Raw genomic sequence first — 144,179 nt, forward strand, 5'->3', positions numbered from 1 at the left:
AGTGCGACTGTTTTTAACGAGTCTTTTTGCCACTTTCTTTCTTTGTTTGTGCAGAATACAGGAAGATGGTTGAGAAGCTATACAAGCCTAGTGTGTAGTTAGGTGTTAGTGTAGAATTGTTATTCTTTTTTCATATGGATGGAACAAATGTAGTTGGAATTGTTTTAGTTGCTATTTCCTGTTGTTTGGAGAACCCTCTCTTCATATGTATGAAAAAGAGGAAAGGTTTGTTGTGTACTCTCACAATATTATGGGAATATAGAGCACTTCTATTTTTTTAAATCTCTTGTATCTCAAATTCCTTGGTGATATCTGATATCATATCAAAATGCTGAAAAAGAAGACTTTACAGTGTCTATTTATCAATTGCCATTACCAAATTTATTTTGGGAGACATCCTCTCAGTTTCCAAAAAATAATGTATGGGACAGTTGGTAGGCTCTTCTCAAGGTTTAAACCAAGTAGTGTTCGACTTTGCAGGAAGCTGCCGTTGTCTATGGCCAAAGATCGACATGAGAAGCCCATGTTTTGGATATGACACATCTTTTGCTTACCGAGAATATGGAGGTAAGTCAAATGCTTGTAGTATTAAAACCTTATTAATGTACTTTCTAGATTTTGGTATTTGTTGCTATGTTGTTGGTGTTATGGTTCTTGTATAGCAGTAGGAAACATGGAGAAAAGTTCTCGTCAAATCACTTAAACTGAATAAAATTACGAATATGTCCTTGAATCTTGTCAAATCTTTACAGTTAAGTGTGTGACTAAACTGAAATAGAAATTGCCACCTAAGTTCCAACTATAAACTTGGTCTTAAATACTTTCCTAAGGATTACACAACATCCGTTATTAATAGACGATAATGAACAGATGCCACTAGCTAACAATGAACTTCTTACTTCAAAAAAGCAAAGTGTGTGACAGCGGGAACAAAAATGTCCCAAGAAAATTTATAGAAACTTCTTATGCTCAGATTGTTTATAAGCTGCCTGCAGTGGAAACTGATGTCAAGAATAATGAAAGCAGCCAGTTAGTGACTAACTACTTTCAATACACTTAAAAAACACCTTTGGTACGCTGCTGGCTGTCACACTCGATTTAATCCCTCAACCTTTCCTCTTCTTGCAGCTGTTGATACTTTTGGCAGTGCTCTTCAATTTTACGAGCATTAGGTTCAACCTGCCATATATTAAGGCCAAAAAACTTCAATTTTAAAGTTTGCAGATATTTTTTCCTTCTCTTGCTCTCAACTTAAGTAAGCACAATGAAATTTAACTACATATAGTAGAAAACCGTGTGAACCATTCAGAAGGTTCAGGTACATCAGAGAGAAGGCGTTGTGGATAAGGAGAAATTTGAATGTATGACCTTTATAAGTATCTTGGCTATCTCCTCATCAGAATCTATAATGGATGCCACACGAAGATCGCTAGCTGCATATTTACATAAGCCCAACATTGATCAAGCCATTCCCCTCACTTTGTATCCTTTTTCTGATTCAAGGTTGACCTTTAATTGACCTTTAATGAAATGATGTAAGTGTCATTAGGACTTAGGACTCCAAAATACAGTCACAAGCATAAATAAACTTTAAATTTCTTTCTATCTTATGTAATCATGGCTGAAGACAGCTTCTGAAAAACATTTAAGGCAGCATCAGCATCACGAAGCGTGGCATTGGGTTTTTTCAGCTTAATGAAGACATTAGCTGCATAGACATTAGTATTTGATACAAAATAACTAACATTAAGATGGTAAATATGCCAGATACAAACCTCTTCTTGCGTATAATATTGTAGGAATTGGATTCAACTAATAGCTTCAGTTAAATGATTATGGCTTCATTAAGCGTGCCTGCTAGGAATGAACCAGCTGTAAGTATTGAAGAAATAACAGAAAGTCACATTGTGCTAAGATAGTAACTGAAGCCTCCCATATGCATTATTGTCTTATTTTCTCATTCACTGAGCAAGTATGGAGATGTAATACTCACTGTGGGGCCAAATATCTTGTGGTCCCTATGGTAACTTTTTTTTTGAGCTCGATATATGAAGATCAGGTAGGATTGGAACAATTTATTAAAAAGAGAGTAGATGAGGCATAGATTGCTTTTGCGAGTCTTTTGAGCATATCATGGGTGTTAGAGTGTCTCATATTTGTAAGAGAATATGTTATTGTATCCTTTTATATCATGGACATTTCTCACTTCATGAATTAACTTTTGAGATTGAGTTAGCTACAAGGTGAATTTCATTACAGTTGAGGTTTAGCTCCAGTACATTCACATTTGGGCCTTTTTGAGCTTGAGGTGGATAGCTGGGTCAAGTTGTGCCCCCTTTTTTGGAATTTGAACAGTCACACTATTCTCATTGAGTTTGGTTAATTACAATTGTAAAATCTTATTTATTACAATTGTAAAATCTTATTTATTGAACTCCTTATTTGCCAATGTTTACACCTTTAGAGTGGGGGACTAAGCAGGGAAGTTAGAGCTCGGTAATGAGTAGTTAATAACCAATCAAATGATGTCTCAACAACAAGGATGCCAAATTTAGGTACAAACTAAATTATGAACAGATGCCACTAGCTAACAATGAACTTCTCACTTCAAAAAATCACACCGTGTGAAAGCAAGAACACAAACGTATATCCAAGAAATATTACCGAAGCTTCATGCTCAGATTGCTGTTCTTTCTTTTGTATTCTTTGCATAAGCTGTCTGCAGTGCAAACTGATGTCAAGGATATTGAAAATCAGCCAGTTAGTGGCTAACTACTTTGAATACACTTAGAAACACCTTTGTTGTTAACATATGTTGGCTTGCTGCTACTTTAGCTACTGATATCAGATGGGGAAGTATTGTCTTAGGGATCCTTAGGTATTTAGCTGCTGCATTATAGTAATGTGATTACTATATAATCTTCTTCTCTTAATTAGTATATATGTTAGAGGAAAATTAGTAGATTGATTAAAGTTGGGAAAATATTCAACAGTGGCATGTTAAGCAGAACTCCAGTCTTCCCTCATTATTGCTCATCACTTATAGCTCATCAAGCTTGCTCATCTATTGGTCTAGTAGCTCTTGTCAACTACTAATAAACAACTACATATTGTTAGTGTTCTTTTCAAGGTAAGTTTCTGCTTTTGTACGTGCATTACTGAATTTGATTCTATGGTACAACTTATTTATTTGTTTTACTTATGAATTCTTGGTGGTGGTGTTACAACTCTTGCTTGCATGACAAGAGAAAAAAGCAAATAAAATTATAACCTCTAATCTAAACATTAATAGGTAGGTCCCTTCTCTACTAATTCACTATTTTTATCCCTTCGACTCCTAGTTCATGTGTCTATTTATAATTTAAACGCATGGATGAGTTAGAGAGTAAATATGAACCAATCGAAAGAGTACTGCTTGGTCAGCCTTCATCACCGCCATCGTCAAGTGATCAATAAAATTGACCATCTAACAGGTTAGTAAATTGAGTTTATTTTTTTCTTTGAGATGAAACTATTGCGATGTTATACGAAAATCTTTTCATTAGTTGGAATATTGTCATGAAATTTCCTTAGTTGTAAAGATACAAAACTTTAAAAAAATAGATTGGTAAAGTTACTTTGTTGTCTCTTGGACTTCCTGTCTTTCCTAATCGAGATTCCTTGGTATTGTCGATTCTTCTCCTACCAACGACATAGCTGCTGTGTAGTGGTAAGGCTAAGCAATGGTGATGTGCTGCTTTCACTTTTTTCTTCTAGATTTTTTCCGTTCATAATTATTGCCAACACTGTTAGTGTCCTGGATTGCTTTGATTTCTCCATTTGTAGAGTAATTACCTGACTTTTCACTATAGATTCCCCAATTTGGGCTTTGTCAATGCTGTTGTTGTAGAGTTACTGCTTCTTTTTTGGTAGCTGATGAAAATTGCTACCTTATTTGTCCAATTGTTCCGTTGTTAATCATTGGTGATTCTTCGTGTATTGTAACCGGCTGCTTTATTGTAAAATGAGATTCTTTTTGAAGTTTAACCTGCTGATTATTTTGTTTTTGTACATTTCCATTGACAATTCTACACAACTCTGCCTACTAACTGTACCTCCAAAAACTAGCAAACTGTCGGTAATGATATGAGCCTCCTTTTTCTCTTTCTGAAGGATTTGAATATGAGACTTTCTTCCTCCATCTCCTTTCCTTTTAATTCTCAGCTTCATATATTTTTCATTTAATTCCGATGAGTCTGTTCATCTATCCATTATGTTTGACAGCTTGGATATACATTTGGACTCGGGACTTCTCGCACCCTAAGCAAGATTCATACCACTAAACCAAATGCCCTGTTTTTGAATTAGATTTCTTTCCTATACAATTCATTGTCTATGATCTATATCTAGTTTGCTTAATAATTTTTCTTTGCATCAGTGTAAGTCAATTAATAACCTCTAGATCTCGAGTAGTCATAACTGTCACAACAGGTTCATTATTGCTTCGTGTCATCAATATGTTTATTTTGTAACTTGCTATTTGGACACAAAACTCCTAGCTAACTTGAATAAATGCATACTATACTGATATATGCTAGTTAAAAGAATTAGCTATCTTTGAATTGTAAAATACATCCTTAATAAGTTAGATTAGATACTCTCTGACCCTTTCCCCCTAGAGTTCTGCATTTGAAGTAATAAAAAAAGAAGAAGAATTAAGAGCCAATAGTAAGAGAAAGGATAACAAACTCCACCATTTCATTGTTTTTAAAAATTTTGATATCATGGTTGACTTCGGATCTTATCTCTAATACTATCTAGTTGGGTAACTTCACTACGGGCCTGTAGAACTTGTAGGTGCTAACAAATTTCTCAAACCTATCATATGTATATTATTTTTGTACCTTTAGAAGTTTAATACATTAAATAGGGCATTGAGTAGGTATTCTTTTGTATGAATAATGTCTTTTCCTTGTATCTGCATTGCGTCAGTAGTAAAATGCAGCATGTCGATGCTGCACTTTTTTCTTTTTAATGAAGGTTGGTTTTGTATAGATGGCAGCAAGAAGATGCAAAGTTACAAAAGATACGTTAGCTCCAATAACAGCAGGCCTTCAAGTGTAGGGAGCTAATCAAAAAGCAAAAGAAGGCTACTGAGCTAGGCTTAGAGTGCCAATGAAATCTACAAACAAACCTACATCATTTACAGGAGCATAATTAGTCCAACTAAAGAACAGTAAAAGACATCTACCCTTAAGAACTGAGATAGAAGTTCAAATCCCATCAAAGCATCTTCTATTTCTTTCTACCCAAACACACCAAAAAATACAGCTAGGCATCATTTTCCAGATGTTCTTGATGGCTTTGCAGATTCTCCAAGAACTCCAGCTTTCAACTGCTTGCTATCTCAAGAAATAAACTCAGGTTTAAGAAGCTAAGGAACCTAATAGATTAAAACATGAGCTGCTGGATATTTTCTTTGATCCTAGTTGGTAGCTCTCACATTACAAGTGTAGGCTATTTCTTTTGCAAGTTCCTCACATTGTCTCCTCCTGTCTTCAAAGGTTCTCCTATTTCTTTCAATCCAGGTTGTTTATACAAGTTCTGCATGGGCCATTTTGAATATCTGAGCACTTTGAGATTTCCCCTTCGAACACTTTATGACCCAAGCTAGTTTAGCCTCCCAAGTTGGTGTTGTTGTCCATTGTCACTGTAACCATGTTGACAGAGTTTGCAAGTTTTGTCCACATCTATCCATCCCCCAAGCATGTAGTCTGTCAATGGTTTGTAGTCTATCTTGTACTTGCAGCTACATTCTGAACTTTGCCTTTGGTCGAGCATTATTCTTTCCAAATACCAAACATTTCCAGGCAATCTCGGGTTGCCCCCCAACAGCTATTGGTTGATAGTGGCGTCTGATGCATTGTGTGAGTTAAAACCAATGTACTTTTGCTGTAATAATTTTCCGTATCCATCTATAAGGCTTGAGAGGATACGGAATCCTGCGTTGGTCTTGATGTAGTATGTATGGATCCACCTGATCCGTTGTTACCCCTGTACTCGTTCTATTCTCTCCTGCAACTCCTTTTGTATTTGTGTGATGATGAAATTTGTATTTACATGTATCTGTCTAAATTGCTTCCAGGGTGTGCTATGTTGCTCCATACGTAGAAGATACTAGTTCCTTCTTCATACTATATGTTATTATTCAAATGTTTTTTTTGAAATTTCAATGTTTTGCATATTTTAGTAAATACGTTGAGGTTTTTTATTTCTTCTTTATGAGTTTATTTCTTTTTACTAAATTGACATAAACTTTTTTTTACAGCTCAAGAATTTGAACATGAAGAATCTATCGTTCAAGAAAGTACGGAGCAAGTTGAATTTTCAGTGTTCTTTTACTTTGATTAGTGGTAGTTTGAAGAAGATATCGTATTTTATATTTATATATGTTGCAATTTTTCTGTTTTTAGGAGTTGATAAAGATATATCTTTATAGCAACTTGAATATGATATATCTTTCTTTAATTACTTATTTTGTATTAAAAATGAAGTTTTATATGAATTAAATTATTAATTATATTGTCTGATAATTTTGTGTATGAAACAATTAATATTTACTCACTTGTATAATTTTTTGTATAATAGCATATAAAAATGGTGTAATGGCTTTTCATATACTTAAACAACCATTAGCAACGGGAAATTCAGACGTTAAAAGTATTGGTACGAAAATAATATAAAATTAACGAAAGAAATTTTGGTCATTAAAGGTGCTTGTACTAAGGGAAAATTTGGTTGCTAAAAAGAACATATAACGATCAAAATTTATGTGGTCAGTAAATTTACTTTTAACGACCGGTTTGATATTCAGTCGTTGACTTTAAACATCGGGGGCTTTTAATGATCGTTGGCGACCAGATTTGTTTCGATCGTTATTGACATTTAGCGACCGGATTAGGACTTTTAACGACCAAATCCCCCTTCGTTAATGACTTTTTTTCTTGTAGTAGGGGTGTCTCGGGGCGGGTGGTCTTGAGGCAAGTAGGGGAGTGCCTCGAGGCGTGTGTATTAGCCATAGATCTGGCTCCCAGAGCACACTTATGAGGACCTCCGTAATGAGTTGGGGAACCTTCACGTATACTCACACCATTTTTTTAACGCCCATTTCTGCATGTACAAGCCATTTTTTACAAATCGCCCAATTTCTCTGATTTTTCGTGTGTATTATCCAATGGATCTGGTGCCCGGAGCACCCAAATTTTTTATCTTAAAATAGTTTATGAGGACCTCCGTAATGAGTTAGGAAACCTTCACATACACTTACACCATTTTTTAACGCCCATTTTCACATTTTCAAGCACTTTTTTACGAACCGCTCAAATTTCCTAATTTTTCGTGTGTACTAGTTCATAGATCTGGCGCCCAAAGCGCCCAAAGCACCCAAAAAATTTTTGTTTAAAAACTTTATGAGGACCCCCGTGATGATTTAAGGAACATTCACGTATACTTAGACCATTTTTTATGCCCATTCCCTCATTTACAAGCCTTTTTTTTACGAATTGCCCAAATTCTCCTATTTTTCATGTGTATTAGCCCACGGATCTAGTTCCTGGAGCACCCAAATTTTTTTCTCAAAAAATTTTATGAGGACCTCTGTAATGAGTTCTTAAACCTTCATGTCTGCTCACACCATTTTGTTAACGCTCATTTCCGCATTTACAAGTCTTTTTTTACAAATCGCCTAAATTCCCTGATTTTTCATATGTACCGGAGCACCCAAAATGTTTTCTCAAAATATTTTATGAGGACCTCTGTAATAAGTTCGTGAACCTTCACATATACTCACACAATTTTTTTAACGCTCATTTCCATATTTATAAGCCTTTTTTATACGAATCGCCCAAATTTCTCGATTTTTCGTGTGTATTGGCCCATGAATATAGCGCCCAGAGCCCAAAAAAATTTTGTCAAAATTTTTTATGAGGACCTCTATAATGAGTTGGGGAACCTTAATGTATACTCACACTATTTTTTAAGTTCCATTTCCCAATTTACAAGCTTTTTTTATGAATCGCCCAAAATTTCTTGAATTTTCGTGTCTATTAGCCCATGGATCTGGCGCTCAGAGCACCCAATTTTTTTTCCTCAAAAAACTTTATGAGGAACTCCAAAATGAGTTGGGGAATCTTCACGTATACTCACACCATCTTTATTAACGCTCATTTTCACATTTATATGCCCTTTTTTACGAATGTTCATATTCTCCAATTTTTCATGTGTATTAGCCCATGAATCTGGCGCCCGGAGCATCCAAAAAAAAATTCTCAAAAACATTATAAGGGCCTTCATAATGAGGTTGGAAACCTTCACGTTACTCGCACCATTTTTTAACTCTCATTTCCGTATTACAAGCCTTTTTTTAAGAATAGCCCAATTTTTTTTATTTTCGTGTGTATTAGCCCATGGATGTGGCACACGTAGCACCCAAAAAAAAATTCCAAAAAACTTTATGAGGACCTCCATAATGAGTTGGGGAACATTCATGATACTCACACCATTTTTAATGTCCATTTCCGCATTACAAGCCCTTTTTATGAATCGCCCAAATTTCGTCTTTTGGTGTGTAAATTTCTTATTAGAAGCCTATTTGACTAGACAGGTCTCCTTTACCGGGGGGTTCCCACAGAGAAGTCTTGCTCTGGCTTGCCAAAAGCGTTTAATATTGAGAATGTTGGATTAGCCCATAGATCTGTCGCAAATTTTTTTTCTCAAAAAACTTTATAAGGACCTACGTAATGAGTTGGGAACCTTCACATATACTCACATAATTGTTAACGCCTATTTCCGCATTTAAACAAGCCCTTTTTTTATCAATCGCCCTAATTCCCTGATTTTTTGTGTGTATTAGCCCACGCATTAGGCAACCGAACCACCCAAAAAAAAATTCTCAAAAAACTTTACGAGGACCCCCGTAATGAGTAGGGGAACATTCATGTAGACTCACACCATTACTTTAACATCAATGTTCGTATTTACAAATTTTTTACGAATCACTCAAAATTTTTGATTTTTCTTGTTTATTAGCCCATGGATCTAGCGCCCGGAGTACCCGAAATTTTTTTCTCAAGAAATTTTATAAGGACATCCGTAATGAGTTGGAGAACCTTCACGTATGCTCACACCATTTTTAACGCTTATTTCTGCATTTTAAGCCTTTCTTACGAATCTCTGAAATTTCTCGATTTTTCGTGTGTATTAGCCCATGTATCTGCCACCCGGAGCACCCAAATTTTTTTTCACAAAAAACTTTATGAGGATCTCCGTAATGAGTTGGGGAACCTTCACGTATACTCACACCATTTTTTAACGCTCATTTCCACATTTACAAGCCTTTTTACGAATCACTCAAATTCTCTGATTTTTCGTTTGTATTGTCCCATAGATCTGGCGCCCAGAGCACCCAAAATATTTTTCTCAAAAATCTTTATGAGGACCTCCTTGATGAGTTAGGAAACCTTCACGTATATTCACAATAATTTTTTAAATCTCATTTTCGCATTTACAATTCATTTTTTACAAATTGCCAAAATTTTCTGATTTTTCGTGTGTATTACCTCTTGGATCTGACGCTTGTAGCACCCAAAATATTTTCTCAAAAATCTTTATGAGGACCTCCTTGATGAGTTAGGAAACCTTCACGTATACTCACAATAATTTTTTAAATCTCATTTCCGCATTTACAAGCCTTTTTTTACAAATTGCCAAAATTTACTGATTTCTCGTGTGTATTACCTCTTGGATCTGACGCTTGTAGCACCCAAATATTTTTTTCTCAAAAAACTTTATGAGGACCTCCATAATGAGTTGAGGAACCTTCACGTATACCACATAATTTTTTAACACTCAGTACTGCGTTTACAAGCCTTTTTTTACGAATCATCCAAATTCCTCGACTCTCGTGTGTATTAGCCTTTGGATCTGGCGCTTGTAGCAACCAAAAATTTTTTTCTCAAAAAACTTTACGAGGCATTTCATAATGAGTTGGGGAAGCTTCAAGTATACTCACACCATTTTTTTATCGTTCATTTCCGCATTTATAAGCTCCTTTTTTAAAATTGCCAAAATTTCCCAATTTTTCGTATGTATTAGCCCATAGATCTAACCCCGGAGCACACAATGTTTTTATGCACACAATGAGTTGGGAAATCTTCATGTATACTCACACTATTTTTTTAACGTCCATTTTCGCATTTACAATCCTTTTTTACAAATCACCAAAATTCCTGATTTTTTGTATGCATTAGCCTATGGATATGGCGCTCGAAGCATCCAAAGTGTTTCTCAAAAAAGTTTATGAGGACCTCCAAAAATGAGTTGGGAAATCTTCACGCCCATTGTCACATTTACAAGCCTTTTTTTACGAATCGCCAAATTTTCTAATTTTTTGTGTGTATTAGCCCATTGAACTGGCGCCAGAGCACCCAATTTTTTTCTAAAAAGTATTTATAAGGATCTTCATAATGATTTAGGAAATCTTCACGTATATTCACACCATTTCTTTACTCTCATTTCCGCATTTACAAGTCATTTTTTACGAATCGCCCAAATTTTCCGATTTTTCGTGTCTATATTAGCCCATGGAACAGGCGCCCGGAGCACCCAATTTTTTTTTTCTCAAAAACTTTATGAGGACCTCTTTAATGAGTTGGGGAACTTTAACGTATACTCACATCAAGTTTTTAACGCTCATTTCCCCATTCACAAGCTTTTTTTTACGAATCATCCAAATTCCTCGATTTTTCTTGTATATTATCTCATGGATCTAACGCAAGGAGCAAATAAATTTTTTTCTAAAAATTATATATGAGGTCCTCCGTAATGAGTTGGGGAACCTTCACGTATAATCACACCATTTTTAATGCCCATTTCTGGATTTACAAGCCTTTTTTTATAAATCGCCCAAATTTTCCAATTTTTCGTGTGTATTAGCCAATGAATCTGGCGCCCGTGGCACCCAATTTTTTTTCTCATAAACCTTTATGAAGACCTACAAAATGAGTTGGGGAGCCTTCACGTATACTCACACCATTTTTAACGCCCAATTTTACATTTACAAGCCTTTTTTTACGAATTGCCCAAATTCTTAATTTTTCGTGTGTATTAACCTATGACATTGGCGCCCGGAGCACCAAATTTTTTTTTCTCAAAAATTTTTATAAAGACCTCCATAATGAGTTGGGGAACCTCACGTATACTCGCACCAATTTTTTAACGTCCATTTCCACATTTACAAACCCTTTTTTACTAGTCGCTCAAATTCTCCAATTTTTCGTGTGTACTAGCTCATGAATCTAGCGCGCAAAGCATTCAAAAAAAACATTCTAAAAAAACTTTATGAGGACCTCATTAATGAATTGGAGAATCTTCACGTATACTCACACCATTTTTTTAACGCCCATTTTTGCATTTACAAGTTCTTTTTATGAATCGCGCAAATTCTCCGATTTTTTGTCCATGGAACTGGCGTCCGGAGCACCCATATTTTTTTTCTCAAAAAATTTATAAGGACCTCAGTAATAAGTTGGGGAACATTCACGTATACTCACACCCATTTTTTAACGTTCATTTCCGCATTTACAAGCATTTTTTATGAATCGCCCAAATTCTCCGATTTCTCATGTGTATTAGCCCTTGGATCTAGCGCCTGGAGCACCCAAGTTTTTTTTTTCACAAAAAACTTTATCAAGAACTCCGTAATGAGTTGGAGAACCCTCATGTATACTCACACCATTTTTAACGGTCATTTCCGCATCTACAAGCTTTTTTCTACGAATTGCCCAAATTACTTGATTTTTCGTGTGTATAAGCCCATGAATAGGGCGCCCGAAGCACCCAAAAATTTTTTGTCAAAAAATTTTATGAGGACCTCTGTGATGAGTTAGGTAACCTTCACGTATACTCACAACACTTTTTAACGTTCATTTTCGTATTTACAAGCTTTTCTTACTAATTTTCCAAATTCCCTGATTTTTCGTGTGTATTAGCCCATTGATCTAGCGGCTGGAGTACCCAGTTTTTTTTTCTAAATTTTTTTTATAAGAACCTCTATAATGAGTTGGGGAACCTTTATGGGCTAATACACAAGAAAAATCGGGAAATTTGGGCGATTTCTAATAAAGGCTTGTAAATGCAAAAATTGGCGTTAAAAATTTGGTGTGAGTATACGTGAAGGTTCTCCAACTCATTACGAAGGTTCTCATAAATTTTTTTGAGAAACAATTTTGGGTGCTCCAATTGCCAAATCCATGGACACATAAATAGTCGGGGAATTTGAGCAATGTTTAGAAATTGGCATATAAATATGGAAATGGGCGTTAATAAATTGTGTGAGTATACATGAAAGCTCCGCAACTCATTACTAAGGTCCTCATTAAGTTTTTTGAGTAAAAAAATATTGGGTGCACCAGGTGCTAGATCCATGGGCAATACATACGAAAAATTTAGGAATTTGGGCGATTTGTAAAAAAGGTCTTGTAAATGCAGAAATGGGCGTTAAAAATGGTGTAAGTATACGTGAAGGTTTCCCAACTCATTACGGAGGTTCTCATAAAGTTTTTTGAGAAAATAATTTTGGGTGCTTCGGGCGCTAGATCCATGGGTTAGTACACACGAAAAATTGGGAAATTTGGGCAATTTGTAAAAAAAGGCTTGTAAATGCGAAAATGAGTGTTAAAAAAATGGTGTGATATATATGTGAAGGTTCCTCAACTCATTATGGAGGTCTTCATAAAGTTATTTGAGAAATTTTTTTGAGTACTCTGGGTGCCAGATCCATAGGCTAAAACAAACGAAAAATTGGAAATTTGGGTGATTCGTAAAAAAGAGCTTGTAAATGTGAAAATGGACGTTCAAAAAATGGTATGAATAAACGTGAACGTTTCCCAACTCATTACTGAGATCCTCATAAAGTTTTTTGAGAAAAAAAAATTGGGTGCTCGGGGCGCCAAATCCATGGGCTAATACACATGAGGAAATTGACGTTAAAAAAATGATGTTAGTATACATGAAGGTTCCTCAACTCATTACAAAGGTCCTCATAAATTATTTTGAGAAAAAATTTGGGTGCTTTGGCCACCAGATCCATGAGATAATACACACGAAAAATTAGGAAATTTGGGCAATCTATAAAACAAAGGGATTCTAAATACAGAAATGGACGTTAAAAAAATTGTGTGAGTAAACTTGAAGGTTCCCCAACTCATTACAGAGATCCTCGTAAAGTTTTATGAGAAAAACATTTTGGATGCTCTAGGCACCAGATCCATGAGCTAATACACACGAAAAATTGGGGAATTTGAGCGATTCGTAAAAAATGGCTTGTAAATGCGGAAATAGGCGTTAAAAAATAGTGTGAGTATATGTGAATGTTTCCCAACTCATAACGGAGGTCCTCATAAAATTTTTTGAGAAAAAATTTCGGGTGCTCCGAGCGCCAGATCAATGGGCTAATACACACGAAAAATCGGGGAATTTGATAGATTTGTAAAAAAGGGGTTGTAAATGCGGAAATGAGCGTTTAATAAATTGTGTGAGTATACGTGAAGGTTCCCCAACTCATTACGGACGTCCTCATAAAATTTTTTGAGAAAAAAAATTGGGTGCTCCGAGTGCCAAATTCATGGGCTAACTCACTGGCAAAATCGGAGAATATGGGCGGTTTGTAAAAAAAAGGCTTGTAAATGCGAAATGGGGTTAAAAAAATGATGTGAGTATACGTGAAGGTTCCCCAACTCATTACGGAGGTCTTCATAAAGTTTTATGAGAAAACGTTTTGGTGATCGCTAGATCTATGGGCTAATACACACGAAAAATCATTGGATTTGGGCAATTTGTAAAAAAAGGCTTGCAAATGCTGAAATTAGCATTAAAAAAATGGTGTGTGTATACGTGAAGTTTCCCCTATTTATTACGGAGGTCCTCATAAACTTTTTTGAGGAAAAAAAATTTGGTGCTCCAGGCTCCAGATCCATGGGCTAATACACACGAAAATTGGAAATTTGGGTTATTTGTAAGAAAATGCTTGTAAATGCAGAAATGGGCGTTCAAAAAATGGTGTGAGTATATGTAACGGTTCCCCAACTCATTACGAAGGTCCTCATTAAGTTTTTTGAGAAAAACAATCTGGGTGCTCGGGGCGCCAGATGCATGGGCTAATACACACGAAAAAATGAAGAATTTGGGCAACTTGTAAAAAAAGGCTTGTAAATGCGGAAATGAGCTTTAAAAAATGGTGTGAGTATACGTGAAGTTTCCCTAACTCATTACGAAGGTCCTCAAAATGTTTTTTGAGAAATATAGTTTGGGAGCTCTGGCCGCTAGATCCATGGGCTAATACATACGAAAAATTGGGGAATTCTAGAGATTCGTAAAAAAGGGCTTGTAAATGCAAAAATGGGCGTTACAAAAATGGTGTCAGTATATGTGAAGGTTCCCCAACTTATTACGGAGGTCCTCATTAAGTTATTTAAGAAAAAAAAATTAGGTACACCGGGCGCCAGATCTATGGGCTAATACACACGAAAAATCGGGGAATTTGAGCGATTTGTAAAAAAGGGTTTGTAAGTGCGGAAATGAACGTTAAAAAATGGTGTGAGTATACGTGAAGGTTTCCCAACTCATTATGGAGATTCTCATAAAGTTTTTTGAGAAAAAAATGTTGGATTCTTTGGGAGCCAGATCCATAGGCTAATACACACGAAAAATTGGAAAATTTGGACAATTTGTAAAAAAGGGCTTGTAAATGCTGAAATGAGCGTTAAAAATTGTGTGAGTATATATATGAATGTTCCTCAACTCATTACGGAGGTCCTCATAAATTTATTTGAGAAAAAGAATTTGAGTGGTTTGAGCGCTTGATCCATGGGCTAATACACACGAAAAATCAGGGAATTTGGGCGATTCGTAAAAAAAGACATGTAAATGCGAAAATAGGTGTTAAAAAAATGGTGTGAGTATACGTGAAGGTTCCCCAACTCTTTACAGAGGTCCTCCTTAACTTTTTTGAGAAAAGGTTTTTGGGTGCTCGGGGCGCCAGATCCATGGGCTAATACACACGAAAAATCAGGAAATTAGGGGGAAATTCGTAAAAAAGGCTTGTAAATGCGAAAATTGGCATTAAAAGAATGGTGTGAGTATACGTGAAGTTTTCCCAACTCATTGTGAAGGTTCTCATAAAGTTTTTTGAGGAAAAAAAAATTGGGTGCTCCGAGTGCCAGATCTATGGGCTAACACACGAAAAATCAGAGAAATTGGGCGATTTGTAAAAAAAAGGCTTCTAAATGCGGAAATGGGCATTAAAAAATTGGTGTAAGTATACGTGAAGGTTCCCCAACTCATTACAGACGTCCTCATAAAGTTTTTTGAGAAAAAAAATTTGGGTCCTCCGGGAGCCGGATCAATGGGCTACACACAAAAAATCGGAGAATATGAGCGATTCGTAAAAAGAGCTTGTAAATGGGGAAATGGGGTTAAAAAATGATGTGAGTATACGTGAAGGTTTCCCAACTCATTACGGAGATCCTCATAAAGTTTTTTAAGAAAAAAAATTGGGTTCTCTGGGCGCTAGATCCATGGGTTAATACAAACGAAAAATTGGTGAATTTGTGTCATGAAATAAAGTTAAATGATTGTTAGTTGAGTGACCGTATATGGAATTAAATCTCATTCATTCCTTTTTTCCCCTTCTTTCCTATTTGTTCACCCACTAACCACTCAATAACCAAGTCAATTTCATTTGTTTTCCTCATAACTTTCTGCTAAAAATAAATTATCGTATTTTTTCAAATAACTCCTCCTACCATTTCATTAGCCATATCCGACAAAATTATTTGTGGCAATTTTAGGTGCATTCATTATTTTCATTAGTGCAATTGTTTCACTTTCCTTTTGGAAAGAAGAGAAAACATATTTAATAAAAAAAAATTGAGTGGAAAGAGGTGAGAAAATGTAGGGTAGAAATATATTACAGCAAAAGTTCGTATCATCGCATGTATAGTCCAAGATGTCGCACACAACACTCTTCGATAAACTTTATGTTTGCAAACTACATTAATATAACACTATCAACTACTTTCAAAATATTTAAAAAAATATATAATTATTGTTTTTATCGAGAGCAAGGGTTTCATAATCATATGATAAAATAATTGTAATATCATGATAATAGAAAACTTCAGAACTTAAATTTCAAATGGTTGTTAGAAGTACTAATCTGACAGTCCATTCCGTAAAAACATTGAAAACTCCTCATGTAAAGACCATCCTTAAATTTGACATTCTTTCCTTGTAAAAGACACAATTTTTCAGGTATTTAAATTTAATGCAAATAGAGGAAATGTAAGATGAAAAGGAGAAAAAAAGAAAATTGGTTTACTGATTTCAGAGACTGTCACATCTTTATATATATAATAAAAAAGATAAAATTTAACTTCACTTATATTATGCAGAATCTGTTGGATTTGCCACCTTGGGGCAAGCTATGTTGGCTTAAGATACAGTGCAGAGAATTCATTAATTCAACTATATTGTCACTAGTCATTTGGAAACATGAAAACAAAAGCAATAGAGCAAAGGCAACAAACACAAAGTTAAACTGTGCTAATTACTGCAAGAAGTTGAGCTGAAAACATGATCAAATCTTTAACATAAAGTTTCCAGTAAAATTTAAAACTAACCTAAAACATTATATAAACCTAACCTAAAACATGATCATTGAAAACCACCTTCAGAGGGTTCTCTAAGGAGTTTAAAAACTATATCAGACATAGCAGATCTTAAAGCATCCAGCAGAGTTCTCTTCGATCCCGATGCTTTAACTGAACTCTGTATGATGTCTCGGTAGAATTAGTTTTTAGAGGTAAGCTGCCTCAAGTTATACTTGGACAACTCCTTGTACTTTTCAACAACTCCAAGCAAGCAGACAGTCTGCAAAATATGGAGAAAATAAATATCAGACGATTGATGGTGAGATGCAAACAAAAAAGACAAATCAGTTTAAACAAGGTCTCGCGAAGGATTTCTTTGAACCCACACCTCACATTAATGAACTAAACCAAAACTGAGTCCTAAACTGCTGCACATTTGATTCAGGTCCTTAAAAGAAACAGCAGAAAAGCCCTAAATGGTAGGGTTCTTTCAAACATGCTCCCTCCATCCTAATTTTGGAGTCTCATTTTTGTTTGAGCATAATGGACCCAATGTGGTCCTGGGGTTGAAGCCATGGAAACGGTCTCTTACAGACATACAACTTAAGATTACATAAAGTAAATGTGATCCAGCCCTTCACCTGACTCCATTGCATGGCATAAGCTTACTGCTGCGGGTTTTCCTTTATTTTGTTTGGGCACAACTATTAAGGTAAGAGTTAAGTTCCATAAATTCTAAATGCAAGTGGATAAAAAATTGTAAATTAGTATTGGAAGTTGGAACAATCTGATTCTAACATCAAAGTACTACAGTTGAAAAGACTCTAGCAACTCAATCCACAAAATCGAGTTAAATTGCCTCCTTTCATGCTATTTTTGGTATAAAGAGGAATTCACTGAAGATATAGAATCAATTTTATAACTTCTAGAATCTTTGTGAGTAGAACAAGGATGGTTTTTGCTCTTTTTGAGAATGTAAAGATGGCTCTCGGTGTAGCCTTCACACCGATATATAATAATATATGTTACCATCTCAAAAAAAAACCTAGAAGAAAATATCTGGATCAAATTCTGTTGGAAACATTCCAAACTTGACAAATAAATAGTGACAAAGGAGACTATTTGTTAAACTGCACGAGGCTACCTTGTTACTAGCTGCATATATTCTCAAAATGTTACTGCCATTCCTGCATTGCTAGCTTCCCAGGAATGTTATTGCCATTCCTGCATTGCTAGCTTCCCATTATGTTCTAATGACATATCCAATTATCTCCTAATAAAGATTCTTGATATGAATTAATCTTAGCATTTCTGAATTTGGACCTTGCTAATAGGTTCCGCATGTGCTACAGGATCAATGAACAGAATAACCACATAATGAGTGATGTATAATGTTACTGCTGGAATGTGAATTATGCTGTTCTCTCCATCTGAAATGGCTATGGTAATGACTAAAGTAAAACAGGTTTCATTGAGGACTTCATTACAGGAAAGGACGATGGTTAGTACACACTCCAGACACTGCCCAAATCATGGAACACATGAACCTTGGGAAGAGAGTAAAATCTAGCTCTCAAGCACATCGCTCAATTGCACAAAGTCGAACTAAACTCTCTTGGGGGATATACCGAGTATAGATTCTCTTTGACAGTTTCTTCCTCTTTTGCTCTGAGCAGACAAGTAGAATGTCTTTTGCATAATGCTTTGCATCAGTATTATCAAAAGCAAAAAGTGCAAAAAAAAGGGGTCCATTGGGGCTTTAAGCACAAAGCGTAGCTAAAGCATGGGCTTCAATGAAAAAAGGTGCAAAGGGAGAAAAATACAAATATAGTTTAGTCCAAGACTAACAATCATAAGCATGGATGACAAACATATGAACAAAGAAATTGAAAAAATAAAAAAATGAAGTGAAATATCAATTGTTTAGTGTTGCCTCTGCAGAAGAGGCCCATTGGCAAGAAAGAAGTATGCCTTAGAACCTTGATGACAACACTGAAGCCCACATTCAGCGAGGCGAAGTGCTCAACACATTTTGAGCCTCGCTTCAGGGCTCAAGCGCACATTTGACAACACTACTTTGCATACCAACAAAAAGAGAAGATGAAAGTGAAAATTCTGACCAATCCAGGGCACTCAGAACCTGAGTAACTGTATGGCAGAGAAATTCAAAAAACAATAGAGCACATTTATAAGCAATGATATGTACCTTGACTATTTGAACCACTATGTTTATTTCAGGGTTGCTAAGATCAACTTTGTGAGGTGAAGGAACAGATTTAGCCACAGCATCAATGATTTTCATCTTATTGATTCCAGTATTTGCTCGGGATTCATAAAGCACTGCAAACTGTGAGAAAAATTAATTAGGCTAGAAGCTTGATTTACCCTGACAAAAATAGCAAGTTAACTGCAACATAAATGTCCACCACATATTTCCATCCTATATTCACATCTCTGACACTTATATATCAGAAAAACATTGAAAACGGAACTCCAATATCTAAAGAATAGTCATTGTGCAGCTGAAAGGTTCAGGATCAATTAAGTGCAAGGTCTCTTCTAAATGCATAACACATCCACAAAGGCAGTAATTGTAAAGTTTCAATATCATTTCCAGGTATACGTGTCAAACATTAGACAAAGATTTTCAATTAATGGCAAGAGAAGAGACTTCACAGTGAAAATAATGGTCCAGGAGGTATAAATAATACCCTCTTTGGAGTGTCGCTTTCAGCAGGTAGGTATTTTGTAATGAGAGGCGTTATTGCTTTTCCAATTTCCTCCTCTGATGCATAACATGTTACTTCAACTGGTAACACTCGCAATATGAACCTGTTGAAGGTATGACATTCTTGAGTAATAGAGATAAGAAAAAGTAGCCTATATGGCATATGGCATATTCCACATTTAGAATATATATGGAATAAACTCAAAAAGTAAATATACTTGCAGAGATCTACGAATAAATCTTAAGCAGATGAAAGAACCTTGATACATGTTTCTTTCTCAAGGCAAGTGAGGACAGCATATGTTGAACGATTTCCTTAGGGTTGGGATCTCCATCTTTCTTGCTCATGTGAACAAACACAACACCATTGCAACCTGAGTCTAGATAGCTAAAACGCCTCTGTTGGCAGAAAGAAAGCAACATGTTACAAAGATATATGCTGAGACAAATTACGAAGAATTATATTGAATCAAACACTATGTTAACTGGCTCAGACAGTTATATCTGCCAGAGTTGGTGCTTTTAGTCTTGAGATAAAATCAAATGAGAAACAACACAAAGTCAGGGCAAAAAGAGTCTCTCTTTTTTGAGAAGATAAATGATAGTAGGATTATTGCAAAAGATATATCAGCACTAAGATAGTACAGTTTTGTACAAAAGTTTTAGTACAAGGGTATTCAGATAGAGAGAGAGAGAGAGAACTTTATTCCAGTAAATAAGACCATGTCAACCACAAAATCAAAGGAGAGGAAAACAATCCCAGCCCCTTTCAGTGAGAGATTATAAAGGCATTGCATTCCATTGTGCTCAAACAGAGATGGCCTGGCCCTAACAAACATCTAACATGAACTACCAAGGATAAGCAGAAAATGACACAGATACACACACAAAGAAGCTAAGTCATAGTAATAGACTTACATAGCATAGGAATTACAGTTGTAGGCCTGCAGCTTACTTGAAACAATAAGAAAAAAGTATATCCACTTACCTTGCTTTTGTCTCCCAACTCAGCAAGCTCAGCATCAATTAGTCTATCAATAGATTTCTCCTCTGTCTTACCAATTGCAATATGTCCAGCTTCTGCTGCTTCTTTTTCCACACATTGTTTCTTTGCAGGTGGCTCCCCAACTTCAATATCTTTCTGTTCAAGAGTATTCTCTAGCTCCTCCTTATTCTCAGTATTTTCTTGTATCAGTTCATCAGTAGAGGTGTTATCCTTGTTTTCAGGCCCGGATTCACCAGTTTTTAAGCTGTCAATCTCATCATCAATTTTCTCTTGATGTTGCTCAATTTTTAAAGTCTCCTCCTTGGTCTGGTCCTCGTCATTCCCATTTTCTCCATCTTCATCATCACTACTAGAAGAATCAGAATATTTGAAAACAGTCTTTTTGTTTACAGGTTTTTCTGATAATTCTACCTGTCCTAAGTTTGAATTTGTTCCCTGCACCAGCTCTTCATAAAACTACACAAAATTTAAGAAGAAGAAAATCATGGGTCACATCACAATCAACAGTAAACCAATCAATAAAACAAGAAAGCAATCTCTCTGTTTTAAGACTTCTCCACGAATCATACATCAGCCAAGCTTAAAATCTGAGCAAAGGCTTCAGAACTCATACTAAAGAGGCCAAAAATACATTGAACCCAATTTCTTTTACAGCTTTTAATTCTTGATTGATGAATTCTCTGATTTGACATCCTTTAGATAATAGAAAGAGTATAGGAAGTCTCATGAACAAAAATGTCCAGTACAGAAGTGTGTTTTTAGACTCTTCCTAGACTACCTTATGTGCTTGTCCTTTCTGGTGTTCCAGGAATTGAAACTCGTCTTCCTAACAGACATGGAACCATGGCAACTTATTGAAGTCCAAGGAAGTAATCATCATTACACAAAAACTAACTTTGTCCATTCTTTCTTACTCAAGATTCACAGCTGAGTCTGTATTTGATCTTTGTCTGAGATAATTGTCAGCTTACAATTTTCAACTAAGCACTTATTTGAGGACATGCATGAATAAAACTAACTACTTGTTTGACCACGACGAGCTAAAGAAATATGGACAAATACAACTTTACAGTGATGTCCATACTATACACGTTCACCAAGAGCCTTTAAACAGGTTCAAAGTGATACTTATTTTGGTTCAAAGTGACACTTCCTTGCTTGTAAAGTCAGAAATATGGAATCAACTTTTACAGGAAATAAGTTGAGCAAAAGGAAAAAATATACTACATGGTATGGAAAAATAGGTTAGACATCTTCATCCTTGATTTGTTTGGGTAAAATGTGGTTTCATTGCTTTCTTTTTGGAGCAACATAGCAAATTTCGATGTTGAGGCCATGATTGACTTTATTAGTTCTTTACACAACCTGTAAGAACTTCTTTGCATGTTCTCTTAGTACATGACAACATACTCTTTGATGCTGATATATAAAACTACCTTAGTTATCAAAAAATATGCTGTACAGACAAAACGTTAAAGATTTGGAAGACATTGGACCATTATGATGTCAAAAATTCATTATAGAGCAGAAGTAGAATTGCGAGAAAATGAAAAAATGATCCCTTATGTTTTCGGGTAGGTTTAAAATAGTCTCTTAATGTACACCTGAGGAACTTTGGTCCTTAAGTTTGTCAAATTGACACTTTTTATCACCAAAACAATTAACAAACTTTAGTTGGTAGATTTAACGGGAACTATGAAAACAAAAATTTGATTAGAAACCAGTCCATCAAATCTCAAAAATTGCAACACCAAATAATTGCACAAGATACCAGAGACGAACCAAAAAAACAGAACTTGCGCCTCAAAATTGCACCAGAAACAACAAAATAGACCAAAAATACCAGAAACTGCAACCAAAAAAAAAACTCCAAGTAGCTCTCATTAAGTACAACAATCAAAGTTGTTAAATATTTGATTAAAAACTGAAAATGCTGACTTCTGAGAAACTTAAATGACGAAAACTGCTCAGAGATACATATGTTTAAAAGACTACTTCAAACCTATCTCAAACATCAGGGGCCATTTTTGTCATTTTCTCATAAAATTGCAGAGACATGGAAAATTTCACGCAATATCTAACTTGGACACTTGGATCTCCTGGGAGGAATTCAACCTGATAACTTTGAAAGGTACGAAACCTGAATTGGATGATCACCAAGAACCACAATATCCTTTTATCCTTTTAGACAGTGAAAGAGCCAGAATTTCTAACAAGGGGATTCAAAAGAAGTGCAAGAATGCCATACTTAGGACATAAAGCAATTTTTGAACCACCTTTACTACATTTAAAACTTCTGTAATGTCAAGGGGATTCAAAAATTTATATATATACAAAAAAAGATGTTTGGTGAATCCTGCCCTATTTGCACCATCTAAATTTTGATGAAAGGGGATTCAACTGAACCCCTTTGTGAAACTTAGATCTGATGCTGCTTCTGGAGTCGCTACCAATAGCAACAAACACAATGATTTTTCTGGATATCACATTTTGGGCATCGGTTTTTGCAAGACTAATTATAACTTGTTTAGAATTAATAGAAATGTTTGCAGAAACTAAATTCGAATCGGAGATAAAAACAAACGTCTTTCTCAATCTAGTTACTTGTACTTTGTCCATAAAGGAGGGAACTGTGATGTTCAATCAAGTAAAATATCAACTTCTAATATTCCATAGATATCTAAATTTCATTTCTACAACAAGTGGGGTCGGGGGAGGGTAGAGTATACACAAACCTTACCCCTACCTCGAGAGGTAGAGGGGTTGTTTCCGATAGACCCTAGGCTAAAGGAAAAGATGGAAAAACAAGAAGACAAAGTATGCTCTAGATTCATTTCTGAACAACATAAATCACCACGTCTTAATTATGTTTGAAAATTAGTCAAATTAACCCTCATAAGCAAAACAGAAAGACTGGAATGGAAGAAAGTAAATGAAGTAAACATACTTAACTAGTGAATGCAGAAATGAATATCTTCAAGACACATTAAAGTAGTAAACACACAATAATTTCAAGATAAGCATAAACAAAGCAACTTTAAAGGGGATTCTTAGTCTTAGTAGCTACCTAAAGAGTTTGACTCCCCAACTCGTAATTCCCTCCCCATTTACTGCACCCCCAATTTTATTTTTATCAAAAAAGAAAGCAACTTTAAAACTATACATACAGAGTCGATAACATTAACAGCTTCTTGAGAGGCTTGTCGTTCCCTTCCACCATCACATGTTATATAAAACCCTTGAACTCCTGGACGTAAAGGGTATCCACCTTTCTTCACTGATTTCTATTTTATGCAACAAAAAACCATAGTTAGTTACCAATTAACTTGTCAAAAAAGACAGTTTTTTTACATCTATTGATCAAGAAAAAAGAAAATGATTAAGGAGGCTAACATTGTTTGGACGATATCGTTGCCTATTCTTGTTGTTACTCTTCGTTTTTTGCTTTGATTTGTTGTCTGTAGCCATTGAAAACGAGAGCAAAACAGTGGCTGCAGTTGGGGTGAAGAGGGACTCTAGAGAAAGGAAGAATATTATACTATGAGGTATTTTTGAATTTTTATTTAGAGAGGAAACGGATCAAAGCCCATTATAAGAGAAAAGGCCCAATTAATGTTTTTGAACATAATCGTGGTTCGATAGAGCGTATAAAAATGAAAAATTATATAAAATGGCAAACTTCATTATATATTAAATTAATATATTTTATTGAATTTTTATGGATATATTTAATTATTAAATAACAAATACTAGGATTTTTTTCCTCTTTTTACAATTTCACTCTTCCTTAGTTCCCACTTTCAAATCTTTTCTTTCATTATCCCCCAAAATCATTATATCTCTCGTTATTCTCCTAACAATCCTTGGCTCTTTCTCCCTAAAATCCTTATAATCAACGATTTTTGCTTGATTTTCGAAGGTTATTTGTGATTTAGATTCATCAGGTATCTTCTAATTCCATTTTTTTTCTTTTTTTTCATTGAAGGTCCTATATACGTTTCTACTATCTTTTTAGGGTTGAAGTTGAAGATTGTTTTCACCATTACAATAGTGGAAATCACTACTTCTAAGAGGATCACAAGAGGTACACATTATTCCGATAAATGTTTGGAAGAAATACCTTCATTTGATTTGTGTATCACTCAAATGAAAGTACAACTTTTAGGCTCTATTGCCGCGATGGAGATAGAGAAGCGATCTAAGTTTCAAAATTACCCCATAACTTTGAATCTGAATGATGAATCAGAAAGGGTTGATTCTTTCAAGAGGAAAGATGGTTCAAAACAAGAGGAGAAAAGTCAACAATGTTGTTTCTGGTAGGAGTGAAAAATGTAGTTAATGAACATGAAGAAGAAATTGAGGTATGCAAATTTTTCAATTTTCACATAGTAGAATACTTACATACATATGCAATTGTAGTGTATCGATTTCAATGTCATATTTGAATGGGTTGTTCAATACTAATAGTGGTTAGACAAATATCTTAATTCTTTGCATTCAATGTATGTTAAACAATTGTCATATTTATGTAAATATTCTATAATTTGAACAGGAAGATAGAATTGAACGGGAAAATAACATCAAGAGAAAAGAAGTTCTAACAAAAGAGAAAAACATTCTTGACAAGAGACGAAAAGTAAAAAATGTTGCTTCTAGTAGCAATGGTAAAAAAGTTATACAAGAAGACTAGGATGAAGAAATTGAGGCATGTATATATTATTTTCAAATTTATATATTGTAGAATACGTATTCACTTGTTACTTCTATTGTGTTAGGTGTCATCGTCAATTGGGCTCTCTTTTATACATTTATACATCAATATTTTATATTGTTCAACTAATTATATGTTTGGTGTATTCAATGTATGGTAGACAATTGTTTGTATTCATATGAATGTTGTGTAAGTTGAACAAGAAAGTTTATAATAGAATAAATACTTTTCAAATTACTATACTATGGAATACTTATACACATTGAATACTTTTACTATATATCGGGTTATTGTTAGTTGTATTTGAAAACGTAAGCTGTTAATGTAATTGGTAATTAAATGTAAGATTAGTTTCTTTTTTTTTTAGAATATTTGAATACTTGGATAATTTTCAAACTTTGGATACTTCAATTGCATTTTGTGTTACTGTCACTTTTATTTGAATATGTTGTATTTTCTGTATGCATAGAATCAAATTTTATGTTTTAGATTTGTATTTGACTATTACCAAAGTCTTAAAATTTTGATTAGTTTTAAGTAGTAATTAATGTAATGTAAGTTAATGTAAGTGTAGTTTCATATTATGGTATTTTCTCTATGCAAGAAATCAAATTTTATGTGTTAGATCACCTGATTGAACCCCCGCATATGCAGGTACATGCAAACCATAATATAGTTACTGATTTGAAGGGGAAGCTTACACCGACCTAGTTCAATCTATTCAAGGATACATGTTTTGGGGTGTATATCAAAATGCATGAGTGTCAGGTGCAAGCACAATTCTTTAGGTGCTTCATGGTTTGTGAATTGGTGGACAGTTCTCAGACGAACTGTTGATTCGTATGAATCATACCACACTCTGTTTTGTTATTAAAGAATTTTCCATCATTACTGGATTGAACTACTTCGCTGATGAAGATGATTTCTTATTCGACACAAGCGAGCCGAACAGAATTATCGAGCAGTACTTTGAGGATAAAAGTACTATAAAAAAGGCAAAGTTGATCAGTAAGTATAAGAAAAAGGTATGGGGTGAGGGGAATGATGATGATGCTATTAAATTTGCATTTTTTTATTTTTTCAGTATGTTCATCTATTCTAGTGAGAAGAAAAGCTCATCAATTTCAAGGATATAATTTGATCTAGTTGAGAGCGGTTGATACCATGAATATCTGTAGGGAAAAAATGATTTTTTGAAGTTGGTCAAGAGTATAACAAAAAAAATGGATGCGATGAAACAATACTACAGAATTGTTGGTATGCCTCTTGCTATGTAAGTTTGGCTATATGAATGTTGTTCTGTTGTTGATCCAAAATTTGCTGAAAAGAAGACCAATCGTATTTCCAGACTGATTAATTAGAGGACCAGAAACAGTGGACCACATTATGAATTCCTCGTGGAAGGATTGTTCAGTGATAACGGCAATTCAGTAATTTATCTTTTCATTATTCAATTAGCTTATTCTTATACATAATGTTATCTTTCAATATAATTATTAAGTACTAATGTTTTGTGTACAGTTAAAATATCAGAACATTCATCCTTCACTTGAGGAGATTACATTTTATCAGCTTTCAGCGAAAAATGATGTGATTTCTGAGAATGCTTCTAAAAAAGATGGCGACAAAGATGAGGATGATTTCACTTCAAAACCTTCAACTCATAAGACAAACAATAATGATAAAGGAAAAGTGAAGGTAACTATTCCATTGTCAACACCGATCAAAAGAATGAGTATGCATGCTAGTTCGAGTTGTAAGGAGAAAACACCACCAATAACAAATGTGTTAAAGACAACAAAGAAGACACCATTTGGTCTTGTTCAACCCCCATGAAAGATACTAATGTATTAGTACATGACTTGCATAACCTGCCCGATACTTAAGTCGATCTTAATGCCATAGGCTTAGAATTTACAGGCAACCCCAAAAATAAAATAGTTTTTGTTGTTTTAAAAAAACATATATATTACTCTCTTCATTTTAATTTGTTTGTGTTACTTTCTCTGTGCATGTGTATCTTTGCATAGTTACATACTGATTTTGAGAGCGCACTGATGTATTTTTAAAAAAAATTATTAAGAAAGGGTTGATGCCCATTTATTCAAATAAATTCAATCAATATTTACAAATTAGGCCTAATCGAATGACCCGACCCAAAACGAACAAATAAAAAGGAAACAAAATAGATCAACTAAACAAAAGTCAGTGGACCAACATTGAAATAAACGCCTCTTTCAGTTTTGTCTGAATTTCACTCGTCTGTAATGTTGGCCATGGCGATCTCACAGAAGGGAAGAGACACTAAATTTCAATCAGGAACATCCGGAGAAACTGAAAGAACTTGGATAAAATCCACTAGAGACATTTCAAACTCTCACAAATGACATGAACTCTGATTCCAATAAAAAAAAATCACCTCAAACTGTGTCTGATAAGTTCTCTTGTTGATCTTAGTATCCCCAATCACAAATCTAAAGAAATTGAATTTTAAGTCGATTTCTCATGAATAATAAACCATCCTCAATATTTCTTCCCCACATATTGAGTTTTAGCTAATACCACTATGTAGGAGATCAAGGATGGCTAGTCAACAAGAATTTTGTATTGAGACAAAGGTAAATTGCTAGTGTAGCTTCTGATTACTAGTGTGATGAATTAATTTATTGCCCTAAAATCTTTATTTTGAAATCTTCTAATTCATAGATTAGGAATTTGGGCCTTCTCCATTTTCAATATAGTTTTAGCTTATGTTGGTAGATCTTGTTTTGAATTATATATCTGATATGATTAATTACTACTTCCAAAATAGAAAGCTTGATTAGTTATAAAATCAACAAGTTGATTGCCTTGCCTAAATGTGTGTCCCACTCTTACTACATCAGCTAATGACAACATTATATGTTTTATCCTTTGTACTTCACTGACTATCACCCAAGGTACCTTTCAAATGCCATTAAGAACCTTAGTTAGGATTAAAGAATCAATTTCCAAAATCACTGATATATGAATATATCTTTGATGTTCTAGTGTATCTGTGCATATATGCATCTAATTGGTGTAATTATGCCTTCACAAACACCCCCTTAATGGCTATCCGATATCAATAACGTAGCAGAAAAAGGAAAAAGAGAGAGAGAGATGGAGAGGGGAAGGGAGAGACAAGGTTTTCGAAGGCATACGAAGAGCTGCCAGAGAACACTAGGCTCAATGAAGGTATTGCTAATTTGGATGAAGAAGATGAGAATGTTGCTGATGTTCACATTGAGTTTGAAAACGAAAACATCAACAAGATCTAAAATGAAACATAGAAAGAACTTATCTTCAAAGCATTCCCTTAGAGAAGAAGAAGAACAACAACAACAAACTGGATAAAATTGTCAAGACAATTATCTGCCTCATCGGAATCCTAGCTCCGGTGATAGAAAAAAATCTAAAACTTAATGCCATAGGGTTAGAATTGACAGGCAACCCCAAAAACAGAAAAATAATCTCAAAAACATTTCTCCAAAAGTAGCCTCACACCTCCGCGTGTGACAGTTACCCATCATAGGAGCCAAACCAACACATAAACAACGGATCGCGTCTCATCAGCACATAGCTGGGATATAGTGGTGGCATTAAGATTTAAGAAACAAAGTTTTAGCTGCAGACAACTCCAAGGAAGGAGAAAGGTTTTCCTCTTTCTGGAAAAACAAGGAAACGTCTAATGTTGCAAGTGAGAAAAACTCACCTCAAAAGGCAGCAATGACTCTAAAGAAGGAAGACTTCTTTGTATTTCAATGTCTTTACATCCCATGTGAATGCAAAGGGGTATGTATACAAGTTAAACCTAACCGAGCAAGCAAGGAAAGCCTATCAATTCCAACAAAGATAGATATTCTATTCCTATATTACGCTACGAAAAGGTAAATAAAGTTTTCTAAATCAGGTTGACTAATTAACACAATCAACACTAATCTAATTTTCCCCCTCCAACACCTACAAATTGATCTGAAACTAAAATTTCCTCTGACAACAATTCAATTCCATCAACAATAGCTCTATCTACTACAGATGGGGATGACCATTGCTTTACCATTCCTCCCTCTGTTGATCATTTGTTAATAAAGGTAATCCTGTGTCTGTAAAATCCATTCCAGCTTGGATAATGTACATCCTGTCACAATGATTGTATTTACTCCATGCCTTCCCTCGGATTCAACTCTACAGCATCATCATTCAGCAAGGAGCTGTCATTAGATGTCAACAACTCATTCGACACTCTCTGATCCTCCTTCAGGATTGACATTGTCATTCAATAAGCCCGGTTCCTCAGGAAGTACAATATCCATCTCGCTACAGCTATCAGTAGTTTCTCTCTGCTCTGAACTAATAATAGGCAAACTTCCATTCTCCACATGGCATGAATCAAGAGGAGTCCCTTGAGGACACTTTTCACCACTATCACCAGTAAAACAAGATCCTGATTCATCATTCAAATGAGATTTCTGTTCTAGTGGTCCCTTACTTGAGACAAGTTCAACGTCACATGTTTCATCTGCAGCTCTACACTCTGTACCTTCCAACATAACCTGCTTACCCTTGCTATCAGACGCATGCAAATGAGCACAAAAAGGAGGGGTCCTTTGCCGACATTCGTGGCACTTGAATCCAATTAGCTTAGTAATTCTTTCAGCTGTAAGACCGAAAGCATCTCCATGGAACCAGTCTGCAGGATGGAGTAATCAGAAAGGAAAATAAGGTAAGCTACAAGATATAGAGACAGAAAAGAAGAAAACATGGAAAATATATAAATGCACCCAATAACAGAATTCCATAAGTGCAATGAAGATATATGAGTCTCCTGACTAAGAGAGACATACTTTTTTTGGTTAGACTAAGAGACATACTTGAAAAGGTTAAAATGTCTTTTTCAAGCAACTCCTGAACACAACTTAAATAATGTAACTCGTGAAAAAGAAAGGGAGCTTAACCAAAAAGGGATTTAACAGAAACAACTATTGATCGCTTGTCTTGTGCAGTACTTCCTATAAAATCTCTCGTCACATCATAAGTTGGGTGGATTCTTCATTTTTGAAACCGCACCCGTGTCGACACGAGACGGGTGCGGGTGCAGGATACGTGTGCGATTCGGTCAACCCACATCAAGTACTTTGACCAAAGTCAATGGACAAATTTTGGGGAAAATTGAGATTTTGATAAAAGATAAAATAGAATTAAGATGTGAGAAATGGCACACCTTAAATATTATAGTCCCTTTGTCTCTCCTTTTAGTTATTCCTCTTGGTCAATATTTATTGCTTCATGTTTCAAGCCGAACAGAGAGAAACTAAGAATTCAAGCGGTTGTGTTCTGACTTTTGGTAGACAGTAGCAACAATGTAAGGAGAGTTGGTGGAAGGCCTTGAATGACTTTCTTTTTCTTTTTCTTTTTTGAGGGGAAGAACCTGAGAGCTTGAAAGAAGAAGTTGGGGGACTTGGGAAAGACGACCTAGAAGATCTTTCAAAATTTGGAATATCTTTATAGCTCTATTTTATAATTTTGGATTATTTAGCTGAATCCCAAGCACCCGTATCCATATCTGGATCCGTACCCCCAAATCTTAAAATTTAGTTTTTGCCGAATCCAACCCTTGGATTCGCATACACCAATACGCATCGAATACCCACCCCCGAGTCCAAGCAACTTAGGTCACAACCACACTCCAGTTCAACTGTTTATAAAATAAGTAATAAGTTCAACTGTTCATAAAATAAGTATTCACATTATCCCTTATCAATTCTTGTTTAAAACTACAAACTGAGACAGCAGGCTCAAAGGAGACCAGACCCAAGATCAACAATGTTATACTAGATAATGTCTCATCATTTGTTAAACATGATGAACAACAGAAAATACATGAATGCATTGCTGCAGGGAAACAATTCAAGATATAGGAGAGACAAAAACCAACTCAAGATATATGGTACAGAATCACCAACAAGATAACCAAAGGGATCGCGTACATATGCACTGAATAAAATCCTCCTTACCTCCACAAACTTCACATGCAATGTAATTTGAAGTAGGTGTATATTCTAGTTCACCACAAAGACAACACTTTGGCTGATCAGCTGCGCCGCCCAACTCTCCAGAAAGGACAAGAAGCTTTTTACTCCTGAAGAGTGTCACTCTTTCATCTTTTGGCTTTTGTGAGAGCAATAGACCATTCAGCCAGTAAATCCGACATAACTGCATTCTCTTCCTCCGCCAAGCAACTTCTGCTGGTTTCTTTTTTTTGACAAGGACTTCTGCTGGTTTCTTTTTCTCTGATATGTCAACTTTTGCCTGTTTCCTAGGCCTACCCCTCCCCCTTCCAGATTTTGTTTGTTTACCTTTCTTGCGTCCTATTTTTTTGTTTTGCACAACTACAAATTTAGCCCTCCTAGCAGAACGTCTGAGGGGTATAACAACAGGCTTCTTTTTGCTACTCGGCGACTGTGCTGGCTGTTTATTTTTGGTGCCTCCAGATATAATCTTTAAGCGCAGCGGTCTCAAGGCTTTTGATGCTTCCTCACTCTTTTGCATCTCTATCCTCCCCCTCTTGACATTCTTTCTCACTTTATTCACATCTATACACTTGTGACATGTATGCTTAAACTCAGCAGCAACAACTCCAGTTGACTTTCTAACATGTCGTTTATGGAAGAAACCTGAAGAAATGACAAATACCAGATCAGTTGCAAAAAATGTGGACAAAAGGCAAGGGGGTGTGGAAGCAGGGATGAAACTAGTGACCTATTAAATTTTGAAGTATTTGAATCAACACATGTAAAAAGGAAGCAAATAAACAAAATCCACATGAAACTGCATAACAAAAACGATGGAAGGGATACAGGAAACTCAAGGCAGAAATAAGTCTTACCATCAAACAAAAAAGTATTGAAGCCTTGACACTAATTGAAGGGATGACTTTTTACAATTTACCTAGGAATACCCTAACAGTGCCCATCATGTGTGGACTGAGATTTCAGCTATCATGTGGATATTCAATGATAATTTATTTTACATGCCCCAATACCTATTGAATTATGTAATTTTCTCAACTAATAAAAGTTTTTTAGTGATGGAAAACTTTTTATTTATAGAGATGTACACATCAAACAAAGAAAAGGCAGATAGGAAATCATAAAAGGAACACAATTACTATGCTATGACATCAAGCAGTTCTGTCAAAACTCAAAACTAAGAACAGAAACTAAAACAACAACATTCCAACAGGTGAACAGCAGTCCCGAAATCTGACAATGTGACAGGTCGTCTTATAAAGCACCTATTGTACCCTGTAGGGTTTCAGCTGTTCACGTTGTCAGATTTGAATCATACTCCCTAACACTTGAGATTTCGGGACTGCTAGGGAGTATGATTCATATCTGACAATGTGAACATCAGAAACCCTGCAGGGTATAAAGGTGCTACATAAGACGACCACCCAAAACTAATTCACTGGGACTTGAAAAAAATCAACCAATTAAAAGCATATATTTTTTCCTGTTTTGATAGAGTATAACATGTAGATACCAATAGGGTTCCCAAGGATCAATTCTATCAGTATGTCATGTTACTCCCCCAATATTTAACATGGCATTGAATGGCATTAGTTACTTGATGGATTTTAACATATTTATAAAATGATCACTTGACAGTTCACAAGCAGGTAGAGCAGTAAGAAAGTTCTATTAGGAGAAACTTTAAGTGCTCACCTTTGCAGTACTGACAGCTTACAGCCTCCCTGCAAATTATAAAAGAAAATTAAGCTTACGAATATTTCAGAGGTAAAACATCCAGCAAAAATAGAAGTCCAAAATACTTGTCATTATTGACTGTACACCGAAGACAATACATCATTTACCTAGTTAGGCCTCATAACAGAACAAAGAAACCCAGCCAGAAACTGGCCAGTGACAACAAATAACATGCCCATGCACAGGAAGCAATCAAAAAGAAAAATACTCTCGAAAAATCAGATCTATGCAAAATTGGAAATCTGAAACTATTCTTGCAATATTATTCCTGGGGAAGTTTGTATAGATCTTCAACAGATGAGCTCACATGGATTAATTCAAGGATGACAAATAGTTTCACACTTGCTTGCTACCACAAAGTAAGAAATTATACAAAATATGTTTTTAACGTAAGGACAGAAAACTGACCAACAAGATAGAAGCATCCCCAAGGAGGTATACACTTTTCCCATGGAAGGTGAAACTATATCAACTACTAAAGAAAAATTGCAATAAAGTTCGTGCACATAACTAGGAATGCACCCAAGGATGTGGTCTAGTGGCCAATAGAGTGGGTTGAGAATCATGAGGTCTAAGGTTCAAATCCACCGAGCCTTGGTGGATAGAGTTACCCGGTCCTGTGTTGGTGGGAGGTAACACGTACCTCGTGGAATTAGTTGAGGTGCGCGCAAACTAGCCAGGCCACCACAGTTATAAAAAAATAGCTAAGAAATACTATCTAATTTGTCTGACAGTAAAGTCGAGTATTGCCTAATGTAAAACTTCACATTTAAAGACAAAATTCTATCAATCGGAGTATCGAAATTTACAATCTCTTTTTCTAATTTCTTTTTCTTCCACTTCCTATGGGATTTCCAGCTGCATAAAACACACAATCCCTTTATCTTCCCATACACACAAGCTTTGTCACTTATAACTACTGGATAAGCTGTTAATCAGACCATATATCTACTCAGCTTAAAAATGAGATCTGAACTACAGTGCTTGCCGTAGAACATCGCCGTAGTAAGTACCTCAAGGCTCAAGCAAACCTTTAACAACATTGATTCACACACATGTATGATATCAAGATCTTGAGGTCAAAAGACGTGTGCATCTGTTCAAATTTTTTGTCTTATTTTATAAGATAGCGGTATAAAGCTGTTCAAATTTTGTCAGTTCACAGTAGACTAAATACCTGAGGGTAAGAACCCAAAGTGATTGAAAGTAAACAACCAATATCGTCTTGTATTTGCAAGAGATGCTACAATTATTCCTTTCTTAATGGTAATACTAAGTACATGGTGATAGAAGAAGAATGAGAAGGAAAGAAGAGAAGTAACACAACAATTGTGTTGAAACTCGCCAGATTATTCAAAATTTACTTGACCATACGTGTTCCTCATAACCAACTATTCTCTTTCCTTTTCAGCATAAAATCCCTATCTATATTTATACAAATAGCAGAAGCAGCGTTTTAATAACTAAGATAATGAAAGAAGTTGTTAATTCATTTATGTAAGCTAAGATATTTTTTTTTGATTTGCACCGGGTGTCCGAGTCTCTTTGAGCCCCGACTAATCCCGGGGGTGCACAGGCCTTATGTAAGCTAAGATATTTTGTGCATGCTATTAATTGACTGGAGCTTATTCACAAAATATCAAATAGAAGCATACCTAATTAGGACATCTTTGTTACAATGCCCACACTGATAATACTCTGATCTCTCTGCTTTAAGGAAAAGGTATGCAAATCCCTTTTCCTTAAGAGGCTTTTTTATTATTCTCTTGGTTTCACGATGCTTCCCAACAGTTATCTTGCTAGATTTGCGAGCAATTCTTTTCTCCTCAAATCCTTTCACAAGATGCAAGGGCATGTGAGATTCTTCTAACCAATATCTCTTTCTTTCAGTTGAGGCCTCTTCTGGTATGGTTCCACATCGAACAACAATGTCCGGCAAGAATCTTCTTTTACCAAAATCAAGAAGATACTTAACTGCAGATCCTTCCAAGCTTTTCTTGCGTACAGTAGCTTTCTTGAATGATCTGACAGCTTTTTGAAATTCCTTGTCTATAATTGCAAGGATATTGGTGTTTCCAATATCATCCCATCTAATATGAGCATCAAGATCTCTAACCTGAAAAGTGAAGAGAAATGATGAACCAAAATCTCAATAAATAACTATAAACTCAGGCATGCATCTTAGTCAACAACAACAAAGACAACTAAGATCTCCTTTCAATACAAGCCACAAGGAGAAGCGCTACTGTAATTAACGCTTTTAGTAGCAACCTATGTCCCATGGAGTCAATTTGGATACTCCCCACAGGGCCATATCTGTATCGTCTGGACCGCTGAAGTGCCACATTAAGGTAGCAGATCCAGGAAGACCATTTCTCTCCGGTTAATGTTAGAAGACGAAACTGAATTGTATGGAAAGCATACCTGGAGAGCAAGTTGCTCCACAGTTCTTGAAGTTTCAACAGCAGCCCTCCAAGCTATGCACTTATTTCTCTTGGCAAAGTCTGAATTGTCCGGATATAACATGTCTGGTATCTTCTTACATCCACCTGCACATGACGATTCTAAGTAAATGACTTACCAAGAAAAGACATCTAGGTAAATGAAGCTCAACTGTTCAGCTGACCAGAAACCAAAGCTGCATTTGAAAAGAAAATGAAAGTCCATACCTTGTCGGGCAGCTTTGCGCGCCAATGATTGAGGCAAAAGCTTCCAGTTGAATAGTCGACGAGATAGCCTTCCCCCCCTCCACCAAAACAAGCTCAACCCACTTCCAGCATTTGAAGATGGATTCACCTCCGGCTCCAAATGCCTAGACTTCTTTTTGCCAATTCCGTGTCTAACACGTGATGAATTGATAATGATATGATGCCCAGAGCCCATTTTGGCTAAAGAATCTACATGCTTCAGCCAATCAGGGGTAAGTGCTAGAGGCCGCAAGTTCGACTCTAACTGGCATCAAACGCATCAATCAGAAATACATACAGGTAAGAAAAGGGTAAAGAAATCTATACAGATATGTAATGCAATAACAACTACTACAACTGCTATTACGTCTCAATTCAAAGCTAGTAAGGTTGGATATATGAATCCTCACCATCCATTTAGACCCATTCCATTCCAACATTCATTAATTGGTGGTTCTCTAGCATTTCAGATTCTTGCAATTTATATTGACGCACACATCTCTAAACAGGCTAAAAAGACTCTTGGAAGAAATTGAACCTAACATAAGCATGCGGTTATGACTTATGACTAAGCCTTCATCCCAACAAGAAGACTTTTGAGACCACGTAAAGAGCTTCATCCTTATGTTGGTTCATGTTCACTATGTTCTTATACTAAGGTCGCATTTGTTTGCATTAAGATTAAGACATCTGAATATAAATGATTAAGATTAAGATGTTGACTTTAGATCTTATCTTAACACTAAATGATTAAGATTGTTTGTTTTCAACATCTAAATGTGCAGAATTTATATATTTTTAAACATAATAAATGTACAATTCAAATCAAAAGTTACCAATTTCAAAAAAAAAAACAATTCAAATCAATAGTGAACTATTAGAAAAAATATAAATTTAATACGATAATATCATTATTTGATTTAAAAAAACATCTATGTTGCTAGTGATGGTGGTGATGGTTGGTGCTAGTGGATAGTAAGTGGAGGTGGCTGGTGTTGTAGTTACTGGCACAATAGTGGCGGTTGATAATGGTGTTTGAAGTTAGCAGTCAACGGTGGCGGTGGTGGCGGCTGCGATGGTGTTGGTGGTAGTTGGTTGTGGTACTAGTTGTGATGGTGGAGGTGGTTGGTAGTAGGGATTGACCGCAGTAGTAGTGGATGATAGTGATGGCGGCAATGATAGTAAATGTAGTAGCGACTAACAGTAATGGTAGGTAGCGGTGGTAGTTGTGATGTCAAAGGTGGTGTGTGGTGGTGACGGCGGGTGGTTGTGGACGGTGGTGGTGAAAATTCTTCACAAAAATATCCCTTAATAATATTATGACTTAATTAAATATCTTACCTACTCAGACCAAATAAGTGCTTAAATCTTGATGTAAACAAATGCACTTAATGGCCTAATATTTGAACCATTCAGATCCAAACCTCCATAAGTGCAAACAAATGAGGCCTAAGCATACTTCATATAAGGAAGGAATCCCAAATACTAGACTATATTTAACAAAGTCATGTCATATATAATTGTATTGATGATTGTATTGGCACTTTATTTTTCCCCATGATTGTACGGTGTGTCACAGAGTCTAGTCAATCATACTAGGATGTCATGAATTGTGATTCACAAGACCGTCCTCAAAAAGAATAAAAACATTTTGCAGTCCAAATACATCCAGTTTAGTAAAATCTGACCAAGTTTCTGTTATTACAGGCATGTGAAACCTCTAAAGACACAAAAACAGTTATGATAATGGCGCCTTGTAAAGAAGTTAAACATCCAAAACTGCATCTCATCAGTCACAACTTCAATATACAATTGTGCTCAAGTTTAAGTATAGAATCTTCTTTATTCTCAAAATATGTGTTGCTTCTTCACTTCCAAATTGCCAGTAGAATAGCTGCTCAAATTGTGTTCCATTAAGAGTAAAAATCCTCACGAGTGTTCATCAAGATTAGATAAATTTCTCTTCGCCTCGGAATGGGATGAAGAATTTAATAACATAAAACAAACTTTGTTGCCTAGAATTGCATCTGATCACTGTCCTGTCCTTTTAGACTGTGGAGAATGGGCTTTTACTAAGTCCTATTTCAAGTTTGAGAATTGGTGGATGTAGGCAGAAGGATTTAAGGAGGGAGTGGAGGGGTGGTGGAAATCTTTTGAAATATCAGGAAGGCCTGGTTTTATCTTGGCTGGCAAACTTAAGTTGTTGAAATCCAAGCTGAAGGAGTGGAACATTGCTTATGGAGGGATTTGAAGAAGAATAAGACTATTCTTCTAAATCAAATTAACAGTTTTGATGTTTTGCAGGAACTAAGACCACTAAATGAAATTGAGTTGCTGGAAAGGGCATCATTGCATATGGAATTCCAGGATTTAGCAAAAAATGAAGAGATCTCATGGAGGAAGAGGTCTAGAACTTTATGGTTGAAGCAAGGAGATAAAAACACCAAGTTCTTCTAGAAAATGGCAAATTCCCATAGAAGATTCAATCATATAGATAAGCTGGAGGTACAGGGGAACCTAATCACTGATCCAGTAGGGATTAGGAATGAGATCGTGTCCTTTTATCAAAATCTCAACTCAGAAACAGAAAGCTGGAGACCTCAATTCTCCTATCAAGGTGGCCCTAGAATTTCAAAAGAAGAAAAAGAACTCCTACGGTGTGAATTTGAAGAACAAGAGGTGGTGGAGAGTTTGAGACTTTGTGAAGCAGACAAGGCACCATGCCCAGATGATTCTCTACGGGCTTCTTTCATAAGAGCTGGAAGATTGTGAAAGAAGATGTCATGAATACCATCAGGAACTTTCATTGCAATGAGTACCTTAAGAAGAGTTTAAATGCTTCCTATATTGCTCGCATCCGTAAAAAAGGTAGTGCCAAGGAACTCAAGGACTTCAAACCTATTAGTTTATATTTAGTGTGTACAAGATTATTTCATAACTATTGACAGAGAGATTGAAGAAGGTGGCACGGCATATAAGCTGGTGAATGGGCATCAGTTGGCTTTTTTTAGAGGCAGACAGACCATGAATGCATCTTTGATTGCCAATGAATGTGTGGATATTAGAGTAAAGGGCAAGAATCTGGTATTCTTTGTAAGCTTGATATTGAGAAGGCCTATGATCATGTTAACTGGAGTTTCCTTCTCAATGTGCTTGAAGATATGGGTTTTGGCATGAAGTGCCAAGGTATTTTTTTCAGTAAAGTCTGCTTATCACGCATTGTGTAATTTGGATCAGCAAATACCACAGTGGCCCTGGAGATATATTTGGAAAGTTAAGGTTCCTACAAAAGTTTTGCACTTTTCCTGGTTATTGGCAAGAGAGGCTTGCCTGACTCAAGAGAATATAAGGAGAAGGGGATTCCAATTATGCTCTAGATGTACTTTTTGTGGTTTAGAAACAGAATCCAATAGTCATCTGTTTCTTCATTGTTTTGTTACTGGTCTTCTGTAGCTTTTCTTAACATTGCGAGCCTCCAGTGGTGTATGCCTTCCAACACTAGTGACCTGCTAAAAAGTTGGAATTGCATTGGGGGTGTAGTCAGACAGAAGAAATGGTGGAGATTGACTCCTGCTTGAATATGATGGACAGTTTGGAAAGAAAGAAATTTAAGAATTTTTGAAGGAAGAAGTAGCTCTTTACAGAATTTTAAGATGAAGTGCTTTCTTCTTTTTCATCTTTGGTGTAAAAAACATTTTGTAGAGGAGGCAGTATCCTTAGTAGATCTGATAGGCGCTCTGTAACTGTCAGGATTTCATAGTTGGATTTGCTGTCCTTTCTCTCTGTGTTGATAGTTTTGGCACCATCTAGTGCCTTTTTCTTTAATGCTCAAGTTACCATTCTCAAAAAAAGGAGTAAGAAGCCTCGTTTATACTGTTACTGGACCTTAGTATGTGAAACATTAAGATCACATAGTACATGTGACTGGAAATAGCTTGTCCAGCTGACCTTTCCGCCCTCCAAAAAAGAACTAGGGACTGAGAAGGGATATAACTTCCTATTTAAGCTATCACAGTAACAAATAACTGCCTATAAGTATATTCTCCTCAATGTGAAGCATTAAGAACAGTCAGGAAGATTAAGCTCCCATAAGTAAGATGTTAGATGGATAAAAGAGCAAATGAAACAAAGGTGCGCATCATTTACAAAATCAAAGTAGAAGGCATTTTGCAAATGAAACAAAGGTGCGCATCATTTTACAAAATCAAAGTAGAAGGCGTTTTGCAATTGAAAAATGGCAAAAAGAGAGGGATGATAATAGTGAGAATGATGTAGAGAACACTAAAATCTTTTTTATTTCACTTGTATTTTTGGTGTGAGGGGAGAACACCATGCCGAATGGGTAGTAAGTTAAACTAGGTGGAAGACAATGGATGTGGAGTCACATGCACCTCCTCTACATATTTCAATCACCCACGCTGTTTATTACGAAAATCTTTTTGACTTATCCCAAAAGGCAAAAATAATAAGAGAGGGTATCCCAAAAAGTAAAAAAGAGAGGGATGATCATACTTACTGTAAGCAAAAAAGCTCTTAGTGTATCTATCTCATGTGCTTCAGTAACATCTTTGCGCCAATTTTGGGAGTGGTGTGGATTCAACCAAGGACCCGACAGAAGTCCATGAAGACGATCCTCAGTGCTCAATATATAGCAAAGGACATTAACAAGATGGCTTTCCCTGTTCCTCCTAGAATGAACACCCAATGCATCACTAGAAAAACTTTCTGGAGCAGGTCCTGTGCTATTCTGGATGAACAAGCAGTCCTTTTCGCACTCCGGAACTTTGCAAGAGATGCACCACCCACAATCTTCTTTCCTAGCATCAATCTTCATATTCTGAACATTGGGCCAGCAAAAATCGATAGATTTGCTAGATATGGCCTTCAGCTGCGCTGAAATTATTTCATCCACCGTTTTTTTAGCATCTTCACCAGTCTTACCAGGTGATTTCTTTGTTAACTCTTCAACAACTGATGATGCTATTCGAGCAAAGCTATAAAAGTTTACATAACTTTCTGCATACTGCCCTTCTGACATGATTTCTTTATTGCTCGTTGTTGACGTCCCCAAGTCCACAGACTCATTGCCCTTTCTTTCCCTGAGAGGTCTTCTAGTCTCCATAATTTTGGCGGTAAGATTAGAATCTTCAAAAGTTCCACCCTCCTTGTAATTTTGATTGTCTGCAACAACCTGAGATATTTCATCTGATCCTTCCGACCCTAGCAGTATATTTCCCATCTTCATTGATGGGTCAACTGTCTCTGATTCATCATATCCCACATCATCAGAACATGATGAGAGCTTTTCCACTTGCTTTCCTTCATTTACCTTCTCTTCATGTTGCGACAGAATTAATGCCAGAAAATTTGAGGGCATAGTTTTCAGCTGGGTATCCAGATCACATTTTGCACCCGCAGCCATACAATTTGTATCCCAAAGCTTCATAATCGCACTTAACACAGTTCCATAAACATTTTCTGATGACTTCATCATCCCAATAACCAGAGCCAAATCATTTTTATGGTAATACTTAGGTGAGAACTCATCTTCACATGGATCTGACCTGCAAGAACAACACCACAAACTCAAGTCAGAGAGAAAATAATTAAGTACTATTCATACCAAAAAACTGAGAAAAAATGATAAAGAGTGTTAATAACAACATACCCAGTGTAATCCCACAAGTGGGGTCTGGGGAGGGTAGGATGTACACAAACCTTACCCTTACCTTTTCTCGGTAGAGAATGTCTGGAACAAAACATAACAAGAAAACACAAGTCTGTGTGCCAGATTTAAAACAACTATCATATTTTAGCAGTTGATACAGATGATGCAGTGTCAAAAATTTGGTAGAACTTACAAACTAAAATGTGGGGAATCCCATATACAAGGAGTACCACCAAAAAGTAGATATCATACCATGAAAGATGGTATTCTATAAAATGTCCACCAATCTTCTAATGAACATGAACCTCGTGGGTGCACCAAAAGGAGAAAACATACATAAGACCATTCCTCAATAGTACAAAAAAACAAAATCATTTTTTGTCCCATCAACAACTCTCTTATTCCTCTCCTTCCATATAACCATAAAAGGGCTAGAGGTGCAACATCTCACGCCCTCGTCTTCTCTTCCTCCTACCAGTGGTAAAAACAACCCATTGTAAAGCAAGAGTCATGTATTAATCCTCCAAGCAACCAACAAATGAAATATATACCATTTGATCCCCCTATCAGCCAAAATATATTAATTGTGATAAAATGTCATCAGGGGATTTTACTTTTGTCATGAATCCATTGATTCAATATGACTTATTACTACTTAGTTCATACATGGAGTGGAGTGGGGTGGGGTGGGGGTGGGGGGAACTAGAAGTTCATTTTTATTTCACAAATAGCATGCTAGATTATATAGCATCCAATTGTGAAGACCAACACCAAAAATATAAAAGAAACAAAAGAGAACTTTTGACTCTCAACAGGTTCTCAATTCTTTCAAAATTTATCCTATTTCTCTCCATAATGACCAAAAAATTGCAAAAGGTTACGGTCTTCCATAACTTCTTGTTTCGAGCTTCCAACTTGCTTAGCCTCCAGCTTCACATCTTGCACCCAACTATGCTAGGTAGCACCCATTTGAATGTTCAACACTACAAACATTGATACACACAGTTGCCAAGAAAAATCATAGTGTAATAAGAGATGGCTCACATCCTCTCGATGTTATTTTGCTCAAACAACGCCAGTTAACAATGATGCATCTTCTCCTCATGAGTCGCAACATTTATTTTTGTCAAATGGATGGGTTTTATTAATTAGGCCCAACTCCTCTCGGTCCGAGGGAGAATTGAACTCAAGGAATCAAGCCCAAACCCAAACAAGCAAGAGCTTCTCTTTCTTCATCGTCTACTTCAATTTCAAAAATTACATAGGCTTTCCAACAATTGGTTTGTCCCGCTTCTGGACCAGCATTGTTTCTCCTCTTTATTTACCTCAACCTCTTATGAGTTCTTTCCTCTCCTTGTTTCCCTAAAATCACTTACACGAATAGGATGAGTGTAGACTAGCTGGAACTAGCTCAGTCTTCTTTCCAGGTATACTTGCACTCCATAACAAAATTGTCATTGCCAACAAGGCCGAAATCTATGTCTCATCCTTAACTATGAGCTTCACTTGTGAAATACCAGTTAAACTCATTATCCACAAAGCCATCAGAGTTTGACACTCTAAAGATAAAATGCAAACCCAACAAAGCTCACCTACAATCCCATCTTTTCTTTGCACTCCTGTGCAACCAATGCCAATAACAAAAAAGGTCAAAATCCTTAACTATGAGTCTCGCTTTTGACATATCAGTTAGACTCATCTGAACTGCACCTATCAAAAAGATCACAACGCGCCACCTCAATTGCCTGGACGAGGTTGACACTCCAAAATGAATTGAGAACACAACCAAGCTCACCAATGACACCCTGTTTCTTCTTTGTATGCCTATGCACCCAGTGCTACAGCCTACAAGTGTGGTCCAACAACGCAAGGACTCAACCATCTAGCCCTTCTGTCAATACTCATTCAGCTTCTTCATCTATTTTTTGACAATGGTAACTTTACTTATATATATCCACACGGGTATACTACAACCAAAGTGTAGTTCCCCTTCAAAAGTATTACAACTTACAACTTGTAATTCAATTCTGTGCCTTACAAAAAGTTTAAACATCACAAATATCTTCTGTTTGAGCTAATAGCTGTTGCTCACTCCAAAAATAAAAAAGGCCTAAACAATTCATTTTAAGATTCTGAATGTTGTTCTGAGTCCCCTCAAAGCACCTCTTGTTCCTCTCAATCCAAATTGACCACCAAATGCATGACGGACAATCTTCCATCTTTCTTCCTTTTTGCTCACACTACCATCCATAGTCCAGCATCTTAGAACGTCTGCAATGCTTCCAGGTTTCACCCAACTAATCCCTTTCTGATGAACATCCTCCAAAGTTGGTCTGTCCATTTGCAATGCAAAAAAAGATGGTTGATTGTCTCAACTTGTTCCCCACATAAAAAACACCCAGAGGATAGTTGGTGGCCCCTTTTGTTCAGATTATCATGAGTTAACACTGCTTCTTTGGCCAAAAGCCAGATGAAACAGTTAACTTTATAGGGAATTTTTGGTTTCCATATCATCTTCCAAGGCCAATCTCTTTCCTTCACCACTCCTACATTTAGCTCCCTGTATGCAGATTTGACAGAAAAAATTCCCGTACTGTTTCTGTTCCATTCTAGTCTGTCCACTTCTTCAGTCAGATTGTTGAATCTTGCTACTGAGAGTTATAGAATTCTGTTATTCTCCCTGTTAGAATATGAATAGGTTTATACAATCCTATTAGAATAGGAATAGGTTTATACAATCCTATAAATATAGGAATAGGAATAGAAATAGAAATAGGAATACTAAATAGTATCCTACTTGGTAAAGGATTGTATTCTAGGGTCTATAAATAGGGTCTCAATGTAATAATGTAGACACAACAACAATTCAATAATATTCTTTTCCTATATTTCTCACATGGTATCAGAGCCTCTACGATCTTAGTAAACAATCAAAGTGTTTCCGCTGCTGGCGGGCGGCTATTACTCATATATGCCACCCGTCTGGCCAACAATTATGTTAGCAAAAGTTGGGTCACCGTGTATCTTTTCGGTGACTATTTTCTCATATTTGATTTATGTAAGCACCGTGCCATCATTCCGGTGACTACTTTCTTATATCTAACTCGTAGCACCGTGCCATCTTTCCGGTGACTACTTTGTCATATTTAATTTGTGTAGCACTGTGCCATCATTCCAGTGACTACTTTTTCATATATAATTTTTGTAGCACCGTGCCATCCTTCCGGTGATTACCTTTTTTGCATATCTGATTTGCGTAGCACCGTGCATCTCTCCGGACTACTTTTCATATTTAATTTGTGTAGTATCGTGGATTTTTCCGAACTATTTTCTCATATCTGAGTTGCATAGCATCATGTGTCTTTTCAGTGACTCCTCAGATTTGATTTGCATAGTTCCATTCGTCTTTCCGGTGACTCCTCAAATCTGATTTGCGTAGGGTTGTGCCATCATTCCAACCCTACCCATATAATTTTCTTTTTTCAGTAGGGTCGTGTCATCATTCCGACCCTACCCATATTATTTCTCTTTTTCAATGGAGGTCGTTCCATCAATTCGAACTATCCTATATAATTTCTATTTTCTAGTTGGGTCGTGACATAATTCCGACCCTACCCATATAATTTTATTTCTTAGATTGTGACCACTTTTATCCATCAAATCTAATACTCCGGCATATGAGCATGTTCCGGCCAGATTTTCGGTGACTTTCTTGTTAAATATTGACACGTCTATTGATTCCAACATGATCCATACACTTTATACTAGATTTTGAGCACTTTCGGCGACCGTTGCATTGTGAAGAAGTCTATATGGAGCAACCACCTAATTTTGTTGCTCAGGGGGAGTTTAGTAGCCTTGTATGTTGATTACGTAAGTCACTCTATGGTCTGAAACAGTGAAACAGTCTTTGCAAGCTTGGTTTGGGAAGTTCCAACACTGTAATTTTATCACTCTGTATTTTATCGGCATTATGCATCAAATTCAGTATTTCATGAGAAGACCAAGCACATTGAGATTGATTGTCAATTTTGTGAAGTCGAGTGATCAACTTGCAGATATCTCACCAAGCCCCTCATCGGTCCGCGTGTTAATTACATTTGTAACAAGCTAGGTGCATGAATTGTATGCACTAGCTTGAGGGGGAGTGTTAGAATATGAATAGGTTTATACAATCCTATTAGAATAGGAATAGGTTTATACAATCCTATAAATATAGGAATAGGAATAGAAATAGAAATAGGAATACTAAATAGTATCCTACTTGGTAAAGGATTGTATTCTAGGGTCTATAAATAGGGTCTCAATGTAATAATGTAGACACAACAACAATTCAATAATATTCTTTTCCTATATTTCTCACACTCCCAATCTCCCAATCATTCAGATATCTCCTTAGATATAGCTTCTAGTTTGGAAAGAAATTTAAATATGATCAATGGACCTGCTAACCTAGAGACCTCGAGGCTAACCTAGCATTCTCACTCCATGATTCTTCTGATGGAAGCAACACGGCAATTGAAGAGACCAACAAAGAAACATCAGCAATGATACTACTAACCTAGAGACCTTGAGGACAGCAATAACCTTCCGCCACCTAGCTGTCCACAATTTGGCAGTCAAAGAGACTAATAAAGCACATCTCCAGAAGCTGATTTCAACTTTTACCTTTCTCTCTTGATCATATAAAAACTCCATTAACCAGCTTATAACTTCATATTCCTTTAAGCACTAACTGGTCATGCATCTAACTCCCTTGTAATTCCTCGCAGTCATTGATAAACTGTGACATGTCTATCGTAGAGTTCGCTGCACTTTTCTCTCTGTCATACAATAAGCTTGCGTTGCTTGGTGTATTCAGACTAATCTAGAAGGTCAGAGATGGGTTTGTCATTCACACTGGAGAATCAAAGACCTACCATCTGAGATTTGATTGAGTCAAGGTTAGGGAGAAGTGGGAGTTCCTCTCACTAAAAACTAGCGTTTTTTATGTAAAAGACATCCACCATATTCATTCACGATTCTATACTTCTATAAAGACATTCAAATTAGAAAAAGGTAATAGTACTCTACAACAACCTGTATCTGCACAACACTCTATTACTATATGGGAAGGGAAAGTTTTATCGGTCATTGTTGTTCATGTTTCAGCTTATTTAAAACAAAATGGTGATCTTTAACAATACGAAGAATAAAACTCGAGCTTGAGAGGAAGACGAATATGGTAACAAACTTGTCCTGACATCAGACGGATACCAAAATCGCAACATCAATGGCAATCTACCACAATTTAGTCCTAAAGAATGATGGAGTTGGCAATATGGAATCCCTTGCAATTATTTGACCATTCGACCCCAAACATTCCAATACTACTTCGCTTATGAATTTTGCATTTTACACATCACAACATCAAGTGGAAAATGTTAATGTCAATAGCAACCTAGACCATATACTGATACCGAATATCTAATACAAACTGTCCCAAACATTACAAAGAGTAGTGTCGAAAGATGAATGTTAAAACATAAACCGAATGATTAAAGCTTCAAGTAGCAAGTAGCAACCAGACTGCGAGGGAAGGTACAATCACTTACTAACTTTAAGCCAAGGGTGATGGAACTTACACCAATAGGTAATCACAGCAACTATAGTATAGCCGGCCGTACAGATCAGTTGCCAACACCTCTGCCCCTCGAATTGATTTTGCCAAATTCAACCAGGGATTCTTTTTGTCAATCAGACATTCAGGGCAATACCAATCACCCTCAGGCAAGTGACTACTAGCAACACCAACACACTTGGAATGGAATGCAGAAGGGCAGCCATCACAGCATATTAAGCTACCATCCATTTTGCAGAGGCAGCATTCGTCACTATTCCAGTCTGTTGACTCATCGACTGCTTCCTCACTCAAGCATGAACCTACAGCAACATACATGGAAGCCCTCCTCTTCTTGGAACTGTCGAACTTTGAATTCCGATCAAAATCCATGTTCTCTGCTGCTACAATTCTTCTGTTAAGCTCTGATTGTATGGCCTCTACTTCAATCACATCATCACAAAGACACCTAAGCATTTCAATCTTCAAAGAAGCTGGTTGCTTGTAGTAATCCCTCTCGAATAGTTTAAAATGACGGAGATCAAAACTTGGTTTCAGTTCAGATCCATGTAGTAGTAGATATTCAACCATAAAGATAGGCCATGTGATTAGGTCCAGCAAATCCCAGTTAAGAGACCTACTTCCACAATTTGTAAATGTACAGATAAATTTGAGTTTCAAAGGAATTCAAGCAAAAAACAATGTATACACAACTTTATGAGAGTTAAAAACTTTACCTAAGACAACCAGACGCAGATTCAGAACTTTCATCTGAAAGAGATTTCAAATGCTTCCTCAGTATTTGCAATATAGAGAAATGAATAGAGTCAAACAACAAAGTAGGAGCGTTTGCCTTTATGCATGCCACGAAGTCTTCCAACTCAAAGGGGCTCAAGAATAATAAAGTGCTAAACGATCTCAAAAATGAATAGACAGAGAAGACATCAAGCACAGGAATAGCATCCAAATCTAAATTACTGGAAGAAGGAGGCAAATCCATCTTTGGAGGAATAATATCAGATTTTTCAGACTCTTCATGACCTGATACAATAATTTTTTCCTCTGATACCACACTAACTGCAGGAGACAACAGTGGATCACTCACTGCATCAGACACTACTGCACAAGAAACACGATCTTCAGCAGAAAAGGATTCTATTTTCGCTCTACGAGCACTTCTTCTCAACACTGTCTCTGTAACACCTTTGCCAGCATCCAAGAGCTTCCTCTTCTTCCTACCCCTTTTCCCCTTCGGCAAGCTCTCCAAAACACCATTTTGCACTTCCAACCCATCGGTACCCTTATCAGGTGTTGTCCACTGAACCTCAACTTCCCGCAGAGTGCCATTTGCTGACTCATTCTCAGTCAAACATGTCTCCAGATTCATTGGGACCTTCTCTTCATCTCCGCCATCAATTCTCTCAATATCTCTACTACCCTCTTTCTCCTGGGTTCCTCCTCCTCCAAAACAGCAAGTCATTTCCTTTGACGTCTCATCACCACCACCAACATCTACGTTCTTACTTACTTCATCTAGCCCTAAATTCAAGTCAAAACAGTTCTTTATCCCTACATCCTCCAAGACATGACCTGCATCCCCATTTGCATCCACATTCAAATCAATCACATTGCTTCTATTCACGCTTCCCTCCAAATTTTCCAACTTAACTTCATTTACACCCATATTCTCCTCAACATTCAAATCCAATATCAGCCCTCGACTCCTATTCAAATCAACTACCCCATCAACATCATCCTCATTCAAATTAACTGTCACATCATAATTCAAATCCAAATTCAACCCATTACTTAAATTACCACCACCTTTTCTCAAATTTAAGTTTAACTCACTAGAATTTTCATAATTCATTTCATCAGCAACATCATCATTACCTGAATGACTTTTTTCCTTATCAAGACGTTGCCTTTTTTTGGGTTTTCGACCAACAGTAGAAGAAGGAACAGGCTCCTGCTGCTGCTGATGCTCATGTGGGTTTGATCCATTCAACAGGCAATTGAGTTGGGACAAATCAAGAACCTCGGAATCACCGGAATCATAAACGATCTCGAAAAACCCAGTTCCAGAATTGTATGATTTGACAGTACCACTGAATGTTCCAACCCCTTGAACTTCTTTGCTGACTGTTCTTCCTACAAAGTCCCCCATTTTCCCCCAAATTCTAGGGTTTTAGGTTAATTGTCCGCCACAATCGATCTTCTCTAGGACAAAACCCCAGTTTTTATAGTGAGAAGAGAGAAAAAGGGGGCACTGTTTCTCTCTCTATATATGTGGATTACGTATATATATATATATATATATGTGTGTGTATATTTAGAGAGAGAAAACTGGTTGAACTGTGTTTCTCTCTCTAGAAAATGCAAAGAAGTTTGAATGTATTGGCATTTGGCAGTCTTCTCTCTCACGCAGCACGTGATTGGCTGAGTAGCTGGGGTGAGTGGGTGGGTCGTGGGTGGGAGAAAAGGATTTCATAAATAACATATTATATACACCTAATATATATCTATATATACATACATATATGTGTTGTATGTAAATTTGTTAATACTTTTAATATCAACGGAACAATAATATATTCACTGAAATTCTACAAATAAGGTTTAGAGAGAGTAAAGTATGTATCATTATCTCGTGAAAGTAGAGATAGTGTTATCTCAAATGCAGGAATTTCAGATATAAAGAAGAAGAAAAAATAAAGCAGTGCAAAGCTATAAGAAAAAAATAAGAACAACAATAAAGCAGCGCAGTGGTTGAAACACAATAAACAGATGATGATACATATTAAAAACTAGAATTACAAGAATATGGTTAATAAGTACAACTATAAACACCAACAAGCTTGAACCTTTGAAAGTAAGACAATACTTCACTGCCTCCTAACATTGTATTGTAATACGTGACCTCCACATTCTCTTATCTAAAGTCATCTTCTTAGTAATTTGAATATATGTCATGTTATGCCTAATCGCCTTTCTCTTAAATGTTTTTTCTGCATACATCTACCTCTTTGTGTGCTTATTACATTCAACTTCTCACACTTCCTAAGTGGGTGAGGTGTTTGTGCATCTTTGTTTCACACAGTTTGGCCAAATTTCTAAAAGATTTAAGGGTTTTTTTCAAAATAAAAGAAGTTGAATTTATCTTTATACTATTGAAAATAAGTTATATTTCTCATTGGTTGTACTTTTTCAATGAAAACTTATTTTTGCCATTCAACTTTAAGTACTATCTACCCAAATTGTTGTTCACATGTGTTTTATATGTGATGCCTACATAACCTTTAATTTCATCAAAAAAATTAAATGCATTCTCAATTAAAATTATGTTAACCCTAATTACCCAATAAATTCATTCTAAAGATTTTGAAACCCTAATCACAAGTAATAATACAGTATTTCAATTCCATTCTGCAATAAAATAAGTATTTAATAGATGGAAGATTGTACTTCACTTTCAGATACATATATTATTGAATTACTTAATAAATTCTAGTACAAATCTTCGAACATCCATAATAGATCCAGGTGAAATAAAATCACATAAAATTGCATTCTTAATATTGAAAAAAATTGATTGATTTCACAAAAAGTTTGATTTTTTCTAATAAGACGTTTGTGAAAATTATAGTAGTATTCAATTTATTTTTGGATTTGATTTTCATGTTCTATTCGTGACAAGTAAGTGTTACGTGCAAATAAAGAAGTAAACAATAATAAAAATAACTTTAATAAAGAGTTTAAGGAAATCTTATCTTTTGGGAAGATTTTGAAGTCTCGCTCAGCATATGAAGAAAAGCAAAGAACCCTAATTCAATAAAAAAAAATTGTGCCTGAGAAGAATCAATAGTTTGGGGTCTTTTGGGATGAATTTATTTTGTAAACTAGGTCGAGTAAATCGTATCTTTTGGACGGATTTTGAAGTCTCGATCAACACATGAAGAAAAGCAAAGAACCCTAATTTAGTAGATATTTTTTATGGTCGGAGAAGAATCAATAGTTTGAGGTCTTTTGGGATAAATTTATTTTGTAAATTAGGTCGAGTTTAATAGTGGACCGGGTTAAAATAGTTTAAATTAGGAATAGATTTAAATTGGGGAAAATAAGATCCACGTGAACGCCAATGTAATTTTTTACATCAAGACGATAGATATAAGATATGTGTTCGCCAACACATTTGTCAACACTTATAACATGTTTGGTTTCTCTCGTGCTATAAGTATTATTATTTTTTCAAAACATTGTATGCTCATTTGAATGCATATATTATTCGATTGCTCAAAATTTTCTCACATAATCTTTGAGTTGTGTGCTAAATAAATATTAAAATAATTTGATGAGTTTTACACAAAGACTTTTATAGTAAGGTACATATGTGATTGTTGTAGTGTTTAATTTTTTTTGAATTTGATTTCATGTTCCATTTATATTACGTGCAAGTTAAGAAGTAAAACATAACAAAAATAGGTTCAATAAAGAGCTTGATCAATAAAAAAAATACTTCTTGGACAAATTTCGATGGCTCGATTAACATATGAAGAATTGCAAAAGATCTAGGTTAGTCGATGCTTTTTCTCACTAAGAAAGAATTAGGAGTTTGTAAATCGTTGGAATGAGTTTAATGATAAATCGAGTAATTTATTATAACAATAGGTTTAATTGGGAGATCCTTGCAAAGATGAAAGAACAAGCAAAACACCATAAAAAATTCCTAACATGCTCATAAAAAAAATACAACAACTCTATCAACATCCAAGAAAAGGTGACACTACCAAAAAAGGACTAAAATAGAAAGTTCTAGACCTTAGAATCAAACAAATATGTTCAATTTTGTTGCTTTTTAGTTTTCTTTTGCTTTCGTTTATTTTTTGTTAAGATCTTTTAATATTACTAGTTTCTATGAACGAGCGTTGCACGTTACTGCATTGCACGTTTTTTCCATCACATAATTTATGTAAAAAAAATTATATGAAAGCTCATTAAATTTAACAAAATATTTTTTTTTACTTTTGAAAGAAAAATTAATTATAATGTAGATAGTATAAAATATATTTTGTAGTTATTTTAGTATTTGGATTACTAAATTCAACATTAGAAGCATATTATCCCCCCCCCCGTAAATCGAATATTTTTATTCACAAATGTATAATATATTTGATTTCATCCTTAATCATTTTCTTGGATGCGTTGACCTTTTTTCTTATTCATTGTCATCGAAAGAAATGAAGAAAATTAGAAATTCAATCAAATATTGTTGATGAATTTCTCTCCCCTCTCATGAGCCACATCAAAACAGTACTTAACCCTTAGATGTCCAGCCAATGCCGCGCCTCATCACATTTTAGGAAGAACAAAATATTTGTAAATTTTAAAAAGTCTTTCACAGTTACACAAAACGAAAATAAGTTCACAAATGAATTTAGGGATAAGGGTCTGAAAAATACCTCAACTTTGGTCGGATTTGCTGTTGCGATACTAAACTTTCATAAGGACCTATTACCTCCCTAGACTATTTAATACCGTATTTTTTACCCCCTGAACTATTTAATAGTGTATTTTAAAGGTATATATGTGTCCACGTGGACACATTACTATTTATAATTTTGCATTATTTTTAATGTCCACGTGGGCAAATATATATGTTTAAAATATGGTATTAAATAGTCTAGGGACGTAATAGATCCTCATGAAAGTTTAGTATCGCAACAGCAAATCCGACCAAAGTTGAGGTATTTTTCAGACCCTTATCCCATGAATTTATATTTAAAGGACAAAATTAACCTATTGTGAACCTAAATGATATTCTAAGCTAAAACTCATATAAATTCTCCAGAAAAAAAAGAAAAAGAACTGGTCATGAAAATATTTTACTTTTTCTCGAAGTTCAATTTCGATTAACACGTTAAACCATAAAAAATTGAAACTCAACTTAAATTTCAAAAAAATTCTAAATTTTTAAAAACAACAAAAGATTATTCTTACTTTTTTTTCTTTTCACTCCAAATTACTTACATATAAATTCAAAAATTATTTAAAAACAACTTACACTTCATAATTTTATTTTATTTTCAAATTTCACAAAATATCGACAAAAGTCCACTTAGGAAGTAATTGAGAATTGTCTTCCAAGGCAATAAGGTTTTACATATATTTGTTGCGGCTCTGCAAAACGCTTCATTTGAGAAGAGAGAAAAATATGGCAAGAGATAGTTGTCTAGCGAGAGTAACTGCTGGTGTTGCTATAGGTGGTGCAGTTGGTGGCGCTGTTGGTAACCCTAAATCCCCTTTTCCTTTTTTTTTTTTTTTTTTTTTTTTTTGGAGTTTACTTGTTGATATTCCTAAAAATTTGTGCTTATTAGGAGTTTTGTTTGATGGGTTATGTCAACAATTTATTAGGCAAAGAATGAATGAGAACTCTATAAGTTGTTAGGCTCTTTCAAGTGGAAAGATCATTTGTTTATCAGTTATATGGTGAGCTTATTAAGTGTTTGTAGTAGAGACCCTTTTGGCTTCAGCTGAAAAAGGGTGGAAAGATAACCTCTGATTCTTGATTAAATGGTTATTTTTTTATCATGTTATGATTGAGGCATTTTAAGAATTAAGTTTGATTTTTTGACTCAAGCATGGTATAGTTGGAAAACAAGCTCTGATTCTTGATTAGGTGTGTGTGTGTGTGTTGGGGACGGAGGGGGGGGGGTGTTGGTTAACTGAGCTGATGCTATGGTTGAGGCATTTTAAGAGCGGAGTTCGAGTTGTTGGACTCAGGCATGATATAGTTGGAAAACTAGCTATAATTCTTGATTAGCTGGGTTTTTTTCGTTGGGACGATGCAATGGTTGAGGCATTTTTAAGAATCAAGTTCGATTTTGTTGGACTCAAGCATGAAATAGCTGGAAAACAAGATCCAGTTCTTGATTATCTAGGTGAATGTTGTGGTAGACACACAATAAGTGTATTATATGAACTCTAAGATGGTTGTGTCACAAGTCTATTAGAATGTTTTTAAGCCTTAATTACTGATGGAAAAGGTCATCTTTGATAGATGTTTAAGTAATTTATTTATTTATTTCCATACTTTGTTTTTGAGTAAGTATCCAAGCTGAGGGTTTATCGGTAACAACCTCTCTACCTTTCAAGGTAGGGGTAAGGTTTGCATACACACTACGCTTTTTTCCAGAATGCTTTGACATACTCTCTGTAGTATTTTTTCATGACTTCTTCAATCCTCTTTGGTCTATCGGAAACAGCCTCTCTACCAACCAAGGTAGGGGTAAGGTCTGCGTATCAGACCCCACTTGTAGGATTACATTGGGTATGTTGTTGTTTGCTTTGAGTAGCATCAAAATTCCAAGCTCCTAAGTAGCCCAATGCCCCAATCTTTCTTAATTGAGTTGACAGTATACAGTTGCTAAGAAGTGACAGTGCTGATATATTTTTTCTACAATTATCCAAATATCTTTATTTTGGCTGATTGGTAATCCTGTTATAGGAAAGTTTGAGGCTTTAAAACTTGGAATTTGTTCTTACCTTTTGTGTCATGTCTGAATAACCATCATCACTTACAGTTTCTTTGTTAATTACTTTGTCATGTCTTCACTCTCAGCACATTTGTCTCCAGTTAGAAATGATAGTAATAGCTTTTGACACTGATGGTTTTAATCTGAAAAATAATAAGATCTGACATTAATGTCTAGATTGAATGTTCTCAATGTATTTAATAAATTATCAGTGCATCTGATGCATGTTTATTTATTTATAGGTGCTGTATATGGAACTTATGAGGCTGTTAGGTTCAAGGTAAAGTTCTTTTCTCTCTCTGTCTCTAGTTTTCTGATATTGTTGCCTTTGTTCTTTCATTATTGAATTTATAGCAGCATAGAGACAGCTATATGCATCTTGCAGGCAGTGGTTAAGCTAGTTTGCCCTTTGTTATCTGATCTCAATGCATGATATTGTTTAGCTGCACGTTGCAAACTGTAAATAAGGTGAAGGTCTCGGCTCCCTGAACAGTTCCCAGCAGATCTTGGATCTTAAATGCTTTTTTTTGGTTTACTAATTACCCCTAGATATTAGAGTCCGTACCCAAAATGAGCTTCATAAGGACCTGCACTCCACCAGTTTTTTTTGGTGTCCATTTATGGGCAGTTCGCCTATAAAATTAGCGATCTAAAGGTTAATAGTGATTCCCGTCTCCGTCAAAAAGTTAGCCTCCAATAGGCTCTATTTAACAGTAGGTCCTGTGTTTATTACGTGACCTATCTTAGAATTTTTTGCTAGGCCGCCTGTTAACTCAGAGACACATTAAGAATTTATCGAAGAGTTGTAGCTTACTTTCATACTTTCAATGCAGTGCAAGATGTTGATGGGCTGTGATGGCATTGCACGTGTTGTTTTGTTGATGCTAGTCTTTAACATTTTTTGGAAGACAAGCTGGTCTCTTCCATTTAATTTTCCAACAAAACTGTCGAGTTTTATGCCAAGTTCTAGTTGCCTTACCCTTTTTTATCCAAAGCTCATCTCCATTTACCAACACGTTAGTCAGTTTGAATAATAAATTTAAATTTATCTTTGAATATAAGCCTCGTTCTTATCTGATGTCAACCTGTAAACAACCAATAATAGGTGGTACCAGATAACTGGATGATGCCAAAGCTAGCTCTTCTAGATTTTACTATTTAGAGGCTGAAATGTTGACAAGCTTACAAACTTGTAATTTTTGTTTCATTGGGGTCTATTCATAATTTCTTGTGATGTTAGTTCCTTTCTGGAAAGTTAGGTTTTTTTAACACATTACTGAAAGATCAGAAGTATTCCTGGTAAATGAGAGAGAGGTCTGTGATGGACATTCAGCATGTGTAAGTTATAGAAATTTTTTTTGAGGGCACTGAGAATCCTATTTATACGATGACCTTTCCCTTTTCTTTTTATGATCCATTTTGGTCTAGAGAAGTACCTCTCAATGTAGTGATACTTGAAAAATGCTTTATTTTGCTTTTAGACGTAAGATCAAGCAGTCTCATACTATGCTTGCATAATATAGACTTATTACCGTGGGTGCAAACATTGGAGACTAGAGTTCAAATCCTCGTAAAGACAAAAAAGTTAGGTGATGTCTTCCATCAGCGTAAGCTGCTGCTGCTGCGTTGGTGGATATAGATACCAATTACGTATGCTGGTGGGAGGTATAACAGCCATCCAATGCAATGTGGAGGGATCCGAATATACAAATATGGACTTAGAGAATTTGATTGAAGTATTGCTGAATGAAGTCTGATGGAAATTTGCAGGTGCCTGGACTTCTGAAAATCAGATACATTGGACAAACTACTTTGGGAAGTGCAGCCATTTTTGGACTCTTCTTGGGTGCTGGGAGCTTGATACACTGTGGAAAGTCTTACTGAGCATATATTTGCTAGCTGTGTGGAATTGAATTGTTGTTATCAGAATAATGTGCTTCTGCAATTTCAATATATTTGAGTTTAGTGATGATAATTGGTGATTCAAAATTGACCTTTTCTCTTGCCTTTCAGCTATAGTTTATGTTTGGTCAATCAATTTAAATACACACTTTTGAGTAGCAATTAGTGCTTGGTCAAGCTTTTAAAAAGTGTTTCTTATCAATGTACTTTTTTTTTAAAAGTTTGGAAAAATTACTTTTTCTAGCTTATGTAAAACAATTTCTGCTCTGCTAATTCATAGTAAATTTCTCTGGAAAGCATAGTCAAACGCTTCATTTTTTTATAGAAAAAATAAGCACTTTCCATTTCACTCTTAAGACCTCAATTTATTTCACTGCTGGCACCTCATTTCATATCATTTGATCTGTGGTACTTTAATTTAATTCATTCGCTTTCAATCCATTATTACTGTAAATTGATTTTTTATTTTTTTTAAATATATACTTAGTTGCTATAAATTTGAAAAATTATCATTACACACACTTAGGAGGAGGGGGCATATTATATATGATGTTTGCCTAAATTGGGCATAGGTTAAATACGGACTCAAACCGACGAGTAAAGAAAGGAGACCTTGAGTTAATATTTAAAAGGAGTTTGTCCCAATGTGCTGCTTCCAAGCCATGCTCATTGACCTGTGGCGGAATGAAGTGATTATTCTATTATTTCTTACCTTATTCTCATCATTCAAAGAGCAATCACAGGGTCACTGAATGAAGTCCGTCTTTTCTTTTTTTCCTTTCTTAATTTCACTTCACTTTCTTAAACTGACTACTTCTGCACAATGCTTGGTGAGTCGTTAGTTAATCAGTTTTATAGCTATTTTAAGCCTTTGTAATTGAAAAAAAGATTAATTAAATCGTAAACATGATTGGTGTAATTTTAAATTCACAAAAGACTCTAAAATAATGTCCACTTCATCCTTTACTCTTTTATATTATACATATGCCGTATGCTGATCTATACCATATTTTTTATCATTTCACTTGAACCCAATGGTTTTATGGCAATTCCGTATTTTGTATAAATAAGTGGCAATAAATTCAGGTATAAGATCGTAGTAAGAACTCATAAATTTCAAAATCTTAAATCCATTTTTACGCGAGATGAGGGTTAAAACGAATTTTCTATCCCTTTCTTTTGTTCTTGTTTTTGTAGTGACACTTTTTTCACTGTTTTTAACGATGATCAACGTATATTCAGAGAAAAACTCAACTTCCCACAATTTAACTTTTGCTTAGAATTTACACCCTTCATCAATATTCATGTTCGAGCAACTATAAAACTATTTATTTAGAATTTCCCAGTTCTAAATTAATGCATGAACTCAATAAAGTTTGTCCTGTCAATTTTAGGTCGACTTAACCATCAAAATCAACAAAGTGAAAATTCAGGTAACTAACCAACCGAGCTACTAAAATTTCCCTAGTTTTTCCTTTCTTTGTTTTTGTTAATAAAATCAATCACCTATCACTTGACCACCTTACATGAGTTGCTACTTAGTAGTAGTTTCTTTTGGACAAACAAACATCATCACCATAGAACTCACTCTGCATGTTAAGTGTTTGAATGTATACTATGAATAAGAACTTGGTTCACTGAGTTTCGAACCATGCGCCAATTGGCCCTTGGGGATTTCAGGGTTACCAAGGAAGAAAAACAAACATTGCATGTCTCAACTAGTTGACAGGAAAAAAAGATAACAAGTACTTACTAAACTTCAACTTCATTTTCATATGATTTCATATCACGATTTCATCTCATAATTGTACACTTGCAGCAGAAAGGGTTAGGGATTTGAAATCTGAAGATGCATTTACTTTAGAAATTTACAAGGAAGCTATACTCCCATTAAGAGCAAGCAAGCCTACTAAAACTTTACATCTCTCACTTTCAATTCCCACAAACATCATTATGGAGGGGGGAAATGAAAATTTATAGAAGAACAGGTCAAGCCATTAGAAGAAAAAGAAAAATCTAATGAAAACTTGCAAAGCAAATCTCTACTCCTACATCTTTGTATGGCAACCCTTGCTACCACCTCACAAATTTGAGAAGCCAAACTAAGCGAAGAATTATGATCTTCTTCCCCTAAAGCAGAGATTTTCCGGCAGGGAAGAAGAAAAAGAAGAGGTCAAAGAAAATAAATTTTTCACTCATAACTTTATTAGCATGTTTCAATGCGGTAAGTCTTCGCTTACAGTGCCAATACTTGACTTGTCTCCCATCCGCACGTTATACTGCTCATAAACTCTTGCGCGGTTCTCTGCCCACCATTGTTCAGCTTGTTTCTCGCTGAATCGTTTTCGACTGCATTTTAAAACACATCAGTCTTTTGATTTCCAAGGGAAAAGCATTCAAACACACAATCTTTACTGCAATCACCCACCGATTGTTTCAAAGCACACAAACATAACTTTTTTTTTTTGCAGGATTGTAGAAATGAATTCTCAATCCTAAACTATGTGGGTTGGCTATATGAATCTGTATGCATTCTACTTAACTAATATTGCTCCAATGCTAAATGGTTTGTCTTTTAAGGAAAATTAATGATCATCTAGAACTACAATGTCTCTAACATCTCAGGCTTATTCCTACGTGCCATATGGGCACACAAAAATCTCTACCAGAGATGAATCCATTGTACAACAACAACCACCTCAGTCCCCAAGCAAGTTGGGATTGGCTATAAGAAACCTCATTGACCATGCAGCTGCATTTATGAAATCTATATATCACAACGAAGTTCTGATAATGTCAAGTAGCAGAAATGGGAGATCCACAGACAACCAACATAGAAGCATATAGTTAACAGCCTAATGCAAAAGAACTGAATACATGAAGGATCTTGTAAACAAACTAAAATAAGATCTCTGTGTCAAAGGAACCAGTCCAAGGATAGGAGCCATTCCTAGCCAGAATATTCTTAAAGAGAGATGGATCACTTTAACAGTGCCATAGCCTAACCATAATCCTTAAAATGTGCTCAACACAAATTGACAGCAGAAATAATATTTACGAGGAGAACATATACTTCAACAAGAATAATGCAGAGAAGATAAAATTCCATCAAATTTATGACCTAAAGTCACAGTTAACGCACCTGAAGCGAACACGTTTAAGATCTTTGACACCTGCAGGTAAGGAGGTAAGTGTAATGTATACACCTGGTTCATCTTGTTCAACCCATTCATTCTCATTACGAGAATCACCTTCTTTTGTTCTACCTCCGTTTCTTGTCGTTGGTTCTGGAAATCCTTGTCTGTTTTGAACAGCATTGCGATTACTGACATTGCTTGATCCATTGGAAAGTAGTTGACTGTTAGATACATTTGGCTCCACATCTTGGAAAGTTAGTTGACTATGGACTCGGTCAATACATCCATTTGGTATGTCACTGGCAGTGAGATTGGAACCCGAGGAAAAAGATGTAGGAGATTTGATGTTCCGGGAAGCACCTACCGGCAACCTCTCAGCCATTTCCTTCAGCTATGAAAGATAAAGACAACAAAATAGACTATCAGCAAGAGAAGCTAATGAAAGGCAGGTCAACAGAAAATTGTGTGTTCAATACTTTACAAAGCATCTCTATATTCATCAAAAAAGGGGCAGCAAAAATACTACACTAAAAGGATACTGACGAGTGACGAACAATGGCACATAACCTGAACACTATGGAAAACAAGCTTAAAAATGAAAAGCTCACAAATCCAAATTTTTTTTTTTGGAACCGGTAAGATTGCTCTTGAATCCAAAAAATTAACAAGCAAATCATAGAGAAACTCTCTTTTTCCCACTATTGTTTTCCTGACCGAGTACCTTCATACTTTAAACTCAAGCAACATTCTAGGTGAACTTAAAAGGTTAACTGCTAACAGTAAAAGTAAAATTTGTAATCATAAAATTTTGGTCCACTTAACTTTTGCAGGTATACAAAACATTTTGGAACTCGGATTTCATGAAGCTAGACATTGGTATGATACAAATGTCAATTTATTTCGGGAGGGAAACAAATTACATTCTATTTGAAACAGATGAAGTAGATTGTTCTCAAAGATGGTTATTGAACCAAAAACACATGCAGTTACTTTGTTATAACAAAAAGACTATCCGAAGATGCAAATTTTGAGAAATGCCGTAAGATTAAAGTAGTCATTTAAGATGTAGAAGAGCAGCCATTTGCTGTGAACTCAGAAGATGGCAGAGATATTGGGATGCATAGTTGTAAGGTTTCCTACCACACACATCGGAAGAAATAAACACCTGTCTGTTGATGGAAGGTTGGTCAATAGTGTTCTTAATGGGATTCCAACATACTTAATGTCCTTATTGTCTATCCCAGCTAGTTTTGAAAGGCGGATCAACAGGGTGAGAAATAGCTCTCCATGGGAAGGAAATTCTGAAAAGAGAAGAATGCATTTGGTAAAATGGAATGATGTAATGTTTGGACTTTGGCCAAAAAGGGAGGTAGAATGGGACTCAAAATACCCAGACAACAAAATAAGAGTTCACTATATAAATGATTATGAAGGTTTAATGAACGTAAAATAGAGGTATGGAAAGATGTCATTGCCATAAATCATGGTAGAGACGATTTCTGGAAACCAAAAACTGTTCTTCAGTCAAATCAGGGTGCAATCTGGAAGGACATTTGGAAGGAAACTGGAAAACTCAAGGATAAATTCCCTGTTCTTTATAGCATCACACCAGACAAGCTGTTAGGGGGCTGATTGTTACAAATTGAACCAGGACAGAAGCTTCAATTTAGGAGAAATTTCAATGATTGGAAAGTTCTGATTATCACCCTTCTTCTTGTACAACGGAATCATTGTACAACACCTCCATTCCTTTGGCATTCTAGCCACCCTAAATATGACATCATCAAGCAAGTCAGCCACTCCATACTTGGATTTTTGGACGAACGCAGGTATGGAGTGGCTGACTAGGTTGTTTGATGTCATATTTAGGACAACAAAAACGCCAGAGGAATGGAGGTGGATTACAATGGTTCCATTATACAAGAACAAGGGTGATATTCAAAATTGCAATCACTATAGGGGTATCAAGCTACTAAGCCACACTATGAAAGTCTGGGAGAGGATGGTCGAGATGGGGATGAGGAAGGGTGTATTTATCTCAGAGAACAAATTCGGATTCATGCCGGGGCAATTGACTACAGAAGCCATTCATCTTGTAAGGAGATTGTTGGAGCAGTATAAGGACAAGAAAAGAGACTTACACATGGTGTTCATTGACCTAGAAAAGACATAAGATAAAGTCCCAAGGGAGATCCTTCGGAGATGTCTGGTGTCCAGAAGTGTACCTGTGGCTTACTTTAAGGGTAGTAAGGACATGTAGGATAGAGCCAAGACTCGAGTTAGGACAAGGGAGGTGACTTAGAACACTTTCTAATCGTGACTGGGTTGCACCAGGGATCAGTCATTAGCCCATTTCTATATGCCTTAGTAACAGACGAATTGAGATGGCATATTCACCGGGAGGCATCATGGTGTATGTTATTCGCACATGACACAGTAATTGACGAGATGCGGGTTGGAGTTAACGATAGACTGGAAGGTAAGAGAAAGGCCCTAGAGTCTAAAAGTTTCATGTTAAGCACGACTAAAACAATGTACTTGGAGTGCAAGTTTAGTGTCATAATGTATGAGTAGATGTGGAAGCGAAGATTAAGGCACTAGTCATACCCAAGACAAGAAGCTTCAAGTATCTTGGGTCAATTATCCAAGCATAAGTAGAGATGACGATGATGTCACACATTGTATTGGACCGATGTAGGTGAAATGGAGGCTCGCCTCTACGATAAAAATGCATCGCCAAGGCTTAATGGTTCGTTAACAAAATGGTGGATGGCCCAACATTGTTGAATAGGGTAGAGTGTTGGCCAGGAAAGAACACACACATTCAGAAGATCAAGGTAGATGAGATGAGGATGCTCAAATAGATGTGTAATGTGTGGGCATACTCAGAGAGACATAATTAGGAATGAAGTATGGGGCAAGGTTGAGATGGTTCAAACGAATCTGAGATGGTTCGTACATGTGAACATGAGGTGGGAGGATGGAGGTGTGGGAGGTTGATTGTAGTAGGAGTTAGGAGAGGTAAGGCAAAAAGAGTTGGAAAGGTGATTAGACAGGACACGACAAAACTTAAGCTGACTTAGGACATGACCTTAGATTGGAAGGTGTGGAAGTTGAGGATTAAGGTAGAAGGTCGCTAAGTGATGTGTAGTCTCCTCTCCTCCTCTCCATTTTAGCAGTATTATTTAGTTATTGCCTAGTTTCTTATTCTTCAAATACGTATTACTATCCGTTGTTGCACTTGTTTTGTATCTTGCTATTTTATTGTCTTATTTTATCAAGTACTTTTATTTTGAGCCGAGGATCAATCAGAAACAACCTCTCTACCTCACAAAGTTAGGGCTAAAGTTTGTGTACATTCTACCCTCCCCAAACCCCACTTGTGGGATCACACTGGTATGTTGTTGGGAATTTTTTTAAAAACAGTTAATTATTACAGCTGAAGGCTAATGGTAGGCTGGAGGTTTGGAGACAAATCCTAGAGTCTAAAGGATTCAAGTTGAGGAGGACTGAGATAGAGTACTTAGAGTGCAAGTTCAATGTCGTAACTCATGAGGTAGATGTGGAACTGCAAATTGATACACAAGTCATCTCCAAGAAAAATAGTTCCAGGTAGTTATGGTCGAATATCCAAGGTAATGGGGAAATTGACAATGATGTTACACATTGTATTGGAGCGGCGCAGATGAAATGGATGCTTACTTTCAGTGTCTTGTGTGATAAGAATGTGCCGCTAAGACTTAAAAGGTAACTTTTATAAAGCGGTTGTCAGATCAATTGTGTTGTATGTGCCGCTAAGACTTAAAAGGTAATTTTATAAAGTGGTTATTAGATCAATTGTGTTGTATGGGGCTTAGTATTGGCCGATCAAGAATTCACATATCTAGAAGATGAAAGTAGCGCAAATGAGAATGTTGCGATGGATGTGTGGGCATACTAGGAGAGATAGAATTAGGAACGAAAACATCTGAGACAAGATAGGAGTGACCTTCGTGGTGGACAAAACGAGAAAGGTGAGATCGAGACGATTCGGGCACGTGAAGAAGAGATCCACAGATGCCCTGTGAGAAAGTATGAGAGGCTGGCTATGGGGAGTCTCGAAGAAATAGAGGTAGGCCAAAGAAGCATTCGGGAGAGGTGATACTTAAGGTAAATTGGCCAACGCCTAAAACCACTTTTGAGGTCCTCACACAGTGGCAAGGAATTGGAAAGAGAGGATCAAAGGAAGATTGGTGGAAAAATATCCCTGCTTGCATCTGGTGGATACTACTATGGAAAGAAAGAAATGAGAGATGTTACGAAGATGAGATCAAAGATGAGACGTCTTAGTCTTTTGTATATTTGGTGTAAGCAAGATTTAGTGGGGGAAGTAGATAGTTTAGTGGAGTTTATAGGCCAATTGTAAATTTTTGAAAGCTTGTTTATGGATTTTGAGTATGATGGCATGGCACCCCTTGGGGGTTTGTAAATCTCTCCTCATCAGTTACTTGATGAGTTCTTTTGTGTGAATACAAAGTTACCTATTTTTTTAAAAAAAAACATTTGGGAGAGGTGCTCATACAAGACATGACACACTTGCAGCTTACCGAGGACATGACCTTAGATAAGAGGATATGAAAGTCAAGGATTAGGGTGGAAGGCTAGTAGGTTGTTGGGTCGATCCTTATTAGTATTATTATTAGCACTCTCCTACTACCTTATTCTTTGATTTTTTAATATTTTTATCTGTTGTTTCTTCCGCTTTGTTCATCGTACTGTTTGTTGTTGCTACTGTTCTTTTCTCCATTATTTTCTATATGGTTTCTTCATTACTGTATTTCCTTTTCTTACTATTTTGGATATGCATTACTTGAGCTGAGGGTCTATCGGAAAGAACTTCTCTACCCCCACAAGGTAGTGCTAAGGCTGGTCCACACCACCCTCCCACACCCAACTTGTGGGATTTCACGGGTATGTTGTTGTAGTCAATCATTACAGCTGTTAGAATCTACACAGTTGTGTGTTAGGTAGAAAGATAAACAAGTATGGCTCGCCAGCATGAAAGGAATATTAACTGTAAGCAGCTGTTATAAAATGTTATGGTTGGAGTTGAGCAATTGGAAGGAGAACTGCCATGGAAAATGCTATGGAAAACAAAAGCACCAACAAAAGTAGCTTGTTTTGGTTTGTGACTGCAAGAAATGCCTGCTAAACTCAAAAAATTCTCCAGGAGAGTGGCCTTTCAATATGCAGTAGGTGTTTTTTGTGTGAAGGGCAGCAGAGTCAATTAATTGTCATCTTGCATGGAGTGCTCCAAGATGAACAAAAACTTTGTTTTGAGATAATAATAAAAAGTGAAAAAAAAAGTTTGTTCATCTTGGATTATTCCAGCTTATACACATTGTCAGAATAAAGTATTTGCTTGTCCGAAACAGTAAGGTAAAAAACAGATGTTCGACAATTATATGAACAAAAACTAATAACCCAAAGACAAAAAAAAATTGCATTATTAAGTTTTTTTTGGCACAACTGAGAATTCACAATGGCAAAAGAAAAACACAAACTCTCATATCTACCAAAAAAAATAAAATATTTTGAACAATGAGAAACAGAGACTTAGTTGGACAGAAATTAATTTGTTTATAAATCAACTGACTCTATCGAAAAGAAAAAACAAACTCTCATGACAACCACATTCTTAGTTGGACTGAAATTAATTTTTTATATATCAAACGACTGTATAAAAATCATAGACCGATGCATACATGTATCTATGTTAGACTGTACTACTTGAAAGAATAACTTAACAAGTAAGCAGTTAGAATTTATTAGAGTAAATGAAAGCTTTAATTTCTTAATCCACTTTTTAAAAGTTTAAGTAGAATACATCCTTATTTGTAATATAATAGTTGCAGCATCTCATTAGGTTTTTTGATAAGGAGCTTTTCACTAAGTCAAAACCGAAACGATTTGCTCTGAGATACTCATTTCGAAGATAGACATGTATTTCATTATAAATGTGAGCAATTTTCTCTACCAAAGATTTGAAGCAGCATACCTGAGAAGTAAGTGACTTGATCACTTCTTTCGCTGCTTTGCATTTGGCAGTCTCTTCTCCAGCAATGGCTATTGCCTCCTTTAGCTGCTTAGTAGTTCTTTCCAGTTCTATCTCCTGAAGTTGAGCCTTGCGCGTGAGATTTTCCACCTATGATGAAGATCGTTAAACACAATGCTTTTTCAATGAAATTAATAGTACATTCATTTGAGTCTCATGATTCAATTACAACAAAATCGTGATGCATAAATACAGACAGTTTAGATGCTAGATTCAGACTTTCATGAGAATGGCGTTATAGATAAAGATGTAGCACAGAACTAAAAAAGGCGCCGGAAACAGGAAGTGATTACTAAAATGCTATGAATAAAAAGATACTAATAAATTTTACAGGATGGTTGACAGACCAAGGCATTACAAAGGAGTAAAAATTTAGGCTTAAAGCCCAATATATGCATGGATGAATGTCGTAAACATGCAAGATAATACGCTGACTATGGACAAGCTTACAATGACCATATCCAATCGAGGGGATAAGTAGCACAATTGAATGACACAATGCAAATGACAATTTAACTAAATTTTATGTATTAATTTCCTCCTTATTTGAAATATATAGAAAATTTAAGTATTTAGAAATTAAAAGCGATTTAAGATTTAACCTTTTAAAAATAATTACACGTTGGATAAAATTATACTGGTAAAGAAATGGAACTTGGTCTAACTCAACCCCAAAAGCTAGCACATCTCCGTATAAGGAGTTCAACTTTTCCTCATCCCGCCGATGTGGAACTTAACACCCCGCCTCACGCCCAAAATTGGTCATCTGGTGCGTAGGTCCAACATGGATAATCATTGATTGGAATGAACCTGACTCTGATACCACATAAAATTAATATGAGGGACACGAGCAAGGTGTGTATGCTATGACTAGTACTATTGTAAAAAATGAAGCTCTACACAAAATATTGAGACTCTTTTACCCTTTGTAAGTGCATTCCATGTTGGATGAACTTGCTCATAGAATTCATTTATAGAAACTTCATTATTTCCTTAGGTTCATTATTTGACTTTTCTAATAAGTAAAACAAAAACTTCATTCTTAGACATCATGAGCCCATTATCATCCTAAGCACGATTTTTTTTAAGGTCGGATTTAGTTCTAATGACAAATTCATTATTTAGACATCACAACCCTTTCATCATGCTTAACATGTTTTTTTTTGTAAGCATGCTTAGCTCAAGTTTTCCAAGGTCTAGTTTAGTTCGAGTGCCAAATTAATTCAATTGTTACATGGTGTTGGCCTAGAGACCCTAGTATTTCTCTTTCCTGGAGTTCCTTTTCTCGTTCTTTCATCCAAATAAAAATTGAAATTAGTTTTGTGGTTACATGATGTTGACCCAAAGACCCCACATTTGCTCTCTTTGGAGATCTTATTTTCATTCTTTCTTCGAGAAAGTAAAATAAATAATTAAATAAAGTGAAATAAAGAAACTTGAATTGAATTAACCTAAAAGTAAGGTAAAATTTTAAATTAAAATTAACGCAAGCAATTTCCTTCTAAAGCAAACCTAAACTTCAATTGGTACACAAATCCTTCAACAAATTTAAAAAATAAAAAACAAGAAAATGAATGTAAATAACATTTTAATATATAAAAACTGCACTATTTCCTTGTATGGTGACATAATAAAGGCTGTAAATTTATTTCAAACTTTTCAAGTTTTTATTTTCTAATTTCTCAAGTCCACATTTTAAACGAGAAACATTTTAAAATTGTAACACCTCGAAAATTGAAAGTTGAATTTGGAAGGGAAAAAGTTTCATTTTGGCATTGATGCAGTGATCTATGAGTCCGACCTACGGACCGTATAAAGTCCTACGGGCCGTAGGAAGGAAGTCGTAGGTCTTGGTTTGAGATTTCAAAAAATGTCAAGTCCCAGTAAATTGACCTATGAAAGAATAGGACGGATCGTAAGGCAGTCTTCGGGCCATAGGAAAGAAGTCGTAGGAAGGAAGTCGTAGGTCTTGGTTTGAGATTTGGAAAAATGTCAAGTCCTAGTAAATTGACCTACGAAAGAACAAGACAGATCGTAGGGCAGTTTACGGGACGTAGGAAGTGCCTGTAGGGTGATTCAGAGAATTGATTTGAGACCTTAGGTCTATGAAAGGATTTGACGAGTCGTAATGTGGTCTATGGGTCATAGGTGGGGTCCGTAGAAGTGATCTAGACTTGGTGGAATTCTGGACTTGAACTTGGATTCTACGAGCCGTGGAATGTTGGACGGGCCGTAGGAAGGTCTCGTGGAATTGATCAGAAATTTTGAGTCCCAGTAAATGATTCTACAACTGACCAGACTTCTACAGACCGTAGGTCGAAGTCGTAGGGTCTTTAGGCAGTTGTTAATTAAGGGTGTTTTGGTCTTTTCTTATCTAATTAACCCCTAAACTACATCATTTTGGCCCTATAACTACCCTATAACTGTTTTTACCCGTAAGACTTGGCCTAATTTCTCTCATTCACTCAAAATCTCCTAAATTCTTTCAAGTCTTCTTCTCCAAAATTATCTCTTAAGCTCAGGTGAAGAGCTAGGGTTTCAAGCATCAAGGTCTCATCCTCATTGCACTCTTAGGGCTTTGATTATCAAGGTATGTGGGAATTCACCAATGGATTCCTTTCCTCTATTGGGTCCCAAAAGAATCTCAACCTCCTAAGTTGATTCACCCAATTCTCTTAGAGTTTCATGCAAATCTCCATGGGTTCTATTTATTATGATTCAATTGTTGATAGTCAATCTTATTAATCATGATTTGATATAATTACAAGGTTTTCAATTGATTTCCTTTGAACTCATGCTTATGCCTATTTTATGAATATGAATTATGCTTAGGTACTATTATTTTTGATTTATGAATCTATGCATGTTTATGAAAAGAATGATTTATGATTAAAGGATGCTTTTAAGGTAAAGTGTCAATGATTTGTGAAAGGTTTTCTCACAATAGAATGAAATCATGATTTAGATGCTTAGAAAGGTAAGTGTCTACTATGAAAGTTTATGAAATCATAATTGAAAGGAGCTACTCTAACATGAACTTATGATTGGATTGGTAGTCTTAATTGTGCCTTTCCATGTATTTTGATATGATTATGATTATGTCTTTTCCATTGGAATTTGCTTAGCACCAAGAGGACTTTGAGATGGAGGCTCTCCCTTTAGTAGATGGCGGTTCTCTAGAAGCAATCTCCTTGTCCCTTAACTACGTGCCCCCGTTGGATTGTCTTAAATGACCTAAGCTAGTGGATCCGCTTTAGCAAAGAATGAATGTGACAAGGTTCTACCTTGGCAAGTAGATTCCCCTTTTTGGTATGAGGGTCATTGCCGGATTTCATGTTATAGCTCACATGATCCTATTGTCGGTTTAACGGTAAATATCCCACAAATGAACTATGCTTCTATCAAAGGTTTTATGAAAGTTTCTTAAATGGTTTTAAGCATGCATTGACCTTGTGTATGATTTATGATTACTTTATAAAGGCTTTTATCACGTTTTACTTGATCTTGCATATCATGTTTAAGTTCATCACGCTATCATGCTTTACGTTTTTATGCATTTCCCCATACTTCGTACATTCACCGTACTAATGCATATTTGTGCCTATATTGTCTTATAATATAGGGTCCGACACTCCTCCCGCTCGTGGTTATATTGCTTTGCTAGTACATTGGATTGGTGAGTCCTCATGCTTCAAGGACAAGACCATCGATGCTTTATTTCTTTTATTGTCTTTTCGTTTCAGACTTGTACGTGATGTATGGGCTACGCCCCAACCACTCTTATGGTGTTTAGAAAGGCTATGTCAAACACAGTTTAGATTTCACACTTATGTTCAGATTCCTTATATGATATGAGACTTTTATTGTCTATTCTCTCTTATTGTATTTCTATTACGTCATGCTTATGTCAAGTGGCTTGTCTAGGGCCTCTCGAGGTTCTATTCGCCATATCACACCTAGGGGGTACTTTGGGTCGAGACAAAAATATACAGTTCCTTGTTTTTCTAGGTCTTTATAATAATTTGTACTATGGGATAAACGTGCAATGCACGTAAATAAAGACTAGTAAGATCAAAATGCATATATTTGACGTTGTAAATGATATGCCCTCATAGACATTTTTGGAAAATGATAGGATGCCAGATGCCTATGGATAATCTTAGCTCAATGTTGTTACAGAGAAGACAAGCTTTGACAGTAAATTAAGTTTCAGGTCCAAAGGTAGATACTACTTCTATGCAGGTGTAAAACTTCTAAAAGCCAATCCTCCACAATCCACAATGAAGTAGACTAGCAGAGTCATTATAGGAGTAAACGGCTCCAACTTCCAGTCATGCACTCTTGCAAGCAAAACTTTCTTTTGATCTCTTGGCGGATTACAATTTTGATCAGTTGATTGTCCTTTAGGTTAGGATTTTAGCATGTCAGATTCATTGAACAGTACAAAGCAGCAACAAGCATATCATTCCACAAGATAGTACCTAACAGAAGATAGCAGTGACCTGGAGGCTCAAAAAATTATTAAAACTTAGTATTAGAAATAGATAATTCACTGATTATACCTCTCAATAAATTATTTGATTTTCTCCATTTAATCATATACTATCACATGTTATCCATTCAAAGTAATACTTATGAACTTGGATGAAGTTTTTCACCATTATTAGAAAAGATTATGCATAACCATTCACCCTTGACCACAAGTACCAAAACACTATTTAACAAGTTTTCTCAAGCCCCAGTGAACTCTGACTCCATGAATATGGTGTTCCCTAGAAATTTTAGAGGATTTTTTACCCCCAAGTCCAATGTTTGACACTCTACATTACAGAGAATGTCCAAAAACACTTAGATTCATAGAGAAACTCAAATCTATGTTTTTTAATTCACATCAGCAAAAAGGATATGATGTTGAAGCAAAGAGAGGAAAATGCATCAGAAGTAGAGAACTGTTCCTTAGACAAATGACATACCTGTGCTCTTAATTTGATAACCTCTTGGCTAAGGCCATCATTTGTCCTTTTAGCATCGTCCAAAACAATCTTTGGAGATGTAAGTCCACCCAATGTTGGAGTTGGTGTAGTAGAACGAGGTGGACTGGCCCGTCTAGATATTGGTGATGTTGCTCGAGAAACAATTCTTGATCCAGGAACTGAAGCTGAAAAGAATTTCTTGGACGAGCCAAATACAGGGTTAAAAGACTTGGAAATGTTGAGAGCTCCCCACTGAGAGGTACCATTTGGAATAGGTGACACACGACTGCTGTTGAATTCAAGTTTTTTCTTCTGTTTGGAAGAACGGGTTTCAACTTGTTTGAAGGATTCCATTGTAGAAAATCTAGCAAGTTGAGGTCGAGACCTTGTATCCAACTTAGTATCCTTGTCTGTTATATCAGCTAGTGACTGATTCATGCTTCCTCGTCGACTCATAGAAGACTGAGAAGAAGCATCGGTTTCCATAGCTTTTTTCAATTTACTGAAGCAGTTGTCACAGACACGATAGGGTTTATTGGGATTAGGTGCCATTGATGCCCTCAGTGATTTTCTGCTGCTACATGAATGACAAAAGACAAGCCCACAGTTATAACAATTGTGGCGTTTTCTTTTAAAGTTAAAAGGAAGACGACAGCCAGAACACATGGATTGGTCGACCCCAGATACCCATTTGTGAAGGCAAATAGCAGCAGTAAAATTAGTGCCACAAGCAATACTTTTTACTTGCTTGTCTTTTAAAGCTTCCACTAAAGTGGGAGAGTTTCTGTCATCAGTATCACCATGACCCAATCTTCCATTTGCCCCCTTTCCCCATGTGTAAACTTCAGTTCGGGAAGTCAAGACAGCAACATGATATGCTCCACAAGCGATCTCCTCCACAAAACTCTTTGCCAGCTTGCCTTCAACACGACGGGGTAACTTCCCATCAGTTTGGTGATGACCTAATTGGCCATACACAGGACTTCCCATTGTATACACATGACCAGAAGTCGTTAATGCAACTGTCAAGCTGTGTCCACAAGTAACCTGGCAAAAGTTTGGTTCGACAAGAGCTGCAACACAGGTAGGTACAAGTTTCGACTCCTTGTCACCATGCCCTAGTCTACCTTTATCACCATCTCCCCAAGTAAAAAGTTTTCCTGATGAACAATTACTCGAACTTGAGCTTCCCACCATGACTTCGACGACCGCTGCAGTATGCCAAACCCCACAAGCTGCTCGTACAGTTCGAAGCCCCTTTAAAGACTCCACTTCCCTAGGTTTAGAGACACTTTTTCTGTCTCCATGTCCAAGAACACCAAAAGTACCATCGCCAAAAGTAAATAATTGACCAGCAGAGGTCACCACAGCAGTATGCCAGGGCCCACACGAGATATATGAAACATGTATGCCCTCTAAGGGTCCATTTACTCTTTTGGGAACCCAATGACTAACTTCATTTCCATGCCCAAGAAGACCAAAATCACCATCACCCCATGTGTACAAGTCTCCAGAGAGTGTTACAGCACAAGTATGATTTTCACCACATGCAACAAGCTCAATGTTTGAATGGCTGAGTGAATCTATAAGCTTTGGATGCAGAACATCAGAATCAATACCATGCCCAAGCCTACCTCCCGATTCCTCACCCCAGGAGAAAATCTCGCCCTGCTTTGTCACCAGTGCTGCATGTCGGCCACCACAAGCTATATTTTGAACATCCAATACCACCGCAGACTCTAAAGCTTTAGGAAACAAAGAATCTAATTTGGCACCAAAAGAACTGCTAACTCTATGAGGTCCACCACCTAGGACACCATCCCCAGTGCCTTCCCCCCAGATAAAAACATCCCCCAAGGCATCACCATCATCATGACCAGAACCTTGACTTGATGAGCTAACTGCACTTGAAAGGCTTACTCTAAAATTATCCATTCCTATTCCCTTCATCTGACCATGCATGCTATCTGAACCTCCAGAAGATAAGGAATGAACAGAAGCGCTAGCAGAATCTGAAGGGAAAAAACCCTTAGGAGGTACAGCATACATAATTACGTCAGCAAATGCCTTATCTAGACCGTTTTTTGGAGGACTTTCATATGGACTATGAAGACGAAGCTGATCACCGCCATCCTGAAGGACATATACAATCTCATCATTCAACATCCCAAAGAGACAAATAGAACCAAAATACTTTTACTCTATCAACATGAATAAATTAAAGGAGATATTTAATCTGCATATGCATGAGTAGACATGTGGATGCTACAGTACCTTCTGCAAGCTGTCACCACTGCTAAATGGAGAATGCAGAGGAGAGCTTCTTCGTGTATATGTTCTAGGACTAGTAGCACCGGAAGAAATTCCATCGCTCCTTGATTCTGTTCTCCATTTTCTCTGGTGCCCACGAGATATTAAGGCCTTCAAACCACTAAACCAAACCTCCGCTTCATCTTTATCTTTACATATCTAAGAATAGAGAATGATAAGCAAAAGGTGGGATGAGTTTGGTGCATGAACCAATTTCTGTCAAAAATGGAATAATACAGAGCAAAAAATCACAATAATTAATTCTTTAAAGGAAAGACACAGCTGTTAATAATAAAACTCTTACCAAATCCAGCGATCTATCATTGTATATAAGTGAAAATGACTGATACTCTTTCTCAGGTCGTGGGTACCTTTGAAAAATTGGCTGGAAATAGAACAGCAGCAATTATTCAGATCTGTGAAAACCTACTAACAAGATTTTTGCCTTGTTATGCTTGACAGTTATAGCAAGATGTGTGTGTGTATATATGTGTGGGGAGAAGGCAAGAAAGACAAATACTGACAGAGTCATACAGAACAATTAATCAAACTAATTAAGGCGTGTGGACAACCTTCCTTTTGCAGTGTTTGGACCTTGGTCCTATTCATTCTCTACCCATCTACTACTTCTCCATCTTTCATCTACTCGCTAGTTTATTGTTTATAAAAAAATTATATTATCATATCGAATAGAAGAGATAAAAAAAATTGATGAGAGTAGCGTGTCTAGCACAAAACCAAAGCAAATTCATAACTATTCACGAACAATACTCAGTATCTCCGTGACTTTATCAGATATCACCTCAAGTTCCCCTTCTAGTCGAGCCCCCCAACCCTCTCTATTAAAGCTATGCATGTCGCTGTACAAGCCTAAACCAGGATGGCAGTAACTCCTACCTTCTTTTCTTTGGGATCACTAATGGAAAGAGACAGGGATGCTTGCACCGGGATAACAGAAAAACCTAAGGTGTATTTGCCTAAATAGAAGTCTATTAAGGCCCAAGAAAAGGTGCCACTACCATCTGAGAAATGAACTACATATCTGTTTTCTATGACAGGTGTGAGATCGGAATGCTGAAACATTCTCTCACCTCTGTACCTATACCACACAAAAATATATGCAGATGGATTCATTTGAATGATGGAGATACCAATAAAAAAAAGTTGCAAGACAGAAATAGGCTTTTCGCCATGGGGAGAACTTACAGTGCGCTGCCCAGATATTATTCTTGACACATGACTTAGCTTCAGGTGTTTCTCCTCTTTACCTGAAAACCATATTAAAGCAGACTCATCCTGCAACCAGAATCAGAATAGACTTTTAGACTGCATTGATTCTCAATTAGCGCTACGTTTCAAAGGACACAAAGTTGTCCAGACTTCACACTAACTTTTTTTCTGATAGCTAACAGACAAAGAAATGGCCAGAATCAAGTGCTAAACCATAACTATGGGACAACAAGGAAACAAAGAATAAATGCATTTGATGATGTTGAACTACACGCTGCAGTTAAACAGTAAGATCCACAGTTCACAAAATGGTCGATTCTCTTTCTGTTGTGAAAAAATCAGCATACTTGAATAAAGAACTACTTTAGGTGCATATGTTTATAAAAAATTAGATATTTTATTTCAGCATAAATGAATGATTTCTAAGTGTAGGTTGTTGGATAACACGATAAGGGTAGGACTTTGAAGACATTCTGATTACCAACTTTTGCTGCATTTTGCTCGTAACTCAACTTTAAATATTTTCCTGCCTGGGACACAATGCTATTTTTACTTTTTGGGGGTGTAAGGCAATTCAGATATCACGAATCACGTATTGCTTTCATGTTAGCAGAAAGATTAATGAGCCTGAACTACCTGATGCATACTTTTCATGCTTGATAATGTATTCTTCTTATGTCATGTAGTATTTTTATTGTTTAAATGATACTCCAATATCAAACACAATAACTCATACAGAGACACAAAGTACACCAACTCTGAACAAATAGAAAGGCAAAGGAACTGATGTGGTAAGCATTCTTTTAAATAGAGGTGAAGGTATAATATGGTAAGCATTTGTAAACTGATTATTAGGTAACTCAGAACAGAACCTAAAAGGGTTTCTCAAATAGATAGGCTGCAACACACATTTTGGGTGACCTATGTACAGTAAGACATAAAGCTGAAGATTCCACAAACTTCAAAGCAGCTGTAAATCAAAAGGAGATTGTAGATGGAAATTACAACAAGAAATGTATAGCCTGCTAACCCATTGTGTGGAATTAAATTTCTCTCTCTTGCTGCTTATACTTCTACACAAGACTAAAACCCCTTCTCTTGCCCCTGATCCAAAAACAATAAGCAGTACCAGACATGATATGAGCTCCTGAAACCAATTCTCCACTAGGGCATTTCACAAAAGGTCACGCCAAGCACCTTAACTCCAACAATTAGGCAAATATAATACACCTCCCACAAAGCCTGATAGACTACTAGCTTCTGCTTGATAGAATCTAGAAGTTTCTGTTCTTGCCTTAAAAATTATAGAACATAGTAGTTACCTGTCAAACGAGAAATTAAACAACTACAAGAAAAACTCAAAGTCTCAAACATCAGATTTTGCAGCCTAATTGACAAAAGCAAAGACCAGCATAGTTATTAAACTACACAACTGGAAAAAAAGGGAAAAAGTATATTATATCTTAAACCTCATGCTAAACTCAATAAATATGAAAGAAATCTTTTTTCCTTTTTGTTTCGATAAGTACAAATTATATAGAAATCTTACAAGAATATGCATAGATGATACAGAGAAAAATCGGGGTAAGAACACAAAATTACAAAGTACATCACATAGGCTAAAGAAAGATGAACTGATACTTACATTTGACAACCGAAAGGGACAAAACTTTGGTTTCCCCCTTCTTCCATACTTGAGCAAGTATGCGCCCTTCTTTAGAGCAGTTATGGCCTGATGTAAATCATAAGAAGTAATTACAAGCTGAAATAAAACTACAGAAGTCCAGAAATTTCAAACCTAATAAATAAACATGGAACAAGCAACACTAATAAACAATGGAACAAGCACCGAAAGTGAATAGTCCATGCAACTTTTACTGAAAATACTTAATTCGACTTGATTGCTCTTGCTATCCAACATCAATCCTTTAAATTACTTGGCACATCAATAGCAGAAACAACATTCCTAGAAATTTATTTTTTTTGAAAAAACATCCCTAGCAAAAAAAATTTTGAAAAATTAACATTCCTAGCAATTTTTTTATTAAAAGAAAAACAACATTCCTAGCAACCTTTTGACTCGTACTGTTTGTCAAAAATGCTATCCTAGTATTTTTACCTTAATTGCCATTGCTATTCCATGTATCAAATGAACATTACAGAATTATTGTCGCAATTAAACAAGCTTTCGTTTATCACTCATGCTATCTGAGTATTATTACTTTAATTGTCGTTCCTATTCTAGGTATCAAATGAGCATTACAGATTTTTTGTCTCAGTTAAACAGGCTTTCTTTATCAGTTATCTGCTTTACACCCCATAAAGAGGAAACTGATAACGAATTCTCACTACGGAATGCAAAAAGCTACTTCTAACACTAAAAAACAAAACCAAAAAGTATCATATATATAGGACATTCTCCAAGTTTCCAGAGCTAATCAACACCGAAATACCATCTAACTACCCTTCAATCCCAAACTAATTAGTGTCAGCTTATCAATAACGAAATACAAATCAATCAACTGCACTTCCTCTCCAAATTAGTTGGAGCCAACTTATCAATAACTAAATTCAATTGAATCAACTACTCCTCAATCCAAAACCAGCTGGGACCAGCTGATCAATAATGAAATACAATTCAATCAACTACTCCTCAATCTGAATCTATAGTAAACAAAACACAATCGAATCAACTACCCTTCTATCCCAAACTGGTCTCAGCTTTTCAGTAGCAACAAAACACTAGTACCGATAACCGAAACAAAAAACAATAATGCTCAACAAACATCAATCTACTAAGTAATGGTTAAAAATGCATCAATTTACCTGCTCGATATCCCTTTCCACTTGTCCACCAGCACGATTAGCATCTGAATTCATTCTATCAGCAATTGACATGAAAAAACCAGTTCTTCCAAACAAGCCCTAGAATCACTAAACCCCAATACTGAAAAACACCATTCTCAACTCCAACCCCTCCCATTCATTCATCTACAAAAAAAATTCAATTCCAATCACCTCAACACAAATTATTCATAAAAAATTCACCAAAATGTCCCAAGAAAGAACTGAAAAATCAATTCTTGATAGCCCCCACAACTTGCACCAGTTGCTCTTAATTTTGCAACTTGCTCAAAAAATGTTGAAACCCTTTTTGGGTGTGAAGTGAATAATCAAGAACTGAACTGGGTCTTCAAAAAAATAGAAAGAAAAAAAAAACACCCCCAGATAGCTGAAACTTTGAAAACGACTGAAAATGAAAGTTTTCAGTTAAAAAAATCCTAACTTTGACTGATTTCAATGATTTTGGAGGCTTTTCAGCTTCTGGTTTGTAAAATTGAGAGAGAAAAATGGCAATTGGAAGAGATCAGGTGAAAAAGTGAAGCTGTAGAATCTAATGTTTGATCTGAATTTTTCTCCAAAAATTGTGCAGAAGCAACACACACACAAAAGTGCAACAGATTAAAGGAGAGAGAAGAGAACTAAGGTGGACTATTGAGAACTAAAAATTAATATTTTTTAACTTTTTTCCCCTTTTTTAGTTTTGGGTTGGAAAAAAAAATTCATTTTAAAAAAATAAATAAACAGATTTGACTTGTTGGACTTTCATCCATTTCTCATTAATTACCCATTTAATTTTTCAATTTACAGTTGAATAACTTATGTTATTTATACAAAATTAAAAAAAATAATCATGCTTAAATTATGACGCGTCTCTAAAAAGAAAATCTTGATGAAAAAAACGTAAAAGAATTTTAAGCAAAAAATTGTCAATTCTTATTGCAGTTCTCTTTTAATATTCACTTAAAATATTTTTTCTGTTCTGAACAAGCTACTTTGTGGGAGAAAAAAAATTCTTATGTTTTAACATGTAGTTTAATGTTTTAGCTTAACTTATTTAACCTTGGGTGGGTAAATTCATTAATTAAAAAATAAATAATTCCTAAATTAAAAAATGATTCTAAAAATCTCTAGGGAAGAGGAATACTTATTATTTTAGTATACTCTTTGATGGCAAGTAAATTTGAGTATGTGTGATGCTATATCTAGAATGAAAAAAATGAAGCACAAATGAAAAATATAAATAAACAAACTTTATAGTATTAAAAATCATTTAACTACAAACAAGCTCTTACAGGAAAGGAGCTGTTTCTCTGCTCTCATTCCTCTCTTTCTTTTCCTTTAAAAATATATATTTATATATATAAAATAAGAAACTATTAATTTATACTACTAATAGCTATTGCAACTAACACTTTGTTCAACCGGTTATTATGTATTGTTTCATAATATATTGTATTATATTGTATTGTATTGTATTATATCGTACTATATAATTTTAATGAATATAATATTTGAATAGATTGTATCGTTCTCTGTCATTAAATAATGTCACACATTCATAATTTGAATAATAAACCTACAAGAAATTATAGAATATGGGATAGAGCTAATATATATGAAAATGTAGGTTAAATGATAAAATAAAATTATTAAATAATAAGTAAAGATAAAATAAGAAGAAAATATTAAGATAACTACGTGATCATACCAAATCGATCGTTACACAAAATAGGTCTTTTTATTATTACCTCGGATGGATTTAAACAATATAATATAGTAAAATTTAACTAATAATTAAAACAAACATAGTATTAAATTAACAATATAACATATAACAACCATCCAAACAAGGTATAAGTGCTAGTAGCCAAATAATATTTGTTCAAAAAGCAAATATTTTAGAAAAATAGGTTGAACTAGTCATTAACCTTTCAAAAGGTTCACTATTGAGTTTCCAACTTTAGATATTAATCTTATTTGAATAATAGGTCATATTGTTAGAGATAGATTACGTTTATTAGTTCTTCAGAGCAGCAGATTTCATAGCCGCGATTCTTCCTCCATCAAAAGGCTCCGAGCCTGCTACGTAGCTAGGTTTTTGTGTAATATTTAATTTTTTTTCTACCTCTAATTTTAATCCATAATTTTTTAAAAAAGCTTCATTAAATACAGGTTAGTAGACTGTGAAATGTACCTAAAGGATAAATTACAGTTCGGTGATCTAATTTACAAAACAATCGATAAAGCCTAAAGGTATAAGTTTTCTTTATTTAAATTTAGTATACGTGTAATATACATAAGCTTTATATATTTCAACCATATCATATCATCATATATACTGTCATAAAAGCGGGATAACCCTACATTAAAAAAAATAAAAAAATAAATTACGATCAAAATATCTACTAAATATTAAACGATAATTGTATCCTTCACTTAAACACTATTCATATTAATCATATCATATCATACTATTCTAAAAATAAAAAAACTAAGTGGGAAAATTAAATTATCAAAATATCGATAAAATATTACACAATCATTTTATCATTCACTTAAACACTACTTATGTTACTAATTTTGTATAGAGAGATAATTATGTAAGTTATAAATACTTATGAAAGACATGTTGATAAGTTTTGGGCCAAAACTATTTCTAAATTATACTCTAAATTTGAATTACATCCTTAAAATATATTTTTTTGACAGAAAACATCCTCCAAGTATTTTAAGTCAACAATTTTCATCCTTCTATTAGATATTGTCAAAAAACTAAGTGATCTTACAAAAATATGTGGAGTTAATGTGACTATCAATAAACGTTTTCTTGCATAATTTCTTTATCTGCTATAAAAAAACTTTTGAAAAAAAAAGAATATTAAAAATCTTGGAGACCATTGCTTGATGAAACAAAAAATGTGATGTGAGGATACATGATCTATCTTTTTCTCATTTACAAAGGAAAAGAGGTGGATCTTAATTATTTTCACCATTTTCAAGGGTAACGGCTACAGATTATCTTCACCTTTTTCAAAGTCAATTTGTAATTAGATCAATAATTTTTTGAGGCAATCTGATAGTGAGGTGATCAAAAAATTGATTGTGTCTCGAGTTTCATTCTCCATTATTGGAAGTCTCCAACAAACATCACTTCTAGTAGATTCAATTGAGAAGAAATATATTTCAATTGATAATTTTTTAATATTAAATCACATGAAAAATAAATGAAAAAAATAGGCAAATTAAAATATTTTGCATAATGCTAAACTCAATTACTGAAAAAGGTCACGAAAATACTTTTGGAGTATCTTAGAATAATAAATACAAAAGAGTGACTTGATTTTTGTGGAATCTGTTATTTTTCTGACAAATTCTAATAGAAGGATGAAAATTGTTAATTTTTAAATACTTGAAGGATGTTTTTTGCAAAAATAAAAATAAATTAAAGATGTAATTTAAATTTACATATAATTTAAAAATGATTTTGACCAAAAACTCAATAAATTACACCGTCTAAGTTCAAACCATTTGAAATTTGAAGCAATTGAAGAGATTATAATTATAATACTCCCTTTGTCCCTAATTACTTGTCCACTTTTGAATTGGCACACCTATGAAGAAATCAATAATTGACACAATGAGTTTACCATTTTACCCCTATTAATTATGAAGTAGATGAATAAAAACTTAATATTTTCAAGAAGTTCTACATTTTTCAAAGTAATTAATTGAGAGTATAATATGTAAAAAAAACTATCCTTTCTTGATTTGTCAAAATGGACAAGTAATTAGGAACAACAGAAATATGGACAAGTAATTAGAGACAGAGGGAGTATCATTTATTATATTAAATTAATAACAGTTACAAAGAGTCATGTTATCATAATTGTGTTAAATTAATAGCAATTACCTCTTATTGACTTAAAATACCTTGTCTATATACTTAAATTTTGCCTTTCACCTCTTATTTTCTAGTAATAATAAAAAAAAGAAGTCACAATTGTTGTAATAATATAATAATATAAATTATACATCTTCATCTTCTCCAACCAGCAAAAAATATTTAATGATATTAATTATGTCTCTTCAACAATTTTCTTAATATAATAACTCCTCCTTTTATACCTCCCAAATTCTCCTCCTTTTTATTTGAAGGAATTTCGAATGCAAAAAGATTTTTAATACAATGGTTTTTACTTTTTTTGTATTTTTTTTTTTTTAACATACGTATAAATTTATAGGTAGACTCAAAATTTAAGACTTGAAATATGACATACCTTGTTTTGCTCTGTTTTTTAAAGGCACACTAAAAGCAAATAGTAGGGTTGTAGAGGACTTATCGTTGTGTATAAGATATTTTCGGATTGATTCCGAAAAAGTATAACTCAGATAATTCTTATAATTTGAGTCTCATAAAACTCAAATATTGAAAATTATTTTAATTATGTAAAAATTAAGTTCTCTATAAAAAAAAATATAAGGGGAAACTAAGTAAATACCCCATAAAAGCAAAATAATTATAAGCATATACCCATTATATTCATACTCCACTAAATAATTACCCTATATATCCCTAACTAATTTTGCTTAACTGATATTAAATCAGCATCATATACTATATTGGTATCATTAAGGCAGATAATTTCGCTTAACTGATACTAAATCAGTATCATATATTGTATTGGTATCATTAAAACTGATAATTTTGCTTGATTGATACTAAATCAGTATATATATATTGTATTCGTATCATTAAGGTTTCTTGTTCAGAAATTACTCATTAGTCAATGATACTATAAGAGTATATATATATATATATATTCTTATAGTATCATCGACTAATGAGTAATTTCTGAACAAGAAACTTTAATGATATCATAAAATATATATAAACGCTTATAGTATCATTGACTAATGAGTAATTTCTGAATAAGAAACATTAATGATACCACAACAATATACATATACTCTTATGATAGTCTAATGAAAATCCATGAAATTTTAAGGTTTTCCATGTGAATTCTCTATGTATTTCTAGAATCTTCCACTTTGAACTAGCTTTCTTCCTATGTAAGTCATCCACATGAGCAATCTTGTGTTATGTGACACCTATGTGGCACTTATGTAGTGTGATGATGTGACGGATCATCACACTCTCCTCCACGTGATGTTGTGACAACCACGATGCATTGTTGTTGCATAAACTCTCGGATCTTATATTTTAATAACCATAAGTTCTCATATCATTCTAGTGTAGCTTCTTCCAATGATTACCCTTTAAATGGATGTGGAACACAACAATGACTTTTTTTTTTGTCTGCCTCAAAACTTGTAGTGGTTTCCAAGAACATCGTCCCCTCATTTTGAGCCCCTTCACGAGTTATATAGTCGAAAATTGTGTTTGTCCTTCCATCTTTAGTACATTAACCAAGGACACCATACATGATCCTTCTTTCTCCATGACCAATAATCGTTGGAGGTAAAGATGGATCATCGTGTGACACTTCTGGAAGAACTTTTGCTCGAGAATTATGTCAAAGATGTCTAAAAGAGAGACACTAAAGTTGTTTTCACCTTTCTACTTGCCTAGCGTAATGCTTGAGTTATTTATATAAGGAAAAGGAAAGTAAGGAAGGTAAACAAAAAATACTTATTTTTCTTTGAACCTCAAAATCTTCCATCTTTGGTTCAAATCGAATTTCAAATGGAAGAAATCCACAGATATTTACAGCCAGATAGCTCGCAATCCACAGTTAGCCCATTCATCCTAGTTAGCAGTTCCAGCTCCATATCAAGGTCCCGATCGATATCGTCACTAGCATCAAGATTGTCACTATCATCAATATCGTCACTATCATCAATATCGATCTCATCAAGAAGAAAACCTTTAGACTTGTTATCCAGGAACTTGTTCAGAACTCCATGAGTGACTCCGCACACGGGAGTTGGCGGTGCATTAAATGTCTTGAGGTGGGTGTTACTTGGATTGTAACTCAACCCGAACTTTGTTGTTGCGGTCTTGGACACGACGTTGGTCTCTGCACCAATGTCGACCATACATTGATTGTAATGTCTACATATTGTGCGTCGTATTCTTTTGACTTCTCTGATTGCTTTGCGATAGCTCCACATAATCAGATAAGGCCCAACTATGTAGTGCCTGAACCTTGCCCTAGTTCTATTCCCGTAATATGACACTAGGGTTCTTCAGGGCAACTTGCATAGCCATGTGGCCCATCGCATACGTAGCAACCGTTTATCTATGTATTTTGTGCCTTCTTATCAGTATCACTTTGATATCTAAACTTCTTGCCATCAAACTTATAGGTGTAATGATTCTTGGGATGTGGTTGTTGCTCTTTGCTTTTGCACGATCTCCCCCACCTTGGTCATGACTACATTTCATCTTTTATTCTCTTCTTTTGTCACGTTTTTCATGCTTAATGTCTGTCAAAATTCTGGCTTGCGTGATGGCTTCATCAATAGTCCTAACCTGTCGGCGCTCCAACTCCATCGTGACCCTATTTTGCAGCCCATCCATACAGATGTCAGCGCTTCACTTGGTGTAGGATCGAGTAACAATTCCTCGTTACTCTTAAGGTTCTTCCTTCCCTTTCAGTGCTTATTTCCACCATTTTCCTGACGTTGGTCGTGCTAGCAGCATTGATGTTTTCCTCGTTAGTCATTCCCTTAGTATCAACCTAGTTCTGATACCACTCTGTCACAATCTTTGACTTCTATTAAGTGCTCTGTGCGACACTCGACAACTTACTCACGAATGTTTAATGATCTTGTAAGCTCAAGTAAGCCTTTTCAAGTTAGATCTCTAAGAGAATGAAGAAAGATACAAGAGAATTTCTAAGAAGGTTTTTATATTGCTTAGAAGATTGCTTGATTCTTGCTTGGTGTTTTTACAAATGGATGCCACTTTATTTATACTATTTACTTACGGATAATACATAAATAATAATTGTTAAACAAGTTCCTACATAATTACAAGTAGGTTCTTTCTCTAGAATACTCTACGCAACTACAATATTCCAAAGACCTTCTATAAAAATCCATGGAATTCTTCATGTATTTCTAGAACCTTCCACTATGAACTAACATTCTTCCTATGTAAGCCATCCATATGGGAAGCCTTGTGTCAAGTGACACCTTTGTGGCGCTTACGTGATGTGATGACATGGTGGGTCGTCACACTAAGCTCCTATTCAAGTGTGATTAAGTTTAGAACTTTTTCTAATAATCTCTAGACATATATTCGAGTAGAATACTGAAGGGAAAAGGGTCTGATATGTATCACTCAACTTCATCATTTTAAATTGATATATCACTTATTATAAAAGTGGCTTACGTATACTCTTGTCTTTATAAAAGTGACACATATATATTCTTACGGTTACAAAAGTGACTCATACATAGCATTTTTTATTTTTTATTTTAAAAAAATTCATGTAGGGATATATATGATCCTTTTAGCATAGTTCAGTAGTAGATTTGATCACTTTCACACATAAATTATTTTTTTACTTTTTTAATCATCATTATTTCAATTTCTTATATATTCTTATTTCATTTTTTTTCTTTCACTCTTGAGTGCAAAAATATGAAAAATAAACAGAAAAAAATGTGAATGAAAAAAAAGTTAGAAAAAAATGTAAAACTATTTTTTGATGGTTATATTGTAATTTAATTTTTGTATCTGTAAGAAAAATTGGGGCATCTATGATAAATCTTACAAGAAAATTATTGAAAAAATTAATCTAAAGTAGCTGTTGAATTAAAGAAATAAAAAAAACACGTTTGAGAATGATCAAATACACCCCTACATGAGAATTTTAAAAGTAAATTTAAAATATATTTTTTCAATTCCGTTAAAGGAAAAGGGTATATAACAATTTGTATAAAAATAGAAATATATAAACTACTTTTATAATGAGGATATATCAATCTTAAATGACAAAATTGAGGAATATATCCGACCATTTTCCCTAAAAAGAATAATGGTTATAAGTTTCTGTGATTAAAAAAAAGTTAATAATTGTAACAAATCTTCCAAGAAGACAAATTATGTAATATTCGAGTTTATGTTAAAAGATAACTATTTTCATTGGCAGGTCAATATAACTTGACTAAATTTACCTTGACTATAATGACTTAGCTATATGTCTTTTTCATTCAGATTTCGCCCGCCTATACATGAACTCACTTCAACAAAGTTGACTTTGAATATAAGCTCTTCGAATATTGTTTGTATATTAAAATTCTATATTTATTTATGAGTATGTATCATATGAAAACTCTCTACGAATATATTCACAATCAATGTAGAAAGATATTTTTTCTTATTTTGATAAAACTTTTTGTGAATCGCAACTACAATTTACATTGATAATACAAAAAGGAAATTTATACTTTTTTTTTTATGTATAATTATTTACTCAAAAACTTATTTTAATAATATTAATGCTATGTTATTATATCATATGTTGCATGCACATGCTAAGAGATAGTTAATAAATAAATTTGACCAAATTATATATGGTGAAAAATTCCCTTTTCATAACTCATGATTTAGTTATTACTTTATTTCTATCTTTAAATGAATACATCATCCATGTTTCCTTTACCTAAATTTCTTTCTTATTTTGTGTTGTCTCAATCAAATAAAAGAGGAAAACTTTCAAATTTTATCTTCCTCTATTTTTTCTTTAGTTTCCATGCACTAAATAGTGACTATATATATATATATGCATGCGCATTAAATTGGTAATTAATCATCGTTTGATCGATCTCAATTTATATATGTAATAGAGAATTAAACTTGATTTTTGAAGAAACATCTTAATTATATCATCCTTACACCTTACACCTTACACCTTACACATGTAGAAATATTCAAAACAAAGTACAAACAATTTCATTTGTTAATCAATCACCGATAAGTAGTCAAAGCTCTAATATCTAAATAACTAGTCTTGTACTAATATTATTATATATATTTATTTGTATTATGATAATATTTATGAATTCTATATGTAAATTTTTACTTTGGTACAGTATTCAATAGTTTGACATATTTTTAATAAATATTGAATACCATACATTTTAAAAATGTTTAGCAAATATCATAATATCGAAATCATGATATCAAAAGTTTCTATTTCAATATAGTATTTAATATCTGACCATACAATGCACATCTTTACTTGACACCCTTACTTTTAGTTAGAGTTTAAAAAAGAAAGAAGAGTAATTTTTTTGTGAGAATTTGGACATCAATTTTTTAAACATTTTTTTAAAATTTTATTTAGACATTACTTTTTAAAAAACACCAATCATATTGTTTATAAAAAAATATTTTAAAAAAAATTATAGTAAATAAAAAATTGCTTGACTCATGTATTAAAAAAATATCCTATAGTCCACTAGTTCTTTCCCCCATTTTCAAGCTTATATCACCTTTTCTACTTTTCTCTTCTTTTTTCCCATCATTTCCTACCTTCCAAGCCTAAGGCCATATGGGAATCAAATTCTGTCCAAATTCTCTCAATAGAAAAATTCCCTCCCCAATTTCAAAGTTGAAAATAAATTATTATTATTCTCTTATAAATAATCAAAATAATATTTCATAAATAGTCGAGTGTTGTCTCCCTTATTCCTTTTTATTATTAGTCGTATAAAATAATTGTATTACTCTTATAGTTTCTTGTTCTTTGAGTTTGGTTATTATTTGAGGGTTTTTTACATTTCGATTATCGTTATATCTAGTTATGACTAGTGTTTAGGATCCGAAATGACTACTTTTAAGGTTTACGTACACTTTTCCCTCTCCAAATCTTACTCGTAGGATTATACTAGATATGTTGTTGTTGAGTATTAAAATTACATTGTTCTCTATTATATTCTATCTAGTTTCAAATTAACTATTTTTTAAAAGTACCAGTATAACATTTATAGGCAAATCTATCTTTTTCCAAATAAAATTATACCCAGTACATTACAATTCTTCTAATGCATAATCAATATTTTTTTTTGCAATATACAAACAGTTAGAGTTTTGCCCTGATTTTTTTTTATATCATATTGAATTTTAATTTTCATTTGAAGAAAAATTAAAGTATTACCATAATTGCTTTTATTTTTTCTGAAAGAAAAATATAAATCTCTTCCATATTTGATTTATTATTTTCTTAGAGGAAAAATTTGGAGATCTATAAATTGAAGATCCCTATTTTCATAGCACAACATGATAGCATCCACAATGTAGACATTTAAGAGGTCAATTTATGCGGAGATTAAATCTCCCAATAGAGTTTATGCTTTTTAATATTAGTTTTCAATATGTAGGTCGTTTGACCAAACCTAATTTAAATTTGTTTTTAGTATGCTTTTATTTGTCGTCTAATTTATCAACCATATGATTTGCAATTATAAGCTTCCATATAACGCCCTAATCACTTTCAAATCCAACAAACATGTGGACCAAAAGAAAAGCAGAGATGCCAAACTAGCTTCCTAAAACAAATTGCAATATCACCAAAAATATCCTTGACAAGAACACTTGTCTTTCCAACCCATTGATAATAACTATCACCACAAGTTCATGCACTTTTTTTTAGGAAAAAAGGAAAGAAGGATCCACAAGGAAGAATTATGCAAATTACAATGGTCCCCTAGCTAGTTCCCTTTTTACAAAATTATGTTTGGGTAATGTGCTTGTCAATTATAAAGTCAACAACCATTTCCCACATGCAAATGAAAAGATTTTCAAGCAAAGTATTCTCCACTTTCAAATAAGTTGCACCTTTTTTTTTCCTTCCACAATGGAAAGTTTTTTTTGTCATGTGAAGATGCTTCATTATTGAGAGATATCTAATGTCTTAACATAACTAATAAAATGAAAAAAATGAGCCACCAATTTGGTGGATTAATGTGTTAGTAGTAAAAAGTTTATTAGATTCAGACCAACGTGAAAGGGTTGAGGTGCATGTGCAACTGTTAATTTCGAGAAAAAAACTGTGTATATATGTGTACACTTCAAAAAACTATTATGTATTTTAAAAGGATACCTCAAACATATTTGTTGGACTAGATCATTGGGTCAATGTGCCCCTTAGGCCCTTGAGAGCATGAACGATCAAAGCTCGAGTTTGAGCTACATCATTTTGTTTTTAGCTGACAATTATGTTATTATTTTTTTTTACATAAAACGTATAGGTGAAAGCTTGACAGGTTTCAATTATGCAACCTAACGTATGCAAAGTGATTTCCAAACCATTAGTCTGTGGATCAACGAGCTTCTTTCAGTTATATCATTAAATTATATTTATATGTTAGTACATTAGGTCTATGGATGTTTGATAAAAAATTTCAAACTTCGACTAACGTGAATATATGTTTGGTGGATTTGCCTCTATTAGTGGAGGAAAAAAACCATTTAACATTATTCGAGTATTTAGTGATTAGTGTTAAAAACAAAACATGTTATAATATGTTTATTTCTTACTTTAATTGCTGGATGTTAATATTAGTCCATATAGCTAGAAAATTAAACGTCTCTTTAATTAGAGAAATTCAATGTGACTCATATATTAGATAATTAATTATTTATCTTATTTTCAAGTAAGTAAATTATCATATAAAATCTAAAATTACATGAATATATCATTTTATTAAGTCTTTAGGGCATTCAAATTTTATTTTAATGAAAAAGTCTATAAGGTAAAAGTATTTTGTTAATTTTGATTTTTTAACATTGACACGACAACTTGCCTTTAACCTTCTTGTTTGGTATCTACTAGTGAAATTTTAGCCCTACAAAATCTCAATTTATTTTATTTCACGATGACCTAATTTTGATTGTAAAATGTCTATTAAAGCTTTAGTGAAATTATAGCGCTAAAATCACAATTTATTTTATTTTATGATGACCTAATTTTGATTGTAAAATGCCTATTAAAGCTTTAGTGAAATTATAGTGCTAAAAATCTCAATCTATTTTATTTTATGATGGCCTAATTTTGATTGTAAAATGCCTTTTAAAGTTTTCGGATTTGACGAACTTGAAGGAGATCTGAGCCCAAAATAATAAATATTTATATGCACCAAGTGTTTACCGTCTAAGTATTGTTTATTCTCGTTTTCTAGTTCTATTAGTTTTGCACTTAGTAAAAATGCTTTTAATGTTGTACATCAATCCTTTAGGGCTTGTTTATTTCCTCGGAGAAAGAATAACAATTCTAGGATAAAATTTGATTATACAAACGTAAAAAATTTGGGATTATTCAATCCTATATTTGGTTGGATTTTTTTATTTTTTTTTGGTATAAACAATATCAAGATTAATAATACCATAGTTTTGATACTGTTTTTTTTATACCTAGGTGGCACAATAATCCCTAGAATTAGTTATTTGGGGATAAAATCAATCAAATGATCAAAATATTGTTCGTTGAAGCCTATATATATATATGTATACCCCTAAAATGTGTTTAGCTTTCATCATTAAAATAAGTCCGCAAACTAACATGATTTTTTTAATATATAATTTACATAAATTTCATAATGTTAAGAGCTAGTTACATTATTTCTCTATTTTTTTAAAAATTACAAAAATCCCTTAAAATTTATGGATTTTGGATACCTTACTGGACCTTCTGATACATCGGTGAGAGATATGTCCGAGAGGGGAAGAATGTATCAGAGAGGTGATCTGAATATATTACTGGACTTCCGAATACATCAACAGACATCCGGACACATAGGTGAGGGATGTATTATTGAACTTGAATTCATAGCAACTCAGTAAAGTTATGAACACAAGTTCAAGTTCAATTTTTGTCTCAATTTCATCCAAAATATGTAAAAGCTGTCCAACAACTCCAATAGTTGTTGAATTCATTGTAGTGGTTATTACAAACTAATGAAGTTATCTAACATCCACAATTGTTTGCAACAATTAGGTTAACTGTTGCAGCAACTATAATAATTATTGCAACTTCTCTATTAGTTGCTAAAATTCACAATCTTTTTATACAACAGGTCAGCTTACTCAGATGTTGCAACAAAATGATCGGAAATCACCTCTAAAGTAATGTCCAGTGCTATAAGAAGAAGCAACAGCCAAACAACGAAAGGAAAATTCCGGGATGGCAATCTCTCTATATACTGTATAAACTACCTCAAATTGTTGCCTCCAAAAACTGATAGCAAATCAGATCCCAGAACAACTACTTGACCAAAGAAGAACACTGGTGCAATCAGTTTCTTGATCACTTTGAAAAGTAATACATTCATATGATAACTCTGCTCTTCTGTATATGTCCCTTTGGGGACATCCAATAAAATTGGCATGGTACAGAGTGGATAAGCATGGCCTGTGCACAAAGATAACATGCACAAATCGCGAAAAGGTCGTCTTCTGTATAATGGAAGTGCCTTACTTTTAAGCTAAAAGACAACATATATTAATCACAGTATTCCTATTTCAGCATCAAGCTAACAAAATGGGATACAAATACTTTATCCTATACAAGCACTGAAAGATCTCCTCACATGTTGGGAGTACAGACAAGTCAATTTAAGTTATCTTGAACTGTAGGAGTTGTATCGACACAGAAATCCAACGAAATATCCCTAAAACTAATGGACCTGTTTCTTTTCTTCAGTCAAAAGCAAATCTTTTAACCCTCGAACGAACTGGTGTCTTCTGTTTCTTCATCTTCACTAAAGCTAGGTGGCTTCTCTGCAGCAGTACTACAGAAAACACAATCAGAGTCATTACTAACCATAATGAATAACATAATAACTCAGCTTTAATAAGACGAGGACAACCAAATAATGCGTTGCTTTTTAAATTTTTCAGAGCAGGTAGAAAGCCTCAGATAACATGACATCATAGTAACTACCCAAGGAAATAATGCACATGGAAGGAAATAATGCACATGGTACAAGAAAATATTAATCTGTGCTTTGTTTTATGATCAATCTTCTAGTGATGTAGCCAAATTAACCAATGAAGGTCTTGCATCAGTTCTAATAGAAGTCATTCAAGGGATAAATATGATTCTCAATAGTCATGACATTTAGTCACATGATCATCTCAAAGTAGAGCCATATTCCAAAAATCCTATTAAATAATCATGTTAAAATACATAGGCAGGTTAACAAGTACTAGGTTGTGTAAAATCAAGTTCTTTAAGTTGGCCAAACCTTATCTGATGATTTGTCTGCAGTGGCATTCCTATCATAGATGCTCTCCTCAAGTACTCTTGATGGTCAGGAACTTCATTCGGTGCTCGTTGAACAACCTTTAATAAAAGTTGGGTTTATGGAATTCATAACCATGTATAAAACCAAAAGGAAGTTGCATGTATTAACAAAAAGCAAAAAACTTACTGTTATCTCATTGTGTCGAGGAACCTGAACCTTCACACGAACTAGATTAGAGTTCTCATCAACTACTGGCCTCTTTCCGCTGATGTGGTCCTATATATCATTTCAAGAAAACGTATCAGGATTTGGCGGGACCACAGAACAACATAGGATAAAGCGAAACTGGTACTATACCTTTTCAACAATTTTGTGAAGCTCTCTCTCCCTGAAATTATGATACTCGCTTCCCTTAAAATCAGAAGGCTTGCGATCTAAATGTTCCTTCTCCAAAGCCGCAAGACTCACTTCACTACGGCTACTAAATCGAGGTTTCACTTGCTCCCCATCAACTTTTCCAACATAGGGACTTCGAAGACCATTGCCTGAACCAGTACTAGTTCTAATCTCTCCACGTCCATGTTTTGCCATAAACTTACAGCTGTCTTTGCTATCAACTGTCATTTTTCTTGCAGAACCTTCATAGATGTCTAATGATGAGTTCCATTCAGGATATTCATTTTGCTCAGAGGACTTCAGCTTAGGCTTTGGGTTGAAGCGATATTCAGGATGAGTGGAATTGGATTTTCTTTTGAAGCTCAAACCATCCAGATCAGAGTCATGAGAGTTGGACTTGGAATTGGGTCCGAATCCCTGATGGGGAAATGCAATAGCAAAATATGTATAATTCAAGAAACAAGACATCAAGAGTGCTTTGGTTTAGATAGTAAGATGTAATATATGGGAACTTGGTAAGATGAGCGGCCACGAAAAGCAAGTAAAGCAGTCCATCCTAATCTGGGCCCTTGTAGATAAAGATGTATCACATTAGAAAAATTAAACAAAATACATATAGAACTACCAATTTTTATTCCCAAGACAGATTACTCCAGACTTAATTTTTGATCTCCAAGGAAGGTACTAATGTGATTAATGAAATCACTGGGGTAGTCACAGAACACCTTTCTATAGGAATTCTCTTGATTAGTGAAAACAACCTTTCGAACCCCAAATGTGTTGATTCTCGTGACAGAGAGCTGCTTCAAAACTAATCAACAGAACTCAAGCAGGCTACCAAACCTTACTTTACTTTGGTAAAGTTTGTGTTAATTACTAATTTTTATTGTAGGACAGTAATTCCACCATCTTTGGAGATGGTTAGTCATAGGAGTGTCAAATGGGTGGGTTGGGCTGATTCTCAGTGGGTCAAAATGGGCTGAGCTAATAAATGGGGTGGTCAAAAGTTATTTGGGCTGAGATGGGCTAAAATCTGGGCCATAGCCCAACCCACCCAATTCTAACTTAAGTTTTAATTAATTTATTTGTTTCCTTGAGAATTGTTCAATTACCGAATAAGACTTTTGCTTTTGTTAGGGCTATTAGCTATATATAATATGTTTGATTTTCAAAACTTTAGACAAAGTCACTCATGAATCAATTTGAGCTAAAAATCAGCCCAGTTTTATATGGGCTGAATTGGGCCGGTCAAAATGGGCTAAGTTAAGCAAATGGGTGGGTCAAGTTTTTTGGGCCAATTTTGACACCTCTAGTCGGTCATGATATAAAGAACCTAAGCTGGTAATTTAGACAGAGTACTGGTAAGTCCCTCAAAAAGCATCATTATTCTAAGAGAGTGACTAGTTTTGCTATTTCTTTAGAAGTGTATTATACTATTTATCAGAAAGAGCATAATTATAACATTTAAAAGAAATCGACACAATGAAACAGCCTTTAGAAACTCCATTCCTTTGAAAAAGTTTCCGTTGCTATAACAATCCTTAAATTGATAAGTTCGCTGCTATCACCATCTTTATCTGAAGATATTAATCCCTGTGAATTTAGAATAGTTTTACCGTGAAAAGGAAGATTCAATATGGTATCTCATAATCCAGTTGAAACAAGTCTTCATGGACAAAAGGAAGAAAAATTCTAGAAATTCCAACAAAATGAAGGAAAATTGAGGAGTATTATTTAATGAAGCAACTGTTCTTTTAGTAACCTTTTTTTTTTGGATGAAGTAAGATACTTCATTAATAAGCATTCAGAGATGCATGTACATACAAGAGATAGTTATCTCCTGTACATGTATGCACACGTTTTAGGATATTTTCTTTTGGTAAAGTTAGAAACTTTGGGCCAATAATCAAACCATAATGCACTGTAATTCAACGAAGACACAAGGCAAGAAAATATTATTGAATTTGAACAAGCTTTTGTGAGGTAATAAGAAATCAGTAATTTTTGCCCTCCATATCAGTAATCAAAAGGGCACTCTAGTCAACCTAAGATGCACCATCTAAGGTTTTGTTTTTTTAAAGAAAGGTTACTGTGGATTGCACAATTTAAGGATTTACCAAAGAAGTCTACAAACTTCAAATAAGTTTCGAAGTTCCATATCACACAATGGTTTGAAGTACAGTTAACATTAATATATACCAATTTGTGCAGTTTGGTTATAGCACAGTTCTAAACATAGCACTTCCTTAGCTCCTTCGCCTTGTTGGCAGGTAGGGAAGGGTTAAAATATCGTCTAAATTCTAGCTTTGATCTAGTTGCAGAAAATTTAATCATTCTTGTGCAAATGTGCAATATGCATGGTTTTGCAATTACTAAATCGAGGTATACCAAACCGATAAAGAGGAATGTGGCAAGATCCACTTACATTTGACCGCCTGTAGACGTTGGACATATCTGGTGAGCAAGCTGGAACAGGTTCTGGAGAGTAATAAGAGTCTGAGAAACATTCATATGACAATACCAGTGAGCAAAACTTTGTATCAGGAAACTAAGTTACACTTTGAGTATCCATTTTTCAGACGTACAAAAAAGTAATGTAACACCAAAGGATATATACATAACCCAGAATTGAGGTGATACTGGACATACTAATAGAGCTTGACATTCAGCATGAAGATCCCTCATAACTCTTATTATAAATACAGAATCAAGGTTGACTACTTCGTCAATGTCATACACCACGGTAATATTTTATTTGTGAGGTTATCTCCGTTTTGTATACCACTTGTAAGTTTTATATGGTAATTTTTGCCCATTGGTAATAAAATGTTATTACTTGATAAAAAAAAACAGGTTGAGTCCAGTGTTTTGGACAGCGAAAGGTGACAAAAGTCTGCCTTGCAACGAGGTGAGGCGCTCGCCTTTTTGAAGTGTGGCGCCAATTAATACCAAAAAATTTAAATACTTGATTGCATAAATAAATAATCAAAATCTCAATAGCAAATATTTCAATTCAAAAAACTGAAAATAGATAGTACATACTAAAAGTCTAAGAGTGCAACTGTGCAAATTTGAAAAGAAAACCCTAAAATTACCTTTTAACTTTTAGAATCCTAAATTGGTCACCTCTTTTTAAAAAAATACAAAAGGCAACGCCTTTCTCACCATTATCGCCATGGTGCGCCTTTTGAAGATCGCCTCACCACAAAGCTAAAAGGCGATGAATGGTTGCCTTGCCTCTCACAATTGGCGACGAGGCAATCACCTTTCACAACACTGGTTAAGTCACAGTGTTGTGAAAGGCGATCACCTCTTCACCAATGGCGAGAGGCAAAGAGACCCTTCATCGCCTATTAGCTTTGTGGCGAGGCGATCTTCAAAAGGCGATGCCATGGCGACAATGGTGATAAAGGTGTCGCCTTTTGTATTTTCTTAAAAAAAAGGCAACCAATTTAGGATTTTATAAATAAAAAGGTAATTTTAGGGTTTCTTTCCAAATTTACCCAGTTGCACTCTTAGACTGCGACTCCAACAAGTTGACTCGGCTAGACTTCTCCGGTGAACTGTTAGACTTTTCTGGCGACTCCAAAGTCCAACCAATACGTATTTCTTTTTTTTCTTCTTCAGACTTCTTCTTCCTATATTTCGTTTTCCTTCTTCAGACTTCAAAGTTCCCTACTTTGTACAATTTAACAATTGACAAAAACGGTTTGTGCAATGATTGTTTTGCAAGAAATTGATGGAAGTTGAATTTTAAAGACATTTCAATGACTTGGGAAAGTAATGAAGTCAGCCAGTTGCAAAATTCATTGGAATCTTATACTTCGGGTGACAGCAAGTAAGCCTCCCCAAGATGGAATAGAGAAAAGGTAACGGTATGCTGCTGGAAAAGAGTGACTATTGGGAAGTGGAATGGCCACGGAAGATGCTTTGGAAGATCAAGGCACCTACAAAAGGTTGCTTGTTTTGGATGGGTGGCTACAAAAATTGCATGTCTAACACAAGAATTATTGCAGAAGGCGGGATTTCATCTGTGCTGCATATGTTTTTTTGTGTAAAAGAGCAGGAGAGTCTCCTAACCATATGCTTCTTCACTGTGAGTTTACCTGGAAGATCTAGACAATGTTTTTGAAGATTTTAGGGGTACAGTGGGATATGCTATGAGATGAAGAGTTTACTACTCAGTTAAGCAGTTAGGATGAATAAGAACTGAGCATAACAAAGAAGAAGAAAAAAACATCTTAACAAGAGCAGTTCCAGACAGGCATATCTTGGATTTAAATAATAGGACAATAAAAAAAAAACATTTGACCTCACCATTGACAGGATTTGGCGCTGATGATTCAAATGCACCAGGAGGAAGTGGATCAAATTCAATACCAAGTGGTGGACCATCCAGTCGGTAGTGCCTCCCCAATTGCCTCTTCACAGCAGTAATTGCAGCATTCTCTACCTGACCCTTTACTTTCAAATACCCAGATGGGCCATTCTTTGGTTTTACTCCCTTAAAATTAGTAGGTAAATTCTGCGATATGTATCTTGAAGTTGCTATATCATATGGTTCTGCATTTTGCGAAAAACATTCATTCCGTAATGAAGAACTGCTTCTTGCAGAGTCATCATCCATGCAATTAGACTTTCCTCTAAAATGAGTTCCAGCCTCATATGCCACATCTGCAGTTGAGAATTCTGCGCCAGTTAATCTTCTACTCTCAACTTCCCGATGATCAAATTTCTTATCGTCTGCTTGCTTGGTGCTACCACAAGAATCCTGCCTAAATCCGCTACCATGATCCTGAATGACACCACTCGAACGATCTTGTCTTCCATTTATATATATTTCCCCATTCGACAGCCTCTTGTCCTTCAACCGCCTGTGACAAAACCATCCAGAAATTTGTTTTTCTGTTAACCCTGATGACTCTGCCAGATCAGCTTTCAGCTCGTCGGTAGGGTACTTGTGTTCTGAAAATTTACATGTTTTCTCTTATTTCTAAGTCTGAAACAATAGATATGATGTTCTAGCTCATTGCAAAACAAAAAAAAATAGTATGTACGATCAATTACCTTCATAAAGTTTCTCTAGAGCTTCAATCTGAGCACGTGTCTTGATTATTCTTTTGTGGTTTTTCTCAGGCTGACCTTTATCATCCTTAGAATGCACTTCGCTTAAATCTGCAAAAGATTAACAGCGTCAACAACTTAACTATAAGCTGGAAATAAGGACTATCCACAGTTCCAAAAATAACGGCTTCTACTTCAAAATGAACTTTTTGTTGTTAAGAAAACCATATAATAGACAGAACAAGAGTACTCCTCCCTATCTCATCTGAACTAACCATAGTCATACTTTCCCCGTCCTATCAGGACAAGTAATTCAAAATGACCCTTTTTCTTCAAAAGACCATCTTAACATGAAGGTACACCATAGTTCCCTACAGAATATCATTAAATGATTCCCACAACTGCCAGCTGTTGCAGACAGCTCTACATCCTATGAAGAACAAATGAGACTTGTTGAAATCAGATTCTCCATGTACAATAAATAAACTTCACTTGGCCACCACTGCCTAAACCTAGAGAATTCATTTCATTAGAGGCAACAAAAACGCCAACTAAAGAACACGGGATAAAAGAACTCGTGGAATAGGAATAACATAGATTTCATAGTTGCACTGACTATATACCCACCTCAAGATCTTCCTTTCTTTTATTGCATATTTAGAGACTAAAGTAGGAAAACAATTTTCATTCGATGGATAATGAATGGAAAGAGGGTATTTCCCAATGCAAATATGCTGCATATCGATACCCAGTGATCTTCATGCACCTAGCATACAAAGAAAAAAAAATGTAATCTTGGCCATCACCACCTCAAGTTTCAACCACTTAAAGTTCTCCGAATGCCATCCTGCTATGCATGTACCGTTGTAGTGGAACATCACATCAATCATTTTTATGTATATAAATCTTAGTTATCTCCCAAGTCCAAATTCAATCATTCCACATCATCATAATCAATCAACACTTCCATCGTCAGGACATTGCAAATATCATATTACAAATAAGTTAATCCATATACAAGGGAAACTCTCCAATTCCGCACACACCCCCAATCCTGAAAAACACACACAAAGATAAAAACGCAAAACAACTAAATTGCACATAAAATCTCAAAGTATTCAATCTAGCGCATTACCCAATTCACTTGATCCTCTGGAACTATTAGTAATCAACCATCAATCAACAATCCCAAATCAGTTGAGTTTGGTTGAGTGAATCCCCTATGCCCATTCAGCTCACTAACATTATAACTAATTTAATTATTTTCTTCAGTCATGAAGCATGGTTTACAATATTTACACCCCATCAACTAATAGCTACCAACATTATCTACCACACAACCAAAAAGAACATCAAAGCTTAATTACTTGCAAAAATATGTGCATCCTCCCTCCCCCCCCCCCCCCCCCCCCCCCCCCCACACACACACACAACAACAGCACCTGATCACACAAAGATAACATCTAAACCCCACTGTCACAAAACTGAAACCTACAGAAACAACAGAATCTTTAAACTCATAACAATGCAGAGACTGACTTAAAACAGCACATAAAACCAAAAATTTCTAAAACCCATCTCCAACAGAGTGGTGAAAAGTACACAGAATTACATCTGATTTTTGATCTGTAACAGAAATAAGGTAAAAGTATAATTTTGTACCTTCCATCATTTTTCTCACCAGAACTTTTCTGGGGTTTTCCCTATTTCCTCTATCCTTGCTCTAATACCTTAAAAATTCAATCTTGGTGCCATACCAGGCGGAAAATGCAAGAATTGAAGCATCCTTTTGGGCACAAAAAGATGGAAAATAAGATTTATATACACCCAAAAACCAAAAAAAAAGTTCAATAAAATTGAAATTTGACACACATCTAGATTGGAGAGCAAAATAATCAAAAGGGTAAGAGAATTCTTGAGCAAAAAAATGGAATTGGAAGAAGTTATGGTTTTGCTTTGCTTGTTCGCTTCTGTTCTTCTCTTCTTTATTACACGTTCCTCTTCTCTCTCTATATTTTTCAATTAATTTTCTGAATTTGAGATCACTTTGTTACTGAGGACAAAAAAACAATACATTATGGTTGGGAAAAAAAATCATGAAGAAATACTTTCTTATTTGCTTGATCATATTAAATTTTTTATTATTTTATAAATTGTGAAGTTTATATTATTTGATTAAAAATTCACCGAGAAGGGAAATTATTTCCTCCTCTTAAATTATCGTAAGATTTTGTGTAATTAGTTGTTGTGTCTAAATTATCATTCTTTTTCACGGTAGGATTGCAGCAAGTGGTACGTAGAATGGTTAAGCCAGAAGCATTTTACGAATTTAGTATATCTCAGTACAAATCAAGCGCGGAAAAGGATGCACAATCAAAACTAGGCGATAAGATTTGTGTTTCTCTTGATCTTAAGTTATTTTCATTATTACATTCATATTTCTTGTGAATAATTCAAACTATTTATTTCTCATTAAGTTAGAAGGATTTAGTGAGTTAGATTTAGTGGCAGAGACTATGGTTATTAGAGAAGAAGCGACCTATTATATAAATCCTTATTTATTGCAAATGATCCTACAACCTAATTCATTGACCTGGAGAAAATATTGAATGAGATTTGGAAAATATCTTGAGAGATTGTATCGATTGTCAATAACGTGAACAAATTGAGAAAAGGAGACAATGATACAATGGACCATGTATACAGATTGAGAAGAGGAGGCAATAATACAATAGAGCATGTATACAAAGAAAGTAATGTGATGACAAATTTTTAACTAATCTAACTTTTGAATGTGCAGATACCTTGCACATTTCTTCATTTCAGGAATTAACATCTGCACAAAGAAAGATTCTTAATATGGAGAATGCTCAAATTTCAAGTTTAAGAATCAGGTGACAGATTCAAATAACACAAATAATATATGATGAATAGTTGAAACTTCAAAAACGCTCATTAGTCACTTAATTAAGATTATAAATCAAGTTAATAACCAACTTATATTTTTCTAGAGATTGAACTAAGGAGGATCAAATTGAAAAACTTTTTGATGTGTAGTATCAACATTATTATATGTTCATTCTATTGAGAAGATATATAACGATCAGAGATTATCTCCTAATCGTAACATGATGCTTAAGGTTATAACTGATCTCAAGCTATCCTATGGCCTGGCATGCCATTGATATATATATATATATATATATATGCAAAAACTGAATCTGAATAGTTTATTAAATTTAAAGCACTAAACGGAACATCTAAATAAAGCATAAGTTGAATCTATTATTTGACTGTGTGAAAGCCTTTACTAAGATGAGTTGTTGGGACAACCCCCAACTAACTCCAATTTTCTGAAAATTGAAATACTAAATAGCTGAAATAAATATAAAGAATATCCTTAAAAAATGAAGACTCACCAAACTCTATTGCTAAAATGATACGGAATAGTACTAACCGTGAGTTGGATACCGAGCATATAAACCTATATTATTAAACAATACAGCGTAAACGTGTATATGGTCAGTACTTTGAATGTACTGAGTATGTGAGACATGCATCACAATTTTAATAATTAAACATGATCAATTTGAGATGCTGAACTGAACATGAAATTGAAATACATGAATTGATGCAATACAAAATGGTAAAACATGCAACTGGTACATACTCAAACTAAAATAATTGAATGCAAGGTCAATGTAATAATCTAAAAGGTGGATTATGGGAGATACCAACAACTGACATACTCAATTGAGCTAAATGGAGTCCAACATGTATCTCAACTAGGAGGGAGTTTTGTATCCTACCAAGAGTAAGAACACTAATGACGTGATTTCACTAAACTGATGTCCAAAAGAACTAAAGAGTCAGTTCTGATTTGGTGGTGACCTTTAACCTACAATGATACGTAGTTCTAGAATTTAGAGATTGTTATTAAAGGTCTGAGTCCTAAACTGACGTGTGAGCTTTTATCCTTATATCCGTTCGGTGCTAAATAATCTTTCCAACTGAATTTAAACTGATAAATTGAATAATACTGGTAAACTGAATAACTCATATAAATATTGTTAACTTATAATGAACTGACACACTTTATTTGAAAACATTTGATATACATGAGACTGAAAAGTGAGTAGTAAACTAATCTTGGTGATTTTCTGTATTTCAAATAAAACATGCAATCTGATTATCACGGGTTCAAAGATATAAATTTCTCTTAAATTAAGGCCTCAATATGGAAATAACTATGCATTTATACTGAATTTTGTAAGTAAGATCATGTAATAAAAAACTATCCATGAAGAAGAACTAAAATATGACGAAAACCATGTTTTTCATAGGAACGCTAAACTCTGTAGAATCATTAACTGAAGAAATAAGGTTTTCTTTGGGACTCAATGGGTGAAAAGGGAGCCCATTGATGAAATATCACATACTTGGAATGGAAACCCTAGCTTGAATACTTGAACTAAAGCTTGAAGATGAAGAACGCAGTTTCTTGCTTGAGAGAACTTAAAATGCATTGAATTTGATTTTCTTGGTGTTAGACGTGAATGGGGAGGTTTTGTTGACTAGTTTTATCTTAATTCCACTTAGGATAAGCCACAACATCGTGATTTAGGAATAAAAAAAGTGGAAAATTATCAAAATAATCTTGACTGAAAATCTATCGGAACATTTCATGGGACCATCTACGAATTGTGGTTTGATCTACAGCTCGTAGATTCCACCCGTGGAATTCAGGCTAAATTAGGTCTTAGAAGTTCATTCTACGAGCATATTTATGATCTGTGATAAGCAGATTGAAATTTTTTCAAAATTTCATTTCACGAGCTCAATTTATAGTCCGTCAATTGATTCACGAGTTGTAGATTGGACCCGTAAAACTCAGGTCCTGAAAAATTCTATTGGAATTGTCTCAAGTAAAACAGACATAACGTTTTACTCCAAATTTAGATTGATGCAATCTCGGTAACATTGGAAAGAAGACTCATAGACCTTTAATTTGATAGGTGATAGACCACCCAATTCTTTAAGCTGACACTTGCATGAACTCATACGCAAACTTAGCTGGTAGGAAGGTTATGAATTCGACTTAGTGCTAGAGGTCTCATATGACCCTAAATCACAGCCGATATAATTCTTACACTTGGAAATGGTCCTTAACACACATAAACAAGTAAGACATCACTCAGTCCAAGCTGATACACTTACGATGAATGATTCAATTCTTTAGCGTATAATTTTATGAGGTGTTACCCGATATTCGTCTGATTTTTTTTTAAAAATTGTTGTCTTTAATTGAAATAGCTAAATATAGTTTAAAATTTATTGTTAAAGATTGAACTATTTCAAGAATCTTTGTCTTATAAGTACTTCCTGAAATTTTCTTCACAGACATTTGATCGATAGCGAAAAAATTTGTAAGTCAAAAATTTTTAAAATAGACAAAAGTGGATTCCTAGATTAGGTTTAGTTTTCGTGCTTTGTTATTTTACAAATATATTTTCTTGTTTTATTAATTATATTTTAGACTATTTTGATTTGTAAATATATCACTAATGTTTTGATAGTGATTTTGTTTCTAAAAAGCAAGGGAAAAAATATTTTCAAGAATAGGAACATTTATAATTTTACTTTTAACAAAACTTACAAAGTGAAGTTACTCAATATTGAATTATACATGAATAAATTCAACATGTTTTTCTTTTACTTTTTCAAAGAAGCAAATATCACAAATCACAATCAAATAAATGTCATACAAAAAATTAAATAAATATTTCCATCAGCTCATCTAACGAATATTACATTCACATATATTGATTCTCAAAATCTTCCATAACTCTATACTTACAATGTGCATTTGTATAGAATTTTTTCCCCATCATATTCTCTACTAATTTCATCATGATTATAGCTTTATTTTATTTTTTGTTTCCTATTTGGTGTTCGGAGCCCATATTGGATCTCCGATTAAATTTGAATTGTGCAATGCAGGACCCATTCGGGGATCACGCTTCTAACAAGATTTTCTCCATATCCAGGACTCAAACCAGAGACCTCTGGTTAACGGTGAATCAATCACACCATGCACCACAACCTATGTTGATAGTTATAACTTCACTCTGTCAAATATATAAACAAATTTTTCTCGATACCTTTTAGGAACTTGATTTATCTCTACAACAATAATTGTAGCAATGATAAGAATAGTGATACTATTTTTTCTGTTCAAATCATAAAATCAAATTTAAATACTATTAATAAATTAAAAAGTAGTCAATTTATAAATGTACTTCATTTATGCTAATCCAAAAAGAAAAAGATACATCATAAAGGACTAATTTAGCCAACACAAGCAATAGTAGTTAATTTCACTGTTTGAATTTGGTGACCTATAAATTACTTAAAGCAAATTTTGCATACCCTGACATAACCATTACTTGATTCAACGATTTAAATTTGTGACCTATAAATCATATCAAGTTAATTTTATCAGCCTACTCTAACGCATGCGTAAATGATAGACTCTAGTTCAAATATGTGACTATAGATCGTCGAAGATAACTTCAACAATTCATATCAATATAAAATATCAATAGTTGATTTCATAATTTTAACTCGTGATCTTTAGATCACACGAAGTCAACTTTTTCATTCTACTATGGCTTAATATAACTCCACTAATGCATGCAAAATAAAGAGAGTTATAAGTCATGAAATTTATTTTTTAAATATTTAAGTTTAATGTATTTTTTCTACTTGACAATTTATATTTATCGTTGTTCAATTTTTTCAATATCTTTAACTAAATTAGATTTAACCTAATTTTTTAAGGAGGAATTTGTTTTGCGCTTACTACTGTCAATATGGGCTGGCCCATTTCATCCGGGCTAAATCATACAGACTTTAAAACTTGATGAGTCAGGCCGGGCTGACCCACTTTTTTGTCGGCCAAAAAATGGTCAGCCCAACCCATAAGTATGTGGGCTACGACCTTGTCGGGCCCAGCCCACTTTTTTTAAAAGCATATTTTTTATAATTATTTAAATCAAATTATAATTTTAAAATATTATCATAAATATCGACAAAACAATATTACATGGTGTTAGTTAGAGCCGTCAATATGGGTTAGGCCCGTTGGGCTGGGCTGGCCTGGCCTTGCCTGCAATTTAATAGGGTTGTGCTAAGATTTTTGTAGCCTATTAAGAAAAAAACTTTTTAGCCCGACCTAAATAAGTCTGCTGTTTTTTGGGGCTTGAGAAATATGGATAGGGGCCAGTCCGTAAGCTAAAATAAAAATTAATTAAAAAAAAAAGAGTATTTAAAATGAGTCCAAACTCAAAATCTATTTAAAATTTTAAATATAAAAATTTAAATACAAATTATGTTTATAAAATATGTATTACAAAAGATAAAAATTCCCTAAAATTTCTAGGGAATCACTAACGTAGTCATATCCAATGGAATATTGTCATATTTTTTGTGTTTTATTATGATTATTGAAAAATAATTAGGTTAATATTTCTATTTAACAATTTATATTTTTATTTGAAATCAAACTTAATAAATATTATGAAGATAATTTTACAATGTATTTGTGTTTCACAATTTCATGTATTTGTTTGTGTCTAATATCAATTTCATCTAGTGTATTCAATATCGGTATCATATAAAATATTCAAATACATATATTTGGTGTCAGATATGCACTAATACATTTATCAAATAAGTCAATATCCAATGTATCTGTGCGCGATACATACTTAAAGAAGAAGAAGAAAAAGTTAAATAAATACACAGTACACAAATATATAATGTTATTGTACATGTTTAGATTAATTCTCTTATTTCTAGAATCATTTTTAGCCATTGATAAACTTGAAAAAACTTGATATAAATCGAGAGAAACATATTCAACAAAAAAAATTCAAACCCCAAAAATAAATGGTGGAATGACCTGGGAGACCCTCGTACTTGGCTAAACCCCTCTGAGCATAAGTGTCTCTCAATCGCGTTGATGTGGATGACACATCATTATCCACATCAGATAAAAATTGTCACATAGACAAAAATTACCATATCATTTTATCATTACAAATAATTTAATTTATTTATTTTTAAAAAAAGTTGCATATTCATCTAAAATCAACCTTTTGAAATTGATTCACCGGAAAAAATGTCTCTCCGGCCACTCCATTCACAGAGAGCCACCATTGAGGCAATCATTGCCAAGAAATCAACGCCGATGAGTTGTTTGGCCGAAAAATTCATCAAAATTGAAAGTGGAGAAAATTTTAATCTTTCTAGAGTCTCATTTTTTGCTCTTTTCTAAATCTTTTCATCTATTTGTCATTTCAATCTTCTTTTCTCTTATTTGTCTCTTCTCCCCTTTTTTTATGTAAATCTCTTGTGTTAGAAGAGGAAAATAAAAAACCAAGTATCATAGAAAAAGAATGAAGAAAGATAACTGAAGTGGGGGAGAGAGGAGGCGGGGAGGGGCAACGATGATGGTGAGAGTGGAAACTTATGAAGAAGAAGAAGAGTAACAGTAAAGGACTGGGGAACAAGCCAAGAAGATCTTTTCTTATTTCTTTTCATTACATTCTTTTTTAATTAAATTTTTTGTCTTCACTTGCTTTTAAATGCGTGTAACCACGCATTTCATCATATTTAGCAAATAAATGCCACATAAGCTTGGTCAGCAATAAGAGGGGTTTAAAATAACGCACTTTAATGACTTTAAGTGTTTAGTTGACAAAGTTGTGAGTAGAATGGTCCAGGTGACAAACGGAGCCAACTACAGGGGTCTCTCAGGTTATTCCGCCAAAATAAATATATTATAATTTAAATGAGCAAAAATAGAGAAGGCAAGTAAAATCAAGTGAACAGAAACAGGCAATCGAGATGATTATTTTTTTATTTTTTTTAGACCCTCAGAGCGAGTAAAGAGCAAAGTGGGTTGTTTGAACTTTGACTTTTATCTATAAGGAGTTGAAAGCAAGTCCTTAGGAGGGCCCTCATTCTCAATGCAAGCTAGCTCTTACTTGTGTTTAGTAAGGAGGCTACCTAACATACAAGTGATTGCCCTGGTTGTGATTTCTTCCTTGGGTAGGCCATCACTCACACAGGGAAAGAAAGTCGTATAAGGACACATAGTCCATCTTAATTTATCTCAATTTTAAGTAGGGTTAAACAATAATCCATTTATAACTTTAACCCATCATATTTCGCTCAAATTCAATCTACGTTCTTTAAATTATTAGTTGAGATAAGTTCAAAAACACACCTAATTTTTTTATTTTTTTTGAGTTTCTTACCTAAACTATTGGAAGTGTGAGGTTTATATCTAAACAATCACTTATTATTTTGAGACACATCTTAGTGGTGTGTGTAATACATTCTCTCTTTTATTTTAAAAAAACCTTGCCACATGACAATCCACATGGAAAAAATATTGCATACGATAAAAAATAAATAAACTATTAATATTAGTTAAAAGTTAAAGATTAAAGTACTACTATCTTCAAAAAAAATATTTTTTTTAAAAAAGATAAAATTTAAAATATTTTTCCCACCCCACTTCACCCCCCATACCCCCTTCCCCCGACAATCTCTCGTCCTTTTTTTTTCAAAAAAAAAATCATACTTCACCATCCCCCAACCACCCACTAATAAAAAAATAATTAAATATTCAACCCCATCCCATTTAATCCTCCCCTCCTAATTTTTCTTATTATACATTTTTCTCATTTTATATTAGGTATATACATATATCTTTAGGAAAATATTTTTTTCTATATGCATACCAAATATGACAGAAATAATTAATTTTTTTTTTGCGGCAAGTAAGAAATACTTTTCTAAAAACATCTGCATACATCTAACATAAAATGAGAAAAAAAAATTGAAATCTAAGGGTTAGATAGGGTAAGGTAGATTATTTTTTAAAAAAAATTAGGGAAGGAAGAGATGAAGTAAGATTTTGGGATAATACTTCTTTATTTTATAACTTTAATTAATACAGGTAATAATTTTTTTATATTTTTTTATCAAGATTAGAGTTGTCAAAAAGTTCAGGCCTAGCACCTTCCGGTCCAAGCCTTGTGGGTCAAGAAATTTGAAGGGCTAGGACAGACCGACCCTTCATTTGGAAGGGCCTGAAGATGCTCAACTCAACCCAACCCTAGAAGGGCCGAGGGCTGGGGAGGGCTAACCCTTTTTTTTCTTTTTCTTTTTCTTTTCAAACTTAAAATTCTATAACATCAAGAAAATGTGAAGATTTTCAAATTAAATATGGCAAACAATGGTGTTATTTCAATAACACTAGCAAAAATCTAGTGTAATTAACATGTATCTAGGATACTAGATATACGAGATACATGTATCTGGTGTGATGCATCCCAGATATGCGACCGAGATAAAAGAGTGACAAGCGAGATAGGAGGGAGGTGAGGGCGCGAGATTTGTCTATGTATCCTAGATACATGCGAATCCACTTGGATATGTATCTAGAACAAATTAATCTAATTTTGAGTACATGTATTTGGACGTACCAAAATCTGGTAAGATTCATAATATTATAGCATAGCGTGCAACATTTAAGTAATTAGCTCATACACTAATAAGATTGTTGTAAGTTACCTTTAAATAAATAGTTTTGTCCCATGGACCGACTCCAGCCCGACCGATCAAGCCTCAAGGGCCAAGGGCTTATAAGCCGTAGTTTTAAATGAGCATGAAAAATCCTATTCCGACCCTACCCCAATAACAGGTTGGGTTGGGTCGGCCCCATGGGCTAAGCCCATTTTGACAGCTCTAACCAAGATAGAATGTTTTGTCCATATAGTGTATTGTGATTAAAAAAAATTAAATAAAAGAGAGAGGCGTGTTTTTTTAACTAATAAGGGATAATTTAGATATAAAACTTTTTAAAAAAAATTAAAAATTAAAATGTGTTTTTGAATTATACCAAACAACCCCTAATGTTTGTGTTTTGCTTAATATATTACACTAGGTAAATTGTCCGTGCTTCGCTTGGTTGTGAACTACGTCAATAATCTACCTATGAATATTTGATAATATAAGTGTTTTCCAGTGGGTACAACTCTACGATAAATTGTCAAAAATATTTTATCCAAAGATCAAATGAAATATTTTTTTAATCTTAAAACCAAAAAGATTTTATTCTAAGTGTTTATGCATTTTGTTATTAATTCTTCATTTTATTGTAGTTATTCATCATCAAAATCTTTAGAAAAGATATGTAATTGTTTCATTGTCTATATTTGTATTTACAAAAAGTGGTACAAACATTTTATTCATCAATTGCGAGAGTTTTTCTCCTATTCAAGGCCACTTGATAAATTAATTAAAATTTATAAACACATCTCTTGGAGTTCAATGAAATAATGTATGTCGCTCAAATAATTTGGATTAAATGATGTCTTGGCAAGTCCCTTATTCAAAATCATTCGCAGTCGATGACACTACTTTGATAGCCAAAAGGTATATTTTGTTGTTTATGTTTCGATCAATATGATTAAAACTTTATTTTTTTGCGACTTTTAAACTAATGTTTATAAGGAGATAATTATTTCTTTAATATTTGATTAATATGGATTCATCCTACTTTGAGGGGTAATTCATTGACTTCAATCCAACATTTGAACCCCAAACTTTTAATTAAGGTTGAGTACAATACTTACCATTCCTTTATTTTTTGGATGCCACTAATCGATTGAATGTCTCGATAAGATAGAAAGTTGAATAACTAAAACTCCAAGGTAGTGTGAAACCACCATAACTTTTGAACACTCAAAAGTCCCTTCTTGGAGATGCCACTAATCGATTGAATGTCTCGATAAGATAGAAAGTTGAATAACTAAAACTCCAAGGTAGTGTGAAACCACCATAACTTTTGAACACTCAAAAGTCCCTTCTTGGACATCCCACAAATCTTTTAGCCACTGAAAACTCTATAAAAATCAAAGTAATTTATTTTACAAGTTTAAGAATTCTAATCTACATGACACCAATAGTCTAATGATTACATCAAACTCTTGATTAACATATATTTACTTCAACATAATGATAAAAAACATAAACATAAACAACAAAGTTTAAAATATGTACTCAAAAACAACAATTAATAACATAAACATAAATTAATGATCGTAAAAAAAATACCAGGATATGTAACAATAGAATGAAACAGAAAGGAAAAAATCTATCCCACTTAATGCACATTGTCCCCTTAAGGAAATTATTCTCCTCTAGTACCCGATGTTTAAATGAATAGACCCTCCCAGGATAGAACGATTCTATTCACCAGTGTATTGATACAAAAATAATGGTGTCAGTGAGTCACTCAACATGAGCAAAGTACACGAATATTTAGTTGTGCAGAAGAAGAAGAAGTTCAGAATTTTCGTTGTTTTAAAATGAGAGGAAATTCCTTATTTATAGACAACAAAGGGTGGTGTGAATAAATGCTTATTGCGTCTTATCGGAGAGGTCACAACTCTTTGGAAAAGTCACAATTTTTCATAAAAGTCACAATTTTTCATAAGTTGTAACTCTTCATAAAAGTTGCAATTCTTCATAAAAGTCGCAACTCTTCGTAAATGTTGCAACTTTTCATAAAAGTTACACGTTTTTTATAAAAGTCACAACTTTTCATGAAAGGAAAAACTAATTTTAGAAATAAATAAATTAAAAAGGAATCCTGGTTTGTGATGTCGCCACGTAGGCGGGCCTAAGATTCTCTTTTTATATATATATATATATATATATATATATATATATATATATGATTTCGTTCTTAACCCCCCACATAGCACCTCTTGTTGCGTACAATACCAGCAGCACAACGTACACTCTACAGAGAAATCAATGGATGCTAAGATCGGAAATTTCTTCGACTCGGTCGGAAATTTTTTCACCGGAGGAGATCAGATTCCTTGGTGCGATTCCGATATCGTCACTGTAAGTACACTAGTTAGCAATTTTTTTTTAATTTTTTTGCAATTTGATTTCGGCAACTGTAGCTGATTGGATATAGACGAAGAACTGCTTGTGTGGGGTTTTCAGTGAATTTTCTATTTCATTTTATATCTCTGTATGTTTGTTTGTAATTTTGTATAGTTGGTGTTTATCTTTGCTTTGAAGTTGAGAGCGAAAAAAAAGAGCTAATCCAGAAGGGTTATGTGGCAAATTATGGAATAAACTCGTTTCAGTGCATGCTGAAGGATTACCATAGCTGGCTGGCTTGGTTTGGGGGTAAAAATGGTTAGGGCTGGTTTGGATGTAGAAATTTGGATAAGGAGGAGATTTTGGAAGAAGCATTTTCAAATTAATCCAAAATAAGAGCTCAAAATTAACTTTGCTCTTTTGTTGTTTCTTGAGCAATATGAATATATTTTCAATGGATTTGATTTATATACATGAATAATCTGCAGAATTTTTATACCGTAATTGTAAATTAGTTGGCCATAGCAAGTGATTTCCCTTTCTTTTCTTTTTTTGCTTTCTGTTTTTTTTTTTCTTCGTGTTTTTACTTTCAGTAGATGGTTTTCAAGGTCTTGCATATTGGATGGAAAACAAACTTTAATCAAGAAAGGTATATATGTTTTTGGCTTTTGACTTGCATTACCTGTGATCTCAATCCTATAAGTAACAGAAATCAACTGCTTTAATCAAGAAAGAGATTAATGTTAGAAACACAACCACCTGAGAGACGGAAAACTTCTAGGAATTAGGGCTAAAGTGAGTAGTGGCCCCAACTTTACTGTAAACTATTTGTAGAAGGTTTATCAGTGTTGCTTTACTTTGTTGGAGGACTGTTCCAATTTTAACAACTGTTTAGAGTTCAGACGTATCTATCACGTGATTTCTGAACATGAACAAGAGGCATTTAAAACATATCTGAAGTCCATTTTGCCCACAAACCATTCCACTTACGACAATGGAAATAAAAAGCTTAGATGCGTACATTCTACCCTCCCTAGACCCCACTTGTGAGATTACACGTTGTTGTTGTTGTTGTAGAGGTGTCTGTTCACTTGTCTCCCTGTTGCATCAGTGGGTGATTTCTTGAATCATCTTTCTTTGTTCAAAGCAAAAGTCGTTCTGGCTGTGCCATCCATCTATAGGGGGTCATGGTGTTGATAATTACGACACAGACAAAAAGGAGAGTGATGGTTGAAGGATAGCAGAATTGGTGTCAAAGTTGTTTGGTTTTGGTTAACGTTTCCTTGAGACGTTTGTAAAGCTCTCTCTGAATATCTTGCTGAAAGAGTCTGCTGTTGTTCAAGAGAATAATGTGTAATTTGTAATAGATTTGCGGATCCATGTGGTATCTGAGTCGTTCACAAGGGCAATCTATGTACAGGGTTGTGAACGTGAAGTTGCTGAGGCGGGAAAAGGTTCCTCTGATGAACTGAAAAATGAATGCATCATGCGTCTATCATGGGCTCTTGTTCACTCAAGACGTCCAGAAGATGTACAACGTGGAATAGCAATGCTTGAAGGTGAGATCATTGGAATCCTTTTTTTTTTTTTGGAATCCATTCATCCTTTTCCATACCCTGTGCTTGGGGATTGTTGAGTTTCACGAAAGCTTTGGTAAACACTTTCACTTATATGTTTGTCCTTTCCCTAGCTCTTATGGATTTTACCTTTTGACTCCTCTCCCTTTGCCTTTTGCTTTGCAATTTACTGTTTTCACTCTTCTTATGCTAGTTTCCTTCCTTAGCAAGAGCTCCAACTTATTTTGTCATTTGCAGCTTCTCTGGGTGGCAGTAACAGTCCCCTGCAAATGAGGGAAAAGATTTATCTTCTGGCGGTTGGCTACTACAGAAGTGGGGACTATGCAAGAAGCAGGCAGCTTGTTGAGCGCTGTTTGGAGGTTTGATATTTGTTATTCAATCTTTGCTAGTATATTTTATTCACCTCTTCACTTTGCCATTAAAATCTGAGATATTTATCTCTGTGCTATGAAGTTTGTTCCCCTACTTTATCTTGGACAATTTATCTTTCTGCAGCTTGATTTATGAAATCCAAAAATTGCATACTCAAACTTCGTTGTGTCATGCAATTCTGAAGTTTTGCTATTTCATTGACTTGGCTGAGTACTTTTCAAGTTCTTTCCAAGTCTGTTCTTAATCATTCTGCCTTAACTAGTAGCTGTTTGAATCTATAGATTGAACCGGAGTGGAGACAGGCCTTGACCCTCAGGAAAACTATTGAAGATAAAATTACTAAAGGTATTAAGCCGAATCTTTATCTTCAGTTATTTATCAGATTCCATTTCCAGTCAAAGAATGAAGTTATGAACTATATATGTTCATTGTCCAAGCAGATGGAGTAATTGGCATTGGCATTGCTGCTACTGCCGTTACTGCTGTTGGACTCCTGGCTGGTGGACTTGTAGCAGCTTTGTCCCGCAAGAAATGATCCATCAGTAAAATCAGTAACATGCATATGATACTTCGTCCTCTGGTCCGTGTATACATCTGAGGCTATCAACTGTAATTCGCCAGTACTTAGTTTTGATACTTGTCTTTCTTTGTTGAAACACTGACATACTGCAACTGAAGCAAAAGGATGTAGGCTGGCTTTGCTTGACTTGATTGTCTAGTTTCTATGTGATAAAAAAAAAGTGACTTGTTGATGTTGTTGTTAATCGTAGCAGAAAGGAGGATCCATGTAGTTGTTTCTTTTCAATAAGTTGGTTCCTTTACCCGTATGATATACTGGCTTGTTTGTGTTTTGAAGTCGTCAAGGTTTCACCAAACTCTTTAACTTTGTTCATAAATCATAACTGACTTGGACATGCCATCTGCATACAATTGCCAACTCAAAATGTAGACACCATGGGTTCCAAGTTGATAAGAGTTAATTGTAAAGATTGTAGGCAAAAAATTACACATATTGTCTACTCGTTAATCATGCGTGAATAGCAAGGGCTAGAACGTGTGCGATTATTTATAAGGCAATTACAAGTTCAACATGACATATATACTAGAACTAGAATTTATACCAAGACTATGATTTTTCTTAATCTGTTATCGAAACAATGTGTAGTAAGTATTAGATATCTTGGCTTTTATGCAATGATAAGCTTCCTTCAAATCAAAGATCAACTCTATACGTTCTCTTTCTATAACAGTCCGCCTCTATTTTCATCCAGAAGCACCAATCCTTCATAAGTCTATTTCACATGCGTTCGGCGATTTTCTTCTGTTTTTACCTTAATAACTTAATCAATTAACTTAGCAAAAATTCTTTACACCATACATTATGCTACTTTTAGAGGTTTGTTGAAAGATAATTGTTATTTAGATAGAGATAGAGATACACAAGTCGAGAAGGGAAAAAAAAGATGAAAATGTTTATTGTTGTTGTTTATGGTGGTTGCTATTCTATCCAAATATAAATCAAGTGTTTTTATGATTTACTAAAAATGACAGAGAACAAATTACATCCATTAGGGTGAAAAAAATTGAAAGGTTCGTAATTTGATTAGAGTAATTACTATTCAATGAAAGTACCTAACATATAAGACTCTGTGGCCCAATGGATAAGGCGCTGGTCTACGAAACCAGAGATTCTGGGTTCGATCCCCAGCAGAGTCGTTTTATTTTTTTAAAATTAATTTTCTTTGTGAATATACATGGACAATGTAAAGAATTCTCATGTAAATTACACTGGAGTGGGGAAGTGAGTGAAAAAACACCTGAGATAAAATTTAAAAAAAATGTGGTGTTATTGGAAATCAATCAAACATCTTTGTGATCTCAAGTTCACTAAAGAATGAAACATAAACAAAGATTCTACCCAATACATCAAAAATAGCTATACAACAGGGACAGAGAAAAGAAGAAAACTAAAATGAATTATATCACTTCTAATCACAGAGAACTCCTACTTAAGCTCTCATCATTTAACTCTGCTTCTATAGATCTTAATGATGTACAATGAACCAATATTTGGAACTCCTATAACTATAACAACAGTATAGCTTCAGTCCGCAACAACTTTTGATGATCTCCCACCAACTCTTTCTTTAACATCCTGTAGAGTCCTTACCTTGCTGCTAAAAATCTGATGCAATAGAAAACGAAACTGAGGCGTTGCAGGCTTGCAGCAGCTTTGAAGGTTTCAGATGGATTATTGGTTGTCTGCTTCACATTTCTAACCGCGAATCATGGTTCCTTGTGGAACATAATAAGAAAAGAGTCTTGGTCTTCTCTAAAGCAATCATGTTAAACCTGGAGATCCTGTCTTCTAGAATCGGCTTCCTCAGAATACGATTCATCTTCTTCTTCATGCTTATGTGATTCCCCGTTTGAATTACATAGTCGTGTTGATAACGAAGGGGATGTAGGTGTGTAATTACCTGCAATTTTTTGGTAGTAATTTTATGGATGGAGAGAAAAGAACATCAGGTTTTTATAAACATTGGGATGATGAAAAGTGCACCTCTGAAAGATGAACTTCTTTCCACATCTTTGGTAACATGCAACAAGATGGTTCCAGAGAGCACAACGATGAAACCGCATATTTCTGATGTAATGCTCCCAATGTTCTGGCCATCCCAGTCCTACATAATGTAGTATAAATAGATCGATAAGCATGGCTTCAAAGTTTTGGACAAATAATCATGGTTTTCCTGTTCCATATGATGTAGTTATTGTTGGTATTTCCAAGTCATGCAATTGTGTAAATGTACATGGCATTCTAAGGCGTAAAGTTTGGGATAAATTCCCAAGGAGCGGACGAACTCTAATGTATTCATCATTCTCTAGAAACAAGCTCAAAAGTGAAGGAAAAAGGTAGATACTACACCTTAAACATGATGACACTGGCAACGATTGTTAGTGTTGTGAACATAACATAGTATATAGGAGAGACAACAGCAGTATTGAAGGTATCAAGGGCCTGAAACATGGAAAGCAAAAAATAAAAGGTGTTAAAGCAGAGAGATGATTGGTCAGCTTTTTCATGATATCAGCTAAACGTTGCTCGACGAAGGTAAAGGTAAAATAGTCTGCTCTATACATCACATTACTAGAAACCAGGAATCAGGATTAATAAAGGACGATGCTATCACACCATTTAAGATTGATACCCCAAAGGAAAGAAATTCAAGAATAACTACTACATTTTCAAGAAAAAGGCTGCATAAACTACCCAAACAAGCACAAAGTCTTCTTGGAACTCAACAAGATCAAGCTGCACTACACACTACAAAATAGAAGGACACTGAAGAAATCGATGAACAAGAATTAGAGTATGTATGAAAGGTGAAGCAGCTTCTCAAGATTAACAAAGAAAGAAAACATATAATATGACTTCTGTAATAAGAAAAAGCGTTCATAAAATCAATAGCATCTAGAAGCTAAATTTGAAACTCTTCAATCAGTCAGTCAAAAGAAGGAAAAAGAAAAATATCTAATCTGACCTGCTAAAAACTTGCAAAAATTATTAGATTACCAATGTTATCCACAATCTAAGACATATATAGGAAATTTAAAATATTCCAGTCAGCAATATAATTTTGAAATTAACATTTCAGATACACTTTAAAGCTAAATCTATTAAGAAATCAAAGACATTCTTTAAAGCTAAAGCTATTAAGAAACTAAAGACTCTTGATACTTCCACAAACATGGACTACCCCCCAAGCAATTAAGTAACTCATCTTAAAGTTTTAAACTGCTGCAATGTATGCAGAACAAAACTAGGCATTTTAGAGTCTTCATCTTGAATCTGTTTCCTCAAGAGATATATGGCATCGATTCGTCAACCTTCATGCAATTCTTCTGTCACTTCTTCATTATTAATGTACTTTGTCGATATCATTCAGTATACTACAACTACAAGGATAGAATTAGGATTATCAACAGAGACATATAAATTACTATCACGACAAATGGTTCCATTTTGATAAAAATCAACTCATCAATTGCACCTTACATTAAAAGAATTCAGTTGCATGAAATGGTTTTGGCATTGTTTGAGGGAAGTTCTATGTTCAATGATGGTATCTGTAAGTAAGGAAGAAGAAAAAGCTCAAACACATGATCTTTTCTGGTAAATAATAATAATATTTGTTTCTATTCATCATTAGCAATAATTGGAAAGCACAAACTTCTTGAGAAAGCCCATCTCTCATGACTTGCTAGATAGGAAATTAGAGTTCCTCACTTCCTTGTACTTCTCTGATCCAGTAAATAGTCTACCGATAAATAACAACACAATAAACGAGAGCTTTTGACAGCGCAGAATACAACTTTGTACAGATTAGAGCAGCGTGCCTTCTGTTTTTTTATTTACTTTTGGGATACCCATGAGGTTCCTGTTAGTATAGCTGAACGTTTTTTTTGGTAGAGAATCACATTTTCCTGTAGGTAAACAACTTTTGATATACTTCTTGTATAGAGTGTTTCCCCCACTCTAGCCAACTTCTCGCACCTCTTCACTGGGACATCTGTGCATCTCCTCTTCACAATTCGAACCATCTCAGTCTTACTTCCCTCATCTTGTCCACCACAGAGGCCACTCCACCTTGTCCCGTATATCTTCATTCCTAATCCTATCTCGCCTAGTATGGCTACACATTCCTCTCAACATCCTCAATTTCATTATTTTCTTCTACAAGAACGTGTGATTCTTGATCAGTACAAACCAATTTATAAAACTACCTTCAAGTCTTGGTGACACATTCTTATCACACAAGACACTGGATGCAAGCCCAATTTCACCCACCCTGCTCCAATGCGATGTGTAACATCATCGTCAATCTCCCCATACTTGAATATAGACCTAAGATACTTGAAACTTCTTCTCTTGGAGATGACTTGTGTATCAGTCCTTACTTTCACATCTGCCTCGTGAATTACGTTATTGAACTTGCACTCCAAGAGTCCAAGTACTATGCTGTAGTTCTACTCAACATGAATTCTTTAGACTCTAGAGTTTGTCACCAAACCCCCAGCCTATCATTAACTCTACCTATGTTCGGTCAAATTATGTCCTTTACAAATAACATACACTATGGCATCTCTGTTTGGATATGTTACATCAGTTCATCCATCACCAAGGATAATAAAAATGGGCTAAGAGATGATTCTTGGTGCAACCCTATCACGACTTGGAAGTGCTCCCAGTCTCCTCCCTGTGTCCTCACCCGAGTGTTAGCTCCACCGTACAAGTCGATTTTAAATCGCCCTAATATAAGCTAGGGGAACACCTCTAACCTCCAAACATCTCCATAGAACCCCCCCCCCCCCCCCCCTAAGGACTTTGTCATATGCTCTTTCTAGGTCAATAAACACCATATGTAAGTCCCTCTTCCTCTCTGATCAACCGATCTCCTTATGAGATGAATGACTTATGTGGTTGAATGCTCCGACATGAATCCAAATTGGTTCTCGGTAATGAGCACACCCTTCCTCACCCGCATATCCACCCTCTCCCAAACTTTCATAGTATAACTAATAGCTTGATACCTCTACAATTGTTGCAATTCTAAATATCACCCTTATTCTTGTACAATGGGATCATTGTACTCGACCTCCATTCTCCAAGCATTTTTTACGTCCTAAAAATAACGTTAAACAACCCAGTTAGTCACTCCATTCTTGTTTTGACATTGCGATTCCAAAATTTCACCAGAATCTCGCCTGGTCTGGTCACCCTCTGTCTACTCATCTTACGAATAACCCTCTCAGAGTATTCTAAATCACCCAGCATAATATTCATGTCCACCTCTTCGTTCAAAAGTTTATGGAAGTATGCCTGTCATTTCTGTCTATTGTGTGCATCTTCCACCAATACTGTCTTCTTCATCTTTAATGCACTTCACTTGGTCCAGATCTCAAGTTCTTCTCTCTCTTGCCTTGACAAGCCGATACAACTTCTTATCCCAGCCATTATCCAATAGTTCTTTATACAAGCATTCAAAATCTGTCATTTTAGCTGTTGTAATCGCTAACTTCGCTTCCTTCTTCATTACCTTTTATCTCTCCTTTCCTCTTTCCTCGTCTTTGCTCTACACTAACTCCATATAAGCAACTTTCTTGGCTTCCACTTTCGCTGGACAGCTCCATTCAACCACCAATTATTGGAATTTTTTTAGGGCCAATTTAGAATCTTGAAGGAAGAATTAACAGTTCAATTTAAAGAGTAAGTTTGTAGACAAAATGTGTTCCATTACAAAAACAGTTAGAATAGCAGCTACTCGCCTTATTGAGATAGTTCATTTGTGTAACGACACAAACTGCCACAATAAACATAAAAGCCCAGGTTTCCGGATAGATCAGCTGGTTCTTTCCCTCAACAGTTAACTTCAGTGAAGTACCAAGGGCTTTAACACTCATAACCTGCACAATAAACATAAGAGGGACATAAATTCTAATGCATCTATGCAAACAGTTACAAAGTTTTTGGTTATTGACTAACAAACATAAGATTTTGGAAGTTAAGCATTTAAATGATAGACCACAAGGCAAGCAAATTCGATTCAAAGTTTTACCGAGAGAGAACCCATCAATGAGCAGATTCCAGTGAAAACAAGAACATTTGAGTGTCCACATTGAGGAGCAAAGTAGAAGACAAGAATGAAAACCAAGACAATCACCGATCCCATGTAGAGCAAAAATGCTGGAGTAGGAAAGGAAATGAAGTTAAAAAGTGTAGATGGTCCCAAAGGAACTAGACGATTTGGTCATGAAGGAAACATCTCACCTTTCTGAGTTGCCATATACCAAATTTCTTTGACAGAAGAGATAGGATGCTCCTGTGGTGCATGGACAACTATAACAACAGAACCAATAATGCACAGCACACATCCCAAAACTCCAAGTGGATGCAACTTTTCCTTCAAAATAATCTGAGCCAATACAGCACTACAAGAGTTTTTGGCCATAAAACTGGTTATGCAAGCAGAAGCAAATCTCAACTCTTATCATAAACAATGATATACACTATTACCAAGATTACACACCTGACAATTATACTCAATGCACCAAGAGGGGTGACAAGAACCGCCGGAGCAAAAGCATATGCCACAAAATTTGCAATCTCTCCGACTATCACTATGAAAAGCAAAAGAAAAAAAGACAAGAAAATTCTATGGACAGTCAGCCAATGATCAAGAAAGAAAACACTAGACCTAGGCCACACCTTACTTCTATTTGGAGAAATTCATGAAACAAATCAGTAGCACCAAAAGGGTAGAGAAGTTGATTAACAGAAAACTCCAAAATTGAAAAAAGAAACACACTAATCAATCATTAAACTTAACTTCCCATACCAAACTATCAACAAATTATATTCATATATACACTTCTACCAGTCCTTTCAAGCAGCAACACTTTATCAAACATTGAAATACACAAACAAATGCTGTAATTAAGGATATAGGACTGCAGAGAACAGAAACAACATGCCCAGCGCAATCCCACAAGTGGGGTCTGGGGAGGGAACTGTGTACGTACGCAGACCTTACCCCTACCTTGAGAAGTAAAGAGGTTGTTTCCGATAGACCCACAGGGGCTCCAAAAAAGAGGGAAAAACTTACTTGTGATCATTCCAATCCACCAGAGGGGCTCCAAAAGATATGAATACCCACCAACACCTACAAAACAAACCCAAGAAAACTCAAAATCAGATTCATACAACAGAACAAGTAACAAGAACATGAAAAGATGAAAACTTTAAAGAACCCCACATACCAGCTCTAACACCAGAGACTACAGCAGCTCTTCTAAGGCCTTTCTTCTTAATAATAAAACTTGTCCCTATGAACACACTTGAAAGCAGAGCCAAAATAATACCTGTCATATTATCTTTAGAGAAAACCATGACTAAAAGTTACTGTATCTTTCTTCTTCTTTTCTTCATGGAAATATGAAAATAATCAGTTTTTCCTTATTGGGTCATCAAATCTCAACTCAAATCACAAAAAAAGAATATTTAAAATTTGTTTTTTTTTATTTATAACACTTGTTGTTCTTGATTTGGCATATTATATGTGCTGCAAATTGTCAGATCCAGCTCATTATTCACAAATGGGTCCTAACGATGTCCGACACTTGAATGAAAACTAGCCTTAGATCAATAATCATCCAAGGTGTATATTCATACTTGATTCTTGATTCTTGTGCATTTCATCACATGTGATTTTACGTTCAATAAGAAAAGATTTTATACTAAAAAAAAAAGAAAAAGGGAAAAGGCTCAAATATGTCATCGAACTTTCAGAAAAGACTCATTTATGTCATTCGTTAAAAGTTTGGCTCATCTATGCCATTACCGTTTAAGAAAAGGCTCATTCATGCCATTATTTTTTAAACGGTGGTTTTGTAAAATCATTTTTTACACGTGACCAATTATAATTCGGCCACGTCATTATTTTTTTATTCCTTTCTTCTGGTCTACATTACATCTTTTAGATACCGTTCTTTTTCAACTCTCGATAGAGATAATATTAGTAGAAAACTTAGAGCTTATTTGTGTTAGTAGATTGTTAGTAGTTGATAAACAGTTAATATTTAGATAGAAATATGTTTTAAAAAAAAATGATCAAAGTAAAAATCTTTTTGCTAACCATGTTTGACTAATTTTTGTTATAGTAAGTTAGTTTGAGTGTTGACTAGCTTAAAAGCTCAATCAAATCTCATATAATCGTATTATACCTTTGATTGAAAAACATATCCTAAATTATCTATTTGTACTATGGAATTTGACTATCAAAATATTCTAAATGTGTATCTATTTTATAAGGTAAAATTTTATTAGCATCAAATATTTTTATTAAATCAATAAATATCTAATATTTATTTTTAGAATATACATAGTCATCACTTAGCTAAATATATATAATCAAAACATTTAGCTTTGATAAGTCATATTTATAAAGTATAAATATCAATGAGATTAAGTATTTTATCATTTGACAGTATATGTATCCAATTTAACAAGTCTTCCAAATTCTGTCTGTCTAAAATTGGTCAGATTCACCATCAAAGTCAAGCTAGGACAATAAGAATATTTCTTTTGTTTTTCTTAATTAGTACTCTCATTTTTCCATCACTTCAATTTATTTGATATGTTTTAACTTGATACAAAAGTTAAAGAAAATAATAAAAGAAAAATGAATTTTGTAATTTTAAATTAAAGATATGTTAATCAGTTGATGTATCAAAATGTCCTTTAGTATTATAGTTTTAACATGTCACTGAAAAAAATGAAATTAAAGAGATGCCAAAAAAAGAAAAAGATTTTTTTAACAAACAAACTAAAAATAAAAATACGTAAGACAAATAAATTGAAACAGACCGTGTAAATTCTTTCCAATCTAGGGATTTCTATGATTGATTGGAGGCTTATGTCAGTGTGTATATTAAAATTCTAACATTCCAATCGTGGAAGGCTCCACTTGAAGATGCTGATACATCAACATTTTATGACACTGACATTGCCATTTGCCACACTGAAGAGCTGAATGACCCTTCTTTCTTTTTTTCGCCCAATATCCGATATCTACATTAAAGTCCGACTAAGTTCAAATTCATGCCCAGAAGTCTCACATTGGGGGTAAAACGCTCCCTAACAAAGTCGACTCCATACCCAATGAAACTCGAATGCAAAAACTCTTGGGGTTAAGGATGAAAGAATACTTCCCACTCCATCACAACCAGTAGCTGAATGACCCTTTGTTCCACACTCCTTTCCTTGTAGTATTTAGGATGATAATAGCCTATTCATTCTCATATTCATTTAAGGAAAACTTATTTATAAGTACAGTGCGACCAAACTTATATAGTAACACAAAATGAACAATGAACCTGTGCTATGCAGTGATACTTCTGAAGTATTTTCAATGTCATGCATGATATCTGTGCTTGTTGATTCACCCTTCTTTAGTCTAGACAAAACAAAGTTTAAAAGATTTTTACATAGTAACATCATTTCACTAAAAAAACAAAAAGTTAATAACTCAATGTATGTAATAATACATCAATATATTACACAAATAGCTGTATTTTGAACATCAAGAGATTAAAAGTAACAACAGTTTGGAGAAAAAATCTTCATGAGCTCAGCAAGCTCCGAGCAGCTTCCAAACTCAGTTCTTCATCCACCTGAAAGTCGTAAAGTTTTCCAGCGTCAAGTTACAGCACAAATTATTAGGTAATGGGCTTAACACGAAATAGAAACACACTTTTACCAAACCCAAACACGCAGAAAGCAGGAAATTTTCTGCTTGAGTTAGTGTACTTACAAGTTTCCTGTAAACTTGTCGAAATGTCTTGCAAAATTCTTCTGCTTCTGCTGGATTCATCTGTGTAAAAAGCCAGACCAAACCCTTTGTTAGTCACAGACGAGACCACGTTTGGTCTTTCATAGTAGGATGAGATATTGTCAGTTGTCTAGTGGTCAATGATGTGGAACGGAACTATGGGGGATCAAGGTTTAATTTACAGCAGACGCAAAAATATTGATTTCTTCCATTTGCCAAAGCTTGATGGATAGAGTTATTCGATACATGTGCTGGTAGGAGGTAAGAGACTAGCAGGTACCCGATAGAATAGTCGAGGTACGCACAAGCTAACTCATACTCCACCATCAGGGAAAAAGTATTATAGCAGGATTAAATATTGCACACAAACCATCTAATGAAGTTCTGTTCAGAACATTCTCAAACATCTCACTAGGGTTATAATTTTTGTAAAGATGTCCTGTTTCAATAATCTTCCTCAGCAAGATATGGAAAGAAACAAAAAGGCATCCAATGCTTGTTATCACTTTTAATATCCGTCATTCTCCCCCCTCTGTGAGAACCTTAATCAAGGAGCACTCTAATCACCAGCATATACCATTTTGCTCATAAGATGACTGACTTAACAAAAGGAGACTCCTTGCTTGGTCATTTAGCAGCTTCATTCATAGCTGTTCTGATCTAATCCCCCTAACCAAAGCATAATGTTAAATAGACCTTGGGCCTAACTCAACGCTAATAGCTAAGCTCAAAGAAAGGAAGCTTGCTAAAGAGTCCAAATTCTCCTCATTCCATGTATGTGGGACTCAAAAATGTAAGAGCCCCACATTGGATATTAAATAAGTAAATCTCCTTATATGGTCTTGGACAATCCTCCCTCATGAGTTAGATTTTGGGTTGAGTTAGGCCCAAGATCCATTTTTTTACATGGTATCTGAGCCAGGATCAATCCATTTTTTAGTTCACCGAAGTTGGGCCCCATACTATATTATCCACACTCAAATTAACGAGGTCTGGGCATGTCGGTGAGTATAAGAATCCCACATTGGATTTGGAAGGGGTAATTGACCTCCTTATATGTTCTTGGACAATCCTCCCCATGTGGGCTAACCTTTGGGGTTGAATATGCCCAAGATCTATTTCTTTACACATAGTATGACTCTTCACTTAATGTGGTGTAGTTTTCTCTATAATGTTTCGGTCTTCTAGGTCAGACGAATTTCCAGGGTTGGTCATTTGAACTTTGATTTCTAATTTGCTTCCTAACACCTCTAGTTGAGCAATCCCTGAATGTTGCCACCAAATTCAACTATTTCCGGGGGCGCATGCTACCTTGAAAATGGGCAAATTGACACTTCATGCCTGTTGTTGCTTTAACTTGCATCAGCACTTCACCAAATAACCACTCAATTTCCCTTCTAATCTAAAGGTATTGATTTAGGAGTTTTTATAGTAATCCTCTTTGATCATGAGGAAAAATTACCATTAACACAAATTTTGTCGATATTTCACCAAGTAAAATCATTTAAGATCAACCAAGTGAGAGAATCATGTTATATGATGTATAGTTTATTTACAAGTATCATTATTATTATTTTTTTATGACAAGGGAAATCTGCAGCCGCTACCCTTTGGGTGCGCACAGGGTAAAACCCCGCTCCTATGTAATAACTCGCAAACCACATAGAAGAGGTAACCGCACTAGGCAAGCCCAGTGCGACGAGTTCGACCCAGAAGGCAAACCCCTTGCTTTCGCTGGCAAGGGGTTTCAAACTTGAGACCTCCAACATGGAAGTCCCAAGCCCAAACAAGTATCATTATTATTACTCCCCTACTATCTTATTTTTTGATTTTATCATCACCTGCTATTTGCTTAACTTTCAGCTAGCATATTATTTGTTGTCAATACTGTTCATTTATCATTTTTATGGCTTCTTCACTACTGTATTTCCTTTCCAAACCTGCTCTATTATGCTTTACTTGAGCCGAGGGTCTTTCTAAAACAGCCTCTCTACCTTCACGAGGTACAAATAAGTCTATGTAATCCCCGCCCCCCTCAGACGCCACTTGTGGTATTACACTGGGTATGTTGATGTATAGACATAAGGAAACACTAAAAGGAGTGACCGCATGCCATCTGCTCGAGCAATTAAGAGGTGTTAAGTATCTGCTCGAGCAATTAAGAGGTGTTAAGTATCTGCTCGAGCAATTATATGAAGGACCAGTAAGTTCAAAACAATAAGACTTGTTAATAGCCCTTTGCAGTATATACAGGCATGTATTCAAGCCAAAGCAAATTTGAATCTACTAGGTTTGGCTGAACAATATCTGATAACACAGCATTGGGAAATTGTTCATGATGACTCTATGCAAAAATTACATAACAAACAATCACAACAGGAGATCACCTTTTTCTCCGCAGCTGCTTTTAGTTTGCCCCAAAATGCTTCTGTAACATGAAAGTGATTCAGTAATTTGAGATCTTTCCAAAGTGGTGTAAGATATACAGATGAAGCAATCTCAATATAGCCCTAAAACTTTATTGCCATTGATCATTTCAAAATGGGCATTCATAAATAATTTCAATCTCTGATAAGAATAAAATAAATGGATATTGAATTTTACTTTCCATATGTAGAAGTTTAGATAGGGTTTGAAACTTAAATTCCGACAAGAAGATTTGCTACTGAAACTTTAGGGGGGATTCCGTAATGAGAAGAAAAAGAAAACAGTAATTTAAGACTGATTTGCATGATAAGGGAGTTGGAACCAAGACCCTAGATTTATTGCCAGATATTAAATGATATATCAATCTGAAGATATATACACTTCAGTAATGAGGGCACCCATAACAAACTAATAGAATAGGTTGTATTGTTACCAATTTCAAAATAAAATAAAATAGAGCAGGATGTTTAGTATTTATGATCTAACAACAGCAATATTTTCGTGCAGGTTGAATAATTCTAAGGACATTGTAAACAGAAGTTTTTGGTCATTTTCCAGAAAAAAAATAACTGATAATGTCATAACATACCACCATGGCCCATTGCTCGAGTATTGGACTCTACTGCACCTCCCTTACTCTGACCATCTTGCAATTGCTTCACCTGATACAGATTTTGGCGTAAGAAGAAATAATCAAGATCTGAAAAAAAGCTTCAGACAATTATGTGTTGAAAAGTTTCTGCCCTACCTCCTCTTTCTGCTTGGACTGGGAAGTTGATTGACTTGATGCATCCAAATCAAGCTGATGGGAGACGAATAAAATGCAAAGGAGAGTTGGGAGGTAAGATTATATATATGGAATAATATGCACTGAGAAACTGAAGAAGAAAAGAACCATCAGAAATTAAATGACTGCACTAGATGAGATCAATATGATGGGGATAAGCATGACAGAGATGTGGATATACTTGTCTATTCTTGCTTTTACACCACAGATATTTGTAGAGTCTCATATGTGCACAACCATTTCTATTTTCCCACTAGATAGGTTGAACATGCTGAGGAGTTGGCAATTCTACCACTTTCACATCTTCCTCATTTTCATCCCAAAAAAGAGGTAATGGCACAAGAATTCAATTAATTCCCAATCACTCTCCCCATTTTCGGACCCTAGTTAAAAGACTAAGGTATTCTAGTGTATAGAAGCATGTAAAACATATGATTAAGATGGCAAGCAATGAAATCAGCCAAGAGAATTCCTCCTTATTGTCTGGGATAACAGCTGAAATCCCCAATTATATCACCGAAAAGATATTCCTTTCCAAAGAAAATAAAAGACCAATAACTAATAAGCCTTCAGGGCTGGTATAGAGTGGATTTTTTTGTTGGGATCCGAAAAGTTAATGAGTATTTCAACTGTACATTCAGGACAGAAAGAATCAAAATGAGGAGAATTGTTATTTATTGGTGTAACATAAATTAAATGAGATGATAATTATATTACTGTATAAAAGCAATAGATGGATATAAAGACAGTGTTGGCCTATTAATTCTTTCGCACTTCAAAGGAAAATGATAACAATTAAGATAATGGCTTTGAAAGCTCATTTGAACTCCACCATTGGGTTCATACGCTACACAAACTAACAGGCCATTGCCCATTGAGTTTCTAGTACCTCCACGACTATGATTAACATATAAGCACATGATTTTGATCCAAGATTCCATAAAGAAAGTTAGGATAACCAAACAACGACAACTTTAGCACGCGAGTTCTAAGTCTTGATTAGCAAAAGCAAAACTCAAAAATTAAGAGAATTATTTTACTTCATCATTGTAAGCTTGTGAACAACCCAAGTGAAAAATTGATGATAATATAGAAACTGAGAATGCTTACTAAGCTCCAAATTTCAAGAAAACTACATCATAAACATGTCTCCTACAGTATTACAAAAATTACTAAAGAACAGGCAAAATAACAAGATTGTCCAATGACAACTTGAATCAAGTCGACATATAATAACCTTAATCACCCTACTCAATACCTTAATGCTTACTAAACCCCAAATTTCAAGAAAACAACATCACCAACATGTTTCCTACAGAACTACAAAAAATACTAAAGAACAGCCAAACAACAAGATTTCCAACAGCAACTTGAATCAAGTCAACATATAATAACCTTAATCATTCTACTTCATACCTTAATGCTTACTAAGCTCAAAATTTCAAGAAAACTACATCATAAACATGTCTCCTACAGCACTACAAAAAATACTAAAGAACAGCCAAAACAACAAGATTGTCCAACAGCAACTTGAACCAAGTCAACATATAATAACCTTAATCACCCTACTTCATACCTTAATGCTTACTAATCCCCAAATTTCAAGAAAACAACATCACCAACATGTCTCCTACAGTACTACAAAAAATACTAAAGAACAGCCAAAACAACAAGATTTTCCAACAGCAACTTAAATCAAGTCAACATACAATAACCTTAATCACCCTACTTGAGGACTTTATAAAAATAAAACAGTAAACAAAAACTATACATCAGCACAAAACTCAGTTCTGGGTATCCAGATTTACAAAAGATCAATTGGACTAAACTATTTTCTTCTACATACAAGAATTCTAAAAATAGCTCCTTTACACCAATAATGAAGAGACAGAATCAAACTTAATCTTCTTGTATCTAAACAATCACCCTAAACACCCAAAAAAGAATTTAATCAAGTGGGTATTAAGTGAAAGAGATAGTAAATCAGAACCCATTTTTTCAATTTTCAAGAATGTACTAAAGATTGGATTTTTATAGAAAGCAAAGAGTGTATCAAGATAGATAAAAAGGAGAGGGCTTTGTTTACATAATAATCAGGAGAGCGAACGGCTGGGAAGAGCTCAAGAAGGCGTTGAAATTCTTGTTCATCCATATTCTTGATCTCTCTCTATCTCTCTGCTGCGCTAAAACCCCCCTTTGCTTCTTTTTTACTGCTGCCTTCTGATGTCTGGAGTCTATAGACACTCCATCTTTTTATGTTGTCTCTTCTATTTTTATGTTTTCCAATTTTTGACCCGACTTGAGATCCAACCTCATCTCGAACCCGACTCTCGACCTCGATTTATAACTTGACTTTTAATTTCAATCTCGATTCACAACTCCAATTTTCGCCTCGGCTTTAATCTTTTAAGTATTTTTCATAAAATATTTTTTTTTATACCAAACGTAATCTTATTTTATGTGTTTTAGTTTTTGATTGAACAAAAATTAGAAAAAATAATAATTTATATTTTAAATTTAAATGTGTGAAAATATTACACTTTTAAGCCTATCATATATGATAATGAAAGTTTAAAAAATCATTAAATATTAAAAAATAATTTTCTTTTTTAAAATAAGTAAAACAAATCTTTTTTTGACGTCTCTGTCTAATGGTTTTATTAATAATAAAATAAAATCCTTAACGTAAATAAGTACAAGCAAGGGGACCTTATGGCTTACATTACAAATCCTAATGAGATTACAAGCCTATATTAATCAACAAGAATGAAGAAAATAAGATCTAGAGAAAATTAAGTATTCTATTATCATCATAGAGTTAATGATACAATCTATGATGATATTACAAATGAGGATGCTTAAATAATGTAAAACGTCACGAAGAAGGTTGAGTTATTAATCTCGAACTTTCTTGTATATATGTATGAACTAAAAGAGATAGTTTGTCTGTCTAAAGGAATCTGGAGTATTTTCCGCTTGTCTTCTTCAAATTTGTCCAATAACACTTAATAGTTTATCACTTTCTCTTAGATTTATTGGATCTTGTTGAAATTGGTTGCACTATCATATGATTCTGCTTGGCCATTCGCATGGTAGATGCCTTGGAACAAATTCTTCAATGTCTTACCATCCCAATTAGGTTGCCTACCATGTGTCTTCCTTTTGCTTTTATTGCTTTCACTTCTTTGTTGTCCAGATGAAAGACCGTCATCTCTAGCCACTTTATCAAAGAATATATCCAACATATTATCTTCCTCATTCTCCTCAAATAATTTCTTTCCCAACTCAATACATTGACTAAGCCCAGAGGCCAAGTCCCCAACTCACATCTTTGCAATCACATTTTTAGGCACAAATATTGAAGCTTCTGAACTTAATTTGCTATTCAAAGGAGGAGGTGAAACATGTTTTTCTTCATCAACCTAATCATCTCACCTAGGAGCACTTATCTCACCTTGATTTTTCTTAAAACTAATCAATTCACTTGTCGAACTAGCATGAGAGAGTGATAACATACCTTTCTCCATGCAATGCTTTAGTTAAATACTTTCAGTAGTCGATAATGGTTCAAACACATTTTACGTTGGTAAAATTAAGTTAGAATCAACACACAATTAAAGATTCTCTATCGCACCCATTTCCTGACTTTGAGAATTACTTTGACCTATCGAGAAACCAATACCATCATCAACTAATTTTTTGTGTGCAATCATAGTCCAATTTGGAGATGCATTCTCTTCACTATTGAAATTTTCAGCGTTTTAAAGCTGTGACAATTTCCATGTTTGGTGTACAACAAATTTCTTTACCTAAAAAGCATCGTATTGTGCAATTCTTTTGTTACTATATGTAGAAAAATTCTTGATGATGTCACTAAACTGCTACACCAACTCTTTGTCTTGTCCAAGATCACCAAATATAAACACTTATTTTCAGTAGCATTGCAATTTAATTGTTGTGCAGGATCAACTTGAAGTGTATTGACTAAAGTTTTTGAATTAGTGATATATTGCCCAGCAATATCTTTAATCACAAGCCTCACATCAGTAGCATTTTAGTTTCCAACACCATTGTTATTTAGTTGCTGCCCAGAATAGACTTGCAACGCTTGCTGATAATTGCAAACGTACACCAGAAACATTCATTTGTTGTTGCTACATTATCTTTCCAGTAGGATCAAGAGTTCGATTCCCTGAAGTCGCTACAACACAGGTATTTGATTCTGAAATTCTAATTTCAAGGGGTAGGTCTCAAGATCTACATATTTTCCTTTGCTCTATCCAACAACATTAGGATTAATTCCACCAGTAACAAGAAGGCGATTTCCACCGATTGCTCTTGTAACAATAACCAAAGAATTATCCTTGATAGAATTAAAGGAACAATGCCAACACAAGTTGAACAAACATAAAGAAGGAGAATAAGGGAAGTATAAATCAATAATCACTTTGTATTAGATATGCTGCAATGAGCAGCTTGATGTTGTCTAAATAATGGCATGTTCATTTTCACAGACAGTCACAAATAGATTATTTTTGGTCATATTTTGGTAAGTATACACTATAGAAGTGGCATCTCTTCTACTCTATATTCTGGTTTTTGCACTTCTTGATGAGACCATTTGATCACATCTGGGAGTGGTTTACCTTCCTACATCTTGGATGCATCTGCTGTTGCTCCACTCAAAGCAATGGCTGCTTTGGATCCGGATGGACGGCCCAAATGCTTGCTGATGAACTCCCCGGCTACCAGGAGTTTCTGTAGATCCACATTGGTTTTAATCCCAAGACCATTAAGCATGTAGACAACATCTTCCGTTGCAACATTGCCAGTAGCTCCTTTGGCATATGGACAGCCTCCGAGACCAGCAACTGAGGAGTCGACTGTGCTAATACCCATCTGTGGACAATACGACAACCAGTTATGCACTAAAAAACAGCAACTCCATGACTAGAACCAGTGGTGGAGCCACAGGTAATGAGGGGTTCAATTGAATCTCCTTTGTTGAAACTAGCGTGAAGACAATTGTGTATATATTCAAAAATTTAATCCTCGACATAAGAGAAGCTTTTTGTGTAGTGGTGTGGTTCGAAATTGTACTAGTCACAGATTTGAGTCCCAGGAGTGGTGTTCATGCATCTTTCTGTAGCTCCCTAGTAATAATTCTTGGCTCCGCCACTGACAATAACTACCATTTCGTGCTTTTGTTGAGCATGGCTATTATTCCAATCGGAAATTTATTAACTAGCACTCTATGTACATAATTCAAATGCAATGAGAAAAAGTAAAATATGGATGTGACATAAAATGTTAGATTTCATGGTCATTGGCAGTATTCGGTAAAGATAAGAATGAAAATTTTGGACTGACAGACAGAAGTTTATGGAAGAAAAAAGGACTATTTCTTCATCCAGTTGTCAGAAAAGTCTGCCCCCATAGGTCCTAGCTTTGTGCAGACATGTGGAATTTGTTCCGCTCTTATTTTGGTTGGAGAGGTTAGGCTTCACTAGAGGCCTTCCAACTTTGTATTTCCCATCCGTAATTCATAGAATCTCGAGTAGGTTTGAGAAAAACAAAACCAGTACGGGAGGTCATTGGGAAGGCACATTGAAATTATGAGGCACTTAGCTCTACTTTCTTAACTAAAGACAGTACTCATAATCATGAAAAACCGGAGGGAGTATAATCTCTTTTTAACAACTTATACACCAACATTTACTGGTTTCCCAATTCTAGAAACCTATCCTCTTCATGATTGTTTTATAAATAAAAACCAGAAGTTCTGACTTCTAACTAGTGTTCAGCAGCTTAAAATTTCAAATGCTTAATTAATATGACATGCGATTACTTGTACATTTGGTTAAGATATATAGAAAGCTAGCATGAAAGAATTGCATATGTCTTCAACTAGATTTCCGATAAAAGAACTTACTTGGAGGGAAACCAAAATATTTGAAAGAGACTGTCCATAGGTATCATGAAAATGCACAGCAAGCTTTTCAACAGGAACCACAGCCATCACAGCTTCAAGCATAGGAACAACAGTTCCTGGAAAGAAAATAAAATAACATGGAACAGACGTCAAGTCACTTCACAAATTTAATTTTTAGATATTCTGTTTATCGTCTCTAACCAACCCTCCAATTGCAAGTAAAATTTGAAGCTATAGTGCAACTCTAAGTTGCATTTTTAGCACAATATGCTTGGTCACACTGGGAAAATTCCTTTTTTTTAGCAATACAATACTTTAGCTTTGGACCCTAAACATAGAAATATTTCCGCAACATAAATAGCATATCAGTTGAATCTTAATGAAAGAACTAAGGCATTTTTCAATTCTAATGCAATACATGATTTAAAATATTACCTGGAGTAGCGATTCCTATTGTGTCTCCAAGGGAAATTTCGAAACATCCCATGTCATGAAGTTCCTTTGCTACATATGCCACCTTTGAAGGTGAAATTGCTCCTTCAACTGGGCACCCAATAGCACAGGATACATATCTGCCGAGCATTGAAAGATCTGATTTAACTTTGTACCACGTATGATGGTAAGACATAAATGTTACACGCTGCAACATCCAAGCCGAAGCAAACTAAACTAAGATTTCTAATCTTTTTTTCGCCTAGAGAAATATTGAAGTCCTCATCATGTCATTATTTGACTAAGAAAATCGAATTTAGAGAACTGAGTCCAATTAGATGACTCGCTTCAAAATAATTGCCAGAAGACAATGATTCAAAGTAGCGGTGACAACACAAAAGAAAGAGCAATTCCTTCAATATAAAAATATGCCAACATAAAATGCATGTCCAATTTACAGAACCTACTTCAGTACTGAAGGAAAAATGGAACAAATTCAGCCTTGTGCTCAAGTATCAGATCTTTCATTACCCGCGAATCGGTATTGCCAGCTTTTTGGCAGCAGATGTAACAGCTTGATATCGAACAAGGCTCTCCTCAATGCTGCAATTAATGTTTGACTTTGAGAAAGACTCTGAAGCTGATGCAAAGACTGCTACTTCTTTCGCCCCGGCTGCAACAGCTGCTTCAAAGCCCTAACAGAAATTCAAATAACACCAATATAATTATCAGAGGAAGAAAGTTGTAGTTCCTCAAGAGCGAGAAAGGTTTCCCAACAACTACTACATACTTTCATATTAGGTGTCAATACAGGCAATCTGGCACCTTCCAGATCCAGATCCTTAACTGCTTCCATTACATCCTTGGCATCCGACAGCTACAAAAACATAAACAGGAGAATCAGAAAAGAAAGGACAGGTTTCAAAGAGCCAATGCATAATAAAAAGCTATTGGATTTTCTGATCACTATACACCATAAAACGTAGACTCAAAAAACAAGCTTAAACATCACACAAATTTTGTGATGGAAAAAGTGTACCACCGCAACTGAATGCAAAGAAGTTTCCTTATATATAAATAGAGGAAGAAGTACCTGAGGCACCCATTTTGGAGAAACAAAACCCGTCACTTCAACCACAGGTAGCCCACAAGAGACAAGTTTTTGAATTAATTCAACTTTCACTGATGTAGGAACAGTTTTCTTCTCATTTTGTAATCCATCCCTTGCACCAACTTCCACTATCTTCACATGATTTGGCATGCCATTGAACAACTGCTACCGGTCAAAGAAACAACCAGTCAGAAATTAAAATGTTTAAGAAGAAGGATACAGGAATCTGTGCAAGAAACAAAGACATTGAAAGAAGAGGGCAAAAAGGACTTCAAGGAATTACCTTGAACGTTTTTCTCACTGTGCTTCTGTGGTTGCTGTAAGATTTAGGTTGACGATCTGTCAAACACTGTGAACGAGACACAGTTCCACATACTATATAATTCTTGCTAAGACTCTTTGACCTTCGACTTGAAATGGCATTGCGTGATCCATGCCTTCTCCATTTATAGTTCTCTCTCCCATATTCGTCATTATCTTCACTGAAGACAAATATATTCGGATAGTCATGCATTATTTACTCAAGCAATTCTAAAGGGAATAAATTAAAATGTTCAGTATCTACATTGAGATGTCAAGTGTCAAGAAACTTGCTGATAATTTAGATAACAGTGTCTTCAAGACTAGAAAAAGGGGAATATTTTAACAGTTATGGTCCTCCTTTGCCACGAAGAAGATAACATTCTAGCTTCTAATTGTAACAACTCTGTCTAAACATTGCTCAAGATCAATGTTTTCAAAAACGTTTTTGGGGAGTCCCAGGGCGAGTCTCGGGGCAGGGCGCACCAAAAATGCTCCGGGGCGTAAAGGAAAGATGTAGAGCCATAAGACGGAAGTCCTAAAATTTGAGGCGTAAGCCCCAAGCATAAAAACGTAAGTCCTGGGCGTAAAAACGTACACCCGGGCGTTTTTAATTTATTTTTTTGAATCATATTTTTATTATTGGTGTAATAATATTTCTCAAATAGTAATTATAATACTTTTTTCTTCATTATTGATTATTAATACTTATCTCAAATAAAAATCATAAATCATTGAAAGGTTTACTTTTGCTTATTTTATTAGTAATAAAACTATAAAATTGAATATACATGAGACTACTCCCCGTAGATCCATGGGACTTACGCCCCGTGTCTCGGGGCTTACGCCTCGCCCTATACTGTATAAAACGCCTCGCCTCACGCCCCGCCTTTTAAAACACTGCCCAAGACCTTGACAGACATTAGACAATTAATAATCCCAATAACAACAGCAACCATTATAATAGTAATACAACAGATTTAGATTATGAATTGTTTTCGCAAACACACTACCCTCCCTAGACCCCATTTGTGGGATTACACCGGGTATGTTGTTGTTGTTGTGCAATCATCCAGGAGATAGCTAAGTTTTTAGTATTTACTTTATGCCAATTAGTGATAAAACATATCAGCCTATCTGAACCTTTTTTACTGAAAAACAAATCAGTGGAAGGAGCAGGAACCTTGAGGTTCAAATATAATAAGAATAAGCAAGAGGAATACCTTGGTAAAAAAGGACCGCAAAGTAACTAGTAAAGGAAACCTTTAAACCCGTGCAAACACAAAAACAGTACAAGAAAATGGGAGCATCACTATTTGTCACTAAGTTGTGCATAGAGAAATATTGGAAAGCACCACTGCAATCATGATATATGTTAGTTGTGAGTAAAATTTTAAGTACTTACACACAGCTGTTGGAAGAGCTGCAATTTCTCCCATCAGACCAGGAGTCTCCCATTGCCATATCTTCTCCTACAGGCCTGCAGGCACCAGATGAGAACCTCTCTAGCCAATCAATGTTGCTTAAACTTGGCAACCTTTCGAGGTTAAGAGGCTCTTCCAAGCTTGACATTGTTGAAGGGGAGGAAACTACAGGAACCTGAAAAAAAAAACAAGACATAAATTCATCAAGGGAATTTCTAGCTAGAATCAGATCAACAAAAATTCATGGGTCTAACCATCTCATACTGTTAAATAATATCAAACTCAAATAAAGGTTGCTGATGAGGGTAGAAAATTAATTGTAAAAGAGTCTGTAGGAAATCTGCATTGCAATATAATCACCAGGAATGTTTGTTTTTGTTAAAATGTCCCACATCGGTAGAGGGATGGTAATTTGGTCTCCTTATATGGACTTGGACAAACCTCCCCTCATGAGCTAGTTTTTGGGGTTGAGTTAGGCCCAGGTGTCATATCTTTACATGGTATCAGAGCCAGACCCATCCCAATTTGTTGTTCACCGATGATGGCCCCCATTTAGAAGTGTTCACGCTCCAGTTGAGGTTTGGGCATGCAGGGGAGTGTTAAGATGTCCCACATCGGTAGAGGGATGGGAATTTGGTCTCCTTATATGAACTTGGACAAACCTTCCCTCATGAGCTAGCTTTTGGGGTTGAGTTAGGCCCAGGTGCCATATCTGGCACCTTTACAGTTTTTTTGTCAAAGCACATAGACTTAAAGCACGACAAAAGTAAGCGCTTTGCCTTACCAGCACTCATTATCTTTATCCAGATTGTTAAATTAATGCAAAATGAAACAAGCAAAAGTAAGAGAGAACATCCAACCGATAAAAGCAACATGGATACTGCTCCTAAATATGGTTTAGAGAAATCCAGAAGATATTAATTAACAGACCAGATTTCCTGTGTAAGATCATATTTTGCACGGATCCTCGTTTACAATTAAGGATTTGCATCACAGAAATCAGTCTATTAGATTATTAGCAAAGATAAAAATCTATCAGAAAACAGTAATGGAAGTAAGATTCTCCCAAAACATTTATTATCAGGGTTTCCAAGTATTCCTTCAATGTTGTGTCCCATTGAATGCCTAGCAATCAAGTTTTATTGCATAAGCATTCCTCACTTCTTAGACTAAACCCATCCCATAGACTTTTATACAAAATTAAGCACATAAAGAGGATATCCACAAACATCTGACATTAATCAATTTATCCCTCAAATTGTGCAATGCAGAACTATCATGAGAATCAATATTTATTTAAAGGGAACCACACAACAAATGATCAACATAAGTAACCAAAGTTCAAAATCTCACTCCCTAAAATGCAATGCACCATTCCCAATTCCCCCTAAATGACAGGAACTATGTAAGCAGGAACCACATAAACTGTATATGATGTTTGGTCTCTTCTACAAGACTGGAGTATCAATTGACAGAACCTGAGCCAGCTATGCACCATAATTCACTATTATTTATCATCAATTACAACAAATAAGGATTTCACTCCACATGAACTATGCACCCTTTTACATCAGAGTCACAACTTCCTTCCAAAAAAGATAAATTTCACAACTTTCTTCCAAAAACATGTAAAATTCTACTTTGTCCTTTCCATAACATCAACATCACAACTTTTTTCTAAGATACATTTTTTCCTACTCAATCCTTCCCATAACACATCAAGATCACAACTTTCTTCCAATATGAACAAATCCTTACTTAGTACTTTCAAGAAAACAAACTCATAACCCAAGAAAATTAACAAAGATTCAAACTTTAACATGTATTCTTCTAAATCCTCATCTCAATCTCAAATTCCAACTACCCAAAACAACAAAACAACCAATTTCCAGTCTTTAATTCTTTTCCACAAAAAACCAAACATGGGTTCAGCAGAATAAAGAGAAAAACTCACCTGAAATCAAGAAAAGGGTCAATACAAGAATCAAAAACTCCAACTTTTCTGGGGTTTTCTCAGCTAATCTTTCCTCTTGTGTTTGTGGGGTTTTTCTTAAAAACACAGAAGTAGAGAAAGAGACGGAAAAAGGGTACCCCACAAAGGAAACGTGATGGGAGAGTTGTTGGTTCTCTTTCTGTGTTTGGTAATCAGTAGCTAATATATATGGTGTGTGTACAAAGTTAAAGGCTTTGTGAAAAACAAACTTGTCTTGTTTTACTACTACTTTCTTTCTTGTGTTGTGAATTGAATTGACAACAAATTGGACGGAGTAGGGTGGGGGTTGGGTGGGGTAGGGGGCTATTAAGACAAGGGTGGTAGGTAGTTATGAGTTAGGCAGTTGGTCAAATTCTTTGCACTAATATTTATTGGCTTTTAACTCATAATTCAAGAATATATGTATTTGTTCATATCTTTATACAGATAGATACATAGTAGTAGAGTAAGTGTCAGTACGGGCTCAATATATGTTATTAATTTATTTTAATTTATGTAACATGAATGAAATTTGGAGTCGAGCAACTTTTATATGTTTTTTAAAATATAAGTTGTTAATTATTATGATTTATAGTAATACTTTTTATGTAATTTTAATATTATATATGTTATTTTTTTTATCCTAATTTATTTGGCATAGATGAATTTCGAGAGTCAGCTAAAAAATTATATATATATTATTATTATTATTATTTATTTTTTATTATTATTATTATTTTTAGATATTTTAAGTTGTAATTTATAATAATTTTTTCGTGTATTACTCCATTTATCCCAATTTATGTGATACAAATGAAATTTTGAATGTCAATTTTTTTATAAGATATTTAAGTTATTGATCATTATGTTTTGTAGTTTATTTATACGTAAATTTAAATAATATATATTACTTTCTTTATTCCAATTTTTGTGGTATAGATGAAATTTTGAGAGTCAACCAAATTTTAATTTAAAAAAAATATATTTAAGTTGTTAATTATTGTGATTTATATTATATTTATACTTAATTTTACATAATATATGTTACTCTCTTTATTACGTAATTTACAATTTTTTTATATATATTTATATATTTTAAGTTGTTAATTATTATGATTTAATATATATATATATATAATACAAAAATCCTTAAAACAAAACATAAAAATATATTAAAATATTCTGGCATACAAGAAAATATGTTGACGTAAAACTGCTTGCTTATAGCCTCTTTTAAATAGTAGTAAAGTAATATTATTAATTACCAGTGTGGAATTTTCTTTTAGCAAGTTCATTGTGTATAATTATTAATTACTACCTAAAGTATATCTTCATCACAGTCACATATTGAAAAAAAAGTGTTTAATATTTGAAATCGATATGTAAGTTCAATTGAATAGTTTCGTTACATAATGTTATATAGGGGCGGATCTACCTTGTTGCAAGTAGGTTCATATGAACTCACTTCGTTGAAAAAATACATTGTATATACATATATATTCAATCTGTTTTTTAAAACAAAACACTGTATATAATTAATTTGACCCCACTTAAACCAATAATAATATGTAGCCCAACGGCAAAGTGGTCACAATTTGACTGATGCATCACGTATACGATTCCCACCCTCAACATTTAATACTGCTTCATTTTTTTTATATGTTGAACCCACTTGGTAAAATTTCTGGGTCCTCCATTGATATTATACATCAACAATTTGAACGATAAATCTATAAGAAAAGTAAGGTATAAGGTACGGTAAAGAATAAAGTAGGATTATTAAATAAAAAGAAAATATTAAAATAACAATATGATCACACCAAATAAAATGTTTCATCATTATTAAACGATAAATTTAAATAATATGATAAAATAAAATTTAAATAACAATTAAAAATCAATACAAACATAATATTTAAACTAGCAATATAATACAACTCATAACAACAATCCAAAGAAGGTGTTGGCTAAATTTAAACTTGCCTGGTGTGCAAAAAAATATTAATCTTTTTAGTCATTTGGTGTATTTTCATGAAACATAAATTAATTTTTAAACACAATTTAAATTGTGATGTTGAGTACAAAACAAACTTAATCGTTTTTTCTTTTTTGGAATAATATACTTCACTTTTAATTGTCATATTCCATTTTTTGAAAGTCAATTTGACTAATTTTCAAAGTGAAATTAGATTACATTAATTTGATATTTTAAATAAAAAAAATTAGTTATTTAAAAACCATACAAAAAGTACTATAAATTGCAATTCTTTTGTATATTAATATGATGAAAAAATACATCGTAAAATATTAATTAAAATTCTATTCATTTGACTCTGGAAAGAAATTATGACAATTAGTTCATTTGATTCTGGAAAGAAAATTATGACAATTAAAAGCAAACGGAGGAGTGTTATTTGAAGGGGTGGAAAATGAATATTTTTGTTGTTCTGTTAATTAAAGGCAGCCGTCAATATTTCTTGCTTTTATGGAGTCCACTTAATTTAATTTATTTATAGATTCTAGAAGCACAAGAACCCATGCTTATTATTTTATATATCTATAATTATTCTTTTCTGTTTTTTAGTAAATGATATAGGGTGGCATAGATTGGTCAGACCTAAAATCTAATTTATTTATTTATTGGATTTTTTTTGTTTAGATTAATGGATTTGGATTTAATTTTTTTTTAAAAAAAAATGGATTTCAAATTGGATATTGAGTTTGATATTTTGGATTTTTGGATATTCAAATTTTATACCTTATATTTAGTCCTATTCATTAGCCATTACTCATTATTCATTTATATTCATATCTTTAATATTAATAAGTTTAATACAAAAAAAATTATTATGTGCCTATTTTTCAATTACTTTTTTCTTTGGTCCTTTATGTTTGGGTTAAAATAATAATAATAATTTTATTATTATTATTTTGTTTTGTTTTTTTGTTCAGCTTGCTTTTCACCTTTTTTTTTTCTGGCTTATGTAATTATTTGGCATTGTTTTCATGAAACACAAAAATGAAAAGCATCCATAAACATTTATATTTATATGCATATAATATTTTTTGTTTTCAAAATTTGAGTTATGTGAAACTTAATTAATATTTTAATTTTTTATTATATTAATAAGAAAAAATTGAAAAAATTGTAGTATTTTTTTTATATTTTTTAACTTAATAATAAAAGTAATATCTAAATTTAATTTTACAATATTAAGTTAATCAAATCGAAATTAACTTAATTAGTTATCAGCTTTTGATTTACAAACTTAGGGCAAAAGCTTTTTCAAAAGTTGTTTTTCGATTATGATCGTAAGAGAGGTTTTCAATTCTGAAGCTAAAATATAATATGAGAAACTTTTCAATTCAACAATTACGTAAGAACCTAAATCAACACCATTCTATCACATTTGATAAAAATAAAGGAAACAGAGTCACTTGATGATTCAAATTGAAATTTTGAATCTATGCATAAATTTTTTAATTTTTTTTTTAATATATGAGTCATTGTTATTCACCATTAGAATTATCTTCACTTTATGAATTATGAATAACACATACATCTCTTCACGTTTCTTATTTTTCTTCTTATATTCACATGCTTCTTGCAAGTTATTTTTTTAAGACTAAATAAATTCGTAGATGTTATGACTAATCTATTTTATTTATCTTCATAACATTTGAGATCCTAAAAAAAATATAATTTCTTTTGTTAGGTGTCATAAATTCACAAATTAAATATTAGGGTATGAAAAAGAGGTTGATGTTATAAGTGAATATTTTAACATAAAATACATACTATTCCTAATAATTATAGTGGAAGATGGATCAAGTTGTTATATTTAAAAACTTTTGACTTAAAATTAATAAAATATTAAAAAGAATATATATATATATATATCTCTCTCTCTCTCTATATATATATATATATACACACTAGTTTTTTGATACGTGCATTGCATGTGATTACCAATTTCAAAAAATATACGTTATAGTTAATAGTATTGCTTATCTAAGCGAAGATTTGAATAATAAACTTAGCAAAAAATAATATTGCAGATTCTTTTGTGAATTTTTAATATAGATTGTCGTATATATATATATACCTTATTCGCGCAAACCTATGAAGACGGTCAATAAAAAAAATTATTAGTTAAATGCAATACTGTATATCTTTATTTCTATTTGATGATGTTCAATCATGTACAGGGGCGGACCTACGTTGTAGGTTTCGGGTGCTTGAGCACCCACGATCTCAACGCGTAATGCGTAAAGTTAGACAGAAATTTTTTTAAAACTAGTATATTAAATAGTTGAGCACCCAAAAATAATAAGGTGTCTCAGCTGCTTTGGTTTGGAAGTTGAATATCCAGTGATCAGCACGTGGGAGTTTGGGCGTTCGAATCTCGGTTGAAGCATTAACGTTTTTCAGTTTTGTTACTAACGTCTTTCATATATTACTAGACATTTTCTCTTCTTTTTTCTTTTTTTCAATCTTCGCCCTTTTTTCCGCTTAACATTTCAATCTTAAATTTTTTGTTTAGTTTATTTTTTCACTTTTTTAATTTCCTATATCTCATTTATTACAACAAAAAAACTTAAGCTTTTAAAACTTCAGAGCATAAATATTTGTAATTGTTAATTTGCGATATGATACAATTATTCAATATCTTCAAAATATGAAAGGTTGTCGAGAATCGTACTACTAGAAGGTTCTTTTTCTAAAAAAAATAAAATAAAATAAAAAAATAAAAAAATAAATAATATATATATATATATATATATATATATTAATCGTAGTTCACTCGGTAACTTATGACTAGAAGTCTTATTTTTAATAATAAGACTTTTATTTTCACTTTAATTAAAATAATTATGCATTTATATTAAGAAGTGAGCACCCATGATCTTAAAATCCTGGATCCGCCACTAATCATGTAGTTAGTCTTATCTCACTTAATATTACCTTATAGACATTATTTGTTTTGTATTTTTCTTGTCATCTAATAAAATGTGCTTTGCATGTGTATTCCATGTTAAATTGTTTAGATGTCATATGAACACGTGAAGAGAACTACTACATTTTATATATTCACATATTTTCACATTTGTTGTGAGATTTAAAAAAAAAAAAAAGAGAACTCGGAACATTTTTAAATGATATATTTTGAAGTTAGAAGATCTTGTTAACTTGATAAAACATTTGTGACATATATAATACTTTAATTTAAATACAAATATCTACCCAAATATAAATATATATTTGCATTAATGAAAATGTTTATTTCATAAAATTAGCTATTAAATAAATAATAAAAATTAAGCTAATACAAACTTCAATTTGCATTATTACAAGTAATATGAACTTTTATTCGTCCAAAATACCGAAATATTAAGAAATAGTAAATAAGTAAAATAAAAGGGCAATGTTTATTTTCTAATAACTATTTTGACGCAAACTTCCTAAGAGTCTAAATCACATAAGTAACATTGATAAATAAAGTCATTCTTTTGTCTTGCGCATCAAAAACAAATCGTGACAATTCTCTAAATTTTGGAAAAGATATTCAGAAGCATATATCTACATCACAGGAGAAATTGTTAAAAAAACAAATGAATTTAGACTACATCATGTTAACTTCGTATATTGGAACATTACATACTAATGCATATATTAAGCGAAAAAATAATTATTATATCATCAAAATTATTTTCCTCAAGTACTCGAGTTATGGAATATACCCTCTTAGGATAGAACGGCTTACTTTATCAGAATAGTGGTACCTCATATTCCGCTAAACTTCGAACTCACTCAACAATAATAAATCACACAAAATGCAAGAAGAAGAAGAGTAGAAGATAAAAAAAAAATGTGGTGGAAAATTGAGAGGAAGCTCCTCTATTTATAGTCAACAAAGGTTAGTATGAACAAATATTTTTTTTGTCTTATTTGAAAAGTCATGACTTTTTCGAGAAGTCACAACCCTTGAAAAAGTCACAACTTATTGAAAAAGTCATAACTCTTTGGAAAAGTCACAACTTATTGAAAAAGTCATAACTCTTTGGAAAAGTCACAACTCTTTGGAAAAGTCACAACTCATCGAAAAATCACAACCCTTTGAAAAAATTACAACTCACCGAAAAATGACAACCTTTTGAAAAAAGTCACAGCTTATCGGAAAAGTCACAACCTATGTTAGGAATATTATAGTAATTTAACATTCAAGTTTGAAGTTCATGTTTTTAAGGAAATAATATATATATATGCGTGTGTGTGTGTATAATCACATTTTCACTTTTTAAAGATCAAAATTATATGGAAGAAATAGCAAGTTAGTCAAAACCCCTAACATAATTATTAAAAACATCTACACTTTAAAATAATTATTAAAAATGTCAATATGTCAATATTTTAGTAAATAAAGGCCATCATTTATTCCAAAACAATAAATGTTTAACAATACACGTGTATCGATCAAACATATCTGTAAAAATCTCACGACTAGGATTAGAGAAATCAAGGATTGTATTGGTAATTGAATGGTTGAGTTACATACTCCTTATACAGGAGAAAAGTCTTATACTAGCTACACTAAGAATCCTAATACAACACAAATATATTATTTACACCTTATCCTAGTCGACTACATCAACTAATCGTACAAAATATAGACTTGTACATAAATTAGGATTTAGTGGTCTAGTCCTAATGTAACTCTAACTCTAACTCGTCAGTCAACTTCGTCGAACATGTTCCATCAGCTTCCTTCAACACTTCCCCTTAAGCTAATGAGTGGAGGGACTGTAACTCCTAGCTTGCTAAGAAACTCAGCAAAAACCTGTTTGGTTAATGCTTTTGTATGAATATCAGCTAACTGATCCTTAGACCTCACAAACTGAGTAAGAAGTTGTCCTCTGGCCACCTTCTCACAAACAAAATGATAGTCCATTTCAACATATTTGGTTCTAGCATGCACAACTAGATTAGTTGTCATGTACAAGGCACTCATGTTATCACAATACAATGTAGGTACAGATCGATGAAACACCCCAAGGTCATGAAGTAGATATATGATTCATGTCATCTCTACTGCAGTGGAAGCTAGTGCTCTATACTCAGCTTCAACACTTGATTGGGCAATTGTGGACTGTTTCTTGGAAGTCCAAAAAATATAGTTTGCACTTAGGTAGATGTTATAGCCTGTAGTTGATCTCCTAGTGGTGGTACAACCTCCCCAATCAGCATTTGAGTATTCATACAACCTACATGGTGATTGTGAAATAATTCTGAGTCCAAAGTGTAAAGTACCTTTGATGTACCTGAGAATCCTTTTCACCCTTTAAGGATGTTCACTGTTTGGATTTTGCATAAATTGGCTTGCTAAATTCACAACATGAGTAATATTCGGTCTTGTGAGTGTCAAGTATTGAAGACTCCCTACTATCATTCTGTAAAAAGATACATCAATCAGGCTTTCCACAGCTTCATGTAAACCATGCTTTTGAGCCAAAGGAATGGCTACAACCTTTACCAAAGTCATTGCAGTCTTGTCCAGCAGCTCAACAACATACTTACTCTGACTTAAATGGATACCCCATCAAAATACTTAACCTCTACTCCTAGAAAGAAGTGTAAAGGACAAAGATCTTTCATGGCAAATTCTCTCCCAAGTTGGCAAACTAACTTAGAGACATGAGATGGATTACTACCTGTAATAATAATATCATGCACATATAACAAGAGAAATATGGTACCTTTGTGAGCTTGCAATGTAAATAATGATAAATCTGCCTTACTACAGATGAAGCTAAGGTGTAGAAGATGCATGCTAAACCTATCAAACTAGGCTCTTGGTGTTTGTTTAAGACCATGCAATACCTTTTTAAGTAGATACATATGTTGAGGATA

The 144,179-nt window shown here is 34.4% G+C and overlaps 10 protein-coding genes and 2 non-coding genes across 17 annotated transcripts in view; 5 read left to right on the forward strand and 7 right to left on the reverse strand.

Moving 5' to 3' along the window:
* Positions 1–354, forward strand: part of LOC125818073 (ubiquitin-conjugating enzyme E2 20) — a 1,842-nt gene extending 1,488 nt beyond the window's left edge. Inside the window, exon 6 of the mRNA XM_049497594.1 lies at positions 55–354. Within this exon, the coding sequence (XP_049353551.1) occupies positions 55–98 (44 nt within the window). The 3' untranslated portion in view covers positions 99–354. The remainder of the gene's footprint in view (positions 1–54) is intronic.
* Positions 355–16,625: 16,271 nt separating this feature from the next.
* Positions 16,626–23,951, reverse strand: LOC125818070 (uncharacterized). The gene is made up of 7 exons (XM_049497590.1): positions 23,813–23,951; positions 23,587–23,703; positions 20,402–20,875; positions 19,673–19,812; positions 19,397–19,517; positions 18,892–19,032; positions 16,626–16,965 (listed from the first exon to the last, which is right to left on the reverse strand). The coding sequence occupies exons 1-7, from the start codon at positions 23,885–23,887 to the stop codon at positions 16,885–16,887; spliced, it is 1,149 nt and encodes a 382-aa protein (XP_049353547.1). The 5' UTR covers positions 23,888–23,951; the 3' UTR covers positions 16,626–16,884.
* A 4,927-nt stretch (positions 23,952–28,878) lies between these two features.
* On the reverse strand, positions 28,879–49,138 carry LOC125818060 (DDT domain-containing protein PTM). 2 transcript variants are annotated; one of them, XM_049497570.1, is made up of 10 exons: positions 47,609–49,138; positions 46,897–47,508; positions 40,121–41,168; positions 35,587–35,869; positions 35,342–35,466; positions 34,573–35,033; positions 32,876–32,904; positions 31,420–31,825; positions 31,166–31,389; positions 28,879–29,841 (listed from the first exon to the last, which is right to left on the reverse strand). In XM_049497570.1, the coding sequence occupies exons 1-10, from the start codon at positions 49,036–49,038 to the stop codon at positions 29,384–29,386; spliced, it is 5,076 nt and encodes a 1,691-aa protein (XP_049353527.1). In that variant the 5' UTR covers positions 49,039–49,138; the 3' UTR covers positions 28,879–29,383. The 2 variants fall into 2 exon arrangements, with proteins under 2 accessions (XP_049353527.1, XP_049353526.1); XM_049497569.1 differs by having other exon boundaries at positions 31,166–31,825.
* Positions 49,139–52,942: 3,804 nt separating this feature from the next.
* LOC125818076 (uncharacterized) lies at positions 52,943–56,392 on the forward strand. Its single transcript, XM_049497597.1, has 3 exons — positions 52,943–53,155; positions 54,646–54,683; positions 56,174–56,392. The coding sequence occupies exons 1-3, from the start codon at positions 53,083–53,085 to the stop codon at positions 56,285–56,287; spliced, it is 225 nt and encodes a 74-aa protein (XP_049353554.1). The 5' UTR covers positions 52,943–53,082; the 3' UTR covers positions 56,288–56,392.
* Positions 56,393–58,297: 1,905 nt separating this feature from the next.
* LOC125818062 (PH, RCC1 and FYVE domains-containing protein 1) lies at positions 58,298–77,511 on the reverse strand. The gene is made up of 9 exons (XM_049497572.1): positions 76,876–77,511; positions 75,695–75,781; positions 74,026–74,115; positions 73,124–73,204; positions 72,784–72,978; positions 70,510–72,642; positions 65,480–65,626; positions 59,448–59,833; positions 58,298–58,654 (listed from the first exon to the last, which is right to left on the reverse strand). Exons 1-9 carry the CDS (start codon positions 76,945–76,947, stop codon positions 58,522–58,524), a joined length of 3,324 nt encoding a protein of 1,107 aa, XP_049353529.1. The 5' UTR covers positions 76,948–77,511; the 3' UTR covers positions 58,298–58,521.
* Positions 77,512–90,220: 12,709 nt separating this feature from the next.
* Positions 90,221–90,323, forward strand: LOC125818428 (U6 spliceosomal RNA). The gene has a single exon (XR_007442386.1). It is a non-coding gene; the product is annotated as a U6 spliceosomal RNA (small nuclear RNA).
* A 143-nt stretch (positions 90,324–90,466) lies between these two features.
* LOC125818065 (homeobox-DDT domain protein RLT1) lies at positions 90,467–98,523 on the reverse strand. 2 transcript variants are annotated; one of them, XM_049497576.1, is made up of 8 exons: positions 98,233–98,523; positions 96,574–96,681; positions 95,824–96,471; positions 93,932–93,984; positions 91,468–91,923; positions 91,297–91,386; positions 91,111–91,208; positions 90,467–90,654 (listed from the first exon to the last, which is right to left on the reverse strand). In XM_049497576.1, the coding sequence occupies exons 1-8, from the start codon at positions 98,240–98,242 to the stop codon at positions 90,582–90,584; spliced, it is 1,536 nt and encodes a 511-aa protein (XP_049353533.1). In that variant the 5' UTR covers positions 98,243–98,523; the 3' UTR covers positions 90,467–90,581. The 2 variants fall into 2 exon arrangements, with proteins under 2 accessions (XP_049353533.1, XP_049353532.1); XM_049497575.1 differs by having other exon boundaries at positions 93,932–94,002.
* A 10,872-nt stretch (positions 98,524–109,395) lies between these two features.
* Positions 109,396–112,243, forward strand: LOC125818074 (mitochondrial fission 1 protein A). The gene is made up of 5 exons (XM_049497595.1): positions 109,396–109,560; positions 110,966–111,104; positions 111,360–111,481; positions 111,776–111,839; positions 111,935–112,243. Exons 1-5 carry the CDS (start codon positions 109,468–109,470, stop codon positions 112,027–112,029), a joined length of 513 nt encoding a protein of 170 aa, XP_049353552.1. The 5' UTR covers positions 109,396–109,467; the 3' UTR covers positions 112,030–112,243.
* An 894-nt stretch (positions 112,244–113,137) lies between these two features.
* TRNAR-ACG (transfer RNA arginine (anticodon ACG)) lies at positions 113,138–113,210 on the forward strand. The gene has a single exon. It is a non-coding gene; the product is annotated as a tRNA-Arg (tRNA).
* Positions 113,211–113,364: 154 nt separating this feature from the next.
* Positions 113,365–119,671, reverse strand: LOC125818071 (probable magnesium transporter NIPA6). Of its 2 annotated transcripts, none has more exons than XM_049497591.1 (9): positions 119,316–119,671; positions 119,162–119,218; positions 118,586–118,676; positions 118,327–118,487; positions 118,115–118,242; positions 117,825–117,962; positions 114,424–114,516; positions 114,058–114,178; positions 113,365–113,974 (listed from the first exon to the last, which is right to left on the reverse strand). In XM_049497591.1, the coding sequence occupies exons 1-9, from the start codon at positions 119,443–119,445 to the stop codon at positions 113,841–113,843; spliced, it is 1,053 nt and encodes a 350-aa protein (XP_049353548.1). In that variant the 5' UTR covers positions 119,446–119,671; the 3' UTR covers positions 113,365–113,840. The 2 variants fall into 2 exon arrangements, with proteins under 2 accessions (XP_049353548.1, XP_049353549.1); XM_049497592.1 differs by having other exon boundaries at positions 118,586–118,711; positions 119,316–119,457.
* Positions 119,672–121,504: 1,833 nt separating this feature from the next.
* On the reverse strand, positions 121,505–127,329 carry LOC125818075 (uncharacterized). Its single transcript, XM_049497596.1, has 6 exons — positions 127,186–127,329; positions 125,061–125,114; positions 124,902–124,974; positions 124,273–124,313; positions 121,868–121,927; positions 121,505–121,727 (listed from the first exon to the last, which is right to left on the reverse strand). Exons 1-6 carry the CDS (start codon positions 127,249–127,251, stop codon positions 121,677–121,679), a joined length of 345 nt encoding a protein of 114 aa, XP_049353553.1. The 5' UTR covers positions 127,252–127,329; the 3' UTR covers positions 121,505–121,676.
* Positions 127,330–129,526: 2,197 nt separating this feature from the next.
* On the reverse strand, positions 129,527–136,490 carry LOC125818067 (hydroxymethylglutaryl-CoA lyase, mitochondrial). Of its 3 annotated transcripts, none has more exons than XM_049497579.1 (9): positions 136,390–136,490; positions 134,280–134,473; positions 132,858–133,056; positions 132,557–132,736; positions 132,254–132,340; positions 131,995–132,158; positions 131,467–131,603; positions 131,032–131,147; positions 129,527–129,998 (listed from the first exon to the last, which is right to left on the reverse strand). In XM_049497579.1, the coding sequence occupies exons 2-9, from the start codon at positions 134,444–134,446 to the stop codon at positions 129,750–129,752; spliced, it is 1,299 nt and encodes a 432-aa protein (XP_049353536.1). In that variant the 5' UTR covers positions 134,447–134,473; positions 136,390–136,490; the 3' UTR covers positions 129,527–129,749. The 3 variants fall into 3 exon arrangements, with proteins under 3 accessions (XP_049353536.1, XP_049353535.1, XP_049353537.1); XM_049497578.1 differs by having other exon boundaries at positions 136,253–136,463; XM_049497580.1 differs by having other exon boundaries at positions 134,280–134,463; positions 136,253–136,428.
* Positions 136,491–144,179: the final 7,689 nt, after the last annotated feature.

This window comes from Solanum verrucosum, unplaced genomic scaffold (assembly GCF_900185275.1).
Source record: "Solanum verrucosum unplaced genomic scaffold, falcon-dt-bn FXZP01000253.1, whole genome shotgun sequence".
In the NCBI taxonomy this organism is placed as follows: Eukaryota; Viridiplantae; Streptophyta; class Magnoliopsida; order Solanales; family Solanaceae; genus Solanum; species Solanum verrucosum.

Excerpts from the sequence above, each read along its gene's own strand:
- LOC125818070 (XM_049497590.1), bottom strand. The coding sequence starts at position 23,887 with ATGGCTACAGACAACAAATCAAAGCAAAAAACGAAGAGTAACAACAAG. Across the intron at positions 19,518-19,672 it reads AGAAAGAAACATGTATCAAG|GTTCATATTGCGAGTGTTAC; the intron begins GTTCTTTCATCT and ends TACCTTCAACAG. Across the intron at positions 19,033-19,396 it reads AAAGCGACACTCCAAAGAGG|TTTGCAGTGCTTTATGAATC; the intron begins GTATTATTTATA and ends TTTTTCTCACAG.
- LOC125818060 (XM_049497569.1), bottom strand. The coding sequence starts at position 49,038 with ATGGGGGACTTTGTAGGAAGAACAGTCAGCAAAGAAGTTCAAGGGGTT. Across the intron at positions 35,467-35,586 it reads GCGCAAAGCTGCCCGACAAG|GTGGATGTAAGAAGATACCA; the intron begins GTATGGACTTTC and ends CGTCATGTGCAG. Across the intron at positions 35,034-35,341 it reads TGGAGCAACTTGCTCTCCAG|GTTAGAGATCTTGATGCTCA; the intron begins GTATGCTTTCCA and ends TTCACTTTTCAG.
- LOC125818076 (XM_049497597.1), top strand. The coding sequence starts at position 53,083 with ATGGCAAGAGATAGTTGTCTAGCGAGAGTAACTGCTGGTGTTGCTATA. Across the intron at positions 53,156-54,645 it reads TGCAGTTGGTGGCGCTGTTG|GTGCTGTATATGGAACTTAT; the intron begins GTAACCCTAAAT and ends ATTTATTTATAG. Across the intron at positions 54,684-56,173 it reads ATGAGGCTGTTAGGTTCAAG|GTGCCTGGACTTCTGAAAAT; the intron begins GTAAAGTTCTTT and ends GGAAATTTGCAG.
- LOC125818062 (XM_049497572.1), bottom strand. The coding sequence starts at position 76,947 with ATGTCAATTGCTGATAGAATGAATTCAGATGCTAATCGTGCTGGTGGA. Across the intron at positions 74,116-75,694 it reads GTCCCTTTCGGTTGTCAAAT|GATGAGTCTGCTTTAATATG; the intron begins GTAAGTATCAGT and ends TTCTGGTTGCAG. Across the intron at positions 59,834-65,479 it reads TCAAGTCACTTACTTCTCAG|CTGAAGGAAATGGCTGAGAG; the intron begins GTATGCTGCTTC and ends TATCTTTCATAG.
- LOC125818065 (XM_049497575.1), bottom strand. Across the intron at positions 96,472-96,573 it reads TCTAGAGAAACTTTATGAAG|AACACAAGTACCCTACCGAC; the intron begins GTAATTGATCGT and ends GTAAATTTTCAG. Across the intron at positions 94,003-95,823 it reads AGCGCCAAATCCTGTCAATG|ACTCTTATTACTCTCCAGAA; the intron begins GTGAGGTCAAAT and ends AATGTTTCTCAG.
- LOC125818074 (XM_049497595.1), top strand. The coding sequence starts at position 109,468 with ATGGATGCTAAGATCGGAAATTTCTTCGACTCGGTCGGAAATTTTTTC. Across the intron at positions 111,482-111,775 it reads TTGTTGAGCGCTGTTTGGAG|ATTGAACCGGAGTGGAGACA; the intron begins GTTTGATATTTG and ends TTGAATCTATAG. Across the intron at positions 111,840-111,934 it reads TGAAGATAAAATTACTAAAG|ATGGAGTAATTGGCATTGGC; the intron begins GTATTAAGCCGA and ends TTGTCCAAGCAG.
- LOC125818071 (XM_049497591.1), bottom strand. The coding sequence starts at position 119,445 with ATGGTTTTCTCTAAAGATAATATGACAGGTATTATTTTGGCTCTGCTT. Across the intron at positions 114,517-117,824 it reads AAATGAACTATCTCAATAAG|GCCCTTGATACCTTCAATAC; the intron begins GCGAGTAGCTGC and ends TCCATGTTTCAG. Across the intron at positions 113,975-114,057 it reads AAGAAGTTCATCTTTCAGAG|GTAATTACACACCTACATCC; the intron begins GTGCACTTTTCA and ends AAAAAATTGCAG.
- LOC125818075 (XM_049497596.1), bottom strand. The coding sequence starts at position 127,251 with ATGGATGAACAAGAATTTCAACGCCTTCTTGAGCTCTTCCCAGCCGTT. Across the intron at positions 125,115-127,185 it reads TTCGCTCTCCTGATTATTAT|CTTGATTTGGATGCATCAAG; the intron begins GTAAACAAAGCC and ends GTCTCCCATCAG. Across the intron at positions 121,928-124,272 it reads AAGCAGCTGCGGAGAAAAAG|ATGAATCCAGCAGAAGCAGA; the intron begins GTGATCTCCTGT and ends CTTTTTACACAG.
- LOC125818067 (XM_049497579.1), bottom strand. The coding sequence starts at position 134,446 with ATGTCAAGCTTGGAAGAGCCTCTTAACCTCGAAAGGTTGCCAAGTTTA. Across the intron at positions 131,604-131,994 it reads CTGGCAATACCGATTCGCGG|ATATGTATCCTGTGCTATTG; the intron begins GTAATGAAAGAT and ends AATGCTCGGCAG. Across the intron at positions 131,148-131,466 it reads AATAGGAATCGCTACTCCAG|GAACTGTTGTTCCTATGCTT; the intron begins GTAATATTTTAA and ends TTTTCTTTCCAG.